The sequence below is a fragment of the Tachypleus tridentatus genome, chromosome 12 (assembly GCF_004210375.1).
Source record: "Tachypleus tridentatus isolate NWPU-2018 chromosome 12, ASM421037v1, whole genome shotgun sequence".
NCBI lineage: Eukaryota > Metazoa > Arthropoda > Merostomata > Xiphosura > Limulidae > Tachypleus > Tachypleus tridentatus.
The window spans coordinates 49,997,281-50,101,404 of record NC_134836.1 but is presented as its reverse complement, the minus strand read 5'-3'; the positions used below and the strand labels follow the sequence as shown (position 1 = coordinate 50,101,404).

Sequence of the window (104,124 nt, the reverse complement as noted above, 5' to 3'; positions counted from 1 at the left end):
TCAGGGGTCTCATTAATAGAGAGGGCACTGGTTATGATAGTACTTCTGTGATAATAGAGGGCAAAATCTAATTTAAAAAAAGCTATTTTGTGAGAGGAGGTAGGTATCTACTGGAAATATATTTTCAGTTTATGAAAACATTAACATTCATTTTATTAAAATGTCTTTATTTAGTTTTTAATTTCAACAACTACCAAGGCTTTATTTATAAAAGTTACGTAATCATGCCATGTGCATAAGAATGGAAACTTGAGTACTATAATTTCATATGAGTTTTGGGTGTTTACATTATAAATCAGTGAAAATATGACTCAAAAATGTGTTCTGGTATATGATATATAGACGTCACTAGTTCTAATAATTACCTCCAAATGCATGTTCCAAAATTCAATTGATTCCTGTCACATTTTTCTAAATGATGTTGCAGCCTCTATCGTTTTATACCCCATTATGGCTCCCATAATTCTTTGCATTTAGCTAATCTATTCTTAGAATTCAAGGTTCCTAAGTTTTTAGCTTATTGTTCTGTATTAACTACTACATTCTCAGGGACAGTTACAAATAAGGGAGGAACAACAAAAGAGTGGTGAAGTGAAAGACTGTGTACCTGAGCATGTTTCAGCTAAAGTTATTTTCAGGCAGTGAATAGAGGTCTCATGATTAATGAGAAAGTTTATATATTATCCTAATGTATTGTAACACACACTTCTGCAACTTTGGGTAACGTTCAAGATAATAGAGGTTTGACTGTTGGACATGTAGTTACAGCCACTAATTCTAGGATTGTAGTTTGTTTATATTTGTCCTAGTGGAGGCATTATCCATTTATTGATTTTGACCTCATGTGACAAAAGTGTGTGCATTTTAACTGATAATACTAGACCAGTTTATATCAAACGCATTGTGTATTCTTATGCCAACCCCCAGAGAGTGACACTGGGGGTCTGGTCTAAGGATCTGTAACCCCCATCCCCCTGGGAGGACATTCATTGAAAGCATACACAAGTGTTTGGACAAGAGCATATTTTGTTTTTTCCATTGCATGGGGACTACTTCATCCATGCCATTACAGAATGTAATTTTCAACACTGTGAACCAGAATGAGAATATTTATTTTCTAAAATTCACATTTAATGAACACTTTCCATTAAGAGATTTGTTTACAGTTTTATCCTCCACAATTATTTTTCAGTTCACTTAATGACAAAAAATTCCTTGCAACAAGCACGGTACAATATCACATTTTTCACTTCAATTTGCTGGTATTGTAAAAATGTCTATACTTTGTGGTTCAACCATTCACAAAATATGGAAATTTCTACACTTTCCTTTTAGCCAGTCACAGTGGCCTGAGAAGATTTTGCCATAAAAACCCTTTTCTGTGGCTCTGGTGTATGCTGTATTTGTGTGCATTACTGATAAAGAAAAAAAGTAACACTGTATAATATCTAAAATTGGCTTTACACTGTACGGATTGGCTAAATGACAACTCTGTTAAAATGATATGATGCTTGTTAAATTAATGAGCCAAGAGTAAGGGGGTATACATATGCCTTGCCTTTATTGTTACAACATATCAATGGATTTCCCCTGATGTGTTATGCAGTATTCAATGCTGGTAGCATAAAGTAATTGTTATGCCAGTTAGTCTTACAGACAAGGTCCCTTGGCTTTCTTTCACTTCCTTGAGAAGGGATCTTTTTTGTGATTGACCATAAACTCAGAAAGTCATTACAGTCTAGCAAAACGAGGAAATTGTTAAGAAGCATATCATCATGAAGGTGTAAGAACAAACATTCTTAGTGCTGAATATGAGCTCCCTTCTTTAACTGTTTCAACCATACTTGCTTACAAAGAAAAATTCAAGGCAGTAACGGTGTGAGTGATAAAAGAACCAGGGTGTTTAAAAGGTCATTGATAGGTGAAATGAAGAAATGTTTGCTGATTTGAATTGGAGAAAAGCACATGAAAGGCAATTCCATACGTTCTGAATTTATTTGGGAAAAGGCCTGAGAGATCTATGAATGTTTGAAGAGAAACTTGCCTGGTAGTTAAGACTGAAATTGATGAATTCAAGGCAAGAGCTGAAAGTGTAAATGCTGTAAGACATGGTGAAGCTGCACGTGCCAACAGATAAATTTAAAATTGAATTTCTTAAGTTGATAAATGAGAATTACATTCCACAGCAAGTTTTTAACATTGATGAAATGGTATTTTTGGAAGAAAATTCCTCAAAGAACCTATACTACTGAAGATCAAGCTGCTTTGCCATGACAAACTCCTGAAGGACCGGTTGACTTTCTTGCTTTGTGGTAATACCTCTGGAGATTTCAGATTGAAGTTAATGATTGTGTACCATTTGGAGAATCCCAGGGTGTTCAAACAACAAAGTATCCAGAAGGCAACTTGGGGTTTACTGGAATTCAAACTGCAGGGCACGAGTGATTAAATAGCTGTTAGTGAACGAGTATCAGAAGTCTTTTGCACTTCTGTAGCAAACTACCTAATAACAAATAAACTGACTTTGAAAGCTCTGTTTTTCATGAATAGTGCTTCTGGCTATGACTCTCTACTTTCTAGTTCTTTGAAGGCCAAATTTGCCTTGATTAATGATGTTTTTGCCTCCCAACACAGCTTCAACCTTGTAAGCCATGGACCAAAATGTGATCTGCAACTTAAAGAAACTGTATATGAAAAAGGTAACTTATTCTAATTTGAATTTTGCAGTATCTTAGATGCTGTAAGATTGATTGTGGCAGCATGACAAGATGTTTCAACTTACTATATGGAGCCCATAATGTTGACAGTTTTTAAGATGAGGAGGCGACAAGAAACGTGGATAAGGAGATTGTTTGATTGGACCTGAAGTGACTGTTGAGAATACTTTAAGAACTGGTGCATTCTCTTCAGGATCTGCAGTAGTTAAGGGAAATGGCTGAACAAGACAGTGGAGAAGACGAATAAGAGAAGGGTGGTTACATCTCTACTTCAGCCATAAAGGACAGTTCAGGCAGCTGGCTACAAGACGTCATAACATTGAAAGAACTGAATTTATGTTGGAGGACAAGGTGGTGTCCTACTTCAAACTAGAAGAAAGAGAGCCACTCAGCAACTTTTAGACAGTTGTTTTCACCAAAATACAAGGAATGTCATTTGTTACTGGTACTTCTGTGACATCAGAGCTTCTGCATGTCATAATGAAAGGTGATTCCTCTTTTCAGAAACAATTCATTTTCATCCCTTAGTACATTTCTAAATCTACATGCAAATTCTTCACCCTTTAAAGTAAGTGTATTATTTGTTTATATTTACAATTTTGTCTTAACAGTACCTGCATATCGTGTTTATAAGATCTGTTTTCTTTCATAGTTTTAGTTATACATGCTGGGACTTAAAAAGAAGACACAATTATAATGGTAATTGTTTTTTCATTTAACTAGCTTTTTTAAGGAACAATTTAAGCTCTTTAATTAATGGATCAGCGTATTTGTACCAAGAAAGTTTGTCCTAAAGGTTCTGGTTGAATGGACATGCTGATAAAATTTAGTATCTGAAATAACTGTCATGGTCCCCCATGCAGTGTCTTAGCTCTATAGAAGGAAGCTAGCATATGGTACCATTACATGCTAGAATCAATCAATTTAATAACACTTCACAAAAAACCTTAATAAAAACAGTGTTTTGTTGTCATGTTTACATAAAAGGTTTACGTGGTGCTGGTTGGACTCTCCAACAAATTGCTGCAGATTTGAAGTACTCCCCAAACACTGTCAAGTACACCCTAGGTCATGGGACCTAGACAGGTAAATTTGGAAACAGGAAAGGAAAAGGCAGAACACCCAACCCCAATGGTATTGACGTTAAGTATCTTCATTTATGGAGCCTTCAGGACAGAAGGAAGACTGCTACTGATCTCAAGCATGAGATAAACGACCATGTACAAAATGACAGAAAAGTGTCCATTAGGGTGCGTCAGTGGATAAAGGATAAAAATTAAAATGTCCCAATTTTTTTGCTCAGTTGTGCCACTGCATGAGAAAAGAACATAAACAAAGTTTCATTTCAAAGTTCACTATTTTCCTTAAATTTACCCTACATTACATTGTTAATGGTTATTAAATTATTTAAAGAAATTATTTAATATTTATTGATTATACAATTAGCAAAAACATAAAAACTTGAAAGAAAAATTTATTTTATTGAAGTTTTATCTTGCCTGCCCCCTTCGCATTATGTTCGCCGATGTTCTTCTGCCACCTGAATCATATACTGAAATTGATCTTCGTTTGTAAACTGTTGAATTAAAGCTACTCCTCTTTCAGCTGCATCATTTGTCACAAAAAGTTTCTTTACTCTGTCCTTTCCTTGTTTGTACTCTTCAGAGGCGTTCCACTCTTTCGGTGGTAATGATAAAAATGCGCTACTACTATCCAGATGGTAGAAAATTTTCTTCGTTGCCGAGGTAGAAAAATCTGGAAGTTTTCTGGAAACAGCATTGCTTGCAGCATCAACTGTTAAACGTGGAGTTGGTCTCAAATATGAATACCGTGAAAGGATCTCCTAGGCTATCTTGAGTTTGTCGCTATTCGTTACACAGTCATCAAAGAGCACAAGCCCAACTGCAACCTCAGATAAATACCATAAATGCCGATTCATTGCCTTTGTACCAACTTCCTTAATCATATGATTTTCATGCAATGCAAGTTCCTTGAGTAGTGTAAGGTCCCTTCGAGCTGCCACGGAAGCATCCTTAGCTGTAAACCATGAGAGCAAGTAATGTTTAGTTATAAAGACACACAAATTGCTAAGTTTGCTGTAGAAATTTGCGTCAAATGAAACACGAGATGAAGCAGGCCGTGCTTGCAGTCTACCCAACTCTTCTTGGAACATCCAAATTTTTAGAGAATATATTGCTCGAGCCATCCATCGTGCACGATGTACCGCACCAGAAGTACGGAAAGAAACTGAAGAATATAGAGATATTCTTGTAAGGTGAATGTATAATCTATTATTACATCTTTTAAGGCAGATGCGAGGAAAGAAAATAGGAATGAAATAAATTATAGCATGAATCTCAGAGTAATACAAAATACTTCGTGATCTGAAGTCACTCCTGAACCATACCCTTTTCTTTTGTAATGTGTTTGAAAAGAATTCCATAAACTAAGTTGATCAAGACAAGCATTCATTTACACTTCCCAGGAAGATTGGTAAAAGTCATCTCCTCGTTTTGTGGTTACTGATACTGTATTAAACTGTTGCATCTTGTAGGAGTCCTTCACTTACATCAGAAAGTCAGTTGGTCCATGGTTTGTACTTTCATAGTTGACATCAAGATCTTAGGTAGAAATTGATGTTTGTTTTAATACCGTATTATCAGATGTTGCAAATTTTCTCAATGATGTGAAAAATATATTAAGAAATATAATAGATGTAAGTTTTCAGATCCACTCTTTTGCAAAAGATAATGTTTACAACACTGTGTAAAGCTTTACCAAATCTTGTATTCATATGTTTGAAAGGCATATTTTGATGTCCCGTATAGCAGCATTGAATAAGTGACATAAAATGCAAGACCTCTGTACAGAAATGGAAATAAAACATTTATTTATGCCCTTTCAGAAGCACTCTAACTGGAATTGTATTCAATTATTTGTATGTGTGTATAGATAAATATTCAATGGCTCATTATACTCAAATCAGGACTGTGATGATTTGTGTGTGTGGAAAAGTACTCAATTGAAGTAAATCTGCCTTTATGACTCCTTTCAGGACAGTGAAGAAAATTTTTGACTAGCCCTGAGTCATGGCCAATAAAAGACCAAGAATCTAGGTATACTTGATGCATTCTGTGCTATTTGTCTAGGACCTAGTTTGTTTTTGCTAAGTATTAGACTAGAAAGAAGGTAGCTAATTGACACCACCTACTGCCCACTTGAAGACAAGAAAAAGTGGAATTCATCATCACATTCAGTAATGTGATTTGAAATATCAAATTAAATACCCTGACAATTAAGCCATGTCATATGGGGCTCTAACTCTTCACTACAGCGAGTGCTAAGATGATCACTAAAAATTAGAATTTTGACTGATGTTCCAATATTCAAAATACAGACTAGTTATCTTTCAAACAGGCCATAAGATATTGAGCCAGATTCTGCATAAGTTCATTTAACTGTAATGCTCTGTAGAGTAAGCACAAAATGGTTATTTTATGAAATACTAAAGTAACACTGGTAGAAATTATTTGTCACTAGGGAAAATTACATCATCTTTTAGCAGGCAATTATTAAAGAGCCTTTGCTTATCTCACCTTGACTTTGTTTTCAAGGCTTAATCAAATTAATGTATGCCAAATTGTTTTACGTGGTATGACATTTCTATCAGTGAACTTTGGTTAAGAAAGATGATAAACAATCGCTTGCTCAGTTCGACAGGAAACTTGGTTGTAAGTTTTATTTTATGAAATTTTCTAAACAGAGCCTCTGACCTGCATTTAAGTACAAGTCTTACTATGTCATAAAACTAATGAGATAAAACACTTGATGTTTATTAATAACATACTTTTTACCTAACAATATATGTTTAATACAAATGTTATAAAATTAATGTTATACTTTACCAGCTCTGCACATTCTTTCGATCAGTACAGTGATAATGTTACCACTTATACCACACAAAACAAAAAAACTCCATTCTGATTACTTTTTATTGTACTTTAAGGAGTTTCATTAACTTACTTTCAGTTATCAATTTTAAAGGAATATTGAAAAATACTTTGATACTTAGGTAAAGTAGATCTAGACTTGGGTTGAGCCCGTTAATACTAAAACTTTTGTTTCTTGGCTCTAGCACCCCTTCAAAGTTTTTCTCGCCAGATTTGAAGAAATTAGTTGAATGTTTAATTTTGAATCATGTAGTTAATTTCAAAATAAACAAATTGGCTACCCTGTCTGGTTGTTAGCTGTCCAAGGTTTTACATGTCTGTGTACTGAGAAAGGGGGGAGGGCTATATGGAAACTTGATGCAAAAATTAATTAACCTCTTGTTTTTTGTAATCATTACACTTACCAAATAATATCTATTTCTTTACCATCACAACATTAATTAATAATTGTTAATCAGACTTCTGGTAACATAGTACACAGCTTTGGGGCATGCAGAAAAACTGAATACTGTATTTTTTTCCTTCATAAAAACACAGAAACTACTGTCACACAGAAATTTAATTATACTGGGCAGAGGCAGCCTTTCTGAACTAAACCACTAGAGACATCTAAAAATAATCAGTTTTCTAAGTCAATTCAAGCTGGTTTATTTTACTAGAAAATCATAAGTTGTTAACTTAGGACTCGCAGCCTATCATGGTCTAATCTATATAAATCAACTTTTTATCTAATTTTGTTACAAATGTTGAACATCTATTAAAAAAAAATTATGTAATGAGAACTCTAATTCAGGGAATTGGTAACAAGACCTACATTTCTGACAATGAGAGATTGTTTGATGTATACTTTAAGCTAGTTAATGCAGGGATAAAGAGAAAAGACAAGTACCTTTCTGTTTGCAATAGTTAATTTTAACCCTCGTGTATACCTTCAATGTAATGCTGTATTGTGTTGAAAAGTTGTGGTCATATTTCTCAACCCTAACTAAAATTTTTGTGTGAAGTATTCAAATGGATAGATTTAAACTTTTTCTCAATATCACAAAGGTTTTACACTGAAACAATTCTCACACAATATCTATCACTTTTCAATACAATTAATTTCTTTCTAGATGTTAGATTTTAACTCGTTCAATTTCAACATATTAAGCATCAAAAAACTGGCACCGTGTAAACATGCAACTATCTACTAATGAAGACGAGTACATGGGTGGCAAAAATGCACATAAAATGTTTATTCATTCTCAATGCTTAAATTGGCCTGACACTAATTTCTAAAGTTTAAGAATTGTGTCAGTATAGGCAAAGGAGTGATTTGTTAAATATTAATTTTAAACTAAAGAAATGGAAGACAGCATGCAGAGATTCTTCCAATGATACATGCAGGTTGTCTACAAGAACAGATTAACCACCAATGCTTGCAAGACTAAATCTGAAAATTTATATCAAATATGTGAGACATAGTATTTAATTGCATGTATATTTTACAAATATCACATGATACATTTTTATTTTATGGTTTTACACCTACGTCTCGCAAAGCTTACAGAACCTTGTATGTGTCACATGAAACATACAGATGAAGGTAGGTAGACACAAAAGATCTGAGGTAAAAAGAAAGCAGAGGTAACACGTACTAAAAATTGTGATGATATGCTGTACACAATTCATCTTGATTTACAAAGTTTATGAATGAAGGTAAAATATTACAACCAATGTAGGTGAACTCTAATAAACTTCACCAGACAACGACTCAAAACATTGATACAAATACATTTATGTACATGGTATAGAATGATTATAATTCTGATTTGAACAAACCTAGCTTTTGCACAAACTTACTGAACAGCAGTAACATCTTTAACTCCAAGAGTCATTTTGAAATCCAGCTGTGTCAGTACTTGCATGCTCGCTCTGCATGATCTCATTCTAAATATCACCCCATTAAGTAATTCATATGAAGTACATGATCTTGAAAATAATTTATCATCATTAGGCTAGAGAGATGAACAGATATCCATCCAGATGTAGTGATGTAAATTGGAGCCAAGCACCATTACTGGAGGTCACATTTTACAGAAGCTAGAAGAGACCCTTCTTCTTTTCTTTCTTTTTCTCTTTTCCATCTAAATGTCTGTTGAAAAAAAAAGTAAAACAATCACAGATTTTTTTGGAAACTATGCTACTTTAACTCCATGAAAATGCACTGGTATTTTTGTCTAATTTTATTTTAATATAAAATTTTCATCACTGAAATTTGCCATGTTTGTATAAGAGGGCTCATACTTTGTTTCAAAAAGACCAATAGCATATAATTTTTTTTTACACTTTCTTCACCTATTCAACAGATTTTAACATCAGTTCAATTTTTGTTACTTGAGAGTTTGTTTGTTTTTTGGAATTTTGCACAAAGCTACTCGAGGGCTATCTGTACTAGCCGTCCCTAATTTAGCAGTGTAAGACTCTTGGGCTACTCTTTTACCAACGAATAGTGAGGTTGACTGTCACGTTATAATGCTCCCACAGCTGAACAGGCGAGCAGGTTTGGTGCAACGGTGATTCGAACCCAATCACCCGCGACCCTCAGCCTCAGATTACGAAGCGCACGCCTTAACGCGCTAGGCCATGCCAGGCCCCGTTACTTGAGAGAGGTACCTGAAATTTTGTTGGTAATAGAATAATACTTTATTAAGGTTAACCAAACTGGACTATATTTTCAATCATGTAATACCTTTATGACCATACTCTTCTTAATATCCATGACAAAAAACTTTGTGCAAGAAGTCTCTACAAAGGTTATTCAAACCATAAACTCAAAGTCACACTTCCCTCATACCTGGACCTCAAAGACCACATATGAGGTGCAGTAGTTTTGTATCTGTCATAAACAGATACTGATTTTGAGATATGGTTCTTAGCCTTTACTAAACCTAAGTGTGTTTGTTTATCATTATGGTAATAATACAAAGTGTGCCACTAATTACATTTTATTTTTCATCTAGTTCAGTGTTTTTCTTTTATAACAATGGTACCACAGAGCCTGTTAGTACTGTACATATTCTGTAACCTCAGAGGAAACTGACATCTTTTCTTTAGGTTGTTATCCTTCAGTTCCAGATCATTTAACAATCTTGCAAATCTTTTGAACTCTTACTTAATTCACATATTACAAAACCAAGATTATGGTACACTTTGTTCAGATGTTTACATAACAGAAGCAGGATTTATAGAAGTATCTAAACAAAATAATACAGGGTGTTCAGAAAGTCACTGTGCACTTATATTAACAGACATGTTTCAATATAGAATACAGGAGGTAAATATGAATAACAATTATAAACAATGTTGAAAGTGACCCCCATTGGTATCAATACAGGCTTGGATCCTTCTTATTTTGTTTCTAAACACCACTGTCAGTTACTGGCTTGAAATAGACTGAATGAATGCTGTTATTGCTGCTTTTAAAACTGCACAGTGACTTTCTGAACACCCTCTACAATAAGACATCTAAAATTAGGCATACACCGTATACTGCAAATTAAGAAGGTACTATCAGTAAATGAATAATAATAGATGGGATGCTTTACTTACTAGAAAATCATTATCTTCAAATGTATTCAAAACCTCACTTTTTATCCATATGCTATTACTATGATTTATCTTCTAATATTCCTCTTTGATTGTTTTTTTTTTTAATAAGAAGATACCAGCTGAAAGAGATATATTAGTCTGTTTATTACATCTAAACAAAAAATAACATATATATACCACCATCTGTGTTATTACACTATTACCATTCTCTTGCAAATGTACTATTTTAATACCAGCAATATAATTTTCCACATTCCAGTGCCTGTTTACAACATGGTAAACCAGAGATTTTTATAAAAGTAACTTATTTCATTTAATGTGTACATATTTCCAGAAATAAAGTTACGTATGGTGTATTTCTCCCATCACAGCATGTAGCAATTGTTAGAAAGTTGGATAATGTTGGTGATACTTGGAGAGATCTTGTTTTAAATAATTCACAAAATTTAAATCTTTAATCACTAAAAGCATCTTTCATTTTACAATTAAAATACAAACATTTGGAAGCTTCCTAGAATGGTAGAAGGTAAATAAATTACTTTATTCCGATTGTTCCCGCCTCTGTTGAACATTGCTTTTTCACATGCTGTTAATGTTTTCATGTTTAAGCTAGTATATCAGTAAACTGGTTAACCTCAACTTCTCTGATTAAATCAATATTAACAAATGAATAGTGTCTATCAACCTGAATTTGATATAGTGGCATGGCACACTTACTCTTTAGAGTTAGTGTCTAGAGCCAGCTTTCGGAGAGTCTCGTCTATATCTTTGTTGGCTAACTCAAACGCAGTTCTTTCTTTTTCAAATTCCTTTCGTTTCTGATAGAGTTCCTGTTTTTGCTGCTCTAGTGTTTTTTTCATCTGTTCACTCCTACGATTAAGCTGTGGTAGAGAATGTACATAAATAGAGTAATTAAAAGCGACACGTTTTAAATATTTTTACTCATCTATTGACAAAATGATCTATACCAACTAACATTTAAAAAGGAAACGTGACAAACAACCATTCATGGGTAACTTTTTGTTATAGCAAACCTGCGATGTATGGTTAAACTATTAAAAAGGTCTGATATAACACTTGTAATTAACTATGAATCACTACTGATCTTATAGATTTTGACTTACATCTGCTTCCGAGTCTTTCAGTTTATTCATTTTTTCTTTAACTTTCATATCAAAGACTTGTTCCATCTCTCTTTCCATTCTCTTCATCTTTGTCTCGTGATCTTTTTTCTCCTCTTCCATCTGGGCTAGTGGGTTCCTGTTTCAGTAAATGATGAGATTTTTATGAAACTTTAAGAAGAACTGTTTTTGGCCAACTGAAACCTTCACAATACTTTTTAGATAACAGACTAATAAATCAAGTGTACTTGATTTTCAGAAGATAATGTGGAACATTAAAAAACATTTACATGTTATAAGAAGTAGGTTACTTTAGAAACGATACATTTGTTTCTTTGTATTAATATTTTATGCTGTATTTCCAAACTAAAGACAGGAAATGTAGCAAGACTTGTAACATACCTTTCAAAACAATATGTAAATGAAAATGTAATAAACAAAAATCAACATGCAGTTAATTTACTATACAAAAAGAGGTGATAAAAAAAAATTACAGATTTAACAGCATTCAAAAAAATGTTGAGGCTACACTTAACTGGACAATTGCTTCTAAGAATCTGAAAGTTAGCATCTGAAACCTGTCAAACAGGTTCATAAGTTAGAAAACATTTTCTTCATAAAAGCTTTTTGTCTCTTAACAAAATGATAGCACACACATGGAGATAACAAAAAAGAACTTACCAGGACACCATACAGGTGTTTGATATCCATTGTTGGCAATAACTAGCAACGATCAGTACAAATAACAAAAGTTGAACTTTACAACATGTTTGAACTACTTGTCAGGTGTACATGCCAATAACAGGACTGTTAGTATAATGCTCAGCTGTGTTGCTCAAAGAAATTAGTTGAAAACCAGTAAAAGTAAAGAAAAAAACCACTGTCTTTAAATGTGGCTCAGATTTGGATTTTTAAAGTTAATTTATTGAGAGAAGAAAACCTGAATGACAGTTTTTAACAACTATAATGTGAGAGATAGAACTTTAATAAATTTTGGTTTTGCATAAATACAATACCTTATTTTTATGCATATAACATTATTTGGGGTATTTAAAACTTACACAGAAAACAACAACACAATTAAGATGTTTATCTTAATGATTATATGTAGAATAATGTCCCTGTTACTCCCTAACCAGTTACATCTAACAAGACAGAGCTGTGAAAGTAAGACAACTCTAAGGTTAAACTTGACTACGGTCTGTTGCTTGCTTTCTCTTCTTACTTAAATGGTATGAAAAATTTAAACACTTGACATGTATCTGCTTGAAAACAACATTGCAATGATATAAAATGTCCAATAAGTCTGTTAACAACAGTCAGCCAGTTTTGAATCTTTGAGAGATATTAAGAGAAATTAGAAAATAAATAACTCTTGACTGGAGTTATGCCTAAAACTCACGAAAGTTGCAACACTTGCAAGTTGAAGAAATATAACGTGTTCCTTAACATTTACCAAATAAAAAAAAAGATCCATCAAATGATAGAAAAGGGAAACTACTACAACCATTATTTTGTGACTAAAGATTAAATACTGATGTTAATAGCACCTGGTTACCTAGTGACAGTAAAATCTAGAAGCCAACTCAAAAGCTTGAGTCTTTTTGGAAAGAGAATACTCTTTATGCCTTTCCTAAAGAGTCATTTTGAATACATTGGTTTGTTTTTTGTGTCTTCTTATAATTTTTAATAGGGTGAAGATTTGAAGTTGTGTAAGATATGCAGCCAGATGTTTCATGCCACAGACAATGAATGTGAATCTTAGGGTTCATGGTTTCCATCCTCTTGCTGCAAAACAGTTGTGTTCTTTGAAACACTTCAATTATAGAATTAAGAATTGGCAGCCTTCCCTCTAGTGTCTCAGGTCAAAATTAAAAAAAGCTAGTGTAAAAAGCCCTTGTGTAAACAGGCAAATTCTTAACTACTATGCAGTCTCATAAGTATACAAGGTAATTTATATATAAATTTATAAAAAGATGGTTTTAATAACATATCAGAAAAGATATTTTTCTTCAACTTCCATGCAAGTCAAACTAGGCTGAGTAAGTAAACTAATCTTACACTGTTGAGTACTAGTACGTATATTTCAATATTTACCTTGAAATAACATCATTAAAACATAATACATTAAATTTGTCTGTCACTCATTTTCACCATATGCATGCTAACTGTACATAAATCTTCTCATAAGAAAAACCAGGGTTTAACTACCTTGGTACAGTCAAATTATCTTTAAGTTAAGACGACTATCCAACGTTTAAAGTTACGAGAATCTCACATTTTTAGATTACTGCTTGTATCATAAACACCTTGTTATAGTAGCAGCTACTTTGGACATATTTTCATGCTAACAGTGGCACACAGATTTATAACTGTGTTAATTAATAAGATGTAATATTTGTCCAGGTGCAGCATGAACATCAAAAACTCACTTGTTGGCTACAGCACCTGGTTTACCATCAGCACCAACTCCTGCCAGTTTCATACATCGGTAATTTTCATAATGAACATTATTTGTTACGTCCCTCAGGTCTTGCATGTGAGTTCTACAAAAGGAATCAGTCTCATACAGTAGTGTTTGAACAAACTTTTTTCTATAGACAGAAATATAGAATTATATGCTACATTGATAAAAACAAATATCAGTCCTACATAAACAATTATTTGCTATCTTTAATTCCAATATCCACATAAACCTGTCCTGATATAGTATAAAAACGTTATTTTTTAGATTACAACAATAAACTCTTGTGATGCCATTAACTGACCAAGTACACTTATCTTGAGTATTGTGAACTTCTCCAATAATTTGTTTTCCTGTGTCAAACTCACCTTAACAACATGTTTCTGAGGGCAAGAAAATCACAATGCTCCATGTTTTCCACTACAAAAAATAAAAAATAAATGATAATCCTAAGAACCCATTAGTGAGAGCAGAGGAGAAAAGGTCACATCACCCAATATCAGGCTAGCTGAGATACAAGAAACACAGTAGTGGTGGAATAGGCCTGTGTGATCACTTTTATTGAACAATGATTATGGGGTAAATAACATTAAGCAGGCAAACTGTAATTTTTGTCAATTTTATTTAGGCCATTTACAAATCAGATTTTTATGGAACAAATTAATAACAAAACACTAGTTTTAATTTTAATGCCAGTTATAAATTTATTTATATCTATTATTAATTCTTGCTAGAAATAAAATAAGAACCTTATAATCCATGCACTTTTGAAAGTGCTTGGGTTGTAGAGCTTATATTTTCCTTCTGTCATGACTGCTTGAACCTAAATGTTTTTCTAACATTATGAATTAATTGTTAGTTCTATTCAAAAGAATTAACCAAACCAGCAATCTAACCTTGTTCCACAGCAGGTGAAGTAATCACAGCATCAATGAGAGAAAATTACATTAGTAATTCTACTGACCAATGAATGAAGGTTTGTGGGTTATAAAGTATGTTACTGATTACCAAAATATAGTTTAAGGGTTAATTTCATTTAACAACTAAACTAATTCCACACTTAAATTCTAAAATAAACATCTTACACTTTAACACATTTTAGCCTTGCAGAGTTTTTACACTATGAAACCAATAATCAACTTTTGAAACTAAAATACAGGAATACAAAATATGAAATAAAGTACACTGTACTTGATTTCTCAGTCTTCAAACCTCAATTACTCTAAAATAGAATACAAGAAAAAACACTCACCTTCTGCAATCCCCCAGGGATATCTTCGACCCCTAATTCTTTTACCGTTGCATTCTATTACCATGTTACTTCCTACTACAGCAAATGGTACTCGTTCCTAGAGACAGAATTTCTCATATATGAAGGTATGAGGAATGAAAAACTGATTATGTTTCATATTGTAGTACCTAAGGAAACAATGACAACTGCATGTCCGAGAATTCAAACTTTATGAGTGTATTATAAGATAAGCATTTTTGTGAAACTTTCTTTAATAACTGTAAGTAACCTATTTCAACGTAGTATTTGAAGTACATCTGAAATGAATGCTACAAGGGTAACTGAACAATTTCTAGGACTGTTTTAGATCTATGATATGTGACAAAAAAATTGAACTTATATACAAGAACACCATATTGGTGGTAAAGAAACTTTTAACAGCAAATTTAAAAGAAATACAACCTTTAAGTTAGAACAGTAGGCACTATTTGAAAGACTCAAACACCATAATGTATTATAGCTCATAAAAAGGTCACCTAAAGATCCAATTATGTAAACCACAAAACTATCTAGAGGTGAATTTTGTATTCTTAAAAGAAAATTTCAGTTCCTACTTAATTTTTCATAGAATAATACTTTTTTTCCCCATTTCTGAGAGTGGGCTGCCCCAAATGTAATTTACAATATAAGAGAGACTGCACCTAGATGTAAATTATAATACTGTAAAATATGCAAGGATTAACTCAAAATGTTAGTAGGGTATGCAATATTTTAATTATTTCTGAAATGTCATATGAAACGTATTAAGCTGTCATGACTTGAGTGGTCTTTTATCTAAAGACAAAATTAAAAAGTGTTTTTGACAAGTGACCCTTCTTTGATAGGAAATTAGACCTAACTTTTGGGCTATTTTGTAGATTGAAGTATTGTTACAAAAGTCCTTGATTAGATTACATGAGCAATTAATACCCTTTAATATACTAAAACCTCAAGTCATTTTTAATTATTTCTTTTGAGCATAATTTCTTAGTTAAAATCTTATATACTGTAATTACATAGCAGAAACAATAGAATTACAATGAACTGTCATAACTTATAGATTGTCAAGTTTCCAAGTTTTTAATAACTTGTGTTTCAACTAACCTTCATGGACTTCTGAAGTTTATTTTCCTCTTCTTCCTCACAATCTGGAAACTCATAGATTCGGATCTTATTTTGGACAATTTCATTAAGTACCTGAATACATCAAACATGAATTTGTTTACATAAGTTACCATACCAACTTTGTGTCTTGCATGTAGAAATATTAAGCAATTAAATATAAATATTTGAAAAAGAAAAGTTTATATACTTTTACTCTTGTATTAAAGACAGGCAGTCTAAAATAACAAATATATTATCATCATTGAGATACCAAGAACCATGTGAAATTTATAATAGTTATGTGACAGCTGTTTTTATCAGCTTGCTGAGAGTCCAACACCAGACAGAGCACAACTCTAACATAGGGTTTGTGAGCGTAATCAGAAACGTGTCTTTTCTATCTCACCACTCATAACTAACAGAATTTCATTATATAATAAAGTAATACAGAATCTGTAGTGATTTGAAATGTTTTCTTTATTTAAAATAATAATGAAATCCTGATTGTCATTCTAATTTCTAAAATGATTTTTGTAACTCACTACAATCTTATCAACTGAGTAAATAATGAAATGATATTACAGAAAAACGTAATTGAGGTTCCTTCTAAATAGGTAAATTTCATTAAAATTCCTGACTAAAGTGCCAATAATATATAATAAAGTGACTAGAATTTGATTGTAACATTTATTCACTTTTTCTTTTCTTCAGAGATTCACACAAACATGCACAAGGGCTACTTGTACCAGCCATCTGTAATTTAGAACATATAGACTAAATAGAAGGTAGCTAGTAAACAGCACCTACTACCAACTCTTTATAGCTACTGTAATTGGCCATTACTCTTATAAAACATATCTTCAAATTATTAAGCATCATTTTGTGACAATGGACCCTTAGGTTACATGCAAGACATACTAATCACTACACGATAACTTCTTGGCATTGGACTGAAAATCCAGTAATTCACCTCAGAAAATTTTAACTTCCAATCTGAAAGTTTAAAGAAACATTAATATAGTAGACATGAGTGTTACTGATTCTTTTTACATGATTCATTCTCACACACTCTTGTCAAAACAAACAATGTTATGTTCATACAAACTCAGCAATTTCCCCATTTGAAACCAACTAAACCAGTCCAGACAGGCTCCACCCTGTGGAAACTATACTTTCTAGTGACACAGTAAAATCAGTGTCCTTAGTTTATGAAAAATACTGAAGGATAATGCACAAGACTAAGAATCAGATATACTGTTTTATCGCTCATTGTTTTTCAAGATGTCACTTTCACATTAATTTCACTTCCTTTCATTCTTTAACTAAGTGATACTTCTGCACGTTAGGTTAAAGATACAAAGTCTATGAGCACATGACTAGAATACTTACTATCCTTTTAAACTGGTTACATTCTTCAGGGGTCATCGTATCAGCTTTAGCAATGAGGGGAACAACATTAACTTTTTCATGTAATCTCTTCATGAATTCTATATCTAAGGGCTTCAAACTATAAAAAATATAAAACAACCTTTTTTATTTACAGTACATATACTTTTTATTTCTTTGAAATCTATTTCAAACTTTTTTTATGTTATATATTTAGCTGTTAAAAAAATTAAAGAAACTGAATCATTTTCACTGCTGCATAATAATAAATTTGGTAAACCTTACCCATGCCCAGGACTGACGAAATAAAGACAACAGTGGACTCGTGAGTCTGTAATACTTGTACGATGAACTCGTGACTCTGCATTCAAAAAGTCTTCATATTTACTGTCTATGAAGTCTACAATAGGCTGCCAACTATGTAGAGAATAAATAAAATACCAGCTTAGAAGTAGAACCTGTTCTTCTACAGTCTTACTATTGACAGAACAGCCAGCTAAGAAACATTCCCGATTTACATGGTGCACCACTTTAACAATACATGTAAAACTTTGCACTGTTTTAAATATCAATCTTTACATGTTCTTTAACCCTTTTGGATACTATGTTACTATATACATACTTCATCTAAAAATTTCAGATCCATCAGAATATTACTTATCTCAACACAAATTATAAAAAACCTATAACTCAAGCTCTTTCAAAAGGTGGACCTTCCTTCTTCAGTTTGCCAATAGTTTATAATATAAAAAAACCAAAACAAACCTCAATTTCTTGCATTAGAAGCACCAATAACAATAGGAGCACATTATTAGAACTTCTGAAACATATCCTTGAAAACATCTTAGGACTCGTGAATATCACTAAAATGTTCTGTCGATAGTATCAACAAATAAAATTCCCACTGTTATCAGCTGAACAATCCTTCACTGGAAGAATAAGAACAGAAAAAAAAACTGATAACATTCCTTCTAAAAAAAATAACCTGTTTCCAACCAATAACACCAATTCAAAAAGTGCTTCTAATAACATTATTTTGAATTCTCTTTCATAAATAAACCACCATAACATCAAGCACTCTACAAAATGCTATCAAAATCCCTCTATCTCACAATGAACAGTTTGAAAACGTTTCATCAGCTGACACATAATCCTTCTTAAACTAACAAATCCAATGAAAATAACAGAGACCTTATAAAACTTACAGATAATGATAAACACTTCCAAAAAATCTCTAACATTATTAATTTTTCAGATAAAACTCTCTCTGAAGCACAGTCCCCCCCGCTAGTACAGCGGTATGTCTCCGAATTTATAACGCTAAAATCAGGGGTTCGATTCCCCTCGGTGGGCTGAGCAGATAGCTTTTGTGGCTTTGCTAAAAGAAAAACACACACACTCTCTGAAGCAGAAGTTGGTAAAGGTCTCAACTTTTGCCCAAATAAAAGCTATTTTTATGAACCCAAACTTCTTTCTAACCTTGATGAATTTTTTGGAAAACTAAAACTTTGCTAATTTTTTTACAACAAACCCCACCTAACTGAAAATTAACATACACCAAACTCTGAAGAAAAGTCTTTGTGGACATCTCCACCAACCAGAAAACAACATTTAGAGAGTTATATTAAAGCAGTAGAAAATAATAATACAGACCTTAAAATCTTCCAAGTAATGTTCTAATAATATATTAACCAAAATGAAAAATTAAGAGTAAAAATATTCCATGTTTGCCCTTGAAGAAGAAAGGTCCACCTTTCAAAAGTGCTCATGTTATAGGGTTTTCATTGTTTTGTATCAAGATTTCTTTAACCTATCCATTTTGCTGACATCATGAATTTATTTAACATATATAAACTACTAAAACGTTTGACATTCGACTTCTTACCAGTCTCACTTTGCACATTACACTTACCATTCACTATTGTCCACTGCATCTCCAAAGCCTGGAGTGTCTACTATAGTAAGAGTTAGATTTACTCCATTTTCCTTCAAGAACACTTTGTTAGTTTCAACCTGTGATGATGAAAATGGTTTATCATCATAAATGTACTAACATTTTACAAGAAAAACCAGTTCACTTGTATTTCCCAATGACCCTCCCCATCTTTTGTTTAAATGTGGGTATGAACTTAAAATAAATAAAAAAAGCAACAATTCCCCCTGCAATAAAGTCATAATTGCAAACTTTCAACATTCCAAACACTTCTTATATTATGAATGATATAAATATATAAAATTCTACAGATTCTGCAATTTAAAACTACAGTTTTACTCTTTTCTTCCATCTATATACAAGAGAACAATACAGGTTTAGTTTGTCCCAATTTTGAGAAATATTTCATACAAGTAATGTCAAGAAGAAAAATATATTAAATACCAGCAAACTAATCTTTTATATTTCACAGATGGCGCTGTTTGTATTCTTAATACAAGCTACATGGAGCGGCTCAAGTAAACGTGGAAAAAAAAAAAAAAAGAGAGAGAGAGAGAGAAAAGTGTGATATATTGTTTATAACAGTTTGTGAGATTCCAGGTTAGAAAATGGTATTGTTTTGTTATTTCGGCATCTGCACAGTAAAATAGTTGTATCGTTTAAAAATGTTTACAGCTATTGGCGTAAACCTAACTTTAAAAAAATAATTTTGAGGACAAACCTGTTTTCATCGTCACCGTTAAACTAGACCAATATACAGTTTTAAAATGGAAAGCTAACAAAATGAACAACTTTCGTTGGAGTAGCAGCTGCTTTGATCATTGACACTGTTAATCCTGATGCACAGGTGCAATGTAGACTGGGAAGTCAACATGTTCAAGACACATTCAGTTGTGGTCATTCCTTGATATACAGTAGGAAATCATAAGCTTGACATCATGGATGGATTTAAAGCTCGAATCATGTTATTTTTATAGTCAACTTTCACTTTCGTTTTTAAAATACATACAACATTATAGAGAAAAAACACAGATATTAATGATACACTCACTTTTGTAAGTTCTATTTTTTGAGAAACTAAATATTTTATTTCAGTACATTTCAAAGCCAGATAAATTAAATCCAAAGAGACCAAACTGAGGACTTTTGGAAGGTTACCAGCATCTTGTGCTTCACGTAATTAACTATTCAATCATTTTGTTTTATGGTATTAGAAACTCTTAGATATGTTAATTACTGGGTTAATTTTCAGTCCTAATCTTAAAGATAGCTTTCGTTGTTTGTCCAGAAATAAATGTTAATTTTTAATAACGCGCCATTACTTAGTAATACGAAAAAGTTATCGATAACGATTGAAGATGGATCCCTCGACAACGGGATAAACTTATTGTATTCACAATACTACAACCTCAAAAATCAACGAGTGTCAGTTATGTTATTAAGTCTTAGCATTTTCTCCAAACACTTTATACTTTTCTGTCCCTGGCCTAAAATTATCGAATGTTTTTCATGTCGTTCATTAGGGGCGTCCATCTACTGACTACTTTTATATTTTTGCCTATTTCAACAGCTAGTGTGAAAAACTGAGAGAACTGATTCACTTTCTACATAACATACATATACAGCTTAAGTGGAATTAATAATGTTTTAAAATATAATTGGCTCTTCACGATGCCATCTTGAGTGAATAGCTGTAAACAATTTTATTTTCTTCGTTACGTGTTTCAATTTGAAAAGAAACAACTCGAAGTTACCAAGAATTTAACCTACTTAGAAAAAGACGGTCATACTGTCGAGGTTTAATCCCTTAATGTTAACTTTTTCACGAAGTTATAACTCATGCGTGTCAAATTTAACTATTTTCTGTTGCCACGCCAATTACATTAAACATGTATCGTCTCTTATAATTTTAGAATAAATATATGCCTAAAACTGAAGTACTGGTATTTCCACATTGGCAGTGTTAATAATTCACTATGTTTGAAATGTTATCACTAACCAGTATCACACCAAAATAAATAAATGGAAAACAACAGTAAGCTAAAATAAACCCACAAATACGTAAGTGTTTTTACCCAATGATTTGTTGTCGAGTTATAACAGCGATCATTTACTGATTACCAGGAAGCGAACCTTTAAACTTTCAATTCGCAATCCAACATGCAGACCACTTGGCATCACCTGCCCCAAATATCGAGTTGAAAAGTCGTACTTTTGATAAAGGGGTGAGAATACGTAACTTGTGATATACGTTATAAAAACTTGTCACACTTTTTATTAAACTCACCAACATTGTTAGATTATTGAAGTAAATATGAGTATACAATATATCAAAATTTATTGTTTGTAGCAACTCTTTTGTTTAAAATACATAGAAAGTTTTCTGTTCATGTCAACATGCTTAACTACTTATTTACGAAAACAAAATTTCTTCATCGTGTTTCTAAACGCTTTGTTCATGTTAGTTGCTGTAACAATTAAACAATACTAAAACCGACAAATATTGTAAACATTTATAAACGTTCATAACCCTACTTCTTGACACTCAAATTTATTAACTTCTGTTTTCATTCTAGTGGTCTGACAAATATTTCTGACTAAAACTGAGTCAAACAAGTTTCAGACCCCACCCACACAGCTTTTTTAATCTTGCAGGTTGCAAGCGATGTAACCTTTGTCCAGCGACTTCAAAATTTCAGTTTTTAGAAAAGTGTATCATTACAGAGATGTTCTTTGTCATTACCACGTCCATAAATGTTTCAGTTTAGTTACTGTCGTCCTTATAATCTAATTTACGTCGGTAATTACTTTCCGCATATTCTCCACAGTTCACAATTTTAAATTCCATCAGACTTAATAACCACCTCTTTGAATGTTTTGAAATACGCCGTGCCCCCCTCTTTAATTAAAGGGCAGTAACACTGGTTCTAAAGCGACTTGGTACTTCTAGTACTTACAAAGGTCTAGGACAGAAACATGCTATAAAGACCAAGGACAATACATTGTGTGAAATAAAAATATGTCTTCATATTCTCACCTGTATTAAAGAAAAATAATTTATTCAAACTGAAGTTCTGGGTTCTGTTTACAGACTTCAATGTTTTAAGTACGATAAATAATTTCAAGACCTCATGCAATACACTTTATGAATGACAGGCACCGTCACTACTGCTGTCATCAATAATGTCCTCCTTTAGTGATGTGTTCCAGTCACGCGGTCGCCCGTCTACTGTAGAACGTAAAACCAGCTCAGTTCAGACAATATATGCCACTTAAGTGAAGATAGTAGGTTTTCAAACCTTCCTTCCCGACATCTCTTTACGTTTACTCTTACCTTTCGTAACCATTTACTGGCACACGTATAATAATACTTGTTTCCTTATTTGTTATTGAGTAAAACTACCAGCACTCTGTCACCCACAAGGAACCAAACCTGGGGTTATACACTTTAAATTTCATAAGCTTTGTGCTAACCTAGCGGGAAACGTTCATACACAACTTTCATTTCACTTCTATGTCAGCTCTATCTTCAGATCTTCATATTTACATCCATTTGCAAAACTACCTCTCCTGTCATCTACGTGTACATCCATTTGCAAAACTACCTCTCCTGTCATCTACGTGTACATCCATTTATAAAACTACCTCTCCTGTAATCTACGTGTACATCCATTTATAAAACTACCTCTCCTGTAATCTACGTGTACATCCATTTATAAAACTACCTCTCCTGTAATCTACGTGTACATCCATTTATAAAACTACCTCTCCTGTAATCTACGTGTACATCCATTTATAAAACTACCTCTCCTGTAATCTACGTGTACATCCATTTATAAAACTACCTCTCCTGTAATCTACGTGTACATCCATTTATAAAACTACCTCTCCTGTAATCTACGTGTACATCCATTTATAAAACTACCTCTCCTGTAATCTACGTGTACATCCATTTATAAAACTACCTCTCCTGTAATCTATAAAACTAGTTATACTTAAGCTATACATTCATTCATTTTTCATCTATCAGTTCACGTCCATCTCTATTTTCACAAGTTTGTCATTTGTTCAAATATTCTTCTATCTAACTTGCTTCACCTGTACCGTCTTCTTGATCCTCTGGGACGGGCCTGGATACTCGTTGGAGTAGATGTCAGTAAGAAACAAGGAATTTATAAGGGTAGACTTCCCTAAGCCCGATTCACCTAGAACACAAGTACAAAATAAAATTAACACAAACCGATTCACTTGGAATAAAAGTTCGACATTTTAATTTACAAAGATTAAGTATATTATATCAAAACGATTTTAGGCCCTCACCATATGATTACAGCCCACGTAGAAACGTTCTGTCCTATTCTACCTTACGACCGTAAATCTTGATAAAAACCCTGTAGTGTAGTTTCTATTGCAAAAGGCTATTTCAGTAAGTTTATCATGTTCAAAATACGCCGCTTGTCTCTTCACATCTTTCCATAATCCATCTAAGACCCAAAGTCGGTTTCTTAGTGTACGTTTCAATAATTCTAACAAATCAGGAAACTTGGCTTTTATGTGGACTGGAATCACTCCCCACTTCTTTCTCCAACTACTTGAGATATGAAATAGTTCAATACGAGGCATGACTGAAAGCTTTATTATTTTAGTCTCGTTTCCGTACAAGGAAGGAAATTCTGTATCGGTCAAAGTGTCCAGTGCATTGGTCCAATAGTAAGCAGATACACCTTACATCCATTCTTCTGATCGCCAACCTACTCCTACGGCGAAATTCATGGAATATAATGAATACTTTTGAAACTTTTCCCACGCACTGTTCCTTAGAAAATGGCACAAGTCTTGTTAAAATTATCAAAGTACCCATAAGCTTTTATATGTAGATACCGTTAAAAGAGGTTTCTATAGTTTACACCACTTTTCCAGGTGGACAGCTTTTGCTACTGACCTGTTTGTACACTCACTTGTTACAAGATCTCGTACTTTGCTTACCAAGGCTGGAATACGACAGGTATTTTTTCTTGGTGGTCTTGGCTCTACAAGTTGACACCTATTTAGTTGTTTTCCATTATCATCAAACACAAGGACTATCTCAATCTTGAAAGTTTGACACCTATGGCACAGACACATCTTTATGATCTTAGTGTATTAATATTTTGGGTTGGAAATAGTCGTTACACACACACACACTTCCAAAAATAATTAATACCTACAAAATGGCAAACAGTATCAAAATATAGTTCAGATACATATCGAACCACTACGAATTTATATGAATCATGGTTGTCATAAGACATATTGACGTGCATATTCAAAATTGGACAGTCCGATTCACCTGTAAACATAATTACACTCGTACTTAAAATACTGTTTTTGTCAAATCTGCAAAAAAAAACTGCTTTTGCTTGTTTTAATACAACCAAATTAGTACAGGATAATAACTACTAATACATGCATAAATATGTTTTATTTCATTCGATATAAATCAAACTGGTATAGACAGCGTTGAAGTTATACAGATTGCTAAAAGAAAAGGCATAATTACGTTTTACAACAGATATGCTTAACTATGTGTAACTGATTAACGAAACTCAAAGGAAGAACAAAACCAAATTTTATCATAATGCATAACGTGAATACATGAAATAAATTTTAGCAGCTAGTATGTTAATACTTAAAATCACGTTCTGTGTCGCGAATATACATAATATTTTCCAATTGATGTATTATGTTAACCTCGAAAAATTACAAATGTTGGTTTTTATTTACACGCAGACGTAGAAAGAATGATATATTATCAAATTAATAATTACCTTTATAAAAAAGAATGTTAGCTATCATCTATATTAAACATACGAATTAATGTACCACATTGTTATTTTACGATTAATTAGGTTTAGAAAACTAATTTATCTAAGTCTTGCCATAAACAGTTGGCATGTCTTAATAAAAGTTGGGCTTTTTTACATAATGGCATAGCAAGAGGTAACATGATCTCAACAAAAATTAGTGTTAACTGAAACATCAGCTCATCATTTGTTTTGTATTTCGCACAAAACTACTCGAGGGCTATCTGCGCCAGCCGTCCCTAATTTAGCAGTGTAAGACTAGAGGAAAGGCAGCTAGTCATCACCACCAACCGCCAATTCTTGGGCTACTCTTATCAATGAATAGTGGGACTGACCGTAACATTATAACGCCCCACGGCTGAAAGGGTGAGCATGTTTGGTGCGACAGGGATTCGAACCGCTCATCGTATAAGGTAAAGTGAAACAGAAATAAAACGTGCTAATCGTGTTGTAAAAACAAAATGATACAGTACAATAATACAAAAATTAATCATCAGAAAGTTGTGTCACTGTAACGAAACCTATTTAACAGAATAATAAAACCAAGACAACACCCCAGAATATACTGTAAAACAAACTAGCCAGGAAACTACAGAAGTGAAACCTACTCATCACTGTGGTGGTTCACCTCACAAAACCACCTACATCAAGTTCACACTTCTTGACGATTATGTAAACAGTATCATATCCTTCCTTTTCAACGATGGCAGTAACATTAACGTATTTCCTCAAAAGTGTCATACAGGAAATCAGTAGTTATAATAATACATATGTTATTAACAACGAAGAGTTTCTCACGTACACACTCTTCCGTAATGTAATACTGAAAGATTGTCACAATAATAGATTTAAGTTATTGACAATGCTTAGTTAGTCACGTATATACATGTCATTCATCTGGTAAATAGAAATTATGTTTAAACAAGTAGGTAAAGCAGAACACCTTAGTAACGTACATAAAGTTATCACTTCTGACATATTACAAAATTTCAACAGCACACAAAACTAAAATAACTCAATACTAAAAACATGGAATATTAAGGCACGTGTACCACTGATTTCTTTGGAGGCGTGCAGCATAAGTACAAGCTACGCCTACCAAAAACTTTTATCCCAGTTTTCAAATGTCTGATTACAAATCATAGCGTCTCTTTGAGACACCATATTAATAGTGGCGGCGCCGGGGTAGGGGGCTTTGAGCCCCCCAAATGAGCCAAACCCCCCTAAGCCCCCAATATTGTTACCTACATATATTCATAAAATATGGAAAACACAACCATCGTTGTTGCTTAACAGTTAACACCAAAGAGACATAGATCTGTAGAACTCAACGTCTTCCTTAAAACGGAAGTATGTGTCATGCGTCCCATAGCAAGTACTGAATGCACTGACACTCATGTGCTGTATTGCCGCTCCCTGTGTAATGCCATTCTATCTTGAGCTTTGACGAAGATTAGACAACCACGTTGATTTCAAGTTACAACAGATCATCAGGGATTTTACTTTTCTTTTATCGAAAAGTAAAACATAGCATGCATGTATAAGTGTATTGTGTATAGGTAAAAACTATGAAGCATTTAGCCAGTGTTGTGTCCTCTGTGAGATCATTTTGCATTGTGTATCAGCCATCCAAAATTGTACTGATGGTTGTGGCATATACTTAAAACTGTGACTTACAATCCAATTAATGTTATACTTATGATTAGATAATAACCTTACATGTTAACTGACCAAATAATATTTCTAAACAATTCTAGAATGAATTTTGAAATTGTTATTGGGCTATTTAGAAGTGCCTAACTTAATGTAATGTAGTAGTTACATTATTGTAACAGGTGCTTGTCACACTTATGATAATAAGAACAATTTCACAATCACAAACATGATGAAAGATAGTTAGCCTGATAGTGACCTTACTTTTCCTCAGAGTGTATTAACTTCACATGGGATAATTCGTTTCTGCTATGTAAACTATGTATTTATGTTATACTTTTGATTTGTAGCTTTACTCTTAATGGTATATTAAATGTTCAATCTAAACTAATTTTGAATTTCTTTATTATTATATATTACCTTGGGTGTAATTTAGGTGAGCTTCCTCTTTTACATATACACATTTTCATAAACAGATTTCTAATTTGTAATAATGAATTATTAATCAGAGTATGAGTTTCCAATGAAAACTGCATTGAAAACAGTTCAAAATAGTACACCTTTCTGAAATGTACCTTGGTATTTACATTATTATAATTTACCATCTCTACTTCATATTGATCGCATTTTGGGAAACCCCTCCACAGTTTACCTCAGCCCCCCCAAAGAAAATATCCTGGTGCCGCCACTGCATATTAAACAACTGTTAAAATACGATAATAACCATCTGTTCTGGTGGTATGTTAAGGTAGGTTAACTGAAAACATGGTAAGACCTTGATAAAACGATCAATGTAGCTTGTTCTTTTGATATTGTGCAAACGTTCGACATCGCGTGACAACAGTGTGAGGTTCCGGATGTCACAAGATGAAACTACCTAACTTTTTGGAAAACAGGAAATGTTGAATAAATATGGAGGGCAACTAATCAGAGTACGATGTTCCAGATGTTTCTCCTTGAGAGGGGTAGTTAGTCTCATATTATTCATCAAGTATGTAAAAGACGTACCATCAGTAGACCGAAATCTGTTGCAACTCATAATTCACATATGACGTGGCAATCTGCAGAAGTCCCCCTAACCCCTCTTTTGCTGCTACAAACCCACAACTGACGTTAGACCAAGTAGTTGGATACTGTCAAAAGCACAGAGTCGAAATAAATATTTGAAAAACACAGGTGGTTACACTCTCAAGATAAATTAAAGCATAAATACACCGATCAAAGATGTGCTTACGTGTAACCTACCTCCAGACTACATCCAACCGGAGATGTACTTACGTGTAACCTAACTCCAGACTACATCCAACCGGAGATGTACTTACGTGTAACCTAACTCCAGACTACATCCAACCGGAGATGTACCTACGTGTAACCTAACTCCAGACTACACCCAACCGGAGATGTACTTACGTGTAACCTAACTCCAGACTACACCCAACCGGAGATGTACTTACGTGTAACCTAACTCCAGACTACACCCAACCGGAGATGTACTTACGTGTAACCTAACTCCAGACTACACCCAACCGGAGATGTACTTACGTGTAACCTAACTCCAGACTACACCCAACCGGAGATGTACTTACGTGTAACCTAACTCCAGACTACACCCAACCGGAGATGTACTTACGTGTAACCTAACTCCAGACTACACCCAACCGGAGATGTACTTACGTGTAACCTAACTCCAGACTACACCCAACCGGAGATGTACTTACGTGTAACCTAACTCCAGACTACACCCAACCGGAGATGTACTTACGTGTAACCTAACTCCAGACTACACCCATCAGAGATCTACCCATGTTGAACCCATCCTTCAGACTAGCACGTCAGCAGAATTTTTATGGATCATACGACTTTAAATTAACCTGGCAAATTCGTCACAAGGAAGTTAGGAAGAAAATTTCGCGACGAGCGAACTATGTTAGGAAACAACCAAGGAATAATACCACGTAATAATCTACAAAGAATGCACACAACAAGCAGCTAAATACGTCTGGATAAACGATTTTTCTATATACATATATTAAATGTACACTACAAACAATACAAAATTCAGTCCTTCTAAACACGTACGTGATTATACAGGCACTTTATGACTGACTGACTCCTACGTTGTTCAATCAACTATTAATTGCCAAAAGTACCTCATGAAGAACGTTGTATCATACACCATGATACTATACTATTGAACATCTACTGTAAGTATAGCAAAAGGTCATCTGTTGCTGCACTAACCTTTACATCATTTGGATAATTTATTAAAATAGTATTAAAAAGGGTATCATGTGTATAGTACTCTCGTGATATACTAACAAGTGACTATGTCGCAATATATGTCACTATTTTCAAATTTAAGACTATATGCCCAGAACTAGAGGTATATATCACACAAAATTCCACACGACGGACATGACCTTGACAAGGGTTAGTGCATTTCCTAAGGCCATCAAGAAGTACGCAACCCTCATATGTAACGTTTGGTATTTAACAGTAAATTAGAATGGTGTAGAAACAGCTATACGAGAAATTACATCACCAGCAAAAGATGGAGGAAGAAGAACCTGTTCCTCCAAGATCTCGATTTTGGTTATCAGTTAACGGTTAATAACTAGGGGATAAACACGTACTTCGCATACGATGTATGTACTTAAATTATTATTAGTAGCTGGGGTACCCATACCCTGGACGGAAGTTACGTAAATTCATGATTAATGAAAGATTATCTTAAGATTGTGAAAAGTTGTTCCCATACATATAATTAAAAAAAACACACCAAAAACGCCCATAAAAAACAAACAATATAACACAAAATGTGAAACTAATTTTGAATGCATCTCCTCATGGACCCAACAAATCTTCATGCCGAATTTAGTGAAGATCCATCTATATGAAAGAAATAGTAGTAAAAAAAACAACAACAACCGCAAAATGCAAAACTAAAAATTTGTGTATTTCCTCGTGGATCTAATAAACCTCGATACCAGTTTTGGTGAAGATTCACACCCTGCGAAGTATTTATATGGACATACAACAGACGGTACTATTATAGTTATACAGATGGCGCCAATGCATTAGATCTGCGTGTGATGTATTAATGATGTCATATCTGCACAATGATAATGGAGAAAAATAAAGTTCTTGGTGACAGGAAACGGAGTCAAAACGGGAAAATCGTAACCCCTATTGTAAATCTAAATGCACATAGGACAAAAATTTCGGGAACTTGGGGTTGCACATCGTATAATAAAAAAGTTTTTTCCAGTATCATATAAACAAAAGTTCCATAATACAGTAAAACTTAAGGCGGAATCGCACGGGACCAACTAAAATTTCCGGCTTAAGCAGATTTTCTGGCTTAGGCATAGTGAACATGCATTTCTTTAATTGTATATGATTTTTGAGTGGAACGTTATACTTGCTGGGCTCAAAGGAAACAAGACGTTTGTGAATAAAGCTATTATACTGTTTATACTATATTCATTGGAATAAGAACAAAAAATAGACATTGAAAATATACCTAAGTACGCAAAATCTTAATCAAATATAGTTGAAGAAAGTTTCCAATTCAACTCTTTCGCTTTAATTAGCTTTCTCATGCAGTTAAATTAGAACGCCAACTCTACGCGCTTTTCATGAAGTTCATTTTCCCCTTCATTTTTGCATACAATTTTATGGCATTAATATAACGTAACACTTGCGACGAAATAAAATTTCTATTTCCTCACTATCTTTTCCATTTTGTTCATCTTCTGAAACTCTCACACTGCTACCGTCTTGCGATTTTATTATAGATTTTAAATAAATTTCATCAGATTCTGTTAAAACATTCTTGTCAACGTTCACAGAACTTTCCGCGTTCACAAAATCGTCTGCATAAGTCTTCTCAGAGTTTGGATTTCACTAGAAACATCATAACAAACAACTTTATTAAAATGAGAGTATTAAGTAAATTTTCCCTAAATTTTAAAATTATGAAAGATAGGAATTTGTTTTCTCGTGAGAATTATTTAAAGAGTAGAATTTTGCACCTAAAAGACAAATATATTTCTACAAATCATGAATCTAATTTAACTGCAAAAATAATGACGGCAGAAAAAAGAACAGAATATATTTAACCAATATTTACTGTAACAAAATATCCGAGAACTTATTAATATTTAAAGAAATAATTAATTAAATAAAAAAACTAATATTTAATCAAAAACATTTTTCGCCTTACTCAAGTTCTTATCCTACTTGATAGATGAGGTAGGTGAAAAATAGTTTTCCATCTACATTACGCAGGTTCTATCATATATATAGAGGGCCCTTTATAAGGGAAATCTTAAGATAATGCTGCAAAATTTTGATATTTCCGGCTTGTACAGGTTTCCACCTCAGACAGATTTCACTGAGGATGATTAGACTACAGAAACACTGTTTAGCAAAAACTAAATAAACGATCTCCAAAGCGTAAAGCGTGTAGTGTGCCACGCAAGCCAAATCACAAATATTTATTTCACATATGAATTAATGTTGTTGTATTATGTAGTGGGGCATAAATGAAACAAAATAAACTAAGCAAAATATGGAGTTATTGCATATAGATTTAAAATAAAGAGGTGTAAAAATGTGGGATGGCTGTATGTTAGATACATCTCCGAACTCATTTTGTATGAACACTTTGTATACAATCGCCATTTTTTGACAAAGTTCTCGAAATCTACTCTTGATCAAGTGATGATGTAAAACGCTGAATTTTTAAAATTATATCAAACATTGTTTATTGCGGTCCCCCTTTATCCATAGTGGTATCAACTGTCTTTACTCTACCCTCGAGTATTAGCAATGAATTCAGTCCACTACATTAATTCAATTTTTGTCTAATTATCGATTTTTAGGTACATGTATTGAGAAAGTTATAATTAAAATACATTTTCAAAATAATGAATTTTTAAAAGTATGGGATAAATAAATGTAAATATACTTTCGCCTTATTTGTATTGTTGTTGTTGATTTTTGTAACTTTTCTGAATATATATCTATATAGTTCGTATTTGTATATTAACTGAAACGAAACTTATGACAGGGACTATCATGGCTACTTGATGTATATTAAATAGTGGCAAACTCACGCTTCGCGTACGAAGCGTATGTAAGCTTTAGGCCCAATTGTCAATTTTTAACTATCTATTGAAATTTGTATCGAGACATAATGGTATTGCGTTTATTTATTAGTCACTGAAATGTAAATAATCATTTTGATGTGTTTCGTTGTGTATTTGTTTATGTTACTAAAGTAACTGTCTTTCAAGTTAATTACAAAACACTGTAGTTCTGCACTCGTATAGAACAATGCGCATTACACGTAATTAGTTTTTGTACTCGTACATACGTAAAAGTACCACCGTACAATTAGCCAACATGAATATTGTGTTTCCATGCGAACTACCATGTAGACACGTAATAAGTGACTGACAAACACTGTTCTTTAATAAACTGAACGGAACACAATAAAATTTGCGGCTTTTGTTTTTGGGTGAAATACTAGGAGAACTAAAAAAGTTCACTGGATGACGAACCTGTCATGATCTGAAATGATGAATTACTTACTACGTTTTCTTTTCCTTTTACATAATGCAAAATAAAATCGTTTTTTCAAATGTTAACAAATTGAAGAGTGAAAATAAAGAATGAATATCGATATATATACACCAAACTGTAGACGTATTCAGAGCTGACAAGGCCTTTTACTGTGTACAATTCCTCTTCAAGTTTCATGAGGTTTAATTACAAAGCATTTTTCTCATCATGAGAGTTCACGAGTTATAACTGCAATCAACTGAGAAATATATTTTCTCTATTCTACGTAAAACTATTTTAGTTTTTGCTTTGTTCAGTATATCCAAAATTTTCTTTTAATATTGGAAAACATCTTCAAAATTCCTGAATTATCAATAACTTAAGGTCTATCCAATAAGAAGTAAATTCGTGATTTCCCGTTTGCTTTAAATTCAATGCACGTGTTTGTTCCTAATGCATTACATTATTGTGACAGCATATAATAAATCATGATAAATGCAGTTCTGTGAGAACACAAAAACACGTGGCGTAATGCGACAAGAATCTCACTGAACTGTTGCATGTCAAAGTGGATTACAGATTTGTTCGTGTTTATGTGCAGCTGTTACGGATTTGTGATCCATTACAGATATATTATTTTCACAGACACCTTTTCTACACGCAACGTTGATTACGTCATCGAGTAGTATGGGCACAGAAACAATTCAGGTCTATAGCAGTAAAGTTAAAAGTGCGCGTATGTTTGGGGAGGGGAGAGGGGAATTTGATCTAGCGAAGCGAGATAATGTGCTCATCCCTTACGACTAGGATCCAGGGCTCGCTTTAGGGCCCTGAAAGTTTCGTGGTTATAGAATAAATGCTATACATTCTCTACCTCTTTCTGAAAATAATTTTTCCCAATTTTGATTAATTTTTACTGAGACAGATTGAAAAATGGAGGTCTTACCTCGCGCCCTACGTCACTACAACCGTTTCTTCCTTAAATGTGGTATTTATCAGATAGGTGGGATTTGGGGCAATAAACTACTCAACTTAAATGTCGCGTTATATTACATCCTACAGAAAAATGCGAAGAAACTGCTCCCCTTGTCCTCCGAAATCCAGCCAATGATTTATATTCTTTAGTAGACATATAAAGATAAAACTATGAAAAGTAAACGAAGTTTTTATTAGTTATTAGTTTGTTGGTTGTTTTTTTGATAAAATGATTACAAGATGTACCCCTATAGAAGTATTGTATAAAAAGTTGGAAAAGCCACATTGAGCTGTCTGCTGAATAGTCCATCGCAGGGAACTCGAACCCCAGATTTTCGCGTTGTAACTCCATAAACTTACCTTTGGGACATTTTATCGAACGAGAAACGTCGAAAACTGTCACACCACAGTCATATTGATGACATTCTAAGACCAAAAATTTTTTTTTTTTAAATTTTGACCGTTTTACAAAAATTAGTATTTTCAGCAGCTATTCTCCAGCAAAAGCTAAGATTTTTGTTCTCGCTAGTTTGATATGTATAATCTCAATAAAACGTTAACATGCATGTTAACCTCTAACAGTCTAGAAAATAAGCCAGTGATATGAGAGTTAATAGAAAATCTCTGCCATTGGTAGTACTGGTACAATAGGTTTTATTATTACACCGTTGTTTCGAATACTTAAAATAAATCATAATAACACGTTGAGACAAGCCAAAATCCGAGGGTTCCTAATATAAAAATGCTAAAATTCAGTAGCTAATTCAAAGGATTAATCCTTTGCCTTCTTAAACAGAGTTACAAAGAGTGGAAAAAAAAGCGGCCTACCTTGAAAATGTTGTTAATTTGTTATGCATTTTATGAGAAAACATAAAATATGTGAAACTATATACAGTTTTTAGAATGCATTCGACGAGATCTGTTGAAATATAATACCAAATCCTAATTACTGGTGGTTTTCGTAAATCACTGAACTTTTCATGGTTTTAGTTATATTTTCTTGTAAAAACTGTTGTACACTTGCTGTAATTTCTTAGATATTGTTATTAGAATCAGCCTGTAAAATAACCAAACAAGTTTCTCTGCAATAATCGAATGTAAAAAAATGAAACTGAAAATAACACAAACCAGTTTCACAAGTTAATCTTTAGTAGGCCTTACGTTGGTTATCAGTGCTGCTTAACATTAACATGGCATGCCTTCAGTGGGTTTGTGAAGGTTTGAGAGATTGACTGCAATCTTTCTTTGAGTAAATCAAAAAGTTTATATTACGTTATTCGGTTTAACTCAACCCATAAATTTTCAATCGGATTGATATCAGATGATTACCTGGCCATTTCATAAGATCAATTCTCTCATTTCTCAAATATCTTTAAACAAATCCACAATTGCAGACAAACGTTTTTGATCATATTGCAGGTTAACTGGAATATAAAGATCTGAAAACTACACCAGGTATACAACATTTTTTTTAATTTTTTTATGAGAAAATGTAACTACAACCATTAAAAGTTCAGGTATTTACGAGGGTCAGTATTAAAACTAGGATTTGATACCATATCTGAACAATCCTCGTCGAGTATGCTTCTAAAAAGTATATATGGTTTTACATATTTTTTATTGTCTAATAAAAGATATAGCAAATTAACATTTTCATGGAAGCATTTTTTGTATACCCCCTGTATGCCCTTTTACATTTGATACAATAAAACAGGTCATTGCCTTGTTAAATATAACAGTCATTAGCCTTACAGTGTAGGTCTTGGGATTGCTTATCTTATATACAATTTTATTTTCGATCAACACATTTTAAGTGTTTCCTCAACACCTTTTATTTATTATTTTGATAGAATATCATTGATTTTTGTTCATTTCGACGAAATTATTTGTATCCCGTGTTCATACAAATGCATTATTTTAGCTCTTACGTTCCATTTCCTTCCACTTGGTTACATTTACAGAGATGCCAACCATTACGATTTTGGTGTATACATTACGACTATACGCTCATACAGACAAATATTACGACTTGTTGCAACTCCCAAATTATTATGTATTATATAGGCCTATACAATAAAGTGATAAATTGTTTTCCCACGGCTTGAAAGGGGTGAAAAGAAAAATTATAGTGAGATACAAATAAATTTTGATAATAAATAAAAGACAGTCCAAATGGCTACTTGCGATAATCATGTTTGTGCTTGAAGTAATAAAAAATAATATTTGTATCTCCGACGTCTACCAATAGTTTGAGTGTGGTGCTTCTCCATACTGGGTACGTGGGAAAATCCATAGTTACGTCATCAGTGCTTGTCAGCCAATCAACGCTCGCATAGATGAGTATTTCTCATTTTCTAAGCGGCAAAGAAACACCAATGCGATCGTTCACAAGTTGGAAAAAAGAAGCCTCATTCACCAAATTGTCTTGTTTCTGGCAAATATAAAAGGACTAAAACTGTGAATCAAAAATTTAGGAAAGAGTATAGTGCAAAATATCCGGTCATTGCATCAAAAGTTTGTGACAGTCATGCGTTTTGTAAAGTTTGTCACATCGATTTTTCTGTGACGCATGGCGGGATAAACGATTGTTCCAGATATACAAAATCTGGCATCTCACCAACAAAAGGCTGAGGCGAAGACAAAAACGATGCAGATAACAATATTTATGAGTAATAATTCAGAATATGAAAAAAGAATTTCAAAATAATTTTTTAAACTGTATTTATTAAATACACAAACACAGTCATAATTGAGCAATCTATAGCAGTAATAAATAATAACAGTTATAATAATAATAATATACTAATAATAAACAGCTTAGAGACATTGGTCAGGCCTAGTAGCCGCAAATGATAAAGGGCTCTATCTACAACCATTACGCTCAGTCATTTGAAATAGTTGAAATCTCTGCATTTACGTAATATAAATAGCAGTGTCTCTAAAAATAGGAACCTCAAGGTTATTTTATACCAAAATTAAAAATTGTTTGATTTTAATTTCGTGTAAAGCTACTACACAAGCCGTCGCTAGTTAGAGAGGAAGCAGCTAGTCAACAACAACTACCGCCAACTATCAGGCTACTCTTATCAAGGAGTACTGGGAATTGCCTAAAGTTATAACACCTCCATGGCTAAAAGGTCGGGTATGTACGGCGACAGTGATTCGAACCCACGATGTGCGTACTGCGAGTCGAGCGACCCAATCACTAAGCCATACCAGGGTCCTTATATAGTGCAACTCTCCTTATAAAGTTCAATTTACTTCAAACACCCACACCAATGCATATACATTTTCTTCCAATTACACATGTATCAGGGGACAAAAATCCATAATATTTCTAAGTGGTCTTTTGAAAAAAAAATTAAATGCTCCACACTACAAACCTGTGTGTATATAATACTCTTGGAACAAACCTAACATTTATGCTAATTCAAACACAAAACAGTAATATGGTTGGAGATCACTATTTTAATACCAACCAAAAAGTATTTCTTATTCGAGGCGTTAATATTCATCACGCTTCGTTTGGATCGGTCCCATCATTCCCACGTTCCAGGAACATGTCCCACGATATCTATAAATAGGCCAAGGATCCCGAGAGAGTCAGAGGCTCCATCTGGGAGATGAAATTAAAGAAGATCCTTTCACGAGATGAAAAGACAACTATTATTTCTTGAGAAGAGTAAAGAAATGCATGTTTAACGACCGACAGGATCCATCAAGTCTATTAGGTTTATTTTTGTTACTCTTGTTGCTATTCTAACTAGTCCATGGACCTGCTGGCTGGTAAGGGCCGACTAAAGATGCGAAGTTAGGACCTTGATATATATATCATAACGATTTACGTAAATTCTATATGTGAATAAAATGGTTTGTTTTTAGTTGTCTTATTACATAGAATTATGATAAGATAAACTGATGAAGTAAGAATAAATTTATTTTAAATGTCGACGTTTCGCGCAACTACTTTTCATGAGGCTTGACTGGTTGTGGCCACTCACCAGAGGAGTTTTTAATAAGGGTTCTCCTCCCTGCAAATAAAGAGTCCTATTGCAGCACGTTTGTCAGCAAGTAGTCCATAATTTCGAGTCCCCAAACAGAGGGAGTCAACCCGGCTAGCAGGAACTTGCTTCTATTTTGTTATTTACTTCTTTAAATACATCACTTCGTACCTGTTACCAGAGAAATGAACGACGGGTGTTCAAACTAACGTATGCTTGTATGAATGTATGACTCAAAGCAACCGAAACAATACGCAATCCTTAACAGCTGCGGCACTTTATATTCTTTTAGGCATGATTATAATAAATTAACTACAAAACCTTGAGCATGGTCAAATATATCCATCGACAACTGTAATTAAAAAAATTCAAATCGGTCAAAAGATGACGGTGCTATGAGCTAAAAAACTTTGTACTCGAAAAGATTAAAAAAACAACAAAAAAACAAAAGGTAAAACAATGTAATAAATACATATAAAAGCTAACGCCACGATGAAATTTATATGAATAGTTTTTGTTTCAGTTTCCTGGTAATAAATATTTTTTAGAAGTCACAGTTTTCACCGTAGGTTTTGGGGAATAATTTATATTTACAGAAATACAACGTTTTAACCTGTATATATTCAAACAACTGACCAACGATTCGAACGCCGTTCCTACTTAAGTTACAAACTTTTCCTCATAATTTACTGTAAAATCTTTAATTGATAAAAATAACAATGAACTTTATTCCCAACTTCAACGTTATAAAAGCAACAATCAATTTTTTCCACACAATACGTTATGTTTGTCTGTTTGAAGATTTCACGCAAAGCTACTCGAGGGCTATCTGCGCTAGCCATCCCTAATTTTGCAGTGTAAGACTAGAGAGAAGGCAGCTAGTCATCACCACCCACCGCCAACTCTTGGGCTACTCTTTTACCAACAAATAGTAGGATTGACCATGACCTTATAACGCCCCCACGGCTGAAAGGGGCGAGCATCTTTGGCGCGACTGGGATTCGAACCCGCGACCCTCAGATTACGAGTCGAACGCCTTAACCCACCTGAACATGTCGGGCCTACATGTTATGTATAACTGGAAGAAACGGTTTGATATATATGTTAAAGTAAACTATAGTTTAGGAAGAGAATTGGCTAGAAAGTGTGTGTTAACAGATTCAATAAATATCACTAGTATTTGTTATCTGGAGCGGCTGTTAACAGACGAAAATTTTGTAGTTAGAATCAGAATGAAGGTAAAGCTAACAGGAAACTTAACTACACTTACAGAATCTTCAAGTTTACTGTTAAAGTGGATTGAAATGTCCCAAAAGTTTGTGTTCAGTGAGAAATATACTGATCCAAGCAATTACTTCAAAAATACAGTAGATAATTTCTGGTTTTAATAATTACAACGTTTTGACTCAAAGGCTCAGAGTCTTCATTATTATAAATCTTACATTCAACAGTGACTCAATGAGTTAAAACGTTGTAATTATTAAAACCTGAACTTGTCTCCTGTAAAAGTTATTGTAAGTGTAATTTTGAAATAATCCAAACGTTAGCTTGCGCTTACTGAAGTGGAAATTAGGCCTACATAACTAACACTTGGAATGGCTACAGTTCACACAACGCTACTTGTTCAATCGATATTGTTGGTCGAAGCGAATTGAAAGTAAGACACTGATCGTTACGGTATTCAAATATATATTGTAGGTTGTATTCGACAAGCTGTAATAAGGACCCTCAAGAGCCATGTGCAATATTCAAGCCATGAGTAAAGAATGCAATTTCATATTATTTTGTTGTACAAAATACAAAAATGAATTTCACGAAGACGAAGCCGAGATTATTAAATTGTTATATACTTTCACTTTATAACACTCCATTTATAATTATCTTTGGAGGAAAAGAAGAAATCCCACTGAACTCTAAACCGCTGTCCGTTTCTTTCTTCCAGTTAAATTTGCAAACAGAATTAATTGCATTACAAAAAAAAAAAAAAGATACTATAACAAATTATACAACGCGTTTACAAGCATATTATTATGCAACATGTGTTTGTTTTATCAGCATATTTTACCACTTAGTCTATTTTATCTCGCCAGGTGTCGAGATTTAGAAGAATCGCTCGATGCACCAACCATTCACTCTTTAGTTTCTAGCATCTGTTTCTATCACATACATACATACATGTATTTTTCTCGTCTCGTCACTCTCAAACCCTGTACCATCGGCGCAAGCTGTGGGAAGACAAACTGTTGTTAAACTGGGCATGTGGCAAAAATATACCAATTATTTTTAGCTGGCCACACAAACGTTAACATTAGGTAAACATACAAATATTTACACCCACTGTTTCACTGACAAGTCCATGAAAAAAAAAAAACAAACGTCAAGTGGTCCATTGTCAATGAGTAGTAAATTAGCTAAAGGTCGAAATATATGAATGAATAAATGTTGCGACGCATGCGTATCTAACCCTTTTTAATTGTATTATGCCCTTCATAGTAATACACTGTAATGCAGTCTTACCACAGCTCTAACGATAGTTTTGTATTTTATCTTAACGGCTTCAACCTTTAATTAACATGAGATTCGCCTGTTTATTCAATTATTACATACAACGAACTAACGTTTCCAGCTGTAGAAGGAACTTTATTTGTTTATGTATTTTTTACCTGTCTAAAATTTGTACAATAAGTATCAGAAACGAAACCAACATTTTTAGCCATTCTCTTCCTTTCAAAGTATTATAATTGGATACCAACAAAGGAAATGTATATTTTTCAACATCTACTGGACCATTTTGTAGTAGTAGTAAAAAAGATGATTTATACAGGTGAGCAGTGATGGATGACCATGTGGTCATGGTAATCAGCATTGTTTTAAGTTCTAGGAAGATTTAAGCAAGTGGAGATAAACATTCCAAAGAATGTATTTAAAACTTTCTTATTCTAATATCTAACATAGAGATAAACAGTAAAATATTTTAGCATGAAGTCGGTGTTTTCCAAACTGTAAGCAATCCCCCTGGTGGTGAATGTATACAGGCAGCTGGGGGGGGGATAGCCTTTTGGCAGAAGAGCCCAAAAACTAACGATATAAAACACAGAAGAGTTAGAAACAATAACCTACCAAAAATATCACATGGCTAACATTTTGTTTGTTCCTATGTTTACTCATTCCTTATAAGCATTTTTTTAAAATTTAAAACGATTATTAAATACAGGTAAAAAAAATGGCTTTTACTGTTATCACTTGCAAAAATTATTTTAATGGGAAGGGAGAGAGCGCAATGGAAACTTTGATGATTTACTGGGAGGGAACACTGTTTAACGTTTGGAAAACACTGTGTTAAGTTGTTAGTTTAATGCATTATAAATGTATAACAGCCCAATATGAGGTTAAGTGCCCTGTTTTTGAAGCAGGAGCTTTCTTTCTGTAGAAAGGAAGAATCCCCAAGTCAATCCCCACTGAAAATTTTATGGTTATATTTGTAGTTGATAAGTGCTAGGATAATGTCTATCTGTTTATTAGTAAGAAAAGGACTGTCTCATGTCTATTACAGAATGACACAGACACATTACTTACTGAAAAACTAATGCAATATACGAATCAAACAAAAGTATTAGAACAGCACATCTGGAAAAGCAGCTGATGTGTTTTGCTGCTGAAACTCCACTTAATGAAATGAGCTCACCTTTAATGTTAAACCATAGCCTGGAATGATATCTGACACTAACCACTAATAGAATAACAGCCATCTTGAACAGCAACTCCTCACAAAAAAATTTAGTGTCTGTTCTTTCTGTTCCGTGAGTGGCATGGCAAAATCACCCAAAGTAGGTTCTGAACATCATTTGTTACAAACCAATGTTGTACTATGGTATGTAGCAGGAAATAATGTATTATATGATGCTGATAAAAATATATTACCTTTCATACGACAATGCCTCAACTATTTACCAGCTGAGACATGTTATATACCAAGCGTTTTCTAAGTTGCAGTCACGTTAAAACCAGTCCATACAGACTACATGATAAATAACATTTCATCATCTCTCAGAATGAGTTAATGTTTTGTATCTGTGGCAGGGAAGGATGGCTTGTGGACATCAAAAGTTCATCAATAAACCCTTACTAATAATAGTAGATGACTACATTCTTGCAACCAATAACTATTCCTCTCTGTGATCATTGAATTGTTTCCCTTGGTATGAAAGATTTGATGGTCAAGAGTTTAATAATCAATTTAATAATTTTCTGAAGGACAACTCTTCACAAGCTATTTGTTGTAATACTCTGCTAATATGTAGTTTTAAACCTCTAATAATGACTGATACTAATTTAGAATATTCATACTGTCAATTTATCAAAGACTTACAGCTATAACAGTATTACTAAGTAAAAGAACTACTACATTCAGTAATGTATGAATGAGTGTTACAAGCTTGTTTCAATGGTGTCTATTTTCACACACATAACTGGACAGTAGCTCCTAACACTAAGTAATACAAACCACACCATAGGCTGAAGAGCTACAGTTATCTGCATCAGTTCTTGTTCTACAAAAAGTTATACTTTTAAACTGTTATTGGCAAAAAGGCACTGAATAACATCAACTCACATTACTGATAAAATAACTTACTAATGTTATGCTTGCATTACTACAAATATTGACTTGGATCACTGGCTGAAAGACTTAATCTGCTTCTAGAAGAAAACACTGAACTAAATCTTATGAAAATTGTGATCCCTTCCCATATACTCGTATATGCAAATGTTGAAACATTAATGATTATAAGGCCTCAACAAACAATTTGTACCTTAACCTTTGACCACTGATGTATATAAGCAAACAATGATTCATTCATTTCCTGACTAGTCACAACATTTGAAACTGTATAGAACACTTTCCTAATGAAATACTTTAACACAAGGGAACTATGATCTCAATACACTGTTTCACAAAATACTTTAACAAAGGAAACCCCATGATCTCAGTACACTGTTCCATTTAAGTGTCAGTAAACATACCTACTACCATTAGAGTGAAGTTGAACCCACGTTTCACTGCCTTCCTGTAAATCTGGTTAGGGAGGTTGGCAAACCCCACATAGCCCTCCATGTCCTTTGAATACATTGTTTCTTTCTCTCGTTCCTTTTCTTTGTGTATAATATTTTCTTTTGTGGAATTCATCAGCCCAGATGAAGAGTAAGATGTGTTGGTTGTGGATGTCACATTAGATGTCACGCTTATTGTGGGGTCACCTCCGTCAGGGCGGAAGAAGATCTCCCGGTTTGTTGACAACTAGAATTGTATTAAACCCAGCAACAAAATATTATATAATAAACTGTTGGCTTAACAATAATTATAATTATTTATAAAATCAACAAGAAAAAGTTTAGTTTTAAACAGCACAACAAAAACATTTTTACTATTACTTTTACATTAACAGCTTAATGGAACTTAATAGTCATGCAATAAGGAAAATCCACTCTAAGTATATTAACTGGTACAAAAAAACACATATTTGGTAGACAAATACATTTATGGAAGGACATGAATATTTAGTGGTTTATTTGAGAAAGCATAGTGCCACCAGTATATTAATTAACAAAACGTAATTAGTAGAATAACATTACTCCTATAACTAATATCAATATTATAATCACAGACTATACAATATACAGGGTGTTCGGAAAGTCACTGTACAGTTTTGTAATCATATACATATATAAGTGCACAGTGACTTTCTAAACACCCTGTAGAAGATAAAACAATCCATAAAAGAACATACATCTTGTAAGACAGTAAATTATCATATAAGTACCAAAATGGGGCAATCAGTTATGGAGAGAGAGAGAGAGAAATTCCTAAAGAAAGTACAGAATTGGAAACTAAAACATAGTGAGAAAATTCATTCTTTGAAAGAGGCTTTTATGAAAATGTAAAACTCAGAACAGCATCACACTTACATTAGAATAAAAATTCAATAAACCATGGCCACAATAATGCAATTAGCTGGTTCTCAGATAGAGAAGTATGTAATATTTTGGACATACATTTATTTCTATTTTACATCTAAAAACCAAAATATTGCTAAAAACTCTGTGAGTGAACATTATTAAACATGGGCAACCTTGAAATACAGCTTCACACTAATATTGCCATATATATATATATATATATATATAAAATTACAAAAAACATGGTGGTTTATTTTGGCCCCAAAACTTTATTTAATTGCCTAAGCTTTCTGTACCTTTTTTTCAGAAAATTTTGGATAAATTTTAAAAGCAAAAATAAGCACACTTGTACATCATCCAAGAGTTCATTTCCTTACTGAACTCAAGTTCATGACCATCTTACAGGACTAAGTTTTAAAGTTATGAATAAAACAAACATCATTAATGCCACTGTTAACAAATTCCAGATAAAAATATAAAAGTGTATTTTGTATAAACTTTTAATAACAAAAACTAATGTCCTGAAGACAAGTTTTGCCAGTTACCACCTAGCTCCATTTGTTTCAATTACTTTGAGGTTCTGTAAACATGCTTGGTTGCATCACCCAAGAAACTACAGTAGTTTTTAAGACATCCTATGAAACTTATTTTTTTAATTAATAGTATTCAAGAGTATAGTCCTATCATCATGATTAGATAAAACAGCAAACAGAAATGATAGTTGGAAAGAGACAAACACATGCATATTTAATCAAATATTCAAAGTAGAATCAATAGCTTCACTTCCGTCTCAAGTTCTACGACTCATCCTAACTAAGGAATCCATTTTAGTCTAGGTAGATACAAGTTAGAGTCAATAAATTGTTGCACATTCCACAGAGTGAAGAAAGGTTTTATACATGTATAAATGTGACTGCTTCCACATAACTGTTGTACATGACTGAGTTACAAAGTACATGCAAAAGGTGTGATACTGGCTTAGTAACTATGTGCAATATGTGTGGGTGCAATAACTGTGAAAGACTAACTTAAGAGCAATATATAAATGAGCGAGATTACTGTACTCTATTAATTCAAAAACTACATGAAAAATATGTGACAGTTGTACAATACTGACTAAAGAACTCTGTAATACTGTCTGGTGTTGACTAGGAACTACGAGTAATTTATACATGATAATTCAATAGTAACCACTAAATAACTATGTAAAAAATGTGTGAAATGGTTGTACAGCACTTAACTCAAAACTATACATAAGGAAAAGTACAATGGTTGTAGTGTAATAACTTGAAACATATTAACCCTCACTTTAACTAATATGATGTAAAACTATGTAAGTGATAAGCAACTGCTGTTAAAATATTTCAGCATAAAATGCACAGTTGACCAGTTATAATAGGGGTCAATAAAGTAATTCAAGTTGATTTTTGTCATCAACTTACAGAAAAAAAAAAAAGGACACTATCAACTTCTCATTCTTTACTGAATAAACCATCACAAAACATACAAAGATTTCAAACTATCTGCTCAATTTCACATAACTGAAAACTCCAGGAAGTTAACAGAGGTAAAGGGACAAAGTTGGTTTCTAGCATGAATGAAGAAATAAATCATCTTTTCATGTCCTCTACGAGTCAGCTTTCATAACACATTAAACATAGCAGGATATTTTCTTAGCACATAATTAAACAGTTCAACCTTGCAACAAGGACATTTTGTAAACTTGTGCTAAATGTTACAATACAGTAACATATTAGGCTGGTGTTACACACTAAACCTTATTCAAGTAACATGCACAACATAACTTCGACTAAAATTCCATAACTACAGTTTTACCCATATAACGAGAATGGGTATTGTAGCTGCAAGCTGAAAAATAGTTTAATTGTGTCTTAAGGTATAGAATGCATGATATCTACAGTTGAATCTTAATATATCTTTTTGTGTGATGTCATAAAAGAGAAAACATCTGGTCTATGTTTAGCAGATCCTTTACTGTTCAAACATATCACTCATCAACGGTTAATGCTCTGAATATAGCAGTATTAGCCAATGAACTTACACTCAAACTGGATGGAGGCCCTGGAGGAGAGTTAAGAACAAAATGTTATAATATTAACTTACACTCAAACTGAACAGAAGCTATGGAAGAGAGTACAAATTGTTAACTGCACTAAACTTACACAGACACGTTTTGTAAAATAACAAAAAACGTTAACTTGAATTCCGTTCTAAAAGACGATACTGGGTATATGAATTACAATATATCAACTCACACTCTGACTTGGTGAAGATGTTCTAGAAAGAGCGTCAGCCATCAATGCGTTGTGAATAACATCCGAATTATTGTCATAGATCTTACTTCTAGGTACTATGCGCTCTACGTTCGCAAAACGATATCCGTGAGACATGGGGGTATTTGACTGGTTAGGAGGGGAATGGGTAAGTACCATTGTTCGCTCAGCCTCTGGGATCAAAGATTTGTTACTGGCCGGCTTGTCATTGATGTTTTCTCCCAATCCTCGGAAAGTCTTGGGCGGTGGCACGGGTTTGGCTGGTGACGTTACAGTTGAGGCACGAAACATAGTGGAAAGACGTTGATCTTTGTGAAGTCACCGAGCTACTGTATTAAGAACCTCAGTCACATTACAAGGAACACAGAAACCTATCTCCACCCTCACACAAAGAACTGCCTGGTCGTGCACGGTTACGGCCTCTACCGGCGATTCTTGCCAGGCCGATGACGTAAGACACGGCCAGTAATCAATATCGGAAGAGAAGGGGAACTCTCAAGCGAATATCGTGTGGTGACAACAAACCGCAGCATCTATGGTCTAAACCCGTTAACGCACAGATACAGAATTTTCTCCCTTCTGTTAGCCGAGTTTAACATCTTCGTACGAAGAAAGTGGAATTTTTGAACTAAGTGTTACCTCTATTTGGCCAACAGTTCTGTCAGTTTTGTATTTATTATTGTAAAATAAACACCTAAAAATACAGGTGAAGATACGAAGTTGGATAACCTTAACTACACCAGTGTATAAATATGAAACATCGAAATAAGAAGGAAGTGTTTGTGTGGGTAAAGTAGTAACAAGTGAGCGGATTTTGTCACGTGTAGAAACATGGATAGACATAAAGATTCGGTGATATCATAGAAAGTAAGATAAATTTGTGCGTTTGTAAAAGTATTGATTAAAATGTTTATGTTGAATGTTTTAATACTATTTCAAATTCACTGATGTAATATTTTTGTTGTGAGGATAATTTAATACTGTTCGCTTAGTGTGTGTGAATTTAGGACTAACTCTTATGACATATTAATGACATTACCGTCGGAAACGCTGGAAAAATAAAAGTGGCAAATCAGTGTAATTTAATAATTTATAAGACTGTTGTTTTATGGGATTTAATATCTCTAATTAGCTCCATATATTAAATGAGCTGCATTAATTACTGAGTTCATTTTAAGGCTGTAAAGAAGGGTTGATTTTGACCTTCAAAAGCTCAAACCTTCGATAATAACACTTCACATAATCCACTTTAACTAGTATTCTATATTTAATTGAAAACGTTCATTTTATAGGCAATTTATATAAGTTACGCACTCGCTAATTGTTTAAAAATATGTTATACAGAGCAGTAATAATTTTGTTAGATTTTAAACAAATATAAAACATGCTCACTGTCTACGTACGAACATCTGATATTGTGCGAGGGTATTCATAGCTACATATATTTAAACTTGCACTGCCCAAGCACACTCCTGCGACCAATTGAAGTAACTGCAGCTGACTTAAGTAAAACAAAACTTTATATAACAGCTGGTGTTCTATACAGATTAACAGTCCTACAATTTTTAACATAAAACTGTTCATAATTTAAACACACAAGAAATAAGCAGCGAAACACAACAAACTAATATCAACAAGTCGATTAGAAAACAATTGAGGATCTATAACAATAAACCAAATGTTAAGTGTTGTTATTTGTAACATTTTAAACTAATGCTGTAGGGAAGGTGAGTACATAGTTACACTGACAGTTATTTCATGGGTACCATGTTTCATGACTATTCTAAATTGTTATTACGTTGTATAAACTAATCATTCACTACATCTAGTTGTCTGCTTCAATGCATTGCAGGAGCCGCTGCTTGGTGTGGTAAGTATTGATATAACGTTTATCTAAGTAACGGAAATTATACAAATAAAAATATCAAATTTTCTATGTGGGAAAAATTTAACTTTTAATTGCTATTCAAGATGTTTCAAATAATTTACTTCATCGACAACAGTGTTATCTGTCAGTCAATCAGTAGACACTAAAATGACGTCACATAAGGGACGCGTAACATTGTAATTTCTTAATTTCTACTGTCGTGACGTCAGTAAAACATGCACGTGCCATGAATCAGTAGAATTGTACACTCTGCAGACTACAACCAGCATGACATATGAATTTCAAAAGCAAGAAATATAAATATTTGTTACTCTTTATTTTGGGTTTATTTACTCTGGAAACAGAACATTTTCGGTGATCTTGAGCAAATACGTCTAGTATATGTAGGTGGTACCTTGCTTGTATCAAAATTTAATAATCAGCCAATATTTCAATAATCTGTACAACAGACACTGCATAAATGGATCTCTTCATTTTGCACAATCACACTCAAAATGTAAAAAAAAACAAAAAACACAACAATCAATGTTTCTTCACTAGATTATAGTTATTTTTTAACTTTGGTGTTGAGACAGAACACGGTAGTCTCTCTGAGCAGAGCACGCTACTTCCGCACCCGAAAAGGAGTCCGATAAGGGGTGGAAGTGAGTTGAATGGGCTATTAGTGCTGTGCCCTCCATAGGTATCGAACCCCAAATTTTAGCATGCAAGTACTCCAGTTTACTACTGAGCTACTGGCATGGAGGGGTGAATGAAAATAGAGAGTACCGTTTGTCTTCCTTAATAAATTGTACAAATTATTTGTATCCTTCCATTTTACGTTATTTGTACATGTGGTGCTAATACAGCGTATTGCGTGATATTTTACATCTTTTGAAGCAATCAAACGTTCAGCCTCGTTTACAAGGTCTTTACAACACTACTACAATATTGATTCTGTAACTGAGTCTTCCCCATTTCCAACGAGTTCTCTGTGAGAGAAAATCTTCTCCCATTTCCAAGGGGTTCTCTCTTTAATAGAAAAGTTTCACTATTCCCTACAGGTTCATAATTTTGTTGTTAGTTACCTTATTCCAATCTTTGTAACTTCTAATTACAGGTGGTACAAAACACACTAACCCAATAAATGCCAACTTTCATGCAGCACACATTACATTGTTTTTATTATTCTGTCTTGGATGTTTCGAAGAAACTGGTGAGTAAAGTGATCATTATTTGACAACGTGTTTTTGGGTTTCTAGCTGTTACTTTACCAAATAGTCCAAGTGTTTTGTATTATTTTTCAAAATTGCTAAGTCTTGCAATGGCGTCATAACTAGAAGAACAGTTTAACAACTGACCTCATGAGTGTGACCACTACAAAACAACTCCCAGATAATCTTAGGGACAATCCACACAAATTTTGACCACTACAGAAGCTCAGTTTTTTTAAACAAGCAACTACATTTTACACAAGAATGAACAATGTAACAATCCCCGATTTTTATTTAAACCTCACAGATTTGATAATCATATAGAAACATATCAAACTTTTTGTAACCGACAACCATCAAACTAACTTCACACAAGTTTGAACAATGTATACGCACAAATCCTAGAGTTTTCTAATAAACAGCCCCGAAGCTGTTGTTGTTGTTGTTTTGAATTAAGCACAAAGGTACACAATGGGCTATCTGTGCTCTGCCCACCACGGGTATCGAAACCCGGTTTTTAGCGTTGTAAGTCCGCAGACATACCGCTGAGCCACTGAGGGGCGCCCCTCACAAGTTTGATTACTACGAAACAACTTCCATCAAACTAACTGCTCAGCCTTCTCAAAGTTTAAGGCCGAAAACATCGTTAACAGCAAGAAACCGAACTAATAAAACAATACATTCTAATATTTACAAGTAAAAATGTAATAGAAATACACTTAACTAGCCATACTGTTAATTTCGCTCTAAGTACACATCTCGCTCAGAACTTATTATTTCAGATGTTCCTCAAGTGTTAGGGATTCAGTGATCAAACAACCCGTGTGGGGTCCCCTAAGGTTAATACAAACCTCGAAGACTGACTGAACAGGTGAAGTTTACAGGTACACACTTGTTCTAGATTGAATTACTGAATACTTTAGAGGATAATGGTTCTCAAGTCTCTCCCCTTCAAGGTAAAGCTCATTTTCATCGTATGGGGTCCCACGAAAAAAAATAAAATAATGATGAAAAGTTATCGCATGACATAACTGCCTAGCTTGCACTTGTTTTTAAGTTTCATTTCGGACTGGCGAGGAATTTCTCAAGCTTCATGCATTTTCCCACGGTTCATTAAAAACAACTCGCTCAGCTTTATTAGTAGCTGGGAACTACGTTCCCAGCGAGAGTCGTCCTACATTTACTTACTAACATAAAATATCGCACCTGCAATGGAATGGTGGTGGTGGGATTTCGTTTACATTTACAGACAAAGTGTACACAGGTAGCTGAAGAATTTACCTGGCATGGAAAGCTAAAGATACAAAATGTGACGTCATTTCCTGCTATACCTACCAGAAGTTTTATGGAGGACTGACCAGCAACACAAATTGTTCATATTTTATACAGTAACAAATGTTTTACTCCAATTTAGATCAAAATACACAAATCAGTTTGTACACACACACATACACCAAGTTTAAAGTACGTGATTTTTCTCACATACTAGCTCACACAAACTGACAACCTTTACATTACTATGAACCAAATCCTCTAGTAACACTAAATACGTTAGTATTACATTAAATCAACTCTAATAACACCAGAAATATTGCTTTATTACATGTTTAGAAACAACTACTGTTCTGCCCTAAGTACTCTCCGAATTTCTGCAAAAGAACAATTGTTCTGCCCTAAGTACTCTCCGAAGTTCTGTAAAAGAACAATTGTTCTGCCCTAAGTGTATCCCCTGAACTTTTGTAAAAATCCAACTGTTCTGACCTAAGTACCACCTGAACTTTTGTAAAAATCCAACTGTTCTGCCCTAAGTATTACCTAATCTTGAAAAATGTCGTTGTTATTTAATCTGGTTCCAAATTTGATGTAAAATATTTGTTTAAAAAACAAAAAAAACGTCGACATAATTATTTTACTTTTCAGAAAGATGTCTCCATCATAAAACAAGCGTTAATATACTTATTTTTGTTTTACCATATTCTAGTTACACTGATCGTACGTAATGGAATTTTTAATAAGTAACCAATTCCCTCTTTATAAGTACTGCACGAGGCATCTATACCAAATTAACTTGTTATTTATCATAAGAATGTTTTCCCTCTGCAGTAAGAAGTGGACAATCATCAGTAACCCTGGTCACAGAAGAACATTTAACTAGTTTTGTTTTCAGCCTGTGTCATTGCAACTTCCGGTCATAAATATTTTACTACTTTGTGGGTTATAAAAAATTTAAAAAATACAAAATATTAATCTGTGGAACATATTACAACAACTTCTAATTCTCTATGAAATGTTCCCCAGTACCTTGGTAGAGATCAGCAGTAAGTTTACGGGTTTATGATGCTAATATCCAATTATACCATACTGTGATATACATATCAATACACATTTTTAGATTTTGTGGAATTATATTATCCTGACACCCTTATTAAACATCCATTTTTCATACATATAAGATTAGGTAAATTAATAAAGTGTAACGTCAAGTTCTTTTTGCTCTATTTACCCACTGTTCTGAATCATTCACCTATGATATTCTCTATATCTTCCCGTGAGAGTGTTTGCTTATAGCAAAACCACATCGAGCTATCTGCTGTGTCAACTGGGGGACCTTCTAATGAAACAAATTAGATTAAATTGAACATGCTGTGTTAAAATAGGTTGCAATATTATCCACTGGCAGGTCAAGTGACAGCTTGAAATACACCATTCCTTATTTTCGAAGGGAATGACCAACACTAGAATATGTAACACACGCACCCTAGAAGGTATGACATTATAGACTTCATAAATATATACATATATAGCATCATACTCTTCCATACTTATTCTGGCATGTAGTTTCAGTTATATAACCAATATAAAACTCTTATATAAAATTAATAACAAATTAACTAATTATTTATAAATTTCATAACAAGTACTTTGAAAGGCAACTATTTACTTAAGGCGCTGTTTTTTATCTTATGTACGTTTGAATGTTGGATAGACTGTTTTCACTATATTTTACACAGTATCCAGTTTCTTTCTTTGGTTAAGACGCAGCCGAAGTCAGGAACTTCAGATTTACTCCATCATACAATTTCTGATTGAACTTCCTGTTATTTTGTGTCACCCCGTGATAGAACTTTAGGTTTTCAAAGCCGGCATCGAGTTCGTGCGATACTGCAGAATATTCCTTAACACTTAAATTTCAACTTACTGCTGACCCGCTAGGGGACTACGTGAACAGGGAGGGGGTGGGTAGTTTGTTATCGTCTGGCGGCCGGCTCTATATTCAGTGGTTCTAAATTTAGGATAGCGTCACACAGTCTTAATAACTTTGCCATAAACATAAAATTTTTTTGCGAATCATATCTAATTGCTCGAAGTGAGATCAATGAACATAGCAATACCACACCATTTACCAACTTATAACCTCCTGTCCTTACAACACGTCAGTAGATTTCTGTCTTCCACTAAATGTTCTGTTTCGAGCCATATAAAACATTATATTCCATGACATGTTCATAGCACCAAGTGATCAAATATATATTCTTATTCTACTGAAATATTTCAATACTTTCGGGTTACCCATCTTTTCTGTTTATAATTAAGCTCAAAGCTACCCAATAGGCTATCTATACTTTGCCAGCTACCGGTATCCAAATCCGGTTTCTAGCATTACAAGTCTGCAGACTTATTGTGTCATTGGGTAGCTCGGATTATCACACATTTAAATAAAATGAATGATCATGCAGAAACATAAGCCCAAAAATTTCCGTCACCATTTGTAGAACCAATATAATAATAATGATAAAGTTACGGTAGGAGATAAACGATATTAAACTAATGCGAGGGCCCGGCATGGCCAGGTGGGTTAAGGCGTTCGACTCGTAATCTGAGGGTCGCATGTTCGAATCCCCGTCACATCAAACATGCTCGCCAAGTCAGCCATGGAGGCATTATAAAGTTCAATCAATCCCACTATTCGTTGGTGAAAGAGTTGGGGGGTGGGTGGTGATGACTAGCTGCCTTCCCTCTAGTGTTACACTGCTAAATTAGGAGTGGCTAAGGCAGATAGTCCTTGAGTAGCTTTGTGCGAAATTCAAAACAAAACAAACAAGATTAATGCGAGATGCTACTTTGCTATCAGGTCCGTCATGACGATCCCTGCCATCTATCGAGTAATATTTGAAACTGAACTCCCTTTGCATCGCTAAGCATATGTTAGCTAATTACAATTACCAACATCCCAGCACAACTATACAGTTAATATGCTAACATAAACGTGATTGTAACGAAATATTCGTAAGTGTCACTGTTGTAAAAATATCTGAATAATAATCTAACACTGTATTTTGTCTTACTCCACGTTTTATTAGAATATTTAGCCTATCAACAAGATTCCTCCAACTAATAATCTGTATTAGAACTGAATAATATTTCGTACAAAAATCCACAACAACCATTAAATACAGAATACCATTCACAAGTTACGATTACCTAACAGCAGTCCATATACAATATAAACATTACCATTAAATTTGCCATATTAAGCCTCAAACATACTAACTCAGGTCAAATTACTCTCTTTTCCTAACTTTATAGAGCACTCCTTATGGTTCCGTATAAAATGTAACTGCCATGTGGAAACGATTTTCTTTGATGTTTATAACAGTAAAAACATTTCTGCTATAGTGACATTTGATCAATTGTCATTTACTTTATATTTAAGTACAATCTTCATGGAGCTATCTCCAAAAGCCAAAATTTAATAACATCTTAAATTATCTCGGTATAGCATACAGACGCTTCTCACGTGACAAGTTTCTGTTATGTTTAAATACAGAAAACATTTTCTTCCAACAGCTTTGCCTATTATGAGTAATAAAAATCACCTTAGAATAATCTATGTGGACTTATATAAGCTACTCTAAGAAATGTTAAAACATAAAACCAAATTTTGTCTCATCACAAATGTCGTGATTTACTTCCAATAGATGGCAGCATAAAATACTTTAAAATTTACCTGAAAATGGTTTTCTTGAAAAATGAATATTTTCATTTATAATTCATGTATCATATTTCGAACGCTACTTAGTAGCCTTCGGTTTACAGAATTAAACATCTACTGTTTCGATTAATACACTGTAGTTATCTGACAGAAACAACTGGTTAATACTGTATAATAAAAACACTTAAATTCTTGAGACAGTAACTTCAAGTGGAGTTTACCCTCAATACAGCAACAGATTAGGGTTAAAACGTAAAACATTAATTAAATATAAGAACGATCAAACAGACCAGCAGGAGCGAGTAAAACTTCAAGTTAAATAGTGAAATAGACACTACGAATATTGTACAACTAAAGATCGTACTTTCCAAGAATCTAACTACACGCAAGTATTAAATAACATAATATTCCATTTATAATTATTTGTTTCTAAATTGTTTTATTTAAACATATAAAAGTATCTTGCATAAAAATGTAACATTCACGGCAGTACTTGTGTATAATTAAAGATACATATACAACACACGTTATGGGCTCTATGTTTGAAGACCTACAAGAAAAGATACATTGATAATTCAAGGTCTAAATATATTAAGACACATAAAAAAGTCAAAAACCATCAAATTTACGTTTTGAAATATTGTTCACTGAAATATGTATAAGACGCATACAATATATTAAACTTGTATGTGTAGTAGAAATAAAATATTTTGAAGTACACTAGTGTTTAAAAAAAAAAAATGCTTTACTGCATCTGTCGGTTGTCACGTTGATAAGTTAAGCGTAGCTTAGTGATTTGTGGTATACACGTGACACTACAATACTGGGGATGCTACCATACACTCAACACGAAACCACTGTGGCAACAGTTGATCCAAAACACGCCTGTCGTAAACAAGGTAACTTGTAGATGCAACCAGAGAAAAATAACTATCATTTTTCGCTATAACACTATGTTGAATTACCTTTATTAAACTATACAAAGTGAATATAATAGAGTTTAATGCTTAAAAACAAACAATAATATTTTGATATGCACAGTAAATATTATAGCACATACTCATAAGGGTAAAAGTGAATCAAAACTTACGCTACAAGTGCAGATTAAGATATTAAATGTCTTATTTGTTTTGTTGTATTCAGGCACTAACATCTGGTAAGTATCCATATTACCGCAGACACCGGATATTTTATGCTGAGAATAATTTTAACATACTGAAAAGGAAAATAAATACAGGTAAAAAGAAATATTTGTTCATAAGAATAATGTTTATGTATTTACTTCACTTACTAAACGACTCCTAACTATTCTTAAATGGCACCATTGGATACTAGGATTGGAGAAGAATCCATTAACGATTGCAGAGGACAAGAGCACTGGGAGAAAACTAACACACCGAACTTTCAAGTCGGAAAAAGAGGGTCCTATTGCAATATCCCAAAATTCTTAAAATACCTAGGTCAGCAATATTTTAAGTAATATATTCAAAGGAAAGAACTCTCCATTTATATCAGCCTTGTTATCCCTTAGGATAAAAGAGACAAAGAGTGTCAAATTTCATAGGGGCAGTCACTACAATATGTAACCTCTACCAAAACAAAATTAGTACATGTTATTTTTAACTGTGATAGGAGAAACAGTACTTCAGAGATTTGAGGTGGACTCACAGCAGACCAGTGCACAAAAGTGACCTCTTAGATTGAAGTTACTTTATTACTATCACTTACAATCAATGGTAATATTTAATTATTTAAACTACAAAATCGTCTTATACAATTACTTTAAATCTCATGAACTATTTAGTAGGCTACACAGATCAAGAACCCCCATGCCCAGATGGCTCTTCAACATACTTCGCAGCCATGGGGTAAGAAAACACGGATTGCTAAAGCGACAGCTCGTGACTTCTGATACATTTGACCTAGTGTTTAAACATATCTTAGATGTCCAATTACTACAATCACGAAAAGTCTTTATACACGTCATTATGTGTATGTAAACATGAAGGACAGTAAATATTCCTTCCTTATATAGACTTTATGTAATTACACGCTGAAAATATGGAACCATAGAGATATTTTAGATATGGTTGTACGGATCGACAAGGATTCCAAATAATTCATGTGCCGAAAAACTACCCTATCGAACTCCTAAACAAAAAACAAACTATTAAAAATATTAATTACGATATATTATGCGTATATGTACTAATAATATGCTAAAAAGATCGCTAAGGTTTCCGCTTATGTGTTTGTTTTTTGTTTTAATTTCGCGCAAAGCTACTCGAGGACTGTCTGCGCTAGCCGTCCCTAATTTAGCAGTGTTAGACTAGCAGGGAAGGCAGCTAGTCATCACCACCCATCGCGAACTCTTGGGCTACTCTTTTACCAACGAGTAGTGAGATTGACCGTCACATTATAACGCCCCCACGGCTGAAAGGGCAAGCATATTTGGTGCGACGGGGATTCGAACTCGCGACCCTCAAATTACGAATCGAACGCCTTAACCCACCAGGTCTTGCCAAGGATTAAATTATATAAGTTTGTTATTGTCGTATTAATTCTTCTAAACGTCATGGCTACCAGAAACATGGCTATACTCTAAATTTGTAACTACTGTGTTCATTCCACGGACACGTAACTGTCGAAAAATTAAAATGAAAAAATAAATTTTAATTGTAACAGAAAGTAGGGATAATTGGTTATTTGTGGAATTGCTACAAGAAATATGAAAAATAAAACAAATGCTGTAATAACAAATACCAAACAGTAAAGTGATACCAGTTAGATAGATTTTAATACGGTTTTCAATCCCCACTTTGGTTGGTATTATGTTCCTAATAGCTAAACGAAGTACAATTTTAACGATGTTCCCTTCTCCAAGAAGGACGAATATTTGGGGTTTTGAAACAACGCATGGTCCATTCTTTAACAACGACTTCTTCTAGGAGTATTGAATATTTAGTGATGGCGTCCTCTACCAGTTACTAAATATTTTCTTTCTGTAACAAATTAATATTTTAATGTTGAGTCAGTAGCACAAAAAAACTTAAAAACCAGCAAACTTCACTTGAAAAGCATGGCGTTGATTCTCAGCCACCAAAGTATTCTTCGCACTTTAGATTCTACAAATGTTAATTATATATGAACTACAATAAAACATCTTTATCATGAAGTACAACACTTTTAGGGACACAAAACGAAACTTCCATACATTTCTCTCAGTAAGCTCCGCCTCATCATATTAACTAAAATCGGAAATTCTACAAGTAGGATGGCCTAATTACTCTACGCTCAACCATTTTCAATAAGAGTTATAGTTCTTTCTGTGTGCTGGTAGTATAGGTCGAAAGTAACTTATTTAAAAGATATTTTTGAGCACACAAAACGTTTTTATTGACTGAGTAAAAACAATTTGTAACTAATGTCATTTTTTACAAATCTAAATATTTTTCATAAAATCACATAAAATAAATTATCTAGATGGGTGGGGGGGAAAAAAGCTCGTCGAACCTGTCAAACTCCACCTGCGTCTATTAATGTCGTACCTTTAAAATATTAACATGTTGTAACGTGTTCTATCCTTGGCTAGGTTCTTTTGGATTATTTGGTAAAACAAAGTCCAATTAATTTACCTCTTTTGTAACGTTTATTATGGGTTACGTTAACTTTGATACAAACTGTAATCCTCAGTTCGCAAGCAACATTTAAACAGAAATTCCAAGACTAACTGTACATCAACCACAGTTACGAATACACTGACTTACAGATCTTTTTAAACTGAACTCTCACGAAAAACGCTAAAGTGAATCACTCATTACATTACTGAATTTTCAGTGAGTTCACTAACGGGTTACTTGCATTCATAAACAACATACGGCGCAGCTTCTCAATTATCATATCATAGTTATCAGCGCCCTCTATAAAACAACAAAATTATAGCATTGAAAACGTAGTTCACAACAATATAATTCATTCAGTCTTTAAGATTTATTTTTCACAGATTACACTCTGGCCCATACGAAGGAGTTTGAAATGAGGGATGCAATTTTCTCAGTGGGGCCCATTACTTACATTCACTCTGTAAGCCCCATAATACCATAGTTTCACTACAGAAATTAAAAGTATGCATATTAACACAATTAATATACATATAGACACACACACACACACCATGTACTTCCGCAGGATCCCAAGAACTGTTTTGTTTCAACATTAAATAAAATAAAAAATTAACAATTTTATTTCTTGTTTCTGAAATTCACATGTCATACCATTTTGTAGGCTACAAAGTGCATAATTATTCTCATTATTCATAGTATTCGGCGTTTTACTGACGTAATTTCAGTGTCTATTGACTGACCAACAGACAACTACTGTATTACTTAGTAGTGTAACTGGTTAAAACAGATAACCCCATCAAATGACATTGGGCCCCTTTCGGGAAAATAAGGCAAAAATGGTGCTCAAAGAAATCATTACATTTGTACTAATAATGTAGGTCACCAGAATATTTGTTGCAGTAGGATGACCAAGTTCGAGAACTCCTATTCAGGATAAAACAAACATTGGACCAACTGATACAAACATTAAAAACTGACTAATGGATGGTCATGCAGTGTTCACGTGGACAGAATCATCGATGCAAGTTTACTGGTAACTACGATTTGTATACAACGCCTAGTTACTGCGAAACAGAAACCAAATAAAATTATACCAATTTCGTGAAAATCATCCATAATACACAAGGACTAAACACACTAAAATTATTAACTGTTTGCTATGATATATATCAGGGGCTCCTTTATAATGTCATGGGACACAAAAGGGGCCCGTTTGCTTAAAAAAAAAAAAAAAAAGACAATGTAATTGCCTCGTTGTGGCTACAGCACTGATTTTAAATATTTTTATGTTTATGAAGCTCTTACTGATATTTTTATCCACTTAAATGAGATTGAGCCACTCAGTGTACAGGGGCTCTCCTAATGATAATTATGGGCCTTTCTGATTATACTCAGGATCCACTCTGATGAAACAGGATTTCTTTCCTGTCCATGTTATTAAGGGGCCCTTGTCTATCATTAGAGAGGACAGTCCCACTAATATATTTTAGTTCATTTTTTACTGTGAAAAGGGCTCAGTCATCAATAACATTACGTAGTTTCTACCAACTAGAATTTTTCTGTTCATAAGATAATTTGTATTAGATAGCATTGACTGGTTAATAAAACAAGTAAAATGTACCCCTCCTCTCGTGATGACCCTTAAACGTTCCTAATTATCACATTTCCTTATAAGGAAACATTATAATAAGAGGTATGAATGATAACAAGTTAAATTACTAAAAATGTCATCAGCTAAAAGTGACATACGAAATTGTGTTACCAAAATATTGGCAAAAACTAAACGTCTAATGGTAATAAATCATTTGGTCTTCATAGTTTTCACATTTCTATTTAACGCCATGTACAGAACATATACAACAGACAGCACTGTATTTTAGCCCTGTTGAACAACAAACCTTATTACAAATTAACTGGGCGAAGAAACGAGAATCACACTGGGTATTTTTATTATTATCGTGACTAGCTTAAAAAACAACAACAACTCAATAAGCAATATTTAACAATACAAAAAGAAACTGGTACTCACTGTTATTAAGTGTCGGAGTCCAAGTCAGAAACGACGAGATATGGAAGGAAACAAAAGAAGAATATAATGTTCAGCGTTCAAATTTTAATAAACACAAACACATGAAACTAACCACAAACTTTTTACAGTGCAAGAAATAATTTGAGAGCCGTGCAGGAAAATTGCCTTGATTTACATATTTCATAAACATGAAGTTTACATTAAATTGTTCGTCCCACCCTCAAACTTCCGACGTACGAAGATAATCGATTAGTTAGCATACCAACCATCTTTCAATGCCGAAATAGGAGATGAAGAGTCCTGCAGGGTAGAGATATACTTTGTTTCAAACAGGGAAGTGGAGGTGTAGGGGGGGGGGGATATGCTGACGTCAGCTCTAGCTTGGTGGCAGGAAGCTGAGACAGTGTTTGTTGTTGTTTCATTCACGTTCAATTAAGAAATCAACTGCCACGTACGTGTTAGTGAGAGATGTACAAAGTCCAGACTCCGGCCCTTTGGGTCAGGCGTCTGATCTTTAGATAGCTTGGAATTCGCAGAGTAGCATTAACTTGCCTTTTGGTCTTGATCATATTTTTTGATAAAACCAACCGATTTATCGGAACAATCTTATTCTAAATGAACATAATTGTACGAAAAACAAACACGCGGTCTTCTCGATATTTAAAATAGAAATACAGAAGGACGAAATCGGCAAATGTGCCCGACTTTTGTTTCCGTTAGTATATAAAATAGATTTTATCATAACACTTTTATATGTACAAAGCGAAATAGAATACTACAAGACTACATCTTTGGATGAACTATATAAACTCAGTCGAAAATTGTCATGACACTTTCAGAGAAGTACAGTTTAGATTCAGCCGTGGGTTAATCAGACTCAGGAGAGCAATTCCATTTATTTTTTTTACAATGGGGTTGGCATTTCGAAGAGCTCTTGCACAGAAAATTCCCCCCTCCCGATTTCATCTACACAAAAAAGTGACATCTCTAAATTGTGTGAAAATTACACATTTCATCTAACAATGGATGTAGTTAACCACTATATATTTAAGCTTAGTCACCTAAGTCGTGAAAACACTTTGTAATAGTTACCCGTGTACAGAGATGATTCTAACACCATGCAGTAATGTCCAACAGTAAAATTCTTGTATTTGCACAAGGGATACCTTGCAGATCACCTATTTTTATTGTTTAGCACTTTCAGCTTAAATTATAACCTAAATTTCTTAAGAAAGCCGAGCTTCGTGAAATATTAATGAGATTAGGTCAAAAACACGTTAACGTTCCAATATTTATAAACAGAAATGTGTGTGTGTGTGTGTGTGTGTGTGTGTGTGTGTGTGTATATATAACACAACATAACCATAGAAAACACAGATACTAAGTAGGGTAACAAATATATATATATCTGTCACTGATGTGTTCTAGAAATCTCCATTGCCTCGACATTAATAACTTACAAACACAACTTTCAGTAATCATCTGGTTTTAATTATTTTATTATATATAAAAGACGCCGAAACAATCATGAAACTTTGTTTGTAGTTAAGTACAAAGCTACACAATGAGTTATCTGTGCTTTGCCCACTACGGGTACTGAAACCCGTTTTTTTTAGCGTTTTAAGTCCACAGACATACCGCTATGTCAATGGGGAGGGTATCATGAAATATTAACTCAGAAAATAAATTAATTAATACTAAACAATCTTTTTACGTCTTTCAGTCAAGTCAGTTTGTAGTTTCTCTCAGTTAACAGGTCGGTTTTCAATACCAGCTTAAAATTAACTGAAAAAAGGGCATTTTCCAAGTTAAGCAGTTATAATCCTATTCACAGATTACAACCATAATTATTGCTATTAGCCACTGACGTTCAAAACACAACCATATCCTTAAAACGAGGCCAAACATGTCAAACTATCGAGAATACAAATCACATCTGGTATTACTTGTAATTTTTCACGAAGACTAAAACATAAATGTTGTGTACGGAGAGTAAACAACAAGTTTATAAATGATTTGATTACTAAACTGGAAGAAACAAAGTGCAGGGTAGTGTTTACAACAGAAAACAAAGAATCTACAATGAATTATTGGATAAAAACACAACTAAAATAAAGATCGTTTTGTTTTTAAAAAATGCAAACTTCAATAAACATCACTACAGGATTAAGCCACAGGTAATCAAAAGTATTGCAATCTCTGCATATACTAAAGATAAACTTAGATTGTTTCATGTTAGAAGTAAGATTTATTGGTTAAGCACAAGGCTACTCAATGGATTATCTATGTCGTGTCCACCATGGGTATCGTAACTCAGTTGTTAGCATTATAAGCCTTAATATTTACGCTAATTCGAAACAATGAAACATGGGTGTTAGCGTTGTAAGTTGTGAGACTTACAGGATCACGAGGATGTCTTAAGAATTACAAGCTGTATCAGTTATACATAATACATGAATACCTAAAAGCTACAATGCTATTCTATTGAAAAGAAAAGTCTGATTATGCAAAAATCACATGCAGAAAGAAGTGGAAAAATATAAATTTTATTCTAATTTAAGTCAAGTTCATGTACTTGGTTATAGTTTGGACGTATTTTGAATTTCGTGTAAAGCTGCAGTAGTCGTCCCTAATTTTGACCACCATGCACCCGCAACTATCGGGTTATTCTACTGACAAATAGTGGGATGGATAATCACTTCATAACATCCCCCGTGAATGAAATGACGAGCATGCGGACTCAAATACTGTAATCACAAGTCTATATCAGGTCTTGTATAGCACTGATATATTAACATTTCCACACGTGGAAATATTTGAGACTACCCCAATATCCCAGATTTTTCTGGCGAAGTATATAGTATAGATAGAGTAATCCACTTAATAAAATTTTGCTTCGAAAATCACTTACATATAAGGAGTATTCAAAATATCCCTCCTTTTTTTTAAATTTTTTCTTTGCGATAAAGACTGATTCCTGTATATGAAAACATGATACTTTAGCCTACATTACTGAATATTTAATAAACTGTGAGAATATTTTATATCTTCAAACTTCGCTTATATCATAGTTACAAAACTAAAGTCTATACTATGTAAAAACTACATTGACAAATACAACACCAACATTATTTATAAAATACAATGCAACAACTGCCACGACTTCTAGATTGGAGAAACAAGCAGTAAAATGGAAACCAGATTCAAAGAACAAATCAAAGTACTTTAACACGTTTTTGAACACTGCAAATCAAATAAACACAACATAACCATAGAAAACACAGATACAAAGTAGAGTTAGAAATATAAACATATGTAAAATCAAAGCTCTACGAAATGTTATAAAAATACCGTATTTTATTGAAAATGTCCATTTCAAGTTTAAGTATTCGTAATATGGAAAATAACAGTTTATGTTTTGTGAACTGAGACAATTTTTCTTTATCAGACATACACACCCATACATCTATGCACAAGCAAGTAATATACATAGTTTGGGCGTACCTTCGCCCCCCCCCCCCGATAGTAATCACAAGTAATTTACACCGTTGAGTAAGTTCGTAATATAGGTAGACCTAGTTTACTTTCTTACTTGTATATTATATCATACTTTCGTATATCCACTCAGTTTAGTTATTTGGTTACAGAAATACAATTTCCAGTTTCATCGCAACAAATAGGGCGTATTCAATACACTCGATATAAGTTGTTAAAATCCGTAAAATAATCTTTTCAGAATCCAACATATCACTAAGAAGACAGGTCATCTGGAAAACTCTCACTCAACGTGGCAAGTGTCCCCTGGTTTATATGAATATTTTCTTGCTTTTTGTATGATCCATTGTACAACAGGTCTATGATGTAGAAAAGCTACACCGGTAGAATTTTATTATATACTCTAAATTGCGTGGTATGATGCATCACTAAGGAGTACAGGCTACCACTGTCCACCACCTCAATGGCTAAGATCTGTTAAGTCCCAAGAATTCCTCTACTCAACTACAAGAAATATGTGAAAAATGCACTGATAAATCTATATACTGGCCCTAAGAAGGTCTTACAAAGAACGACGGAAATGGACAGTCAGGTGATGGGTTTGATATGAAAGGCAATTCAAACGGCAACATTTCCCAAACGAAAAGGAACAGTACACCATCCTATTTAACTAGGGAATCCTACTTGTAAGGGTAATGAGAGAGAGAGGTCTACGAATATGGAAGGACTCCATAGAATAAACAAATAGTTACATGAACCACAAAATGGTTCAGCGTGAGTGAGCTGCCGTCGGAGGGTCCGAAATGAACACAGGAGGTTGGTTGGTTCGTTGTTTGGTGTTTTAGGGTGCAGAGCAACTAGACTATCTGCGCCAAACAACCAGTGAAAACAAAGTAAAATGATTAAAATTCGTAAAAAGGAATTAAGTTAAAACAATATTTAATTTTTGAACTAAAAATTTAAATGGCGTTAAATCCAGTCTTTAAATCTATTATACATCAGTAAGAGAGAAAGTAATAAAAGTTTTAAGACTTTCTGTAGCATAATTTTAACTACTATAACTCCAATATGACTAACGGGCAAGTTCAAACATCGGTATTAGTCAACCTGAAGTTGTCCTTTCCAATCCTGGTTTTCAGTTATATGACGTCACAGCAATTTTCTAATTTCGTATCGAACTAATTTTATTTTAATTAATGAAAACGAATCATGTTAAAAAAACAAAGTATAATTTATGAATTAAAAACTTAGATAGCGTTAAAAAGGTCAATGGCCTTTAAAAAACTAAAAACATTTGTGAGGTGGATAGTGTCACCATCACCAATGACACTGTCCAACGTTACAGATAAACCTTGGGGCAAAACATGTTTAAATAGTGCCGTCATTGAAAGTCGTAACGATGGCATGACAGTAAAATGTGGGCTATTGTGACCTGAGTGTCACACATTAGTGTATCAGTCCCAGAAAAAAATCAAACTATGAGTTAAAAAACTGACCAGAGCGTCTAGCTGTTGGCGACCTCGTTCCCGCGAATACCTACGTACCCTGGTATCCAGAACAACTGGATAGAAGTAGATGTTAAAGAGAAATGGGCCAGTCGGTTTTCAATATCGGCGAGAACAGGGTGAGAACTAACGTGAAGCAATTCCAGGGTCAGTAGAGAACTAAACGAGTAGGTATAAGTAGTACAGTTTGAGTACTGCTTAGCTTCTATGTGATCCAGGGCAAGAGAAATGACATACAGTTCGGCAGGAAATGCAGAAGCTGTAGAGGAGATTCTGTGCACAACCACCTAATCACAACAAACCATGGCAGAGCGTACAGAATCACCTGATTTCGAAACATCCGTATAAATGAGAATAGAGAGATCGATCAAAAAATGTTCAACAAACGAAAGACGGTACTTCCAATCGGGAGTATCTGCTTTTCTCAGATTACTCAAAGAAAGGTCACATTTGGGGATGGTAATAAGCCATGGTGGGATGGGCTGAGCAGTGGATACAGCAATGTTATCCTCGAGCAGACCCAATTCATCCAACTGTACCTGGATACAAAGGTGAAAAGGAACAATGGAAAATTGTCTGTTATGAAAAAGTATGGCCCATTGAGGAAGGAAAACACATTCCTAGGTGGGATGAAATGGTAAGGATCGAAGTTTCAAAGCATACAGTAAAGACAGTTGCAAACAGGGTAAGTGAAGAAGAGGTTCATGAGACTCTCTGTACAACCACTGGACTGGGGAAGTGCGGAAAGCCCTGGTGCGGAGCCAAAGTCCCCGATGATGAACGGGGCCCAGCATCTTCAAGGCCGAGGTCATGGCAGAGCCACAGACCAGACATTCATAGTCGAGTTTCAAATAAGAGCACGACATATCTTTGACATAGAACATCAATCCACTCACGAAGTGGTGGAAGAGAGGACACAGAGGATGTTCAGTTCTCTTGTACATTTGATTCATAGCTACTTGATATGTGGTATAAAGGTCAGCCTATAGTTACACATAAGCCCCAATAACTTTGACTAAGGGACCACGGGAAGCACAGTTTCACTGACACGGAGTTCAGGATCGAGGCGAATACCCCATTGGCGGAAAAAGTGCATGCAAATCGTTTTAGAGAGAGAGAAGATAAAACTGTTTGCTGCAGTCCACTTCACTGAACGATCGAGGGCAGTCTGTAGCTGCCATTCTATAAACCTTATGATGGACGACTGACACAAAATGTGAAAGTTGTTGACATAGAGCTGGTTTGCAACAATAAGAGGAAGTTCATCAGTAACGGTATTAATCTTTATACCGAAAATGTGAAACTCAAAACACAGCACCGAGGGACTCCAAGTTCCTATAGGAAAGTGTTGAACCCAAATGAAGTTAGAATCGCCTGCCAATTAAAAATTTTAAATAAAATTGGACAAATGGCCACGTAACCCATATAAGTAGAGGTCTCGCAAAATACCACACCTCCAAGTTGTATCACATGCTTTCTCAAGGTCAAAGAATATTGATACAAAATGTTGTCATTTGAAAAGACTTTTCTGATCGACGTTTCAAGTCGAATCAGGAGGTCCATGGTGTAATGCTGTCGTCAGAACCCACACTGAACAACTAGACGGTAGTTTGAAGGAATTTTAGGATCCTTCCAGGCTTAAAAGATAGGCCAATAGTCTGGTGCCATGCATCAAAAAAAACATTCTCCTGCCATATACAGTTCAAATCAACAGAAGAATAGCAAGAGAAAAAGGAGATAAATGGCACAGCACCTCATAGTGTATATCATCAGGTCTGATTGATGTACTGCCAGCCTGATGAAGGGCCAGTTTCAGTTCCACCAGTGTAAATGGAAGATTACAGGCAGAGACAAACAGCTCAAATGGAAAGAGGTGATCGCTCTGCCTGAGTCGTGATGACTAAGAATGTGGAGGATGAAGAAGTGCTAGATACACAGCAAAAGCTTTCACCGACAGTATTGGCAATGCTCTGGGCATCAGCTACTTCCTAGTCATCAGAGAGCAATATCGAAAGGGGGTCAGAATTATACTGCCCACTGACCTTTCGAATCTTGTCCCATATGGCTTTGGAACTGGTGATAGAAGAGATGCTGGTTGTGAACTTAATCTAAGGTTCCTTCTGGTTTTGACGTCTTACCTGCCGAGCATGTGCACGGGCCTACTGAAAAGTGATGCAGTTCGAGAGTGTGGGATACCCATGAAAGGTATCCCAGGCCTGCTTTTGAGCCTTCCATGCCATGTGGCAGGCAGGGTTCCACCACGGACAAGGATACTGTGGAAAACGCATTGAAGTTTTAGGAATACACTGAACAGTTGCCTGGACAATACAGTCAGTCACTTCTGCTATGCAGTCGTCTATGGATGGGTTACAGACGATGGCAGGATCAAGTTCCAAGAGAGCAATGAAAGAGTGCCAGTTGGCTTGATCCAGCTTCTATCAGGGAACGTGGGTCGAGTGGTATCGACCACGGCCAGTCTCTCTCAAAATGATAGGAAAATGATCGCTACCTTGTGGGTTGCTGTCAACCCTCCATAAAACGTGGGAGAATAGTGAAGGGAGCAAACTGAGAGATCAATAACAGTAAGACTGACTAGGTGCATGAAAATAAGTAGAAGAACCAGTATTGAAGAGAGAGAGGTTCTGACCTGAGAGCATACACTCTACAGAGCGACTCCATCAATATCAGCACCTCCCCAGAGGGGATTATGTCCATTAAAGTCCCCCAGGATTAGAAAGGGAGATGACAACTGTTCAATGAGAGCATCAAGGTCTGATTGATCATAGGTCTTTCCAGGAGACAGGTAGAGAGAACAAACAGTGATGGTATGACCCAAGGAAACACGGATGGCTACGGCCTCCAAGGGTGTGTCGAGTGACAAAGACAAGGTGGGTATATGCTGATCAACCAACAGTGCTACACCTCCATGTTATCGTCCATAACATAATCTGTCACCTTTGTAAAGAAAACTGCCAAAAGGTGACTGTATCGGCAGGTTTCAGAATTATTTCCTGTAAGGAAAACATACAGGATAGTAAGAATCAATCAGTGCTTTGATGTCATCCAGATTATAATGTAAACTTCGACAGTTCCACTGTATCAAAGTAGCCATTTTTATTTATACGTAGACAAACTGAGTAAAAAGCCCATCTGTTTTCGATCACGTCTTTTTCTCTATTTTCTTTATTTGAAGGAGGTCTATCAGCCTCCATGGATCCTGCCCTTGGTCGATTGGGCAGGTCTCTGTTGTTGGAAGAAGATTTCAGTGAATGAGAGCGTGACGAATTACAGTTTTGCATCTTGGAGCTGGAGAAGATGTGCACGAGGAAATGCCCGTACCCATAACCAAAGGAAGAGGATCTGGGGGTCTGCTGGAATGAATGGTAGGGACAGAGATAGGTGTTGACTTTGAATCAACTTTCTTAACTATAGAGGTCAAAAGGCTTTTCATATGATTTGAGAATGATTCTCTTGCAGGCACAGAGATCCATCTGCACTCCCACTGTTGCAGTGGAATGTAGTGCAGCAGCATATGTCAGAGGTGAAGTGGTGGACAATAATTTTTGAACCTCATGATAAGAAATGTTTTGAATCGTTTTCAAATGCTGCACCTTTTTTCTTCCACCAACTTAAGGCAAGAACGAAAGTAGAATGGGTGAGAGCCATTACAATTAACACAATGAGGTGTCTTTCACATTCATATGCATTGTTGCCTTTGCAACTGCAATGACTACGCATAAAAAAAAAAAAAACCACATGAGGGCTTGAAGTGACCAAACTGCTGACACTAAAAACATACGAGAGAGTTTGGAATATATGATCGTATCTTACAATTAAGATAACCTGCCTTGATGGTGACAGTGAACGTAGTGATGTAAACTTCAAAATTAGGAGATTGGTAAGCATCATAATTCCATCTTTGTGAGTGGAGTTATGCCTCACTGCAGCAACTCTTTGGGTGGAGAAACCAGCGAGGATATCTGACTCGAGGATGTTCTTCAAATCTCTCTCAACAATAACTCCTTGTGACAAATTCAAAGTAACATGGGGAGTAAACTCAATGGGTATATCCTCAATGGCCTTCGAATACAAGAGGAGTTTGCTGCATTTAGGAGTGGATGTTTACACCAGTATGTCGCCAGAGTGAAGCTTTTTGACTGACTTAGGAGAGCCAGCAAGACCCTATAGTCCCTTTGGAATAAAAAAGGGAGACATTTGCCACAAAGATTTGTCTGAAAGAGAATGTAGCATAAGAAAATGAGGTAAAGGAGTTACAGAGGTTTAAGATTGCTATTCAAAATCTTCAAGACATGGTCATTTGCCTATGAACTGTTTTTCACTATTTTATTTAATTATTTTATTTGGGGATCCACAAGAAAGAAAGAATATTTTGGTATCCACTGACCCAACCTACCATGGAACTCTACAAGGGGATGCACTGCAGTGCCAAACAAAGACACTGCAACAAAGCCAAGGTTTTGCAAGCACTATACCAAAACACCAGCATCAGATACAATGTCCACAATACCTTTTGAGCACATCCAACACTGGTATTTGGTCGACCCTAGCCCAAGTAGACAAGCCGATTGACCCTGGGGGTATCCCAAGGCCACTCGTCTACAGGAATTCAAGGACAAAGTGGTGTGTTAAGGTTGGACCCCTCAACCACCAGGATCCTCTGCAAACACGTGGGTGGATGTTTAGATCCCAGAGGAGGAAAATACTCTCCCTGCAGCAACATCAGAACAGATATATAAATGGAAGATGGAAAAGAATGAAATGGGAAAAAGTAGAAATACTCTCCCTGGCAACAGAAGTCTTGGGTTAAAAGTAAATGGTCTGGGAAGAGGACATAGGAACTATGAAACAGCATATGGCTAGAGTCAATTGCAAAGTTCTCACATTGTTGCCAGAGGAATAGGAAATTGAACAAAAGGTGATACAGGAATTATGAAGACAAAGGTAGAAATGGAGCATGAGTGACAACACTGAGAAATCAAACTGGGAGAGACACTCTCAGGGAGGGCAGGAATGAAAAAATGAAAGAAAGAAAATGACAACACCAGAAAGTGGAAGATGGAGATAAATATAAAAAGTCTGAATGTATTAGATATTGCCATTTGATAACCAATAGTTAAATAAATTGACAGTGAAAATGCAATTAATTGTAATAGTGAAGGACAATATCCCTGGCAGAGTGACCAAGGAAATGTATACCATTATGCTGATAAACTGCAAAGGAAAAATGTGATACAGGATGAGCAATCAATGAGGCAACATATCTGGAAAATTCAGGTTGTCTGGCAAGGGGCCAGGAGTGAAAATTCACCAAAGGGTTAAGTAAGATGCCACTGTGAAATTGGGAACAACTAGGAAATGGTTCAGAACTAATAAGTCTATAAAAGATTGCAAATTATTGGTACAATAAACAGAGAGGAGTAAAAACACTGGCTGAGAAGGTTCCTCAAGTTCTATACTATCTTTCTGAAGCAAGTTCTGTAAATGTTGGCAAGAAACAGGATCTCTTGGTTGTAGAGAAGGCAAAGAGATAAGAAGATAAAGAACCTTTAGGACCCATGGATCCACAGTAAATAATGTTTACATGTGTAAAAAATAGAAGAGTCTGCCACTTACTGATCTCAACTCTGGCATAGTTTTACCAATGCTGTAATTCTCTGAACCACCTTTGAGTAGTAACGCGACTGTAAATTGATGAAGAACAAGAGGCTGTAACTGGCACAAAATATGACAAATGGTGAGATATAGAAGTATAAGGAGATGTTGGAATAAACAAGAAGCCAATAAGGATAATGAATTATGCAGATAAGCAAACTCAACTTGGGCCTCCAATAAGTTGGGAAGATACAAAAACACCTCTTCACATAAAAGAAGTGCCATGAGCAAGTCACACTGGGAAGGAGAGGCAAAATGCATTCAAGAAAGAATGGCATCTCGATCCAGAAGGTCCCCAACAGGATATCTGCCACATTTGAAGAGTAAGAGCCAAAAGATGAAAGGCATGCCATTGTAGTAAGCAAAAGACCATGAACATCAACTGAAAATCCTTCAAGAGAAAAGTGAATTTGCCTGAGCCACCAAGTGCAGAGTTGTTAATGTATTCAGAATTGTGGGCAACATCAGTCCAATATGGAAAAATTTACTGCTGCTTTAGAACTCCACAATGTAATGCAAGAGTCCATACATTACAAATCAAAATAAGAGAAAGAAGACCTATGAAATGCATAAGAAAGATCTTGAGCTATACGTTGTATGTAAAGCATATTAACTCCCAACCCAAAGTGATACCCCAAAATGTTTAGCACAAACTTTAACATCAGACGAGAGAGGGAACTAATTATTGACCCACAGATTCATCACCAAAAGGCAGATTGAGAATCACCGGAAACAAGCTAGAAAGATATGACAGCACAAATCTGATTGATTAATTCCACAAAGAGTGAACAAGGTTTGGGTAAATTCACCAATATCACTTGTGATGTCCCAGGAGTAGATATGACAGGATAGTCCTCTTGTAGTGGTGAAGGCTGCACAAACATGGCCATTTCTAGTCAAATAACTGCTGTCATGTCCTCCCTGCACTGAATGTCCATTAGGAAACCCAAGCAGCCAACAGCTTGAAGTATAACTACTTGTAACTGAGAATGCACAATGCCAAGTCCAACCGTGTGTGTGTGTGTGTGTGTGTGTGTGTGTGTGTGTGTGTGTTATTAATTATTCTCTGTTTAAAGAAACTTTCACAACAACCACAGCAATTTGTCACAAAACACAGTTTGGAAACCACTAGCTTAAAATATGCACTTAGGACGAATCTAATCTACCAAGTTGGTCACGACTGTCATCAGCAAGAGTACCCAAATGATGAAACAATGAATTCTAATCTTTTTATGCAGAAATGCAATAAAGATACATTTAATTAGCTATACTCATGGCTATGTTGATTTTTAGTTTTGCTCCAAGAACACAGTTTATTCTCATTGAAAGTTATAAAACTATGAAGTTTCATAAATATATCCTACACTTGTAATAATACAACTTTAATATAGCTAAGTATAAAATACACTAAAGTGAAAATGTATACATTTGTAATAATACAACTTCAATATAGCTAAGTATAAAGTATATCAATACAGAAATGTGTACTCACCTGTAACTATATAACGTTAGTATAGCTAACTACAAAATGCACCAATATGGAAATGCATACTATATCTTTAACTATACAACTTCAATATAGATAACTATGAAATACAGATATACAGAAATATGTACTCATCTGTAACTATACAACATTAATATAGTTAACTATAAACTATAACAATATGAAATGTGAACTACACTTGTAATGACATAACTTCAGTATACAGTGGCTTGCTAAAATATTCACCAACCTGTAGAGTTTTCATATTTTGTTGCTGCCTGAGCTTGCAATCATAAAACTTTCAAACAAGACTTTATATTTAGAACCTACACAATCTACTACAAAATGAAAAAGCTAACAAACACTGACATTATGCAAGTAAGTTAGATTTTCAAAGAAAATTAGAATATTCTCAATTGCACAAGTATTCAACTCCTTTGTTATGGGCAACTCTAAATCAGTTCAGATACAAAAGATTAGTAGAAACATCACAAAAGTAGCGTGATTGTTTGTCTGCAAGTAATCAAAATGGTTAAACTTAACTTCACAATAAATGCATCTGTTCAAGACACAACTCATACAATGATACGACAAACCAACCATGAAGACCAAAAAGCTTTTCATACAAGTCAGAGATAAAGTGGTAGAGAACCACACATCAGGAGAAGGTTACAAGAAAATTTCAAAATTCCTGATTGTCTCTTTGATTATTATGAAGTCCATCATTAAGATGGTCAAGCAGGAAATTGATTATGGATGCCACTGTGAAGCCAACAATGACTTAAAGATTAGCAAATTCTATGACAGATGGTAATCAGTGTTCATACCTAAACAATATCCCAGTCCCACTATATAGCTGGGCAAGTGGCAAGAAAGTAGTCATTACAGAAAAAGAACCATCTTAAATCTCTTATGGAGTTTGTGACAAAGCATATAATGATACTGCAGACATGTGACTGTAGGTTTACTGGTCAAATGAGACAAAAATTGAGATACATGGTCTAAATTCAAAGTTTTACATTTGGTATAAGCTCAAAACAACACATCACACAGTCAACGCCATCCCAACTGTCAAGCATGATGATGGAAGCATCATGTATGGGGATGGTTCTCATTAACAGGGACTGGGAAGCTTATCAAGATTCAGGATAAGATGGATGGTGAAAAGTACAGTCGACAAAGAATATAAAACTGAGTCAAATTCGCATTTTAACAGAACAATGACCCAAAGCACATGGTCAAAGCCATACTGGACTAGTAGAAAAAAAAAAAAAAAGTTCTGTAGTGGACCAGTCAAAGTCCTGGCTTGAATCTAATTGAAAATTTATGACAAGACCTAAAGATTTTAGCAAATCAGTGACCCAAAAGAACTTTTCAGAACTGGAGCAATTTTTTGAGGAAGAATGGGAAAAAATTACACCATCCCATTATGCAAAGCTGGTAAAGACTTATGAAGAAAACTCACAGCAGGAACTGCTTGCAAAGGTGCTTCCACCAAGTACTGACTTAAGGAACTGAATATATATGTAATCAGCAAATTTCAATCTATACATTTTCATTGCAGGTTTTGCTGACATTACACTTCCTTCACACATAACAGTGTTAAGTTTGATCAGAGTATTGAACAAAATCAAGTTCATAAAAAAAAAAAAAAAATCACATTGCTTGTATTTCATCAAAATGTGACATTATTGGCAGGGGTGAATACCTTATTGAGGCACTGTAACTAACTATAATATACATCAATATGTATTACACCTGTAATCATACAACTTCAATAGAGCTAGTTATAAGATACACCCACACAGAAATGTATACTACATTTGCATCTATACAACTCCCAAGAGAGTTAGCTCTGAAATACACCTGTAACTACATAACTTCAGTATAAATAAGTATAAAATATGCCAATACAGAAATGCGTACTCACCAAATCTCCGACTTGGTGTGTAAATAGGGAGATCTGAAATTAAAGAAATTCAGTATTTTCCATCACACCAAAAACAAAAGGTTTGTATTCTACTATCCAACATTCTGCAGATATTTATCATAATCACACCTACTTTTATGACAGCAACATAAAAACAAACAAATAAATACACATACACACACACACAAAGATATTAAAACAATCAATGCAACTACTAGTTTTAATATTTTCATTGTTTGGAAGATGGGCAAAACCTTGTAAATGTCAACCTATAATATGAATAACATATTTCATAATTATGCTTTTTGTATGATTTACCAAAATCAAAGTCATCTCTAGTCTACTAAAAAGTAAAACTTTTTTAGGCTTTTTTTTTCATATGCATACAAAATATTTCAAATAATGGTTTTAAAGGACTACGTAAGAACATGGCTAACCATGAGGTAATGTTTCAGGTCAAATCTAGTTCATTTTACATGATTTAAGTTTTAAAAAAGCATTTTAACAAACCTTATAAAACATAATATTGCTAACTCAAAAAACACTTTAGTATTAAATCCACTGAACCTTGTTTTGTGTTTTATCTCCCACTCTATTTTTACACCATAAAAACATGGTTGGACATTTTAAGTCTATTAAAATGTCAATGCAGCTTATGAGCTACTTCAAATTTAAAGTAATACAGTGCTTGTTAATATAAAACAATCATTAGGCTAACATGAAAGTCTCTGTACTGTCCTAAAACAAACAAAATAAGATGGGAAATACAAATAAACTTGCATGCTAAACCACCAAACTGAAATATAAATATTTATTAACCCATGAACTTTCCAGCTATGTAAAGTTTGTTTGGTAATTGCACCTGATGAAAAGCTCTAGTCCAATAGTGTTGAAAATAGTTACAAGTGAGAGTGTTTGGCTAGACATGCACATTTTTACAAAGAAAAAGTAATTGAAAGTACAAGCTCAATTTGGTAGTTATTAGTGTAGGGTCTGAGAGCATGCCCCTCAAATTAATATAATCTAAAGTTGCAAAACAAGACAAATATGTAAAAGTAGGGGGTGCTACAGCCCTAGTTCTGATCCCTTTGCATTATCAAACAACCCTAATGAACTTGATTCTCATGACCTTTGAACATTTCAACTAAGGTCTCTAGTTTTTGTTATTAAACGGAGGGTAAAATGAGGACCATACCATCTTTATCTCAAATTCAAGAATAGTGGATTAAGAACTCCAAGCATTAATCATTACTGATTAATTGATACAGAAATTGGTATATGGTATGAAAAGAATGTTTATCACATGGAATCAACCCCCACCCCACCCCCACCACCACCATCCAAAAGCAATAACATCCCCATAGGAAGAGAATGAGGGACAGTCAAGGATAGCACTGAAACAATCCCATAAACTGCCACTGTGACCAAAGATACAGATAGATAAATTGAAGGAGGAAAACAGAAAACCTAAACTTGCGCTGACTGGTTCACTCTAATCGAAAACCTTAACACTGGGAACTGACTTCCACATGAAAGTAGGATAAGATCTCACTATAAAATGGGTGTACTGCAATAAAGACAGCACAACTTGTGTTTGTGTAAAATGTATCAGGAGGCCACATTAACCAATGATGTGATGGTTCAACTCCAGTATTTGTGTAAAAGGAAACAAGAGGCCACATCACCCTGTAATGTGGTAGCTCAACTCCTGTGGTTGTGTGAATGGTATGGAGGATGGAGGCCATGTCAACCAGGAAGGTGATGGCTCACCTCATGGTTATTTAAACAGTATCATGAGGCCATGCCAATGAGGAAGATGATGGATAAACTCCAGTGACTATGTAATAGTTATCAGGAGGCCACATCAACCCAAAGGTGACATCTCAATTCCAGTTTTTGTGTAATTGGTGTCAGGAGATTACCTCATCCAGTAAGATGACAGCAATTTGTATTTATTCAAGTGTGATCAGGAAGCCACATTACATCTACACCAGCAGAACACCATCATCCTACTCTCAACTGAATGGTTCCAACCTTGTCCTCAAGGAACACATACAGAAGAGTTATTCAGTGGTCAACCACCACAGTGGCATGGAGCTGGAAGTGATAAGGAGTCCCATAATACCTTTGATGAAAGTAAGGTGATAATACAATGAAGAGCCCGAGGGAACATCTCCAAAGACAATGCAATGTGTTACCACAAAACCTTATCTTGAAAACCAGACCATACTGAGTTGTTCACTCAAGGCATGGCAAAGATGGGCAGAAATTCCATCCTGCTTTACATATATAGTCCATGGGTGGTATAAATACAAATGGGCACATTTATGAAGCAAATTATCACAAGGTAATAAACCATCAAGCAGTTCTGTAGAACACCTTGTCTCTATGGTGAGTGTCCAAAGCAATGGGCAAATGAGCATGAATCAACATGGCTGACACAGATTTAAATTTAAAGAATACCTAGTCAAGCACCATATATCACAGAGCTGGATCTACATGATAAAAACAGAAAGATCCTTAAAAAGAAATGAAAACAAAGAAAACACTCCAGTTAAAGTCACATTGAAGTATGGAAAATGGCCACAGGTGGTAGTTGAAACCCCAACACAGAGAAAGCATAATATGAAGACAGTAAGAGATTAATGTACTGGGAGCAGTCCACATGCAGGATTGTAGAATCTCTGCTAATGGAAAATAAAGATGAAAAATGAAAGAAAAAAGTGAGATGTCAGATCTGATGGAAAGAAACATGGAACAAAGTATAGGAGGAAGAAGGTAGGGAAGAGTAGGCCAAAATAACCAAAAGGTGGACCTAATTCATTAGGGTAGAAACTGCAAGAACATGAAATGAGGAGAATTGCCAGGGTATAAAAAATCAGTTGTATGTAACCTTAAAATTAGCAATACATGCTATATAACAACCAGAGGCCCTACCTGGACATCAAAATCCATCTGGATCTGGTCAATGGTAAGATGGAATATAAAAAAGGAAAGGAAAGAAGAAAAGGATGAATAACCCTACCAAGATCTTAATGAAAAAAGAACAATTATGATAAAGAAGAAGGCATGTAGGGTGATAAAGGGTACCTGAAACACCAGTAACAAACAAGTCAGACCATCTAAGTCCACTGGCCAAGAAAAGGAGGAAATATATTTTAAGGGAGAGATGAAACAAGAAGCATGAGGAAAGTGATTCAAATAGAGGTAAAGAGAGAGCATGGGAGACCACATTAACATCCCAATCTGAAAGACAGAATGTCTTGGAGGTCTCCAAATCTGAAAGGAATGCACAAGTATGGTAAGAACAGGATAAGTGAAAAACCATACAGTATCAAGAAAGTGAGGAGATCGAAGATGCACAGTCAAAGAGCCAATTGAGAAATTCTGCCACAGCCACAAAAGCTGCAGAAGGCCTGTCAGCAAAAAATTCCCCATTAACAGGCCAACAGCAGAAGACTTTCCACTTACGCTGGTATACTTTCATGATGTATGACAAACCAAGGTTGTATTGACCAATAGAGTGCAATCAGAAGGACTTGAGACAGAGTGGAGTGGACCAAGGAAATTATCCAATGAAGCAATTGTATGGAATGGCACACATAAAGGTATTTGTGGGACCAATCTTGGCTGAAGGAAACAACCTCCAAAACCTGTAGATGTGGTACAGATGACTAAAAGAGAGACAACTTGGTACTGAGGCCCATGGAAAAAGCATCCAAGTAGGAAAAACTTCATCAGTGACAAAAGTCCCTGAAACAAGTGCATCTAATGCCTACTTCATTAAATAGATCCAGTCTAGTCGAGAAAAAACAACTGTGACCAATATGTAAGTACCTTGCACATGACAAATGATAAGATGAACATGATGTGCATTTGCCCAGTGTAATAAATACAACATTCTATAACACAGATCTCTGGACTTCAATGAATCATCATCAGACAATGAGAAGCGAGACAATAGAAGTGATGTAAAGCCTGATGTACCACCAGAAATTTAAGAATATTGATGTGCAAGATGATATTGTCCATAGACCAACAGCCCAAACTTCCTGGTAATTGATCCATTTTACCCATCCTTGAAAAGATGGAGGTCTGAAAATAGGAGAGGAAATGACATGCCCACCAACATATGGGCTTTTTCCAGCCACCACTGCAGATTCACCTCATATGGGAAGAAGAAGAGAAATGGTGTTGGAGAATAATCACAAGAGGTTACATCGTTCATGAAATGACCATTGCAGGGATTTCATGTGGTCAAGACCAAGAGAGACTAATGCAGTTATGGAGGATGACATCCTCAAAAGCGACAGATCCTCACAAGCAGTAAGTAGTCACTTACTAGGCATAGTAAACTAAGAGATTCATGGAATGAAGACATAAAAGAGAAGGCAGAGTGTGACTGATACTGATGTTGAAAATGCCTCCCAAGTGTACTACTTATTGATTAGGTCAAAGGAATGTTTCCTCCGGTTTGATAAAGCAGTCCACTTGAGCTGCCATAGAAAGGAACTGGTAAGTCTGAGAGACTGCTTCCTGCTTGGGATGCATCTGTAGAAGCCAGATGCCCATGTAATAATGAAGCATTCCCAAACCATGAGAATATGATGAGCACAAATCCAAACCTTATGACAAAACACATAAGGAGCTGAGATGGGTGTACCTTTTCAGACCCAGAAGATTACATGGTGAACTTAAGTGATATGAAGTGGCTGATGCAAGATAAATTGATGACTGGCTGCCAATTCCCAGTTTTCTTGGAACAAGGAAAAAAACAGGAATAAAAAGCTCAAAATGATGGTGAACTGGTCTGATTGCAAAACTCAAACCACCTTTGGCAGACAATGACAGGCCACAGGATTGTGAGGAGAAAGAAAGGAAATGGAGCAAGGAGAAACAACTGGATAACAAATCCTGCTGAAAAAACACGTATCACTCACTGATAAATCAAATGAAGGGATGTCAGCTGGGAAGAAACTACAAAATCAAGCTCCCACCAGACCTGAATCCACAGGGTAGTCACAGGAATTCAACAAAATGAAGTATCCTGATCAAAAGGAATTGGGAGGGAATGAAGTGTGGGAAATATGAATAGGGGGGGCATACAAAGCTCTCACAGAGACAAACAGGCTACAAAAGTCATAAGGGTGGATTGCTAGTGGGCTGATCACAAGATGCTTGATAGAGTTTGGAACTGCATCAAAGACATAAGATCTCAGAAAAAAAGACACAACTCCCTGTGATATATTGAGGATAAATTATTCCAAGCCAATATGGCATCTCTACCTATAAGGTTCCAACAACAAAGAAATCACATATGTAATGCCAGAGCTGAGGATGAAATGCAGGTCAATGTGGAAGAAAGAAGATGAAGGGTATCTGCAGAAAACCCCTCAGGATTTCTGTAGAGAGCCTTCTGACAGATGTATAGAAGAAATAAACCATAGAAAGTTAGTTATGGTAAAATGAAGGTGAAAATATTGGGTAGGACAAACACTAGATTCTGGAGCCACCCCCACCCCTAAATAGGTGACAATAAACTTGGTACTGCTGATTCAAAAACTGATAATCTGCTCGATGGCAAGAAAGGGCATACTGGTCAGAAGTCCTTGGAAAGTGCAGCACACTGATCTTCTCATTTAATTGTGAGACAGCATGAACCAAAATATATAGGGAGGTAGGAAATACCAAAAATGGTTGAGAAGATGACTCATGTAAAAAGGAAAAATGACAGGAATAAGACAGAGGGAAAATTAATAAAACATCACATACCTGAGACACAAACTCACAAAAACCAAATTAAGCCTAGGTGATTTCTCAAGCTGCAATTGGAAAGGAATGGCAAACTCTGGAGGGGGTAAAAGATGATCAAAATCCTCGTCAATTCTGATCAATCTCGAGCAACTCAGTAACAGCCTGGGTGATGTCCGAGGAGAAAGGTTGACCCATGTAGCATTCAATCTCCCAATATGTAAAAGCAGAGAGATCCACTGTCAGGTTGAAGAGATAACACATGATGATTTGCATGAGACACGTTGGAATATTGAAATTAAAATAAGCAGAAAGTGTAAGACTTGTGGAATGCATAAAGAAAAGTTTGCATACAGAGAGCAGCACTGAACAAATATAGCTAATATTGTATTAATTAGCAAGATGTAATACCACTGGCAGTTCTATTATAAAGCAGTTAATTAGTAAGTATGTAATACCATTGCTGTTTCTTCCAATATAGAGTAGTTAATTAGTAAACATGTAATAATTCCGGTGATTCTTCCAATATAAAGTAGCTAGATCTCTTTATTATGCATATTAGCATCATTACTACTTAATGTTACTGTAAATATATTTGATACATTTAACAGCAACACTGAGGTTATGTTAAGGGTCTTCTTCAGAAGTATTAGACATTGGACAGGTTCAGTGACTGCTATAAAGCTAGTTACATATGATTTAGTATTTAAATGAATGTGCACTTCTTAATTTAAAGGAATATATAAAAGAAAACATTATTTACAATATAAAAGAAATACCACATTCTTAGTAATTATGAATATTAGTATAAACACAAACAAAACTCTTCAAATCAGGTGTCTTGTGGTGCAATATCAGATATACAGATAAGGTACATACATTCAACGTATGTAACTAATTTGTAGCTCTCTTTAAAAAAAACCAACAGAAAACAGTACTTTGTTAAACTGGTACAGATATATGTACCAGTGCATTCTTCCATATTAGTGTGAAAATAAGAATCATTTACAATGTAATCTTGTTAAATAATTCAAAGAAAGATATTTACAAGAAAATTATACCATTTGTTGTTTAATCTTACCAAAACCTTGGGGTAGGTTGTAAAAACTTAGGTACAACTGTGGTAAAGATTACTTCAGTTATGGCATTTTCAATTTTAGTTTAAACTTTTGAAATGTCTATCAATCTGTTTACAGCATACTAATACTACCAAATCAGTCAACTCAGAACAGACTTTGATGCAAATGATTTTATAAAAAATTAAGATTACAAAAATCGTACGAAAAATACTGCATTTTTTTTTTACCAGTCATGTTTACGAATTAAACTAAGTACGCACAGTACAAAAATCACAGGCTCTGTCCTATCCAAGAGGCATTACTTGGATATTGAAATTTACTTTTAAGACGTTTTAATAAACTACGTAGCAAAATTCATATTCATAACAGTGACACTTGAAGTACCATGGTAATACTTTTCAAATATTACTCACTAACATTCTATGCACAGCAAGAATTTTACTTACAGTATTTCTATTAACATTAATATTAACCAATAGTAGTATTACTGGTGGGAGAAATATGGTATATGTTAAATATTTAAATAAAATAAAACAAACCTTTTCTGTTTTCATGCGAATTTCAAAAATTAAATTGAATTTCGATTTGAAATACGAAATTTAGGTATCCTATAACTGAAGAGACATTACGAGTACGGAATAAAAATATAAACTATAAATTATGACACAATACAATTAATGGCTTTACTGAGTCGTAGTACTCGTATTTAAATTACAACTAAACAAGCGTGCTCGTATATAGCATACGGTAAAAATCGATTCTATGCAGCTTACCGTTGGGGAGTGGTATTCTAGTTTGACAAACAGTTAAATTAGAGCGTAATTTTATGTCTAAAATTAATAAACATAAAAATAATCGCGTTAATAAATTATAGTTATTTTCTATATGGTAGATATGTAAGAATTGCATCAAACATTTTCGCACACCTACAAGCATTAAACTTACCGTTTTTCTGCATCGTCTGAAATTTCACCGCCACTACAACAAGTGTGTTCACGCATGCTCCACAACGGTAAATCGCGATTTATATACAATCGATCAACGAATTATCGCCTACCTTCCCTGATAAACGTACTTTTCTAGATCAAATATCATATTTATTTTATATTTAAAATATAAAAAATAGTGTTTTGTTTTATTCAAAATGTATTACTACTGATGCTCATAACTTCACGAAAACTTCCTTTATACGGGTAGTTTTATGCATTATTTTAGTTCTAAAGGTAGCAAAATAAAAAGAACATCACAAACAAAATGGATTGCAACAGCTCGCTTGACAATATTTACACGATAACTCTGAAAACAACGTAAAGGCGATCTTGTGCTTATGAAATTAACTATAAAAAATAGATAGAGACAAGATAATCGTATAGAATTGCTGTATATCTTATGGCCCTAAGAAATTATTTTGTATTTTTTATTTAACATTATAAGAATATGTATCAATCTGTCATGTAAGTAAAAGAATTAGCTCCGATATTTCGGTATATATGTAAAGTTTAATCGACTACCTTTCATCTGTCATAACACTGGATAATTATTTCGACAAGGATAATTATTTAACTTTCAAAAATACGTTAATTTTTACATTTGAGAACCGTCTTCCCTTAAACAAAAAAATGCATAAGTTTGTGCGAAGTAAAACTTAAGACTATTCAGTGACTCTAATTTTGTGTTTTCTACTTTTTGGTTATAGTTTAATTATACATAGAGATAAGCCAGTAAATAAATATAATACTATTTGCACTGCATGATATAACACAACACTAAACAAGAGAAATCGGAGAGATGACATACCTTCGTCCTGCCGCTTCTTTTCGAGATTGCGTACATTTATATTGAACTAAATACATTCTTATATTTGTTACGAAATAATTTAATAATTTTATTTAAGTTTCTTTATCAAATCCATTAACTATTAATTTTTGTATCAGTATTTCAGCATTACTAATAAAATATTGTAATTTATTACAAACTTTATAATATCTGAATAATTGCGAACTCATAATATTTATAACAGAATGATACAGTACATTAATATTAAAAGAGGGTAAACCATTAACTTGAAAGGCAAAATATTTTCATTTATCAAAAACATTTACATTGATATCCTTATCAATTATTTTAATTTATAAATCTAAATAATCTACTTCTGTTTTAGATATTGAAGAATTTTCAGTTTCCAAATCTACTGGATAAATAGTGTTAATAACATTATTTAAGGATTATTTATACAAATCAAATCATCTACATATCTGTAAGTTAAAGTAAAAATATCTGGATTTGTGTAGTTTTTGATAAATATATTATTATAGAGTAAAGATATAAATTTGGTATACAACTAGAGTAGTTAGCTCCCATTAGGACTCCTATTACTTGTTTAAAAACCTGTTTATTGAAAAATATATAATTATTATAAGTACAGAAACTTAATACACTGCTGGCCAAAACCTTAAGGCCAATGAACATAAAGAAAAATATGCATTTTGCGTTGTTAGACTCAACTACGTACTTATTTGAGTAGAGCTTCGAAAGATGAAAATAAGAAAAGGGAAAATAAACATAAAAAACTGTTTTAGCATTTAATAGGGAACATGTGAACACTTTGAAATTAGCCTAAATACCAGCTGATCAAAAGTTTAAGACCATACCAAAAAGAAGTCTTAAAAAGTGTAGGAAATGCTCAACAAGATGTCTGAGTAGCGAGTTGCACGGCCATCATTGCGAATAATTTCAAACATTTGCTTTGGCATACTCAATATAAGCGTTTGCAGAAGGCAAGCTGAAATGTTATTCCAAGTGGTAAAGATGGCTTCACAAAATTTGTTAGTATTTTTAAATTTCACACAAAGCTACTCGAGGGCTATCTGCGCTAGCCGACCCTAATTTAGCAGTGTAAGACTAGAGAGAAGGCAACTAGTCATCACCACTCACCGCCAACTCTTGGGCTACTCTTTTACCAACGAATAGTGGGATTTTTTGTCACATTATAACGCCCCTACGGCTGGGAGGGCGAGCATGTTTGGTGCGACCGGGATTCGAACCCGTAACCCTCGAATTACGAATCGAACGCCTCAATTCGCTCGGCCATGCCGGGCCAGGCTTCACAAAGATCAGGCACTGTTTGAAATTGACGTCCATTTCTATAGGCTTCCCTTGCCATCCACCCCAAACATTTTCAATGGGGTTCAGTTTGGGCGAACACGCTGGATGATTTAAAAGAATCACGTTATTCGTCATGAAAAAGTCCTTTGTCCTGCGTACATTGTGGTTTGCAGCGTACGCTGCTGAGAGATCCAGTCATTTCCACACAAGCGTGGTTCTCCAATCAATAAGGATGCTCTCTCCAACATGTCAATATAGACAGCTGTTGTTTGACGCCCCTGTATAACCTGAAGCTCCATTGTTCCATGGAAGTTGAAAGCACCCCAGTTCACAATAGAACCTCCTCCACTGTGTCGTGTAGAAAATGTCTCCGGTGGGATATCCTTATAGTGCCAGTAACGTTGGAAGCCATCTGAACCATCCATGTTACATTTTTTCTCATCAGAGAACAAAACCTTCTTCCACTTTTCTGCATCCCATGTTTAGTGCTTCACAGCAAAGTTTAAGAGATATTTCGAAGTGTGGAAGGAGGCGTGGCCTTTGAAGACGTTTACGGTTTTTTAAAGCCTTTCTCTCGTAGACGCCGTCTTATTGTTCTTGAGCTGCATCCTGTGTCCGTAAGGGCCTCAAGCTGGTTTGACGATCGGCTGGTGCCTTGCCGGAAAACCCGTCGAATCCTCCTGCTCAACGCCGGCGAAATTTTCTTGGGCTGAGCACTTGAAATTTTCGTTCCGTATCCCTCAGCGTCTTTTAAGAAATTTCCAACAGCATTTTCACTACGCCCAGTCTCACCAGCGATCGCACGTTGAGAGAGACCTTGCTTTCGAGTTCGACAATTCTGCCACGTTCAAACTCTGTCAACTTTTTAGCCTTTGCCATGTTTTTACCCAATGTAACACAAGAGATGTCAGTGAGAGATGTTGACAAAGCTAATGCTTGAACAAAAATGACTAAATTTCGTTACGTGTTTACTGATTAATGCTACGTTTCAGTATGACCTTAAACATTTGATCAGCTAGTATTTAGGCTAATTTCATAGTGTTCACATTTTCCCTATGAAATGATAAAAAAGTTTTTTTTTTTATTTTCCCTTTTCTTATTTTCATCTTTCGAACCTCTGCTCAAATAAGTGGTTGAGTCTAACAATACACAATGCATTTTTTTTCTTTCTGTTCATTGGCCTTAAGATTTCGGCGAGCAATGTATATCTTTTATGATTTTTGGGTTAAATTTTCTTTCTTCCAGTTCTATAAAACAATAACAGAACAGTTCTATTAATTAATTGTAAAACAAAGATTAAATCTTTCAATGGGAATGCAGTGTACAATGAGATGAAACCAAATATGTGGATATTATTTATTTGTTCACAATTTCATAGATATCTTAAAATAGACTGATTATTTCTTATTATCCAAAAAGTGTTTTTTATTAACATTTTACCAAGTAAAAGGGCCCGGCCTGGCCACGTAGTGAAAGCACTCGACTCGTAATTTTAGGGTCGAGGGTTCAAATCCCCATCACACCAAACATGCTCGTCATTTCAGCCGTGGGGATGTTATAATGGGAAGGTCAATCCCACTATTCGTTGGTAAATGAGTAACCCAAGAGTTGGTGGTGGGTGTTGATGACTAGCTGCCTTTCCTCCAGTCTTACACTGCTAAATTAATTCTCGTGTAGCTTTGCACGGAATTCCAAAAAACAAACAAAGTGAAACAGAGTAGTTATGTGCTCATATGATTACAAAAATAAGATATAAGTCGTTATTAAAATGGTAATACCAGTACGCGCATTTTATAATCCACTCATTACGTTTGGATTTTAAATAACAAGACAAACACTCAGCAAATTGAATTATCAAAAACTGTCAATTCCCCAAAGTTATATATTCCTTCGATGTGTAAAACATAACAACAAAGTACGTGTTTCTATCTTCTCGTAGTATTGTGGCATTTATTTTGAAATGATTAACACGTAATTCATTTAAACTTTAAAAATTAATACAGTTTTAATTATTGGTTATATAATTATAATAGTGCCTAACAAATAGCTCAGACTAATGCTTTCTACAAAATATAAAAAAAGAAAAAAAATAATAACAATTAAAGCACAATAAGAAACAGCCACTGGAAACTTATGCCTGAAAGTATAGAACGGTTTTTACTTACACCTGTCAAAGTCGTTTAACGAATAACCAAAGAACAGAGAAAGATAGAAAAAAAAAGAAGAGGTAAACAAATTCTCTCACTCCATGAAACTTATAAATTCGACTGTATTGATAATGGATTTATTTCAAACAACATAACATTTGTTCAAGAAAACCATTATGTTGATCTTGTTTCAAGTTATCTTTGTTGTTCTCAAAAGTAGATAAAATTTGTTACCGCCCGTGGAAAACATTATGGAAAGTTGTTGATATCTAGGGGTTACAACCCCACCTGTATTATTATGAGAATAATTATGTCACGATAATAGTGTATGTAACTAACTGTCTGGATGCAAATTGACCTGAGAAATGTTGAATTTGGTGAGTCTTAAACTTCACCTTACCCTACTGTTGCCTGGCGTGTGGTTCCAACTCGGATTGTTGTAAAAGGTTTGGTTTGAATTTCTCGCAAAGCTGCACGAGGGCTATCTGTGCTAGTCGTCCCTAATTTAGCAATGCAAGACTAGAGGGAAAGCAGCTAGTCATCACCACCTACAGCCAACTCTTCGGCTATTCTTTCACCAACGAATAATGGGATTGAACGTTACATTATAACGCCACACGGCTGAAAGGGCGAGCATATTTGGTGTGACGAGAATTCGAACCCGCGACACTCGGATTACGAGTCAAGTGCATTATCCACCTGGTAATGCCGAGCCCGTTGGAAAAGGTCCAATCAAAGTGATTGACCAGCATAATCATAAACACATATACATATACTACCTTTATTTGATAACAAGAAAATCCACTTGTAGAGAAAAATATATACCGTGGTATCTCGGTTCTCGAACGACTCCTTTCTCGAACAATTCGATTTTCGAACATATTGTTTCAGAAAAAATGTCTCGGTTGTCGAACATAAACTCGATTCCCGAACCAATCTATCACGACCCGAACCCCCGAAATAACCCAACTAATGACCCGAATGACCCTTCGACCATATTCGGCCCACGCCAAGCTTGCTCAAAACATTTTACCCGCACCTGCTGCTCAGTCCACATCCCTGTTAAAATCTGCTGTGAACGTTCTCGTTTTTTTGTTTTTTCAAAATATTCTGATTAAATAAGCCACCATGGGGTCAAAAAAAGATAATGAAAGCAGAAAACCCAAAAGAAAAGATGTTAGAGCCACAATAGATGTGAAAAAAGATCTCATAGCGAAATATGAGAGTGGTGTTCGCGTGTCTGACCTTGCTACACAGTTTGGTATGGTGAAGTCTACAGTCTGCACCATACTAAAAAATAAAGAGGTCATCAAAGGAGCTGATGTTGCAAAAGGAGTGGCAGAGCTCACGAAACAAAGTTCACAAACAATGAAATAATTAAAAAAAACTGTTGTTGATTTGGGTAAAGGAAAAAACAGTTAGCTGGTGATAGCATTTCTGAGACCATCATTTGTGGGAAAGCAAAGCAGTTGCATGCTGACCTCTTGAAAAACACCCCTGGAACGAGTGCTGATACAAGTGATGCCTTTAAGGCTAGTAGGGTGGTTTGAAAAATTTAGGAAGAGAAGTGGCATACATAGTGTGGTGAGACATGGGGAGGGTGCCAGTTATAACAAAGACGCTGCTGATAAAGTTGTTAGGGAATTTAAGGACTATATAGAAGCTGAGGGTTTTATTCCCCAACAAGTGTTCAACTGTGATGAGACAGGCCTCTTTTGGACGAAAATGCCAAAGAGGACCTACATCACCAAGAATGAGAAGTCACTGCTAGGACACATGCCAATGAAGGACAGGCTAACTCTTTTGTTATGTAGTAATGCAAGTGGGGACTTAAAACTTAATCCTTTGCTTGTGTACCACTTTGAGAACCCGAGGGTTTTTAAGAAAAATAATGTCCTGAAAAGTAAACTAAATGTCATGTGGAGGGCTAATAGCAAAGCATGGGTAACCTGGCATTTTCTTATGAAATGGGTCCATGAAGTGTTTGCCCCAAGTGTAAAGAATTACCTTACGAAAAAACAGTTGCCACTCAAGGCCCTTCTTGTGATGGACAGTGCACCTGCTCACCCACCAGGCTTGGAGGACGGGTTGGTGCAGGAGTACAGTTTCATTATAGTGAAGCTATTGCCCCCTAACACGACTCCTCTCATTCAGCCCATGGACCAGCAGGTCATATCGAACTTTAAGAAACTCTACATTAAAGCACTCTTTCAAAGGTGCTTTGAAGTGACCTCTCACACAGAATTAACCCTCAGAGAGTTCTGGAAAAATTCCCTTAATCTCCTCCATTGCTTGAGGATTATAGACAAAACCTGGATGGAAGTGTCTTTGAGGACCTGGAAGAAATTGTGGCCAGACTCAGTAGCAGATAGAGACTTTGAAGGCTTTGAGGATGAGCCTGTTGTCGAGGATATTGTCTGAATGTGAGTGGTGATGATGTGGAGGAGTTGGTGGAAGACCACAACACTGAGCTCACCACGGAAGAACTCCAAGACCTTCAGAAGGAGCAGCAACAGAAGGCAACTGAGAATGTGACTTCAGATGAGGAGGAGGGAAGAGAGGATGTTCCTAGTTCATTAATGAAGGGAATGTGTGGAAAATGGGGAGAGTTACAAAGTTTTATGGAAAAATTTTACCCTGAAAAAGCTGTAGCAAACCGCAGCATAAACCTTTTCAATGACAATGCCATGTTTTACTTCAGAAACATTTTAAAATGCAGGCAGAAACAAACCTCATTAGACAAGTTTTTAGTGAGAAATAGGTCCAGTGAGTCTCAAGCAGGTTGTAGTGGTGCAAAGAGACAGAAAAGAGAAAGAACCCCAGAAGGATTCCATAAAAATGTCAGGTAACTCCCCTTCCAACAATAATAACTCTCCTACTCTCCACGTTCCTCACCACCTTTCACTTACGCCATCAGCTCTCCTAAAATTTCATTTATTGTTTTTTTATTGTGTTTATAGTTTTTGTGGTTGGCTTTATGCATGTAATTATTATTATACAGGTATAAATAAGCAATATTTTTGATTAAAATGCTTCAGAATGCGTAATGTTTGGAGGTCTGTAACGAATTAATTTAATTTACAGTATTTCTTTTGGGAAAAATAGATTCGGTTTTCGAACAACCTTCTCGAACGGATTAAGTTCGAGAACCGAGGTACCACTGTATTTAAAAACGGCTGGTGTGGGTTGAGAACATGAAAATGTTCTCATCCCATACCAGCCTTTTTTAAATATATACTATTTTTCTTTGTTACAATCAAGATTGTGCATTTTGTTTTGCGCTTTATGTTCAGTTTCTTTATTTAATTTAACACTGACTCAGCTATTAATTATTAATGATTTAATTCCAACTGCATTGGTTGTTCTCTGGCACAACAACAGTGGCACAGCAATATGTTTGCAGACTTACACTTTTAGAAACAGAGTTTCCATATCTGTGGTAGACGGAGCACAAATAGTTCTTTGTGTACCTAATAAACAACAGTTCTCTACTAGATAAAATCTGAACTACACGTTAAGCAAGGTTGTCAACAGCAGTGCCTTTCAGCGGTACTTCAGGTGACACCTAAAGGTCGTGACCTCACATATATTGCAATGAGAAGGACCAACACGTATACGTGGTTTGCACTAGTTGTGGGTAAAAATGAAAGTCCTCTGTTTAAGTAAAAGCATCAAGACACACCGTATTCGTATTTATTGTTGCAATTGAAACTGTTCATTTTACACTTCACTTTGTGTACAGTCTCGTTATTTCATTTTAAGTCATGAATCAATTAGTAAGATATATGGCACAAGATGTGATAATTATATCCAGTTAAATGAACATATCCGATTGTTTAGTGTTTAACTCGGTTTTACCTCATAATACCATACTTTCTCATGAAAGGCACAAAAGTTCTTTTAAATATGAACAGTTTCTTTTAACTTACAAACGTACATCAATAACAATGGGAGACAAAAGATAAATCCAAATTGCTATTTTTACTTGTTTTTGATATTGAATCTGAAATTAATAAACTGAAAGAAGCGTGAAAATAAAATCAACAGCTCAATAGATTTTTATCAGAAATTCGAAACATTTTAATTTTTAACGTTTCTTCAGCTTTTGATACTTAAACCTCAACCCTTAAACAGCGGGAATGATCCAAATAACAGCTCACCACAGACATAAAAAAATATTTCTTAAACATGATCTTTAGCAATTTTATAATGAATTTTGAACAAAACATGAAAGCAAATAAAAATAAAAACATAATAAAATTTACTTTATTCAAATTCAAATTTCTTTTTAGGGTATGAAAATCACGAAAACATTCTCCAATGCACAGTGCTACTCTACATTATTTGCACCAGGTAGTCACCATCTTTCGCCTCTTTTCTTTATTCTGAACGATGGTTTCTTGCCAGTTTTTACAAGACACATGGGCCTGGCATGGCCTAGCGCATTAAGGCGTGCACTTCGTAATCTGAGGTTCGCGGGTTCTCGCCCGAGTCGCGCCAAAACATGCTCGCCCTCCCAGCCGTGGGGGCGTTATAATGTCACGGTCAATACCACTTTTCGTTGGTAAAAGAGTAGCAGAAGAGTTGGCGGTGGCTGGTGATGACTAGTTGCCTTCCCTCTAGTCTTACACTGCTAAATTAGGGACGGCTAGCACAGATAGCCCTCGAGTAGCTTTGTGCGAAATTCCAAAACAAACAAACAAAACTAGACACATATTATAATAATTCACAACTGAGATATCAATTAGATGAAAAGAAAGTATCTTGTATCACTTCACACATTTACGAATTCAATCAGTTTGTCCAATTTGCATGTTACTTTTATCAGTTAACCTCATGTTGATATTATAATCTAAAACCATATGGGGTTTGGTAATTGGTTGTTTAATTTTAGAATAATCTTTTCTACTGTATTTCATTTCACTTTCATGTTCTGTACTAATCAAAATAACAGGGCGTTTGCATTTCCATTGAAGTACTAAAATATTCCCTTGCTTCTTGGTCTCAACATCTCCCTTCTTCAGAGGTGCAAATTTAGGCATGTTCTTTCGATTAGTTCTAACTGTTCCACAAAAACCAGTCTTATTTTCAAAGAGAAAGTTGCATAATTCCGGATATGTATAATAATTATCGGTATGTAGTATATGACCTTTTCCAAGGATGTATTTCATCAATTGCTTGACAACTGATTGTAAAAGTCCTAATCGGGGATCTTTGGGGACATTTTAATCACTTGCAAAGGGACAATCATATACATTACAGTTCCTGTCTCACAATCACATAATACGAAGAACTTCATTCCAAATCTATGGTGCTTGCTCAAAATGTATTGCATGAAAACAATGCGATCCTGGAAAATAATCAAATATTTATCGCTAACTACTTTTCGAAACTGAAAAAAAGGTTCCTCCGTTTTATTCTTCATCATCATAAACACTTGTCGGACTTTCCATAATCGATCGTTTGCATTCCGTTCTTCGTTACTTGCAAAGTGCAAATATCTAAGAATCTCCCTGAATCGATATCGAGTAATGCATTTTGGAAAAAGTGGAGTTCTTATAAGTGGATCATTTTCCAGTAATCAGCCAAAACATGCTTTTTTATATGCGGCACAAGCATGACCAAAGCAAAAAAAGTGCACATTTCCTCAATAGTTGTATCTTTCCATTTCTTACTTTGTGAAGTAGGGGGAATGTCACTTTCTTCTGAATTCAAGGATTTAAAAAAAAATCGTATCTGTTTGAATTCTTGGGGAATATGACTCATTATACTTTGAATAAATATGACAATACAAAGTTCATATTCTTTAGATTCATCAGTGAGCCTAAATTTATCTGAGTTCAGCGTTTCTACTATTAAAAGAATCAAAATTGCAACACCTTACCCATTAGAAACCAATGGATTCCGATTCACTCTCTAAATCACGTTGAGTTTGAAACAACTGAAATTGACGATGTTGAAACCTCTAAAAAGTTTTATTCTTCATTGGAATAATTATCACGTGCTAATACTTCAGTTTTGTCTTTTGATGAAAACCGTTTTCGCTTCATTCCCTTAGACGACGCCCCCTTCCTTATCTGCTCCGCGACTTATACTGAAAAATTGACTCAGTAGCAACACTTTGAATGGGAACGGTCACTACGGGGTGAGGAGGTTGCCAACTGTTTTTAGCTTGTATCATCAATTTATGATTGCTGTACCAAGCACAAAATCATCAACTGACGATGGCCGCAGTTTAAGGGTTAATACTGTTTAAAACGTATTTTCATGAAATAATGTAGCTTTAATTTGAAGTGTTACCAATAAAACACTATTTACTCTTTAACATATAAATGTTTGTGTATTCAGCCCGGATTATTTTCATATCCTAATAATTATCACTATACCTTATAACGTGTATATACACTGGTTTGGATTAGTTTCTAGTTAAGGAAACTTAAATGTTATCGAACACTATCACCATCCGATGGATAAATTAAAATTTTTAGCCTGACGTTGGCAGCGTTCGCTGAGGTTAAACAAATAAGTTGTTAAAATGCAATTCACTAGTTGATCTTCATAAAATACAACCCACAGTTGGCCAACAAAATGTCTTCAATATGTTTCTTCCAAGTTATTTCTCAGTTCAAATGAACAGACTTCCACTTTAATCCACAATTTTTTGAAAAAATGTAAGACGTGGATTCGTCCATTTTTGTAAGGAATATAGGACGTCAAGTCCAGAAATAATTATATTTCCTGTTGAATAGCTGGATTGGATCAAGTTTGTTTGTTTGTTTTGAAATTCGCACAAAGCCTAGAGGGCTATCTGTGCTAGCCGTCTCTAATTTAGCAGTGTAAGACTAGAGGAAATGCAGCTAGTCATCACCACCCACCGCCGACTCTTGGGGTACTCTTTTACCAACGAATAGTGGGATTGACCGTCACATTATAACGCCGCCACGGCTGAAAGGGCGTGCATGTTTGGCGCGACGGGGGATGCGAACCCGCAACCCTCAGATTACCAGTCGCAAAGCCTTAACAACGGCCATACCGGATCGATATGGGTCAAGCGTGACCCAGATCGTATTCCTCAATAATTCAGATTTTCAATGTAAAGAATATGTTTTGTGCCTTTTCTCGAATTTATTCCTTTTGCATGTATTGGGTTGAGGAATAATTCGTGAGCTGTTTCTCAAGTTAAAAATATATTCATAAATGAAAAGCTTTCGCAAAATATTTCATGTCATTTGGTAGATAATTTTTGCTCTAATAGATGGTGTGTTTGATTTTCATATGTCTTTAATTTTGCTTTCATTTCAGCTCATTAAATGGAATGTCAAAGTGGACAAAATCGAGCATTTTCGACACCATCTGCTTTTCGCATTTAATTTCTTGCAATTTCGTTTAAAATAATGCATACTAGATACCTAGAGAATTACATGAAATCAAGAGTATCATAATAAATGTTTTGGGTGTAATGTGTTCATGCATTTGAAGTATTGTATAGTCTTGCATGTAATGCTTGAATGAAATTATTTAAAAACGCTCACGAATTATTCCTCAACCTAATACTTTAAGATATTTTGCTCATTTAAGATTGAGTTTGGTTTTGAACTTCGCGCAAAGCTACTCGAGGGCTATCTGTGCTAGCCGTTTCTAATTTAGCAGTGTAAGACTAGAGGGAATGCAGCTAGTCATCACCACACCACCGACTCTTGGGGTACTCTTTTACCAACGAATAGTGGGATTGACCGTCACATTATAACGCCGCCACGGCTGAAAGGGCGTGCATTTGGCGGTACGGGGATGCGACCCGCAACCCTCAGATTACCAGTCGCAAGCCTTAACAAGCTTGGCCATGCCGGATCGATATGGGTCAAGCGTGATCCAGATCGTATTCCTCAGTGAATTCAGATTTTCAATGTAAAGTATGTTTTGTGCCTAAAATCGAATTTATTCCTTTTCATATATTGGGTTGAGGAATAATTCGTGAGCGTTTTTTCAAGTTAAAAAAATATATTCATAAATGAAAAGCTTTCGCAAAATATTTCATGTCATTTGGTAGATAATTTTTTTGCTCTAATAGATAATGTGTTTGATTTTCATATGTCTTTAATTTTTGCTTTCATTTTCAGTTCATTAAATGGAATGTCAAGTGGACAAAATCGAGCATTTTCGACACCATCTGCTTTTCGCATTTAATTTCTTGCAATTTCGTTTAAAATAATGCATACTAGATACCTAGGAATTACATGAAATCAAGTATCATAATAAATGTTTTTGGGTGTAATGTGTTCATGAAATGAGTATTGTATATCTTGCATGTAATGCTTGAATGAAATTATTTAAAAACGCTCACGAATTATTCCTCAACCTAATCCTTTAAGATATTTTGCTCATTTAAGATTGAGTTTGGTTTTGAACTTCGCGCAAAGCTACGCGAGGATTATCTATACAAGCCGTCCCTAATTTAGCAGTGAAAGGCTAGAGGGAAGGCAGCTAGTAATCACCACCCACTGTCAACTCTCAGACTTCTCTTTTGCCAACCAATAGTGGAATCGGGCATAACTTTACAACGCCTTCATGGCTGAAAAGGCAAGCATGTTTACGAGTCAAGCACAAGACAGGGTTGTAACGATCACTGATGGTGGCTTGTGACAAATATAGTCTCTTTCCTCTAGTCTATTCTAGCTTCAAAAATGCAAACTCCTGCCCACTTGGGGTAAGTGATCTGTTTAAGCACACCTGTTCACACTACCCTTTTATGCTCATCTACAGTTGTGCATAACTCTAGATCTTTAACCGCAGTACTGTGAAAACTGTGGGTGTAACATTTTAACTTTGGATACGATACTGGAAATGTAAGATTAGTTTTAATTTATTTGAGTAACGGTGACATAAGCTAAACTTCTTGCAAGCCTGGTTTTAAATTACGTTTAAGCGTATTGTTTTCTCATTGCAGACGTAGTTTTGTTAAACGTTTTTATATTTAACAATAACTTGGGGCATCACTTTTAAGATTAGTGTATGATTTCACTTGTAATTGTGGGGCACTTCGGATTGATAAGTTTTCTAATGAAGTGTCCATTTCACTCTTATCACTCTGAGACACAGCATTAAACATTCGCTCTTTTTGTACTTGTGCATTATCAATGCTGAAGCTTTTTTCAAGAAGATTCCAGTTGGACTTTGGAGAGCTCTTTATACTCCATAGAGTGGTACTCCTTGAAACTTCAATTAGCAGACCTAACTGAGAGCTCTGTTGTGAAACCCTTTTACCAGGAATACCACACTTGCAATGGAAATTATTAAGTTAAAATTACTGATAATTAAAACTGTTGTATATACATGCATCGAAGCATGCAACTGTAATTAATTTATGTAAAATGAGAGCTAAACGATTTTTGCAAGAACATTTACAATAATATTGGTAGCTTCAAAACTTAAATGCCTTTTGTGTGCAGGTTTTCATAAATTTACTAATTATAGTGACACAAGAAACAATGTGGTCAGTAATATTCAATCTCTATTACCTTTCTTTACTGATAAGCATACATTTTCTACATTAAGAGAGCCTGTTATATTAACACTAAACACACTGTTAGGCAAAGATAAGAGTTAATCAGTCTGGCTTTTAATAACAGCTATTAAGTTAAAATTATATACACAGTTTTGTTAATAATCATAAAATTAACTTCGTCTGGAACCTTATTACCAAAGTCAGAAAACGTGCCTCAATATTGAACAATTAATGCAGCTAACAGAGTACAGCTCTCATCTGCAGGAAAGCTAAATCTTGCATAAACATTTATCAAAATACAAGATATCAAAGGATTTGTTTTTTATTATTCTCTAAATAGAAATGTTTCCAGTTACAAACAAGGTTAGTTTTCAAACATTTCTGTAGATAAATGTCCTCATGAAAATTTACTTGTTGAAATATTTTAAAGAATATTTTACAATAAAACTTGTGTAAATACATACTAAAGTGACATTTGCAAAACTATTCAGTTGGGTTCCAAACTAAGATTAAGAAAACCAGTAAGTAACTATAACATTTATATATTGTAAGATATGTGAAGAGTGAGGACAAAACTGTGTTCTTGTGAATATAGTGTGTACATCTTAGAAAAAACAAATAGTGGGTCAGGTGTTTTTTTTGAATAATAGGAATATTCATCTTTAAAATTAGTCTTCTTGGTAACTGTGTGACTAAATGTTAATATTTCTGACTGTACTTCCTATGTTTCCCAAAGGATGTGCAACAGTACATAACTGTGTGTGTGTGTGTGTCACAAGTGAAATGGTGTAAAATGTTCAATTATTCGATATCCACATAAATTAAACTTACAATAAATTACAATAATTTTGATTACCCTTGTCCTCTGTTTGAGTTTGTTTTGTGAATGGCTCTATTCACATTTCACTGGATGTGCTGTAGCAGTAATCACAGTGTCTTGAGGGAGGGAAATGCTGCCTTAAACGAAACATATATTTTACAAAGGTAGAGAAAGATTGAATCTCTTGAAACACTTAGTCACCATCATTTCAAAAGCATTAATATTTCACAGTTAAAGTTCTTCTCATACTATAAACTAGAAGTAAAAAGACATATAGCTTCACAAAATACATACTGGAGTACTGTGTAAAAATCTATTTTGTAACATTTTATTACAAGTTCATGAATTACTAAACACAGGTGGTGGCAATCATTCATGCTAATACTTATTCCATATGACAAAAACAATAAGTTGTTACACATTTACACTTCTGGCAACAAGACTTAAAATCTATCAGGATATTCTGTGTTTGTTCAAATATTTTCAAAGAAAAAAATCCAACAAAATTTAAAACTGCCTGTATAGTAATTTAGTTTGAACATACTCTAATATTAATTCAATTATTATTTGTTTTAAAAATACAACTCTCCAACTGAAATTACCTTTCCAAAAGTGGCATCTGTCAATTTATCCCTTTTCATCTAACATCAAACATATACATCATCACCTGAGGTAAAAGAAAAGCTACTTCTCAGCTTTTTCTAACAGAGACAAACCTAATTTCTCATAGCACACATCAGTTCTTCTAACTTTTTTAAAGTATAAGAAAAACCTCTCTCTATGCTTGTGGGTTGAACATATCTTCCCAAATGTTCCTTCCATTTCTTTATAGCACAACAAAACATATCACTTTACTTCTGTAATCAAACTTCTTTCTTTTTTAATACCAGAAAATTCCACAATCCTTTCATGACATGAGTCGCCTCTACAAAATCACACACCTTTTTTTTTGTAACAGCACACAATTCACCCATCTTCTCACTGCACAAAAAATGTAAAATAAAATTATTTTTGGCAATATCAGGCAACCTGCAAGTGTTTGCAGTATAATAAAACCTTTCTCTACATTAGTATAGCCAAGCAACCCTCTTTCTCCTTTAACACTAGATAATCCCCAATCTCTTTACTTGCAACCTTCTGTAGTTTGGTGAGATAACATAAATTCCCTTCTACTCCTTGTACACTTAAATAAGTTATCTTTATTTCCTCTTGAAATATCAGATAAACCCTTCCTATCTCCATGCAAAATGACAGAAGTCTTTATGTGATATCAGATACATCCAATTTCTTTTTGTAATATAAAATAATATCACACCCTCTTCTTGTTATACTAGGTATATTATATCCTTTTTCATGAGGAAAAAAACATTTTCTTCTTGTAATGTCATGTAAGCCCACTCCATGTAGTGCCAATATAGCAAATAATTAAAAACAATTTTACCCATGGCTTTAATTTAAATCATTAAGTTGTCCTCAATAACAAAACATAATAATATAACCTGCAAAAAATAGAGGTAGTTAAGCACTTTCCAGCCAATTTTTGTTAACATGTTAAAGCTTCCTTTTTCTGAAGCTACAGCATCATTCTACTGAGCCTTGGTGCAAACAAAATTGACATTTCACATTGCAAAAGTCTTTCACATCCTTCATGTTAAAATGTTGAAGTCTCTGGTGGTTGAGCCAATCTCTGATTATCTCGTAAAGTCATTGCTCTACGAAGTTCATGTAATATTGTCTTGATTGAGTAAGTTCTCTGCCAATGGTTTAATACAGGTATCATTTTTCTCTCAATCTACAAAACAAGGAAAAAAGCATTCACTGAATGGTGTCACTGAAATTAGTTGTTTTTATAAACTTTTCTCCTGTTTTAGATTGTACAGAATATGAGCTATGAGATACCAACTGGAATTTTTAATTCAATTTCTACCTTACAAACTTTTTATAACTTCATAAAGTGAAACACATCTTAACAAACTCAGCTCATTGCTAGAACCAACTGGTTAATCTTTGTTAACACTATCGTATAATGACAATTTTTATATTCACCTGCATTGATCTGGTATTCAAATTAGGAGTAATTCTTAAAGCATTGTCCACTGATTACAAAATACATCTTAAAACATTAAAACATCCAAAATAATTTATACAAAGGCAAGATTAAACAACTAAAAGTCAAAGGTTAATATGTTACGAAACTCCCAAGTTCTAGTACAAAAAAAAATCTACTTGCACAATTTATGTAGCAATTACTCCAGTGGAAATTCTTACAAACAAACTAAAGATTCCCCTACTTGTATTAAACATAACAACAAAATGACTAGACATTTAAAATAAATGAACTGGAAGACATAAAAGAAATACATTACAACAAATACAATGTACAAGTCTGCCTAATCCATGTTTTCATAATAAATTAAAAGTTATGACTTGACCACTTTCTTTGGATAATGATATAACACAGAAAATTACAACCAAAAGTTTCTATCTGAAGTTATTTAGGTTACTTAGAAATAAATAATGCAAAAAAAAAGAAGAAGTTTATTTCCATATAAAATTTTTTAATGATCTAGAAAATCATGAAATATATATAATGTTACTTTAGTCTAAAACATCATGCTTGTAATAAAAGGTATTCATGATGCTAAACAATGGCATAATTTTGAAAAATTACTACTATGATGATGGATCTACACAATCTTGTAATTGTAAAGTTTTACGCTGGTAAACATCTATAGAGGTGTCTTACATTAGCAAATGTCTGAAATCTGATAGGTTTGACACACTGATAGGTTTCACACACTGGCAGATGTCTGATAGGTTTCACACACTGGCAGATAGGATAGGTTTTGGCAGATGTCTGATAGGTTTCACACTGGCAGATGCTGATAGGTTTGACACACTGGCAGATGTCTGATGGGTTTCACACACTGGCAGATGTCTGATCTGACACATAGGTTTACACTACACTGCAATATGTCTGATAGATGTCTTACACTGTCAAATTTCTAGATAGGTGTCTTACAGTGACAACTGCTGGCCAAAATCTTAAAGCCAATGAACATAAGGAATAAATATGCATTTTGCATTGTTAGACTCAACCACTTTTGTGAGTTCAGCTTTGAAAGATGAAAATAAGAAAAGGGTAAATAAAAAACTGTTTTAGCATTCAATAGGAAATATGTGAACACTATGAAATTAGCCTAAATACTAGCTGATCAAATGTTTCAGATCATACTGAAACAATGCATTAATTGGTAAACACATAATAAAATTTAGTCATTTGTGTTCAAGCATTAACATTGTCAACATCTCCACTGACATCTCCTGTGTTACATTGGGTAAAAACATGGCAAAGTCTAAAAAGTTGACAGAGTTTGAATGTGGCAGAATTGTCGAGCTGCAAAAGCAAGGTCTCATCGCTGGTGAGACTGGGTATAGTACAAATGCTGTTGCAAATTTCTTAAAAAACCCTGAGGGATACGGAAGGAGAATTTCAAGTGCTCCGCTCAAGAAAATTGATTAAAATATTCACTGTAACAATTTTTTAGTGCTTTTACATACACATGTTAAACAGAGCAAAATAGGGTTGGTCAGTTCTTTGGTGTTTATTGTTATAAAGTTACCAGGCTATCTACAACGTTAACAGAACCCTGCATAACCTATGAACAAAATAATATTTTTTTCTTTTTAATTTATCATGAAAGGTCCCAGCAAACTGTTTGTTCTATGTATTACAAACCAGCATTTTGAAAAGGTCACAAAAAGCTAGATTTAATCACAAACCCTTTTCTTATTATTCACAACTAAGATCTCCAAAAACTTTCCTTCAAAAAAATTGTACTTCGTAATTTTCTTTAAACTATAGGCATAACACTACACTGTTATTATCTTCTAATTCCCAAATTTAACAGAAAATTGTACATCTCCTTTTTGAGTTAAATTTATACTTGTTTATATTTTTTATCTGTAGGTTATATTTAAATACTACACACTATTTATTGGTGAAAGTAGTTTTTTTACCCATTTTGTTTTTATATTATTTTCTTTCATTTTTATGTTTCCTGGTAACAATATCATTCACTAAATTACATATAACTTAATCCTCTTGTTGTTAGTGATGAAAGAATACATGTAGTTTAAGCTGAGCAAATAATTACTAAGTATGGCCTTTTTGAATAAAAAAATATGGATTTCTGTTCAGAAACATTCACACCAGGTATCATCTAATACAAACAAATTACAGATTCTGTAGTTTCATTATGACTTGAACTTACAGCCTTGAAGTTTCAATGAATAAATGGAATTCATGGATGACTGGCTTTTACTGAATGAAAACTACTGCTGCATACAGAATTACTGCATGACAGATAACTTACCAAACCAGTTACATCACTGACTCCAGTCATCTTGATTTTGGTAAGAAATCTACAGACTGGTGGTTCTTCCGGATAACTGGATCCACAAACTATCTTTAAACTATAAATTCTATTTTCATATGGAGTCTAAAAAACAAAATCAAACTACTGTGTGAGAAATACATGTCATATACTGTATGTGTAACACAAAAAGTAATCAAATAAAAGAAGAAAGTTCACAACAAAGCATCTCTTTCATACAAGTCACAGAAATGTGTTGTCCATTTACCTTAAATAAAAGTTTTACATTTTTTAAATTAAACATTTATCAAGGAGTAAATTACCTTTAAAATACCTAAAACTTTTCTTCATTGATTTTGATCTCATACTTTCAACAACATGTGACTAAAAACTCTCAAATGTCCCTTTCACGTTGCAGAGCATGTATCACCTTTGATTTGGCCCAGCATGTAGATGGGTTAAAGCGTTCGACTAAACAACCTGAGAGTCACAGGTTTAAATCCCTGTCTCACTATACATGCTTGCCCTTTCAGCTGTTGGAGCATTACAGCGTGATGGTCAATCCCAAAATTCATTTGTAAAAAAAGTAGCCCAAGCATTGGTAGTTGGTATGATGACTAGTTGCCTTTCCTCTATTCTTACACTGCTGAACTAGGGATGGCTAGTGTAGATAGCCCTTGTGTAGCTTTGTGTGAAATTCAATTTTAATCAGGCAATTATTCAACTAAAACTGCATTTCCTTTCTCATACCTCCACATTACTAATCCTATCAGTTTGTTTATTACAGGGTTCCCACATTTCCAAATAAAAAATTTTCCAATAAGAAATGGAAAAATTAAGGGATATTCTTTTATCAAATGTAGTTCCAAAATAAAACTATAAAACTTACTCAAGTAATCTGGTAATCTAGAGATTAGCACATCTGTAATTTCAAAACAGTATGTTAAAACTGTGTCACCACTACTAAACATTGAAATACACATTTGTTTGCCAAGCACAACACTACATCATAAGTAAATATTATTAGACATACTACCTAAGTCTAGATATAGACAGATGACTATTTAGCGAAATGAATGGTTCATAGGGTATCTTATTCTCCAGTGGGAGATGTTGACAACGCTAATGCTTGAATACAAGTGATTAAATTTCATTACGTCTTTACCATCTGGTTCGGCGATCGGCTGGTGTCTTGCGGGAAAACCCGTCCGAATCCTCCTGCTCAACATGAAAGACCTTGCTTTTGAGGTTGACAATTCTGCCCACGTTCAAACTCTGTCAACCTTTTAGCCTTTGCCATGTTTTTTACCCAATGTAACACAGGAGATGTTGATAAAGCTAATGCTTGAACAAAATGACTAAATTTTATTCACGTTTTACAGATTAATGCTTAGTTTCAGCATGATCTTAAACATTTGATCAGCTAGTATTTAGGCTAATTTCATAGTGTTCACATTTTCCCAACTGAATGCTAAAAGTTTTCATTTTTTTATTTACCATTTTCTTGTTACCATCTTTGAAGCTCTACTCAAATAAGTGGTTGAGTCTAACAATGCATATTTTTTCATTCTGTTCATTGGCCTGAAGTTTTTGGCCAGCAGTGTATATATTTTTATGTTTTGGGGATAAATTTTCTTTCTTCCAGTTCTATAAAGAGTAACAGAACTGTTCTATTAATGAATTGTAAAACAAAAGATTAAATCTTTCAATGGGAATGCAGTGTGCAATGAGATGAAACCAAATATGTGGATATTATTTATTTGTTCACAATTCCGATATCTTAAAATGATTTATTTCTTATTATCCAAAAAGTGTTTTTTATTAACATTTTACCAAGTAAAAGGGGCCGGCCTGGCCAGGTGGTAAGCACTTGACCCGTAATCTTAGGGTCGAGGGTTCAAATCATCCATCACCAAACATGCTTTCGTCATTTCAGCCGTGGTGATGTTAATTGGAAGGTCAATCCCACTATTAGATTTGGTAAATGAGTAGCAAAAATTGGTGGTGGGTGTTGATGACTAGCTGCCTTTCCTCTGGTCTTACACTGCTAAATTAATTCTCGTGTAGCTTTGCGAGAATTCCAAAATCAAAAAAACAGTGGTGAAACAGAGTAATTTATTTAATAATATAACCGGTTGTTTGATAATTGTTCTTACTCAACTAGAAATAAAACTAAATTTAATTTGAGATTTGCTTAACTTTATCAAATTTATTTATTTTACTACTATATTGGAACAAAGTTAAATGCATGTGCAAACATTCATTTAGCTACAGAAGTATCTTAAACATCATATAATTCTCTTCTTGTCAATAATCCACTTAGGCCAATTGGTTCACATTAGAATCAGGTCAATAGCCAAACTAATTCCCTCTGTTTACCTTTAGCACTCAGTGTATAATTCACTCATTCCTTTTCTTCTCTGCCACTTTTATAATAACAGTATCAGCATATAATTCTTACGATGACTCAAGAAGTTACAGCAGTTATACTTTGAACTTAGCTACTTGTTTGCATTTCTCATACATGCCTACTTCTGATAATCGTTTATTTTTTGTCAATGTCCACCGAGCAGGTTGAATTGCTTTAGAACACCTTTGCGAGTTAATAATTTTCTTAAAATGTCTAAAAACTATAATTGCTTTCACTTTCACATATCAACTATTGTGCCTTATATTCTGGCTCCCAGCCAGTGCAGTGGTAAGTCTACGGAGTTACAACGCCAGAATCGGATGTTTAGATTCCCTAGGTGAGCTCAGCAGATAGCCTGATGTGGCTCTGATATAAGAAAACATACACACCTTTCATTCTCAATACCTATTTATCTCCTTTAATTACACTTCTCCACTTTTTTTTTTTTAAATGACATACATTTTATTTGGGTTTGCATTCGTAAGATTGTTTGTTTGTTTTGGAATTTCACACAAAGCTACTCGAGGGCTAGCTATGCTAGCCGTCCCTAATTTAGCAGTGTAAGACTAGAGGGGAAGCAGCTAGTCATCACCACCACCACCGCCAACTCTTGGGCTACTCTTTTACCAACGAATAGTGGGATTGACCGTCACATTATACACCCACGGCTGGGAGTGAGAGCATGTTTAGCGCGACGCTCGGTTTAGAGTCGCTCTGCCTTACATAGACCATGCCAGTTCCTATTCGTAAGATAAAAACAGGAATTACACATACTATTATATTCAAATATACATAAAAATTCAATCTGATGAAAAAACATGAACACACCTCTTAGGAGGGAACTTTAACCCAATAAAAGTTGTCTGTTCAATATATAAACTGTTATAATAATATACAGATGACACTAATTTTCTAAGTCAATTCATAAAGAATGGGTTTTGCAAACTATTTTAATCAACACACATACAAACAACAAATGCAATCACGAACCATCAAACAAAAGAATTTATTCATTGCCTTGTAATTTCTACCTATTTCGACTCAGCATTTAAGGGAAACCACTTCTTCTTCAACTTAATTAAAACGTTTCACATTTTCAATCCAGTGGCACCGCTTTTGCTTATTTCATGAATCGTGTCTTGCATCTCGGTTATTTGACGGTACGTGCAAGTCTTGTAGATTGGATTTACAAAGTTCAAAACACTTTTCTTTAAAGTGTTAACACTTTCTCGCAAATTCCATCTAAATCGTACATACGTTCCTTTGTGATACTGCTAGAACTACCAAGGTCATT

General features: G+C 34.5%; 2 protein-coding genes across 13 annotated transcripts in view; both read right to left on the bottom strand.

The window, feature by feature from the left end:
• Positions 1-6,429: 6,429 nt before the first annotated feature.
• Positions 6,430-82,286, bottom strand: LOC143233275 (septin-7-like). 12 transcript variants are annotated; one of them, XM_076469369.1, is made up of 14 exons: positions 82,268-82,286; positions 73,641-73,673; positions 42,599-42,872; positions 23,635-23,741; positions 19,516-19,616; positions 17,889-18,020; positions 17,607-17,724; positions 16,218-16,310; positions 15,096-15,192; positions 14,212-14,263; positions 13,812-13,925; positions 11,383-11,518; positions 10,976-11,139; positions 6,430-8,801 (listed from the first exon to the last, which is right to left on the bottom strand). In XM_076469369.1, exons 3-14 carry the CDS (start codon positions 42,759-42,761, stop codon positions 8,750-8,752), a joined length of 1,329 nt encoding a protein of 442 aa, XP_076325484.1. In that variant the 5' UTR covers positions 42,762-42,872; positions 73,641-73,673; positions 82,268-82,286; the 3' UTR covers positions 6,430-8,749. The 12 variants fall into 12 exon arrangements, with proteins under 12 accessions (XP_076325484.1, XP_076325486.1, XP_076325485.1 ...); XM_076469371.1 differs by having other exon boundaries at positions 42,599-42,854; positions 82,268-82,284; XM_076469370.1 differs by lacking the exon at positions 82,268-82,286 and adding an exon at positions 81,416-81,501 and having other exon boundaries at positions 42,599-42,854.
• Positions 82,287-95,210: 12,924 nt separating this feature from the next.
• Positions 95,211-104,124, bottom strand: part of LOC143233277 (ubiquitin-conjugating enzyme E2 variant 2-like) — a 19,620-nt gene continuing 10,706 nt past the window's right edge. Inside the window, exons 3-4 of the mRNA XM_076469377.1 lie at positions 100,421-100,546; positions 95,211-97,836 (exon numbers count right to left, since the gene is read on the bottom strand). Coding sequence (XP_076325492.1) covers positions 97,696-97,836; positions 100,421-100,546 — 267 coding nt within the window. The 3' untranslated portion in view covers positions 95,211-97,695. The remainder of the gene's footprint in view (positions 97,837-100,420; positions 100,547-104,124) is intronic.

Bases quoted from the DNA above. Each gene is read 5' to 3' on its own strand.
- LOC143233275 (XM_076469364.1), bottom strand. From the start codon at position 46,116: ATGTTTCGTGCCTCAACTGTAACGTCACCAGCCAAACCCGTGCCACCG. The intron at 15,193-16,217 runs GTTAGTTGAAAC...TTCTGTCTCTAG, and splicing joins AACTTCAGAAGTCCATGAAG to GAACGAGTACCATTTGCTGT. The intron at 13,926-14,211 runs GTGAGTTTGACA...TTCCTTTTGTAG, and splicing joins CTCAGAAACATGTTGTTAAG to AACTCACATGCAAGACCTGA.